The 110068-nt window shown below is 50.6% G+C and overlaps 1 protein-coding gene and 1 long non-coding RNA gene across 2 annotated transcripts in view; one reads left to right on the forward strand and one right to left on the reverse strand.

The window, feature by feature from the left end:
- The window catches only part of LOC135184293 (uncharacterized), a 17243-nt gene extending 834 nt beyond the window's left edge, over positions 1–16409 (forward strand). The window contains exons 2-4 of the long non-coding RNA XR_010305954.1: positions 13723–14048; positions 14141–14300; positions 14969–16409. This is a non-coding gene — a long non-coding RNA (uncharacterized LOC135184293). The remainder of the gene's footprint in view (positions 1–13722; positions 14049–14140; positions 14301–14968) is intronic.
- Positions 16410–24342: 7933 nt separating this feature from the next.
- WTIP (WT1 interacting protein) lies at positions 24343–105761 on the reverse strand. The gene is made up of 8 exons (XM_064159899.1): positions 102804–105761; positions 74988–75089; positions 48403–48470; positions 36369–36431; positions 33907–34037; positions 32796–32847; positions 30958–31026; positions 24343–28484 (listed from the first exon to the last, which is right to left on the reverse strand). The coding sequence occupies exons 1-8, from the start codon at positions 104278–104280 to the stop codon at positions 28332–28334; spliced, it is 2115 nt and encodes a 704-aa protein (XP_064015969.1). The 5' UTR covers positions 104281–105761; the 3' UTR covers positions 24343–28331.
- Positions 105762–110068: the final 4307 nt, after the last annotated feature.

A 110068-nucleotide genomic window follows, 5' to 3' on the forward strand; every position in this document is an offset into this window, starting at 1 on the left:
AACATTACTTCACCTCTTTGCTATGAGTACTCCGTGGAGCTCTGCTCCCCCTTCTTTCTATTTTTTCTTGTTTCCTTAAGAAAAGAGGAATGTTTTCTCTTTGTGAATAGGTGTAAAGTACTATCTTGTGCCAAGATGCCTGGTATTTGGCCTCCTCACACGCTTTACATGGGTTGCATGTAAAGCAGGAGAAGTGTAGAGAGTCAGGACAATGGATATTGGGGAGCAATTGAAAGATTAGAGAGAAATCTCAGACACTGCACAGTGACAAAGATGACAATGAAAATAAAAGCAAGAGAAGATATGAGGGCAAAATTTTGTGGGGCAATTGCTTCCCTCACCCCAGCCATGCAGGTTTACTTTGCCTCTTGGCAAGGCTGTACTTTTAGTATAACAGGAGCACTGCAGTGGAGATGTTTGGTGAGAATTCAGGTTAAAAAGAGTCTGCAGTGGTACTGTACCCTGACTTTTCCCATTCTCTTCCCCTTGCTTAACTCTCTGCTTGCAGAGTGATGGAGAGAGAAGAGCTAATGGCACCTACATGGTTTTCCTCCCTCTCTGTGAATCTCCTCATTTGAATGTTTATTTGAAGCCCAGAGAACTGGCTTTTAAATAGTTCAGACTGGAGGCCAGTTTGAAATGGAACGTTAAGCTAAGTGAACAAAATCTCCTCTGTTTTGCAGCTTGCCCCAGTAAATAGATGTTCCAGTTTGCCTGTAGTCCTATGATGTGCTGTGCTCCTTGATCAGGCTGAACAACTACTGCCTGGGAAATGGTCCAGTTAGCAGAGCTCATGCATTACAACCTCCTGGGACAGAGGTGGGAGGCAGGAGTAGGTCAGTGCCCTCACTGCAGATCAGGGTAGTTCCAGCCTTGCTCTGGAAAAACTGGGATCCAATCCTCTTGATTCCTTTTGTGCCTGGTTGCCTAAGACATCGGAGGCAATTTGAACTGCTACTGGCTCTTTGTTTACTGCAGAAAATGAGGAGGACTGGATGACCTTTACAAATCTCTTCCAACCTAAAGCAGTCTATGATCCTAAGAACCATTTTTGGAAGCTGAGATGAATCTTCCAAAAGATATACAACCTGAAGTGATTGTCTTTCATGTATGAATTTATGGCTGGCTAAGGAATCAGCCTTGTGGGATTAAAAAACCTGAGGATTTACTCATGTTCAGGTGTCACTGAGATATTTAGTTCATTTATTTTGTAACAAGCTGTCACTAATGGGGTGCAGACAGCATGCACAGAAGCACAGACTTAACCATATATCCAAGCTCCTGAAGTTTTGCTGGATTGCTGTTCCCCACTCATTTTGTTATCCCTGCTGAGTGCCGGGCACATGCTCCAAGTCATGAGGCAGGGGCTGAGCCCTCCCTCTCTGGGCAACATCCAGCCTTGCCAAAGAGAAAGAGGGTGCAGAAGAAGGGGAATAAGGCATCTTCACAAAGCACTCTGCCAGGGTGGGTCAGTTTGGAGCAGCTGCCTGCCTCAGGTGTGCTGATGCATGGTCGTAGCTTGCTCTGTCTGGGGAAGCACCTGTCTGCACCAGTCTGCTGAGGTGGGCATCTGTTGGTGGGAAAGTCCTAGCAATCATTTTTTCAGAGATCAAATGCAAGCCTGCTCAGATAAGGCCAGCTTGATTAGGTGGGCTGAGACAGGCTCAGGAAGCGGAGGTCACGGCTCGCTGCCGCCGAGGAATTCTTTGAAGATATTGCTGCTCAGGAGAGGTGAGGGACGAGCTACGAAGGCAACACCTAATGCTTGCCAAAGTGGGCTGAAACTGATGTGCTTCATTTCCATTTCAAGCCTCTGCCCTTTTAAATGCTTCTTCATATAGCTGTGAGTGCTACTTTACATTTACACAGTCCAGCCAAAGGCAGCGTTGGAAGAGCCACAGGTGAGGTCTTATAAAAACGGCTTAAATGCTGTATCTGGAGTGAGTTTTGCTTGGCTAATGATGGCAAACGCTGCCAGGAAATTAGGCCTGGTCAGGCTGAGTAGGAAGCTGCAATGGGATGTAGTCATAGCATAGTAGGGGCTGGAAGGGACCTCCAGAGATTGAGTCAATCAGTCCAAGGACTTCAATCTCAAAACATAAAATCTGTGAGAAAGAATCCTTTATTTTGCTGCTCAAAGAACTGTCTTAACATCTTAACAAGGCCTCTAGAAAGGTACATTTGAAGGGAGCTCTCTCTGTAGTTTTGAGGCTATTAGTCCCTTGTGCTACAAATATTTATGTGCAAGATTAGTCTTGGCAGGTCATTAGGATCATTAATGTCTTCAAAGCTGTTCCCTATTCCCTTCAAAACTACTGCAGCTATTGCATAAATCCTTGCAACACCAGGCCTTTGCTGAAACTGAATACATGCTAGGAAGAGTCCTTTCCTGTGGCTGCAGTGAAATGTCCCCAGTGATGCTGTATCATGTCCTCCAGGATTTGGGGTTTGGTGGGGGGCTTAATTATTGTTTTTATTGTTAATGGAAAGAAAAAACAGTAACATCCAGGCTGCTCATGACACAGACAACTGCCAGCAGACTTAACTGCCTTTTTATTCCAGCATAGCTGGGAAAAAAAAAACAACAAACCTCTGGACAAATTAGGTAAATACCTGGGTGGGCACAATCCCAGGCACAGCTCCAGGCTGGGTGGGGAATGGCTGAGAGCAGCCCTGAGGAACAGCACCTGGGAGTCTGAGCTGAGGAAAAGCTCCACAGGAGCCTGCAGTGTGAGTGCAGCCCAGACAGCAACCCTGTGCTGGGCTGCAGCAAGAGCAGTGTGGGCACAGGGCAAGGGAGGGGATTCTGCCCCTTGGCTCTGCTCTCCTCACACCCCACCTGCAGTCCTGGGGGCAGTTCTGGAGCCCCCAGCACAAGCAGGACATGGAAGTGTTTGAGCCAGTGCAGAGGAAGCCACCAAGATGCTGAGAGGGCTGCAGCAGCTCTGCTCTGAGGACAGGCTGAGAGAGTTGGGGCTCTGCAGCCTGGAGAAGAGACCCTTGGAGTCCCCTTCCAGTACCTGGAGAGGGCTACAGGAGGGCTGGGGAGGGACTATTGACAAGGTCTTCTCCTGACAGGACAAGAGTAATGGGTTTGAACTGGCAGAGGAGAGATTCTAACTGGATGTTAGGAAGAAGTTCTTTGCAGTGAGGGTGGTGAGACAGTGGCACAGGTTGCCAGTGTCACAGGTTGTGATCTTTGATCACATTGGGTAATTCTGTGCTCCACAACCTCCCTGGAGGTGTTTAGGACCAGCTTGGGTGAGGCCTTGAGTGACCTGTTCTTGTGGAAGGTGTCCTTGCCTATGGCGAGGAGTTGGAATTGGATGAGCTTTGAGGTCCCTTCCAACCTAAGCCATTCTGTGATTTTGTTTTATGAATTAGGGTGGTAGGAGAATGCCTGCAAAGTGCAAATCTCTTTGCATAGTTTTAAAACCTGAATTGCTGAACTCTCCGAGGCTGTGAGCAGAAGGGAGCAGGAGCTGAAGCAACTGTTTTTAAAATAAAAGATTGGTGTATATATATATATAAAGAAGCAACCCAGTTGGTGTTGATTATTTCAGAACTGAACAAATAGCCCACTCTGTCAGACTGGCACTGGGGTTTCAGGTTTAAAATTAGCATTGAACAGTCTGTTCTGGAGCCCGTGCTTGGAGGAGGGGTTTTTCCACCGCAGTCGGCGCTGGATTGCCTAGCAGTGCTCTCCTGGCTTCAAGCACTGGAGCTGCTCACTCAGGAATGCCAAACTAAAATGAACAACAGCGAGGAGGAATTATTGGGATTGTTTGCAAATTTAGATTTGCATGAGGGAGTGGAGATGTTGACAGTTATACTTTAAGAATCAAGCTACCGCAGCTGGATAAACATTTATTGGATGTCTCAAGGTCTCTCTCCCCCCACCCCATGCCAGAGAATGAGGCAAATGCAAGTCCAGGCTAATCTGAAAAATAATGGAACAGCTTTCAACAAAACCTATTTATCTATAAGGTCAAAAAGCCTCAGCCTACCTGCACTGCTAGATAGGCTCTTCTGGACAACATGGTCATACTGTCTAGGAGCCCAGGAGCTGTAGTGTTACAGACCACCCAGAGATACTGCTCCCCCAAGGCCATGATAATGGTGGTGTGATTTCACTGCCTCCAGACTTCAGCTAACCTTTTAACAGCTTGAGTAGCTATGGGGAACCTGCTGCATTGTTGTGCTTTATGGATGCTTTTCAGTCGCCAATAAAAACATGTGGTCAGTGGGACAGGGAAAGCAGAACTGTAAGAGAGGAAGAAATGAGTTGGTACAAGCATGCAGAGCTTAACCAAAGCTGGCTGTGGCCAATGCATTTCATTTTCTTGGGCTTCAGTATGTTTGAGGCACCAGAATTCTGTCAGGCTCCCAGCTTGACTCCTGGACCAGATGGTCCTTGGGGTCCCTTCCAACCTAGCATTCTGTGATTCCTTATAGAAGTAGGGTATCGAATGTTTCTTGTGGTGAAAGAGATAATAACTGTCCTCTGGAGTGAAAACGTGAATGCACCCCAAGTGCAAAGGGCTCTTAGTTTTCTTTATCTCTGGAGAAAACCTCTTTGGGCACATCAGCAATGCATAAGGAAGCATACTTGGGCCCAACTGTTCATCAGTTCTGCAAGGTGTATGCAGGTCTCCTTTTCTTCATTACTGTTCCAAGTAGCCTACAATCAGCCAATTCCAGCTGAAAAGTAATCTGATCACTTTTGTCTTCTTCCTCTCAAACACAGCAAGATAACTATGAATTATAGCAACTGTCCTGTTGCTCCCCAGCAAAACTTTGAACGTGCAGATAGCTTGCAGATAAGGTTACAGCCATGCAGACATGAGTAGTGCTCTCTGCTAGACTGAGATGATCTTTTTAGATCACGTTGCCCCACAGGTAATTAACAAATACTTTAATCAAGGTGCTTTCTCTTTTGGGGGTTGTTGTGTTTTTATAGCTGGCTATGGCTGGGCTTTTTCCAGTGCACTGGGGTGCAGTGACTAATGTTTGTATGCTTGTGGTGGGCTCTGAGTGTTTAGTTTGTTTCACTAGACACATTTTCAATCCCAAAGGCTGAAGTCACATCACATCTGGTACCAAGTGGGATTGGTGCCTTCAGTGTCTCCTCAAGAAGCTCCCAAATTCATGCTGCAGTTATACTCTGAGCTGTAGTTTAGCATAAGCGCAAATGCTGGCAAAAGTATCAGATGAAGCTGAACTCCTGGTAGGCTCCAATAGATCCTCCGTGGCCACACCTGGTGTTTTGATCCCTTGCTTCAAAACCTGTTTTCCATGGATTCTTAGCTCTGGTGGCTGGAAAAACTCATGTGGAGAAGGAGGAGGCAGGGAGTGCTCTGATGTTCCCCTCACAGCTGCCAGAGGTGGCTGCTCCCAAGAAACCTCAGAGTTCCAGTGACTATAGAGCTGGGTATTGGGCATCCCACACTTTTGAGATGAACTGACATCTGGGCCCTGGAGCTGTTAGTTGGGCTGACGTCTGGGCCATGGAGCTGCTAGTTGGGCTGACGTCTGGGCCATGGAGCTGCTAGTTGGGCTGACATCTGGGCCTTGGAGCTGCTAGTTGGGCTGACGTCTGGGCCATGGAGCTGCTAGTTGGGCTGACATCTGGGCCTTGGAGCTGCTAGTTGGGCTGACGTCTGGGCCTTGGAGCTGCTAGTTGGGCTGACGTCTGGGCCATGGAGCTGCTAGTTGGGCTGACGTCTCGGCCCTGGAGCTGTTAGTTGGGCTGACATCTGGGCCCTGGAGCTGTTAGTTGGGCTGACATCTGGGCCCTGGAGCTGTTAGCCACAGATTGGCAGAGATGCTTCTGTACAGCCAGAGCAAGCTTTGTTGCTATCAGAATGCCATCAGGTTGTGTCATCTGCTCTGAGCCCTGCAGCTCTTCTTGCTGACCAGCCTGGTTATATATAAACTTTGCCAGGGAGACAGAGCTGTTGGTGTGGTTCTCTTTCTTCCCTGTCCCACGTTAGTCATGGATTTCTCTGGGGTTTTGTTCTGTTTGTTTTGTAAACCACGGAGAAATGCCCCACTCCTTTTGTTGTTGCTAGCTCCATGTGCAGCATGCCAGGAGAATGAGGTGCTGCAGATGCACATCTTCCCTTCTGAGAAGATGCATTTCACAGCCAGAAGAGTGTGGTGTGGCCTTCTCAGCAGCCTGAGTCATGTAGCCCAGGACCAGGGCTCCTCCAGGGGCTCCATTGGTTTGGCAGCACATGGCCCTCAGTAATGCCTATAAAAACTGGAACAAACTTGTGGTGCTTCTACAAAGATAGAAGGCTTGGGCCATAATGCACCTTTTTGGTCTTACCCTCAGAGAGAATGGTAGAGCCTTCTGGATGAAGAGGGCCTTTCAGTGAAGAAGGTCCCTCTTGCTTGGTCTTGTTTGGAAACTGCCCCCAGTGCTTTCCCCTGAGACAAGCAAGCTGCCTCACTGTGCCATCTACGCCCACAGCAATGTGGTTCTCCACTATCAGACAGCAGCATCTCCACTTTCTTTTCTTTTGTACCCTTCTCATTTCACCCAAGCTCAGGGAAAGGGGTCCTGCTCTGCTCACCTTGGCACAGCCACAGCTGGAGGCACCTGAACCATCACTGTTTCCTATGACATCTTGCACCTAGCCTCACCACCCCTTGCAATCCAGCCAAATCTCCCTGTGCCGTTTGGGAATATCCAAGACTCAGCTAAATGTAGTCATTTTATTTGGAAAGACAACTGTGTTCCCATTGACCTGTCAGCTGTTGCAGCACTTTTCCCCCTGAAAACCAGGTTTTGGCTCCAGAAGGAGAGATGTATTTCTCTTCAGCGATCTGCTGTTCATCTCGTACCCGTAGGAGATGCAAGCGTGGATCTCAGCTGACTTTAAAGTCAGATGAAAGCGTCCAAAATATTTCCAATCAAATGTTCTGCTAGGAAACAGCTTTCAAAATGTCATCTAATGATGGAAAGCAATCTGTCTTGCCAAGACTTTCCCACACATGTGTAACAGGACTTTACTTTAAAAAGTCTATTTCCTACTTAATAGCAGAGCAGCTGCATTTTGAATGCAAGGTGATTTAATGTCCTGCTGTTAGGGAAACTCATGTTCAAACATTCCTGCAGTGAATGTAACTGCTTCTTATGCTTCTCTGCCTGCCAAATGTGATATTACGTTGTTCTTAATATTTGTATTGTGGTGATTTCAGTCTTTTGGCTGAGTCCTATCAATACCTGAGAAATGACCAGCTACATGTGAAGCTTGCAAAGACTTATAAAGCTTCAGGCAGTTCTGATGCAAGAAAATCTATGCTTCAGGAGCATATTTTAGGAAGATATGGAGGGGTGTCTGTACCGTGGGGAAAACTACATAGAATCATAGAGTGGTTTAGGTTGGAAGGGACCTCAAAGATCATCCAGTTCCAACACCCTGACATGGGCAGGGACACCTCCCACAACAACAGATTGCTCAAGGCCTCATCCAATCTGGCCTTGAACACCTCCAGGGATCAAGATCACACTGGGTGATTCTCTGCTCCACAACCTGGCTGGGCAACCTGTGCCAGTGTCTCACCACCCTCACTGCAAAGAACTTCTTCCTAACGTCTAGTTTGAATCTCTTCTCTGCCAGTTCAAACCCATTCCTCCTTATCCTGTCATTACAAGACTTTGTCAATAGTCCCTTCCCAGCCCTCCTGTAGCCCCCTTCAGATACTGGAAGGTGACTCCAAGGGTCTCTTCTCCAGGCTGCAGAGCCCCAACTCTCTCAGCCTGTCCTCAGAGCAGAGCTGCTGCAGCCCTCTCAGCATCTTGGTGGCCTCCTCTGCACTGGCTCAAACACTTCCATGTCCTGCTTGTGCTGGGGGCTCCAGAACTGCCCCCAGGACTGCAGGTGGGGTGTGAGGAGAGCAGAGCCAAGGGGCAGAATCCCCTCCCTTGCCCTGTGCCCACACTGCTCTGGCTGCAGCCCAGCATAGGGTTGTGTCTGGGCTGCACTCACACTGCAGGCTCCTGTGGAGCTTTTCCTCAGCCCAGACCCCCAGGGCCTTTTCCTCAGGGCTGCTCTCAGCCATTCCCCACCCAGCCTGGAGCTGTGTTTGGGATTGTGCCCACCCAGGTGCAGGACCTTACACTTCGCCTTGTTGAATGTCATGATGTTGGCCTGGGCACAGCTCTGCAGCCTGTGCAGGTCCCTCTGGATGGATCCCTGCCCTCTAGCAAGTCACCTGTGCCACACAGCTTGGTGCCAGCTGCAGACCTGCTGAGAGTGCACTGATTCCTCTGTCCATATCGGTGACAAAGATGTCAAACAGCACTGGGCCCAGCACTGACCCCTGAGGGAGCCACTTGGCACTGCCTCCAGCTGTGTATATATACATATATAATTCTATATAGAATTAATTGTGCTGAACTCATGGTGGGTCTTTGTTAGGCAGCATACCTTGTGCAAGGAACAGGCCCAGCAGACTGACCCAAAGGTTACTGCCAGCTCACTTTGAGATCCATGGTGAAAGGATCTTCCTAACTTTAAGATTTTTTTTGCCCCAGTTTTGCTTGTGCACATGGATCTTATCTGGTGATTCTCAGCGGTAAGCAGCACGGAATTTGCTAGTCTCCTAGGTATTATAAATATTCTGGGCTATGCTCATGTATCCAAGGCAGTATCTTTTCACACAGGACAATTCAAAGTGATGTGACCACAGGGAGTAAGGAAAGGGGAGAAATGCTAAGATTAGAGGTTGTGTGACTGTTCTGGGCTTCATGAAATGTAATAGAAATGTTTCACTTTACTGGAACATCTCTGGGACAAGTGAGATGGGGGAGAAAGGTTGCTTGTACTTGAGATGTGGGAAAACAAGTATGTGCTGTGTCTGAGACAGAGCAGAGCTTCTTACTCCAGGTCATTGGAGTCTGGCAAAACAGTGAACTCCTCAACTCTTGTGTGTGTTGTGATGACCACTGAGTGGAAGGGTGTCAAAAATCCCATGCTTTGTAGGGCTTTGTTCCTTGTGTTGTGTGGCATCAAGGAAAAAGAAGAGAGGTGTACAAGATACAGATCTTTATAGTGGCCACAGAAGAGACTTGTTGGCCTTGGTATGTTCTGGTTAGGATTGAGTCAAACTTTTCATGGATCTGGAGCTGGCTGTGTGATTTTGAGTGGTTTCTGTAGGAGTGAACAGTGCTCAGCTGCTCTTCAGGAGCTTCTGGTTGGGCTTGTCTTGGTCATTCCTCTCTCTGTATAAGTGCCTCTCTCTCCTGCAAGTTTTGTAATCCTTTCAGTCTCTACCACTGGAAGCATCAAGAGATATTGTTCTGCTTGGCTGTTGCTCTGGGGAAATGAGTGATATTTGGATTACTGAGCAGGCTGCTTTCCAGAAGAGTGAAGCCAAAGCTATGAAAGGGGCAAGAACGAATGCAAGAAAAACAGTAAAGAAAATAGATGTGAAATAAAGACAACAGCTTTTGCACTGCAGAAAACTCATTTGCCAGACTTTGTCATCTGTTTTTAGTGCGGTAAAAAGTGGTATGGGATGATAGCAAGACTGCACCAATGGCTAACCATAACTAAAACCTCTCCCAGATAAGCAGCTCAGAAGTGCTTGCCCCAGGCACTCTTTCATTTGCTATTTTTTTTGGTTCACTGAGATGAATGAGTTGTGACGCCCTTAAATTGTACCTTCCTTGGCAACTGGAGCAAATGAATGTTACCCAGCCAGTTCTCAAGGCTTTGCTGTCTGCAGAGACTTCATTCAAGTCTCACTTCTAACATTTGCTGGTAATAACCTAGCTTTACTGATTTACACCAGAAGTCCTTCCCCTGGAGTATCTGCTGTGCAATTCACACACGTGGTGTACCAGGTCTTTGCTAACAGTGAAGATCATCTTGACCTTGATGAATCTTCACACAGTTAGCTTGCTGAAGTCCAGTCCTTATGTTAACTTAAAGCCACAGAATCTCTAAGGTTGGAAAAGACCTCTAAGATAATCAAGTGCCACCATGACCACTAGACCACATTGTGAAGTGCCTTGTCCACACACACGTTTCTTGAACACCTCCAGGGGTGATGGCTGCACCACCTCCTTGGGCAGCCTGTTCCAACACCAGATTACTCTTGCAGCAAAGAAATTCTTCCCAATATCAAACTCGCTTCTTTTAACCTCTCTGAGTTCTTAAGGAGGAGAGAACATCCTCCCAGTTATCTCGCATATCTTGCTGGGGCTGCTATGATGGAAAGTATGGTCCTTGCCTCTGAATGTTGTCAGGGAAAACGACACAGCCCTTGTGTCCTAGTCCGTTCAGAAACCCTCCCTGTGTTATGTTTATGTAGCAGAGGTTCCCTGTTAGAGCTGGGTTTAAATAAGTACTGAATGTTACACATTTACACTTCAGAGTTGTGGGGGTTTTCCTCTCTCTGAGGACATCTGTTCCTAAATCTTTCTCTGGTGTCCATCACCGCCGAGTCAAAACAGCTTACAGACGTCAACAAATGGTTTCCCCTGATAGCACTGGGAGATAGCTGCAACAGTTACAGCTCAGTGGGTAGGTTGCTGAGGATGAAGCAAACTGCTTAAAGAAAGGCAGTAGGAGAAGGCAGAAGCAGAGGTGTCAAGTGCTGTCCTTGCACCACTCTTCAGGTAGTACTGCAGCAATGAGCTGTCTGTCCAGCTGACAGAACCCACCCTGGGGTATGCCACTGTCTCCCCTCAACGCTTTAAACTATGTCAGCAGCCAGACATCTGTGGTATCCACAAAAAGCCTTGGAAACAAATGTCTCTGTGCACTTTGAGCCTTACTCATTTTGGAAATCTCAACTCTGGAAACTTGTTCTGCCCAGAATTGGAGAGAGGCTCAAGTTTCCGAATGCGGTTCTCCTCTCTTGTTGCTCTTCAGCTCGGAGGTCTGGTGCTGGCCTGTGTGTAGCCACTATAAGGTCGCAGAGAAGTCTTCTCAACGCGTGTGCAGGCTTTGGCAAAATGGCCTGCAGCAGTGTGTGAGGTTGTCCCCAAGATAAAGGGGCTGTTATTGCTTCCCCTGGAAGGCTTACCTTAGTTCCCAGGAATTATGATTAGTTAATCTCTTTCAGAACATCGATTTTCCACATTTACTTGTGTAGCAGCAGTGCTTATGAGAACTGTCCACACAACATTGAGAAGAGAAGGCTCAGGGGAGACCTTACTATGTGCCGGTGCATGGTAAAAAGGATGGAGACTCCCTTTTGGCAGGAAGTCCCATGGTAAAGACAAGAGGAGATGGAGACAAGTTACTGCTGGGGACATTCCCTTTGAACTCCAGGGGGAAACGTTTCTCCATGAGAACAGACATTGGAATCATCTCCCAGGGGAAGCAGTGGAGTCCTCTATATGGAGCAGATGAAGGCAGGTAGCAGCAGCAACTTCAGGAAAAGTCAGGTGTGCAGGCAGCAGTGGTGCCAGCTGCTCTGGGTGTCAGTATCTGGCACCAGGGTGCCACGCTGCTGCCACAGGCATGAGCTCCTCCTTCAGACAGTCCCACGTGCTAGGAGAGCTGCAAGCAAGCAGCTTTGTATTGTCATCTGCCACGGATTATCTTGAGCCATCTCTCTTGCAGAAGTGTATCCATGGCTTGTGCAAGGTTGTTTGGCTTGGCTCAAGTATGCATGGCAAAGAGCAGAGTATCTGTAAAAGAAAGTAGGCAGGAACCACAAATTCTTGAAGCTCTTAAAACCTCATCTGGAGTCTTAGCTTCACAGCTGAAACTGCCTCACATACAACTGACTTCTTGAGCTGCAGTCAGCAGTCTCATGGGTTACATTTTCAACTGTCTATCTGGAACTCTACACATTTTAATTCCTTTTCCTCCTTTGCATCATTTCAAAGCTTGAGGCTACAGCCAAAAAAATGAATGTGGAGAGAAGAGTGTTTCTTAAAGCTTTATTTATTCATTTATTGCTCCTCATGTGCCCTGTGGAGCCTTCAGAGCCATGAGAAGGCTTCTGTCAGTAACTCGGGGTGGCCATGGGGAAACAGGCCTGCTGGCCCATCTGAGCCCTCCAAGATGGCACAAAATGCCCTCAAAACTGCAGAAGTAATCTAAAGGTAGGAGGTTTGCTATCTCCCCATCACATGCCACTGCTGCTCTGATCTGGAGACTTTCTTAAGTCCTGAGCAGCATGAAAGGTAGATGTGACACTGTGCAGGGAGTGGTGGGCAGGAGGCTCTCATGGGCCCACCAGACTAAACTTGGTGGGGGCAGCTGTTGTGTGCCACGTTGTTGTTTAGCTTGAAGACAGCAGTCGCGGGAGGGAGATGGTGCTGCACAGAGCTGCTCGCTGCTGCTCCGGTGGGGAGCTTTGCTCCTGCTTGGTGAATAAGGAGCTTGACAAATAAAAAGGGACTTGTGATCTAAGTATTAGTGCATTCATTCAAGTCTCTGCTTGTTTCACGTTGCTGTACTCTGCTGTGGGGTTGTATTTTAGATCCCAAGTGTTATAAATAGCGAACTCCAAGCCTCCTGACTGCTCTATGTGAACGCCATTGCCTTTCCGATGCCTCTGCTGCTCAGGGCATGGCTGTCAGGCTTTGGTGCTTGGAGATGATGGTTTGCTTTAGTTGCTTATGGCATGGCCCATAGGCTTAAAGTTCAGCTAATATGCTTTTATTTGAGAAAGAGGGGTTTGGGGGAGAATCTGAAGTCCCTGCTGCATCTGGGTCACTGTCCTTGTCTTTCAGCGAGGCAGTGCCATTTAAGGCACGTCTGACAGCACATCTCTGTGTTTCATAGACAAGCAAAGAACAGGAAAACATGCAGGCATTCTTACCATCAAACTTGGCATCGCTGGGAAACCTTTTCTTCCTTCAGAGCACAGAACTGGGGCTGCTGCTGTGCTGCAGGTGTGCCGAGGTGCTTTGCTGGCGTCTTGTGTATAAACGCAGGTCTGGGCTGAGTTCAGCTCTTTGGGTTAGCATTGCTGTTTCTTACTTTTCAGCACATGCTGTAGACTAAATCATGAAGCAGAATAAGTCATAGGCTGCCTGACTCTTTATTACAAGCAAAGAGCAGAACTGTAAGAACATTTTCTTGAGTGTGGCCAAAAGGAACATTTGTCTTTAATGTTCAGCACCAAGAGTGGCACTTTAGTGAATCCTCTTCTTGTTTTCATACCAGCAAAAATGAAAATTGAAAGAAAAGGGGGGGGGGGGAGGAAAAGGCAACCTTCCCAAGCAAGTCAACTGGCAAAAAAGAATTCACCATGAATTAACGTCATATTTCCATGCCACTAATATAGAACTGGTGCTTTACATGGCACAGGAGAACTAACCAGCCAAAAGCCCTTTTGACATTGTCTCTGCTGGTGAAGGCAGAACTGGGTGGATCATCACTGGGCTTCATTATGCAGCCTCATCTAGCAAATTGCACTCTTGGGTGGGGTGTCCCACTGCTCAAAATGCATCAAGAAAACGCTGCAGTTCCCCTGGGAGAGCACTGGTGGGGGTCTGTCCCTGCTGACTGGCTGGGGGGAGAGCACTGGTGGGGGTCTGTCCCTGCTGGCTGGCTTGGGGGGAGAGCACTGGTGGGGGTCTGTTCCTGCTGGCTGGCTTGGGGGGAGAGCACTGGTGGGGGTCTGTCCCTGCTGGCTGGCTGGAGGGGAGCACTGGTGGGGGTCTGTCCCTGCTGACTGGCTGGGGGGAGAGCACTGGTGCTGGCACTTCCAGCTAAACACCAGAACCGTCGGTATTTCTCCGAGGTCCTTCTGAGCTCTGCCCTGAGGAGCTGACTGAAGTGAGACCATCTGTGTCAAGACAGAAGACGTTCGGTGGTGTTCCCAAGTGCACGTTTTTGGCGGTGGGAAGCTTTCCCTGGATGGCTCTCTGGGAATGTTCAGTGGTCACATCTGAACCCATTTTGTGAACCCTACTGGAATCTGCACCTGCCTCTCAGAGGCAGACGGAGAGAGAGGCTATGGATGTGTACCCATGTGCTGGTGCTCCCGTGGAACTGAAAGGGAACAGCCACGTTTTCACGGCACCTCGGTGGCAAAACATCATGCTGCTTGTTGGCAGGGAGCACTTGGTGAGTCGTTTTTGCTTTTGGTTGGTGTTTCCCCCCCACCCTGGACTACAGGGATATACTTTTTGATCTGAACGAAGCATGACTTTCTACAGGTTGTTTTTGCTGAGGAGAAAGGGCAAATACTGCAGCGCTGGCGACTGAGGAAGGTTTCTGGCGCTGCTGTCTCTCAAGCACTGGAGCCGAAGCGGAGCAAAGAGGGCAGCAGCGAGTCACGGCTGTGCCGGGTCAGGCAGGCTGGACCCGGCTGCGCAGGTAACTGCAAGGGCCTCTTTGGAAAGACTCCAGGGGTGAATTGTGCTGAAAGAGCTGCACCAATAGCCATAAGGCACGTTTGCAGGTGAAATGCAGGCCACAGCAGCTCCTTCTGCAAAATCATCAAAATCCTTGGGCATATGACAGGAAGGGTTTTCGTTGGCAGTGTTTGTCAGCTTCTCTTAATCCAGCTTCTAGCTCTGAATCTACAGCTTACTCTGGTGGGCTTTCAAAGTGAATTGATTAGTACTCATATCAGTATGCTCTGGAAGTGCACTGTGATCCTTTTAACAACTGCATGGGCTGCTTAGTCAATTTGTGGCTTTTTCTGTCTGCAGCAGAGTTTGTAGTTCCATTGCTGCCTGTGGCACTCTAGACTTGCTGTGTTGACTGTTGCAGGAAGGTTGCTTGGTTCTGATGTTTCTTCAGTCATAGGCACAACATGTTTGATGTGAGCAGCCACTTACAGGTGGAGATGAATGCTCTGTGACAATGAGAGAGGATTGAAAGACTCATTTCTTGTGGACAGCTTTTGGTCAGCCAGAAAGCTAAAGCCAGACTGGCTGAGCCTGGATTTAAATCATTAGATGTAGATTTATTAGCCTGCTGGCTTCAGTCAGAGCTATCAACCTGATGAGGAATCAACAACTCATTCTTCTCTTTTCCAGAGTTTTGGGAGCAATCTCCTGACCTGCTTTGTACCTTTGGACTTACACCTTCTTCACGTACGTGCACCTTTGAGTGCCCTCTGTGCCAGCCCCAAACAGCACAGTAGGTATTTACACACACAAACACAGAAGTGTTGCCTATGCCACACTTCCTCCTGAAGTCATCCTTTCGTGGCTGACAGTCACAAGGAGGCAGAACATCTACTGGCTTTGTACTAATTCTAGCATCTGGGCTTTAATGCTTTTTTCCTAGCAGGAATCTCTTAAAGCCTTTCTGGGCTTTCTCTAGGTCATGAACACTTCCAAATGTAATGAATGATGTAGCTCAGAGGGGCAAATATTGCTTTGCAGATAGAGAAGGCAGTTGTGCTAATGCAAGGCATTTCTTTACTGACAAGAATTAGTTATTTGTAAGTGAAGTGTTGGGTCTTATCATCTGTCTCTCTTTTTCTTGTGGCGTGAACCTTTTGCTAGGAAACTTTGAGGCAGCCTGATGCTTCCCAACAAGTAACAGGGACCCTCAATAGAGTGGCCCATCTTCAGAGCGATTCACGACACATTTTGTTCCTTCTCCTGCTTGTTCCTCCTCAAGTCTCCTGATCAAGCTCAAGTTTTATCTGGGGAGGCACCAACAGCATCTCTTTCACACCCCAACTAAATAGTTGTTCATATGGGAGCTTTAAAAGCCTCTGAAATTATCAGTGGGGAAAAAAATGCTTGGAAAGGAGAGATTTAGTACTTAGTTCTATCAGCACATACTTTTTTCTTGGCTGGGATTTGTTCTCACAGAACTTCAAGCTGGATTATTTGTGTTAGACTTCCTGACTGAATTCCAAACAAGTCATCTTTCCCCACAACACTGACCTTTAGGATAAGCCCAGAATAAGTCCAATTTGTTTCAAGTTTCCCTTGTAAGCAAGAGCACAAGAGACCATGTCTCTCAAAGACCTGGCTAGCTAGCTGCATGGGGAAGAAGCCCTGCAAAGCTGAATATTCCAAACTGACATCCAAACAGCATGCTTCCTGAGCAGGGTTAGCACTGCTGGCTCCCAGACAACCAGGCTAACAGCTATGGAAAAGCAAAGACTCCCCAGAAAGGTGTCAACCTGGTTTTAATCAGGGTTATGCCCTAATGGAGGCATCAGTGGCATATTCCAGACTCCTGTTGCCTGTTTCTGGCCGTGGTGGCGGCAGAGCTACTCACCTGGGCTGTAGTTTGCTGAATACCTCAGGCCACCACCTTGCACTGGTGCTGCCCCCAGCCTCCTGCCGGCACAAGCATCTGTTCACCTGTGGTGAACAGGAATCAGGTAGCTGATTTGGTTGAGCACAAACCTTTGTTTCTTTCTCTGGTGGGTTGTAACCCAGTTTGGTTTCCTGATCTGCTCCCCTGCACAAGAGAAGGTAGTGTGAACACAGGAGCAAGTGACTTAGCTACAGAAGCGTAACTTAGCTACAGAAGCAAGTGACTTAGCTACAGGCTCCGTCCTGTAGGGGCAAGGAATTCCTGTGCAATCAGTGAGTCAAATGGCTGAAGCAAATCTTGGCAGTCTGCTGTTAGGAAGACAAGGAAGCAACAACATGTTTGGAGAGCCAGAGCTTGCAGTGAGGCAGGCAGCTCAGGTACCCTTAGAAAGAAGCAGATGTACTTGTGGCTCCCAGTGGCTTCATCACTTCAAGCCAATGAGCATTGCAAGCCATGCTCAGCTGCTGGTTTTCCATGAAGCCCAGCCCTTGGAAGCAAATTGTCTCCAAATAAAAGGCAGGCAGTTGTGTTCTTTCCCCTTGAAGTGCTATCTTCACTCCTTGGTCTTCAGTCAGCCACCATCTAGTTGCTGTGCACTTCTGCAGCCCAGGACACCCCCGCCATTGGCAAAGACCAAGATCAAGAACTAGATTTCAGCTTAAAAGGGAATATGAAACCCTGGTAGTGGCCTGTGCAATCCTGTGTGTACGAAGCCCGATGCAGTGGGGTCTGGTGACACTCAGTGCTGCCTCTGGTTATTTCTTTGCAGTTAGTAGCTGTGAAAAACATTCACAACCAGAGTCCTTTAAGTGCTTTGTAGTGGTTATAGCTACTGTAATCTTCCCCTTTGCTAGAGCTCTCTTGCAGCTCTGTGCTGGAGGTGAGATGAGGCACTGATTATGCGTTCCTGTGGTGGCACATCCAGTGTGATGTGTGTGTGTACAGCAAGAGGCCTGGCTGAGAACCTGGGGTGCAGTGCAGAAGAGGGCCATGGAATGAGCTAGCAGATCTGCTAACATGGAAGCGGTTACTGAACTGTACAGTTGCTTAATAAACACATTTGCTCTCCACTGTGCTGGTACTGTATGTGGATAGCAGAAGGTTGCTTTAGGCCCCCAGACTTTGTAGATTTTTGTAGCTCTGCTTACATTTTGTAACTTTATTGATCCTCAGCCTTGTTTCTTGCTTGCTTTCTCTTCGTGTTCTTGAATGAAGATTCCCCAGGCCACAAGAGTAATTTGCAGGAGTATTTGTCCTCAGGTTTCTGCACAGTTGATCAGACGTGAAAAGGAGACACTGCAGTGACTCATCTGACCTTGTAGACCCAAGGCTAAGAGTGCCGGTAGTGGTCTCTATCCCAGGAATGCAAAGCATTCCAGAACCCTTTGTCAACAATTCCAGAGAGTGGCCAGCAATTTTCTCACCGCTGTTACCTATAATGGAGAGGGAAAGCGAGAGACTAATTGGGTACATTCTTGTGGACTGCTTCTGCAAGCTCTTTAATGTATACTCGGCAGTGTAAACCCGTGGTAGGAGTAGCGCTGCTGGGATGGACTGGTAGCTTTTGTTTGCAAGGGCAGCTTTCAGTGCTAGATATTCCCAGGGCCTAAGGATCTGGGGTTGTTTAGTCTGGAGAAGGGGAGGCTGAGGAGAGACCTCATTGCTCTCTGCAGCTCCCTGAAAGGAGGTTGGAATGAGGTGGGGGTTGCTCTCTTCTCCTAGGATCAGGTGAGAGGACCAGAAGAGATGGCCTGAAATTGTGCCACAGTGGAGGTGATGATTGGACAGGATGACCTTGGAGGTCTTTTCCAGCTAAAACAAATGATTCTTTGGTTCTCTGGTTTAGCAGATCTGATACAGAAAGTATTTGTGTTACATCAGGCCAAGGAGATTTTGGCAATACTGGAGGAATTGTCAGTGTTTACCTGTAAACTTGTACTTTGGGTTGCAAAAATATTTTCCTTGTAACTAAAAAAATAGCTTTTTGTCCTCAGGAAAGTTAGTGTCCAGACTGAAATGGGTGGATGGGTACAGCTGGTAGCTGCAGTGTGTTACCAGCTCTGTCACAATTCAGTTAGCTGTCACAGCAGGTGAGGGCATTAGGGAGAGATTTAGAGGATAATGAGGTAAATAACTTTGCAGTTCCTTCTAAGTGCCAATCCTCCATAATCAGGAAGGGCCTTCTAGGAGAAACCCTGGGAGAAGCAGCAGGCAGTAGCAGAGGGCATCCCAGTAGCTGACAGCATCTCTTGAGCTGCATCGTGAATACTTCCAAATGACTGCAGTGTGAGGAGCTGCCAGCACTGGCCAGGAGTTACCAAATGGGGCTGGCAGCAGGAGGGGAATGGGGAAAGCGTGGAAATAAACCAGCATTCAGTTACATTCCTACCAGCCAACCCCTCATACGCTTCCCAGTTACTGCCTTGGGAGATGTTTAATGGGCAAGTAACTGGGCAAGACTCTGGGTTGCTTTGTGGTTCCCTGGGTTTTGGGGAAAAAATCATTTTGTCTCAGAGTCTAGTTTTCTCTTGGAAGCAAACTCCCTTGTCTGCCCTCCACAGCAGCAGCCCAGCAGGCTGGGTCCCCAGGGGCGCAGTGACGCTGGCCGGAAGCAGCCTGCCAGGGCTGCTCTGGGATTTGTTTGCTTTTGATGATGGGAAAAATAACCCAAGATATTTCTGTGCATGCAGAGCATTCCTAATGACTGAAAAAGCTGTTGTCAAGTAGGGACAAGGGGGGAAGTGCCAGCTTGAAAGACAACACAAATGTGTTTGCATTAGGTTTAAAAACCCAAACAAACTTATTTTTGGTGGCTTCGAGAAGCTTCTGCTACAAAGAGAACAAATTGCTGAGATAGTTGCACAGCTGAACCTGGACTTGCAGTGGTGGAGTTTAGTGGAGCTCTCTGCAATTCACACCAGGAGAGGGTCCCTCCGAGGCCTCCCAGATAAGAATCACTGATTTCAGGGTGAGGAATGTGGCAGAGGTGTTGTCAGACCTCTTGGGGTCACACTAGGTGGGGTGTTAGAGGCTCTGTGCCAGCCCCCACGTTCAAACAGCAGTTGTGGAAGAGGAGGAGAAGGGCTGGTGGTGCTGCTCCTGCCTTTCCAAGGCTTGCTTGGTGTCTGGCTACGCTGTGCACACCAGGAAGCACTGGGGAGGACACAGCATGCTCCTCAGGGGTGTCTGTTTTGAAAGAACTTTGGTATTTCTGCTGGAAGAGGTCCTCTGGTGACATTCCCATGTCCTTTAAAGTCAATGCACTTGGCACCATGCAGGAGGCCAATCAGTGGTGATTTGCTCCTCAAACCAAGCCACTGGCTGGGTCCTCTCTGGCTCTCCCACCTTTTGGCTTGCTCTATTTTAGTTCAACATGCTGTCACTTCTGGTTTTTCACCCAAGAGCCATACACAGTGAGACCTAGGGGATGTCCCTTGTTGTGCTCGCAAAGCTGTCCCTAGGTGTGGCAGGCTGCAGAGCAGTGTCCAGTACAGGCATTCAGAGAGCACAGGGCTTTGATTCCCATCTACTGATGCAGCCTTGCCCTGGCCCGTGCCTCACCATAGCTGCAGTCAGCAAAGCTCACAGGTCCTGTTCCTGCCATCTCTGCTGCCCTGCCTTCAGTGCATCTCTGCAGCTTGGGCAGGGAGTAACACAGGGTGCTCAGTAAAGTCTGGCTGGAGAGCAGGTGAGGAATAACGTGTGCTGCCAGCCAGAGCCAGGAAAGGTGCCAGTGTGCATGCAGCGGTTGTTACGACCTCCCTCCAAAGAGTAACGCTGTGAGCGTTTGAAATACTTGTAACACTTTGCCAGGGACTCTCGCCTGGCCTGGCTCCCTCTTTGCTCAAAGCAGCTCTCCAGCTCACAGTGGGAAGCTCTGCGTGTGGATTTGTTACTCCTCTGTGCTGTGTCTGCATGGGCTGCTAAGCTCACGTGTGGGAGGCAGGGCCGTCTGAGGTGGGAGCTGCTGTTAGGACAAGCAGAACTTCTCCCACTGCTGTGAGCAGATGCAGAGGACCATGTGCAGTAGCAGCAGAACTGCAGAGACTGGGTGAAGAGTGGAGGCTGATCCTGCACCACTGCCAGACCCAGTGTCTGCTTTGCTGTCCCTTTCAAGCAGGGATGGCAGCTGGCATACTGCATCCAGTCCTGCTCCTCTTCACTCCTGTGCAACAGGAAAGCTTTGCTGAGCCTCTGCAGCATCCTCCCTGCAGTGCTGCTTTCTGGGCTGCTTGTTTGTGTACAAGGCTGCAAGAGAAAATGCAGCTCAAAGGAACCAGCAGTCTTGGTGCCTCCTGCTTTCACTCCCTGGCTCTGCTTGCTAAGCCTGCAAGCACATTCCTATTGCAGGAAATCCTCAGACCTGGGCTGCAAATAAAGCCATAGAACTTTTGGGAAGGTGATATGGAAATTACTGAGTGCAGTGCAGTAGGTACCTAGCTTAGTTTTATCTTTTGGCTCCTCAGCAAAGGAAAAGTTTCAAACTTTGAAGCTATGATTAATGCAACATAAAAAAAAAAGAAATGGAAGTTAAAATTGATGCTGAGATCCAGCAGGCTTTATCCACACATTGCCTGCTGGCTGCCAGAGCCATGCATTTAGCAGATTCTCTACTGTGTGCTGCAAAACAAAGAGAAGTTTAAAGAAAACTTTGTTTTTCTCCACCTTCCTCTTTTGATCAGGTTTGTAAGATGCAAAGGCACCTTCCCTGCTGCTTGCATTTGAGTCAGGAAGGTTTCAGCTGCAGGATGGAGGCTTGATAAAATTGTTTCCTTTCCTATATTAATGCCCCATCTTACAGAGAGCAGGAGACACTCTGGCCTCACTTGGACCAGCACAGATCCCTCAGGTTCAGTGACTCACACCATTTGGGACCTGCCTAGGTCACTGTTTCCTTACTGCACCAGGGGCTGCTTCTGGGTCCAATTTGCTTTGCCAGGGTAGCTGTAATTACCTGATCAGTTGGCTTGAACATTCCTGCAATAGTTCAAAAGTGCCAAATTTTAATGAACAGGACTTTGTTGCAGAGTCCATTTAACCACTTGAATTCCTGAGCCTAGCCAATGCAGTGCTTGGTCTTTGAGGTGAGGGCTTCCTAGACATGGGGGGGGGTTGTGGAGTTGTGGTTTTTTTCCCAGCTGTGACACAGGCTTTTAAGAATGTGTCCTTAAATGTGTTGCTGGATAAATACCCATTTTGTCACTCTGGCAAAACAGCTTTCCAGAGAGTTTCTTTGTTGTGCAGCTCTCAGTTTGTACTTCTATGCTGTGCTTATGAAGTGATTTCTGCCATCTAACGGGACACATTTTCTTCTGGAGGGACAGAAACTGACAGCACAGGGAAAACTGACAGCAGAAACGTGCCAGTTCTTAGAGTGTGCTCTCAAAACACATGGCAAGTCAGGTTTGCTGTCTCGTGGTTAGTGAAGAGGTGATGAGTGCTGCATTGAGCGCTTGGGTAAGATGGACTCTGAGCTGGAGGAAAGCATTTCTGGTGTTTGACTGAAACTTGTGGTAACTCCATGGCTTTTAAAATACATAATTCAGCTGCTGCTCAGCACAGCAGTGGTGACTGAGAGATGACTTTGGTTTCTGGGACAAATCACATGTCCTCTGCTTAATGGGTAACACTTTCCTAGCCAGCTTAGGCATCCAAAGATTGATGTGTCCTGCTCAACAGCCAGCAGGTCTTGCTGTTCCCAGACCTTGCTTAGTAGCTCCTCCTTCAAAGTTTATCTGTAAGCCAGTCCCAAGCATGAGGTTATAGCAACTGGCATCATATTCTTTGTAAATGCAACTAAACTCAGTGCTTCTTAAGGCTGCATGAAATCACAGATGTGCAAGTGGGGCACAGGAAATCTGCAAGTGGCTGCTGTCCTAGACTGCAATCAGAGTAAGGAGGTCTGGAGCCTTGGATGGGAGAGTGGCTGTAATTCCAGACTACTGCCCACTGCTTTGAAAGAGATTCCATGAATCAAGCTGGCTGTTGTTGATTCTGGTGTTTAATGTAAGGAAATCAGTGAGATGAAGAGGTTTTAGTGAAAAAAAAGCCCCTGCAAAAAGCTGTGCCAGCCCAAAGTGTTTGCTTGGTCTTTGGCTTCTTGCGTTGTTTTCAGCAGGGCCCTCTGGCACCTCTGTCTCTTAGCTGGTGTGAAGCTAAAGGAAGGGGCATCAGTGATCCAGCAAGATGGTGTCTTGGGGCGAGCCCTGCAATGCCAATGTGAGCAGCTTTGGCACTACCGGTCAGACTGGCACTGTTAAGGAATGCTGCAGTGGTAGGAAGGAGACTGCAACTTCATCTTCCCCAGCACCATCCCTGGGGCTATTGAAGGTACTGCATATAGGAGATACACATATACAGTTACACACACATGTATTGTGCTTTGAGTGAGGGGAGGGGGTGGTGGGATGTCGCACCAGATGTCCTCTTGAAGTCTTCGCCACCTTACTCTGAGTCTACAAATTAGAGGGACTAGAAGCTGAGTAACAGGAATGTGAGCTGAAGGCAGCCTCACCAGCCTAGGTCATGGATGCCTAATGGTTCCCAGCAAGCCAAGAGCCTCTGGTTCAGCCTTGGGTAAAAACAGTTCTTGTTCTACTCAGTGGCTGCAAGGTGAAGGGTGCAGATGTGGGGATGGTTGCTAAGGTGAAGAGCAGGACTAGCAAAGCCCTTCCAGATGAGCTCCATAAGATATAGCACCCACCCATCATACAGCCACTTCCACCGCCCCACTGCCATGCCAAGGAGTCCTGCAACACTGCAGCCTTCTGTGGTGCCTCCCTCTGGGAGCTAGCTCCTGACTCACACCCTTCCTGCAGGGAATGCATGTTCATTTTCCAGCTATGTGTTTCCTGCAAGGAGGCCCACGAGGGGCAGTTAGTATTTGGAAGCTCTCTGTTTTTTTCAGCCTGGCTGCTTATGGGTTGGTGTAAACTCACTGCCTTAAGAGTCTGTCCTAGAGTTTAGTGACTGCGTTTGTGTCACCTGCGTGGTGAAGCACCCTCGGGAGGGCACTTTTTTTTCATTCAAGGAGGGCATGAATTGCTCATTTGAAAGGAAGGTTTTAAGAGTAGAAGTGAGAAAATAGCATAGCTGTGAAGTCCCTGCAGAAGTGTGGTACATCTGTTTCAAAGCACAGAAGTGCAGACTGTCCCTAGAACAATTCTGGCATTTGTAAGTCTTTCCATTCTGTCTGTGCTGGAGAAAAAAATTGCCAAAATGGCCATTGTGTGGAAGCCACCAGCAAGTGTCAGCTCCAAACGTGCTGTGCTTTGCAAAGGCAGCAGGGCAGAGCAGGCCTCTTTGGAGAAGGCAGCAGTGTGCTCAACTGGAGGCTGGGGAATAGTTGGCTTCTGGAGGAAAGAGCATCCACAGCGGTAGACTGATCAGCTTAATGGAAAAGAACATGAGGAGACCAGGCAGAAGCTGACTCTTGTCCTCTTTCCTCAGGCACCCACTTCGGGCCACAGGAGCCAAGCGCTGATGAATCTCCTGCCTGCCCACAGAATGACTGTGTGTGGAAGGTAAATGTGACCAAGCTCCCAGCTGTGCCATGGAGCTGGAGACAAGAAGTTGGCAAAGAGCTTCAGGAAGGTTATATATATATATATATATATATATATATTTAAAGGTTTGGGGTTTTTTTTTGGGATCCTATTAGAGCTCTGGGCAGAGTTATGACTGTGAGTTAGCAACAAAACAGAGACATTTCCCCAACCCAAGGTCTGTGCAAGTTCACAGCCCAGGCAAGTGCTCCTCTACTGCAACACTCTAAAAGCAGTGAGAGTCCTGAAAGGGAAGTGCTCCTCGGTGCTGACTGGCCTACGTGTGAACTAGCCAGACTGGTTACAGCTTAATTAAACATTGCCAGAGTGGCTAAATTCTTTTCTAAGTGCAGCTGCAAAACATTAGCTGTGGGCATACTTTAGACCTTAATTAGTAACATTTGCACTGGAGGACCAAAAATCTTTCATGAGTGCAGCTGCAATCAATTAATATCAGTTAGGCATTTTTAAAGCAATACAAGGGGCTCCTGAAAATCTTTAGTGCCCACCTTGACCAACCAAGAACCCCCAGCCTCCCCCAAACAAAAACAACCCCCAAACCTTACACTCCACAAAGCACAAAATCAAAGAAAACTACAAAATGTCTTTATTGAAAAAAGCAGATAATAGCATCTAAGGTTAAATGGAACTTCTGACTTTAATATTAAATAACTTAGGATGATAGCAAGTAGCTTCTTCTTCAGATAAATAAATCTACATTTCCCAATTCTTTCTTTTTCTTCAACAATCAAGGGAATCAAAACACTGAAAACACAAAACCACAAAGTCACTCTAGAGACTAAAAGACAGAAGCAGACGGCAAGGTTTTACAAGGCTGTATGTACAAAAATAGTTAACCTAGGGTGTATTTTCAGCATGTAAACTAGTCACATGATATACAAACTGGGACTTTATATATCTCCTACAAAATAAAACCCAACGTCGGTCCAAGTTCTTGGAAGAAAACTATATTCTTTTAAAGAAAATGAAAATATTTCTCAAATGAAAACTTAATTTAAGTCAAATTATATACTCTAGTTATGGCATTAGTTACAGGATGAATCACAAACCTTTAAACTTTTCTTGAAACACAAGAAAGCAGCTTTTGTCTCCTTTAGAGCTTTGGTTTACTTAACTACTCTGGAATTTCTGGTCTTAAAGAGCTCCTCTAACCGTGTTTTCCTTTTGAAGCTCCACCTTACAAAATATATACACACGTGCACAGGAGTGAAAGGAAAAGGAAAGAAACCCAAACAAACCCTCTCTGAAAGCTCCATTATCTGAGTGCATTCTCTCGGGTTGTGCTCAAATTGTTCTTTTGGTCCTTTCTTTGGAACGTGTCCTCCCGCGCACGGGGGACTCTGAAAGGCCCCCAGCAGCTCTGTGCTGCGGGGACCCGGTACCAGGCCTCACCAAAAGGGAAAGGTGCAGCCCTGATGCCAACGAGAACAAGCTGGTATTGTTTCAACTTGAGGGAAATATTCTGAAGGTACAGCAAAGGCTTCTCCAGACCAATCACAGCATAAAATGACCTCAGACGCTTGCATCTGTGTTGAACCGCTTGGCCATGAGAAGGCTCCTGCAGAAAAGCATGGGAGGAAGCCTCCCCTTCTCACGTCCGTAACTCCCCAGAGCAGAGGCACAACGTGCAGAAGCTGTCTCCAGCACTACAGAGTACAGCACAACATTATTTTACATTTGCCTTTCTTTTTCATTAATTAAAAAACAACCCCCCCAAAAAAAATCAAACCAACAACCAACCCCTGGCAAATTTCCCTGGAGCTCCAGTTTTCCTCCTAAAGGCTGGAAAGCCAAAGCTGTGCTTGATCATACAGAATGGAATGCACCTGCCCATAGGAAACCCTGCAACAGCTGCTGCTGCCTGAGTTTAACCAGGTTGCTTAGCCTAGGTTGAAACCTTACCTTTCAGGCTTTACCAGGGTGATGCTGAACACTGGAAGTGAGTAGAGCTACAAGAGACTGACAGGGCACGAAATGGAATTAACCATGTTCTACAGGACGAGCGCCAACCCAAGGAAGGGCAGGTACGTACATGCTGGGTGGTGTGCTGGCTGCTGTGTTGAGTGGAACCTCAACTTGCCAATGAAAGAGGCAAAGTGCTAAGGAGGGGACTGGCAGAAGACTGGGCTGAACACCAGACTAAGTCACCTTCATCTCTGGCCACTGACTCTGAAGGTTCTGCTTCCTTGCTGGTAAAGCAAAGCCTTTTCCCAGTGCAATGAGTACTGCTATGGGATGATCTGCTCTGGGGAACAGACACAAACCCTCCCTGTGCATCCGAATGATTACAATCTGTATTCAGGAACACAACTTAAGAAGGTAAAGACAAGCAAAGTAAAAATACCCCAAAGCTAAGTGTGGTCCAAAGTAGCTTCCTTAAATGATGGAAGTATTATATTGCAGCTGATAGGAAGAGTTTATCCTGAAGCTCTGATATCTTCCATAAGGAATGGAGCTGGTCAGACAATCCAGTTGAAACCATTTTATTCCCCCCTTTTCCAGCACCCACTCTTTGGGCAAGAGGCAACTGTCTGAATTACTTCCTTCTGAGGCTGGGCTGGTCACTGTGAACACAGAGGTGAAGTTTGCAAAAGCAGCAGTGTGCACACTCCCACTGTCCTCTAGCTTGCAGGCCAGACCTCCTAGGTCAGCAGTGGGACATGGGTTGCAATGTATTTGTGCGGAAGATGGCTATCGCATTAAATATGTTCATTATAAACAGAGAGATTTTAATTAGGAGCTGACTTTCTAAAGGAGCATCTGACTTGCCAAGGAGCATTCAGCAGGGCAGGTTAATCTAGGCCAGCAGCAGCCTGGCAGCAGTTCAGGACACATACCTCTTGTCCTTCACTAACAGAAAACCAGCAGCTCATAGGAATTCTTCTCGCCACCCTCACCCCCACCCCTTTTCCTGCAGAAGGAAAGTCTAAACTATCAAAAAGTTCTGTTAAGGGAGTTAATTATTCCACTTAGGAATCAGTGGCCATTGGGTGCTCTCTGTACTATTCGAGGGCATCACAAATGGCTTTCAAAAAGTCAGTGAGGCATAAGAAACTGAATTGCAGTGGTGGTGCCAGAGAGGAGAGCGGCTGGCTCCTCAGGCTGCCTTTAGCGCAGGAAGGCTGCCGAGTGGATCGGGCAGAGTCTCAGCGTGCTGAGAACTGGCACAGAGATGTCCCAACTTACACGTGCAGAGAACCTGGACTGGTTAGTTCCACTTCCTTTGGAGCAGAAGAATTTTTATGTTGTTGTAATTTGGATACAGCTAAAGCTAGCAATGATGGATTTGTTTTAAAACGTAAATTCAGGAAGGCTGGATCAACTCTCCTGAGAAGGCACCGAATTTGTGGAACATACAGATGTGTGGTTTGCATCTAAATCATGGACACATGCTAGAAAACAAACCATAAAAAAGATTCATCTCACTTCCTATATGGAAGACTTGTATTTCCCCAGAGCTCTGAGGTTACTGTGAGAGCTGATGCAAAACAGCCAAGTGTGTGCACTCTAGCTACGGCCAATGCTTGGTTTAGAACACCAGTGCTGCGATGATCTGACGCTCCTCCTGCTGCTCAACTGCCCTTTGTTTTCCCATGAAGACAGTCACCATTATCAGTTCAAAAGTACATCTAGAAAAGAACACAAAGCTGAAAAGATAATACAAACCCCACTGTTCCCTTCTGCTTTTAATAATCTATCAACATACAGTTGGTAACAAGTGCAGGCCTGTGTAAAAAGTAGTAGCACGTCAAGGGTGCCTTTGCTAAGCCGGTATCAGACAACAAGAGGAATCTTTTGCTAAGTGCCAAATCATCACGTTGCTATGAATGCATTCTGAAGCCGTGGCTACATTTGTATACCACAAGCAATTACAGAAGTCTGTCACTTTCTTCAGCTGCTCTGCCCCTGCGTGTGCCAATCTTTTGGATTCACTCCTCTGTAAGGCTGGGTTTAGGCAGGTGCTTGCAGTATTTCTTTAACAAGCTAAATCATCTTTGGATAGCTGTGGAACCTTGCAGGCTGGAAAGCTGGCTTGGTGCTTCTGCACAGAATGCCATCATTAACCCATGCTCAAACTGGCCCTGTGAAGAACACTGTTTGCTTCACAGTCACTACTGGGAGTCTAAGTTTCAAAACCCCTGTAAGACTGCATTCCCTAAGACCAGAATTCAACAAAACTAGCTAAAATGCTAGCATTTATCTTATCACACTTGCTGCAATATGATAAGGTGCTAACTTTTGGAAAGTAATTCTACACTCCTTGTCCAGGTGAACTCTCTGCTGCAGGGCAGTGAGCAGGGAGTGCAGAACAGCCCTTTTGTACCACTGCTTTTAGAAACGCTGCCCTCGACAGTTACAGCTGAGTGGAGAGTGATCTGTTCAAGTAGACGGCGGTGCCAGAGGAACGACTGCGTTAGGGACAGAATCAGGAAAGGACCCTTCACCTCTGATTTAAACAATAAATAGCTGGGTTGGGTGCTCATTACTGGAATCTCATCTTTACAGTCACTGGGAGAGTTCTCTCCCCTGCTGCTGGCGCTGGCAGTGTCTTTCAGAGCTCGGTGACATGCATGGGGTAGCTGGGCGGCGGATGCGACGGCAGTTTGATGTTGAGGCGCCTGATGTGACAGCCGTGGCAGAGCAGGTGGCCCTCCAAGGGGTAACAGCGGTGCCCTTCCTCGTCATTCAGCTGCAAGCCGCAATCCTAGGGAAAACACAGCCCGCTTCAGCGACTGCTCCAGGCAGGACTGCCCACAAGGCACAAGCCTAATCGCTCCCTCCCATGTCTCAGCAACCTCAAGCACTTTGTGTAGGTGGCCCAGACTAGTTCCTATCAAGCAGAATGCATCACTGAAATCAAACAGGACTCTCTAGCAGTACCCAGCGTTTTCTTCCCGGTTCTGTCTCATTCTGGTCTCCACTTCATCTGATAAAGGTCCACACAAATAGAGGCAAAAACCAGGCCAAGGACTGACCCTGACACATACAACCTGGAAGAGGTCAGAACCAAGGAGGAGGCAGGCAGTGCGCAAGAACTGGGGGAGTGCAAGTAGAGAATGTGCCAAATGGAAAGAGGGGGAGATGAGGGGGAGATGTTTTCCTTCTGAAGCAGGGCTCCAGTCTCGGTCAGACTTGCAGACCAATGGTCCACCTTTCCTGGAAACATGTTAGCAAATCTGGGACGGCACAGAACGACAGGGACAAGGAGTGGACGGCAGTGGAGGAACAGAGATAAAGACAAAACCAACAATGACCCTGCCTGCTGGCTGCTTTGTATGCTGGAGTCCTGGCTTTCAGTTGCCATCACTGTAACTTTGAGGACATTGGAAACTCGTGGCAGTTTTGTGCTTGGAGTTGATATTTCAAGTATGTTAAATACTTTAAAATTGTTACTGGGATCGGTGCTGATGATCCAGAGATTCTGAGTGTGTATCTGTACACTTAACACACAGAGGGGAGGAGAAAAGAACAAGTAGATAATTTTGGTATGAAAATCCAATGCAAAGCTCTTAACTGGACACAAAGTACCATCTTCATGGCTCAAGTAATAACAAAAAATGCATTTTCAAGCAAGCTTTGGAAGTGGAGGGTTCATTTAGGGAGGCAAAGTTTCTGCCAAGGTAGCTGTGTCACTTTATGGAAGACTGAAAACTCAATTCCTCTTTAGCACTTAACAGTTTCAGATACCCTACAGGTGTCCCAAGCGTCCATAGCTTTTTCCCTCTCCAGAGCTGTATTTCTTTTCTGCCTTCTGAGTTGAGATCAGTCATGGAATGAAAACCAGCTTGAACTTCCCAGCAGAAGTGGTTGCACAGAAAAGCAGCAAAGTTTCCAAGCTGACTACTGACTGCCTGGCCAGCATGTGATGATGACATCTTCTGAAATCTCCTTAAAGTCATCACAACCTTTGCAAAAGTGAGTACCTCAAAATAATGGCACTACCTGTTCTAGCGGTATTTGGAGTCGGCAGTGAGCCAGTGTGTCCAGTTTGAGAGCATGCCCCTGCTGACACCTGGCTAGCCCCTGGATTCCTGCACAGAAACACACTCTGCCATTCTGGGCAGATGTGGCAGCATCTCAACTGGCCTCAAACTGGAGGGAGAGTGGGAAAATGAACAATGAAACAGCACTGAAAATAACCCCCGTTGGGACATTCTGGTATAGAGTCAATGGCCTGAGCGAGAAGGCAGAGAGCTGTTGTCTTAGGTGAAGCTGCACAAAGCAGTAGTTGTGGGGAGGAGGAGGAGGGGGGAAGTGCAGCTTCCCAAAATGCTGAGATTTCCTGTGCCAGTTTCTCTTTAAACGCCAGTAGAGCAGCAAGGAGTATCAAGCATCTCTGCTGGCAGGAGACAGATCGAGGCCTCCTTCCATCTAGCTTCATACACATTTCAAGAGGCCCTGAATTGTGTTATCCTCTCCCGCAGTCAGAAGTCTCTTTGTAAAACCTTTTCTGTGTGGAAGTACATGGCAGACAGAACTGCTGCTAAGACAGGTAGCACAGTCAGGACCTGTGTGGGTAGCTGGATCTTGTATCAGAGTACAAAACATACAGCAGAAGAAGTTTTGGGTAGAGCCCCAAGTAAAGAGTTTGTTTCCCAGCTCATGCTCCTGGCTGCAGAGCTAGGACTGATCTCTGCTCTCCTTTCCAAAGCAACAGCACTAATCCCACATCTGGATCTGCCTCAAGAAGGGTTTAAGTGCACAAAAAGAAACTGCTCTCAGAACAGTGACAGGTAGGCAGTGGTACCCTGGTCCCACTCCTAGTGAACAGTCAATGCTCATGGAGCAAGGGAAAACAGAGACAAATCCTTTCCCGTTTGGGAGTGAGGTCCTGCACAAGCCATGTAAATTGCAGCCTCCTCAGACCAAAGCCACACAAGCTGTGTCCAGAGCTCAGGAGTGAGGACCAGCACTTACTCTGCCCTCTCCCTGTATGGCAGTATTGACAAAATCCAACCAAACCCACCAAAATCAGCTGCTGAAGTTCATCACAGGAGCAAAAGAAGCAGCTAACTTGGTGCGGGAGACTTGCAGCCCAGCTAGCACTCATCCTTTTGCCTCCCTCCAGGAATTGTAGGGCAGAGCCCTACCTGCCCAGGCCTGCAAGAGCACCCTTGGGTGCAAGTCAGGCACCTGACAAGAGGCAGAGCCATGCCATGGGGTGGGCTGATGCTTACCTCACAGTGATAGCACTCCACATGGTAGTCCTTGTCCATTGACACCACTCGAATGGTCTCCTCAGAGCCCTGGTGGGGAAGCAGAGGGTGGGTAAGCGTGGGCTTGGAAGCAGTGTTGTCTCAAGCGGCTTTTTAGTCCTCACCCCACTGTGCTGGACAGCTGATTCCTGGGGGATCTTCCCTTCCTCTGGACAGCAAAGCTGAAGGTCCTGGCCCCTGCTGCACAGCACTGGTTTTACTGCTTAGCAGCAGTGAGTCTGACACATCTAAGCTGTAGAGCTAATTTGGGAAGTGTAGCCAAAACTTCACCCTCAAGGGACAAATTAGTTTTGAACTCAAGTCATTTTCCAAGGGCACCCTGGAGCTGAACAAACTGCCAGCCACAATCTCTGACCTGCTGATTGGGCAGCCCTTCCTTGCAGACATCCTGGCCTGAGCTTTCCAGGAGCTGTGTTCCACTCCAAGCCTCTGCTGCACAGCTCTTTTGCACACCGCATGTCACCGTGTGTAGCCCACGGGGGTTCCATACCAGTCTGGCAGGTAATTACGTGCACAGCCCAGAGCTCCAGAGTAAGGGTGGATGCAGCTCAGTTGTGTAATTGCTGGCTGAGCCCCAGGCCCTGCAGAGCAGCCCATACCCTTCTGGTAACCTCACAGACTCTTTCCCTGATCCACTCTGAAGACAGAGCTCATTAAATTGGTTGCTTTGCATTGTTTCCAGTTCCAGGTGTGGCTACAGCATCAGACATGATGTAGACTACGTCTGCGAGAAGCTGTGGGCAAGTTAGCACCTGCACTGCTAGACTTGAACTAGCCTAAGCAGCCTCCATGGGAAAGAATGTGGAGCCCATCCTGCCAGCAGTCAGGTGAGTCAGCAGGGGGACTGTTTTGTGCTTTTTGTTCTGCTTTCTTGTTGTCTGTTTGGTGTTTTTATTTAGAGTCATTTGGTAAGACAAACCCAGCAAAATGTACCCAGGAGTTTCCTCCTGCCATTCCACCACCAGGACAAGCACTTCTGCCTCAGCCTTTGTGAGGCTTTTAATGACGTGAGACCTGACCACTTAAGAGAGGTAGCAATGACAACTAGAGCCATGGGCAGGGTGATGGAGGTGGGCACACTGAGAGGCTCTACCCACAGGCCTTACTGGGGAATGGGAGGGCGCTTCTCAGTGATGGCAGCAGTGGGAACTCAGAGTCCTGCACCCACTCAAGGGCGAGCCTTTGGTGAGCACTGCTGTGGGCAGGAAGAAAAGGGATTCTCTAATGCAGAAATCTTATCAGGCCAACTATGGTGTCAGGACAGGCTACAGGCAGGTCATTCAACTGGCTTCCCCATTAAGCAGCTGTCCTGCTGCCTTCCCCACCCCTTTAAGCACTTGCATTGCACTGCCTCTCCAGGAGGACAGACCATGTGGCTTTTTCACAGCACCAGGGTAACCCCCAGATGTCTTCTCAAGCTTGGGCACCTTAACAGATCCAGAAACGCAAAGATAACAGACAAGGAAAATTGCTACTTGAGCTAATGGAAGATCCTAAAAATAAACAGAGACTGACTTCTTGTATGGTTCTCAGAGCCCCAGTCAGGGCTTTCAATTAAATAAGGTTTCTGACAGCGTAATTAGGAGCTGCAGAGCACCCCAAAGACACAAAGGACCATGCTGCATCAGTAGCATGACTTATAACCCCTGGGAACGCTTGGGAGTGGCCTTACTGCTGAGCTGTGCCTCGCAGATAATATGGTGTGATTTGGGAAAGAGAAGAAAAGCATCTCCCATGTGTGTAGAAGGGTTCATGCCAAGAGCTGCTGCTCAGAGGAGCCAGTGCCCGCTAACACCCACCTGTGCTGGCAGGATCGGCTGGTTACAGGAAGCGCATTTTGGTGCAAAAACCCTAGGGTGCAAGAAGAAAATGGTCAGATCACATCCAAAGCTTCTTCAGAAAGCAGAACCAAGAAAGCTGCTTTTAACCATGCCTTGATTTCAGCAAAATGTAGGTCCACAGGATTTGAAACAACTCTGAATGTCTGACAATGTTCAGGGAAAAGTGGATCTGGAAGAGGGTGACCTAATTACTTAGATCTCCCTGACCTCTGGGCACAGTCAATCCAGCCGTCTTCCCACACATGTCCCTTCTCCTACCTTCCTTTACTCAGAAAGCCATTCAAGTTCTTCCAGAGACTCTCTGCTTTGACAGCTTCTGAGCTGGGGACTGCCACCACCTGGCTTCAGGAAGACATACCCATGCTCAGCAAGAGAGGGGCTGGTTGTGGCTAGGATCTCCTTAAATCGAACTCATCAACTGGTCACCTTCTCCACAGCTGCATTTTGTGCCAACTCCAGGGCCAGCATTCACCCTGCCCTTGTAACACAGCCAACCTGCTATCAATATATTGGGCTGAGTCCAGAGTGATTTGCTCCTGCTGCATAAGCTGAGTTATTGGTTAACTGGAGCTAGGAGCATTCCCATTGTCTTTGAGGAGGAGCAGAAAGGAGTCCAAAAGCAATCAATGTAAATGACAAGCCTTTTTCTCATTCTGGTGCTAGCTGCTAATTACACATCTTCTATGCAGTCCAGAGTAACCCAATCTACAGTCTCAGTAAGCCAGTGGCCTGCTACAGCAGAGCCTCAACTCTCCAGAACAGGCAGCAGAAGCTACTAGCCTGAGCTAGTCAGCACTGCCAGTCCGGAAAGCAGCAGACAAACAGCCACCAGGACATCCTCTGACACAGTTTGACTTTCAACCTCACCTGGGCACCACAGGCCACACTGGGCCCACAAAGTGACCTTTAGCAGAACTCTGAAACACTTTACAAAGGCAAGCTGTGAGAACAGCACTGGGAAGACACCTGAGCTAACAGGAGTGACCCTCTGAATCCCCCACAGAGCTCCTAACTGCCCAGGGCACTGAACCGCTGCACCCTCCCCGTGGCAGTGGGTTTGTGCACTCACGTGTGGTAGTCTTTGACACAGTAAATGTTGTTCTCCACATCTACAGTGAAGGGAACTCCATCCAAACACTCGTTACACACCACACAGCGGAAGCAGCCAGGGTGATAGGACTTCCCAAGGGCCTGCAAGATCTGCAGAAGCAAGCAGCAAATGAAGTGCATGCATGAGATCCCCTTCCATACACTGCTGTGTCTGCTTGTCACTGATGCCAGTAAGAAAAGCACTTCAGCAAGAAACTGCCACTCTGCAGATCTGCCAGTGAGAGGCCTTCTGAAGCAGTCCACTTGCTTATTTCAGCAGGCTCCAATACAGAGAGAACTGTGAACACCAGGCTAACGCCCTTGGTTGGCTCTGCAGGGCCAGCACTGCCAACAGAAGTGAAGAAGGGCTTCAGAGACCACTTCTGGGGCAATCTGTTGTAGCCAAGCGTAAGTTCCTGGGATAGAGAGTTAACTCACACAGCTTCACAGGCTGTGACACACAGAATACAAACCACTGCCTCCTCCAAGAGTGGAGAAACAAAACGAGCAAATAAACAGCTTTCCCTCACTCATGGCAGCTCCCAGTCCAGCAGAGCTACTGACTGCTGCTCACTAAGGCACACGGAGGCCCAGCGGTCCCTGTTACCATACCATCTGTATCCATGTCTTTGGATGCAGATCTACCCATCTGCCCAGGCTTTTCCCCTGCTGACCTTCCCTACTGTACACTGGTTGGGTTTTTTCAGCCCAGAGAAAAGAAAGTTCTGGAGAGGTCTCACAGCAGCCTTCCAGTAGCTAAAAGGGTCCGCAAGAAAGCTGGGAGGGCCTTTTTACAGGGGCTTGCAGTGACAGGACCAGGGACAATGGAGCTGGAAGAGGAGACAGTAAGACTGGAGATTAGGAAGAAATCCTTTACAGTGAGGGTGGGGAGACAGTGGAACAGGTTGCCCAGGGAGGCTGTGGATGCCCCTCCCTGGAGCTGTTCAAGACCAGGCTGGATGAAGCCTTGAGCAACCTGGGCTCGTGGGAGGTGTCCTTGACCAAAGCAGGGGGTTGGAACTGGATGATCTTTAAGGTCCCTTCCAACCCAAACCATTCTACAATACTATGATTTCAAAGGTTTCAAGGGCAGGTCTGATGTGGTCTCAGCTGCACAACACCTCTAGCTCTATGTTCAGTGAGTGGCATCAGACAGTGGCCAGGAACAAGTCCTCTTTGTGCCTTGTGCTGCTGTGCTGCCCAGGCTGCTGGGCTGGCATGGCTGTGCAGCCACCCCACCACACACAGCAGACCCTAACCCACCTGCACATCCAGCCCCAAACAGTTCCAGCTGTGCTGCAGCCCTGCCCCTTGGTGACCACGGACACCACGGCCCTGCTGCGTGCTTGGTGTCTCTGTGCTCCCAGGGAAGTAGCCAAACAAGGCTGCTTAATGCCTGGAGCTCCAGAGCTGCTCCCTTTTGTCTTGTTGACTGGACGAAGGCAGACAAGCACCTGCCAAGCTTCCAGCTACTGAGCTCCACCAATGATGGACTCTTGCCTAGAATTCTGCAATTAAGGGCCAGCTCAAAGCCTGCAAGTCAGGATCCCCCTCCCAGCATGACACAACTCCAGAAATGTGCTCGGGGGCTAAACTGAACAACATCCTTCTCCAGCCAGTGGTGCCAGGACAGGAGCCAGGATCCTCGTTAGCCAAGCCTCCCTTCCAGCTGCTGCGGAACCTCTGTGTTTGCAACGCAGGAGCTGCTTCTGTCAGCCAGGCTGGGCTGTCCCATGCGTTCGACAAGAGGAGAGGAGAGCTGTGCTCCTTCAGGGTGTCAGCCACTTCATTTTGCTTGGGAACGTCTGCTTAAGAAGAGCAGACTCAGTTCCCTCTACTTTTCACCCACTGAAATGACGCCAGCATTATCTTGCCCAGCCCACAGCCCTTTGATGTTTTTTCGTTCTAACTCTGTGACTCTGCCTGGTAGCTGCCTGCAAACCCCTCTGGCATCTTAACTGACACGGAGCCAGCGGCAGAAGGTAAATAAAGCAAGTGACAGAGCGGGCAGCAAACCTCAGCACTATTGATAGTGTCTCCCCCTCTCCAGCCCAGCTTCCATCCGCTTGCCAGAGCTCCTGTTACTCTGCTGTCTTACGGAGCACAGCCTCTGCTCTCCTTTGCCATGCTCTCACGCACAGCTGGGCTGCATTTCCCCCCTGCACGAGTAAAACATTTTTGGTTGTTGTTAAAGTGACATGCAGCAGAACAGCCACCTCCTGCCAGTGCAGGTGCAAACCAAGCCCAGTTCACTGCACATAACAGCAGCAGCAGGTGAAGGGTCTTCTGCTTACTGCCTGAGTTTCCAAAATGCCCCTGACAACAGTGAGGATGAGGATGGCCTGAGCAGGGAAGAGCAAACAGCTGGCAGTATGCTGCCCCTAACAGATGAAAAACAAGCTGCCCAACAAGCTGCCCCACCCGGGGAACCGGGCCTCTTACCATTTCCATGATGAGGTGTCCACACACAAAGCACTTGTCTGCTGTCTGCTGGAAACCTGAATACTGTGCAGAAGACAGAACAGAAAGGACTGTTAGGAGCCACTCCTCTGGCTGCAGGAATGCCCTGCAGGCCAACCCTGTGCTGCCTTCCAGCCCGTGCTGTGCGTGACAGCAAACTCTACAGCAGCCATAGGAGATGCTGATTCAGAAGCTTTGTTCTTGCACCGTGCTCAAAACCCAGCTTGCCCTTCTGATGCACTGCAAGACTTCCACTGAGACTGCCAAGGTTAACAACCATGCTTGGAGTTTTATTTGTGAAGCCTCATTGGTGTATTTGTGTCTGCTGTGCTGGACCTAGCTCCAGTTCACTCTGTTGTTGCTCTTGGGAAGGAAATAACCTAAGACTTACCTTCTGACTGCTGCTCAAATTAGTGACCTGATGCTCTGTGATCTGACCTCAGATCCTGGCCCTACGTTTCACTCAGTGCTACATGGAGGTTAGAAAAATGAAGACTCAAAGAGGATTTAGCTGCCTCGTGGATGCCAAGCTGTTCAGCCAGGGAACAATCTGAAAGTCCAGTGGCAGGAGCTTGGGCTCCCTGCACAATGTGGGCAACGGTAAGGCAAACCCCCGGTGCCAGCCTGTGCTCCAGCCTGCAGTGGGGAAGGGGATGGTTGCTCAGGCTGGGGCACAGTGGCAAGGAGATACTCTACCCACTTGTTCCCTGCCTGGGTTTGACCTTTCCTTTGTACTCATGTCCCTAAAGCAGCTCCTGTTTCAGATGCCAAAGCTGTGTGTTCAGAGGTACACACTAAACACGGAGGTTATCAGGCCAGGAGACTGACCTACCGGAAAACCACCCCAGAGGCAAGAGGCATGGCCTGAGGAGCCCCAGCCATGTCATCTTCAAACTGGTATTTGCAGTGGCTGCACTTTACTCTCACCCACCACAGCCCCATTCCAAAGGAGCGCTGCGTGTGCAGTCCTCCTGCCGGGGGTGCTCCGTTACTTGTAGGGTATTGACAGCTCAGTGATGCTCACTGCAGTAACCAAGGTTGTAGCAAAGCTCACCTGAAATGCACTTTGGTTGCACACAATAAAAGAGAGGGAACGAGGAGGACAAGAGTGAACTGGACTCTTCTCCCAGAGTGCAGGTTAATTGGCTCAGGCACCCAATGCATCCTTGGTGCCCAGGGACTGCTCCTGATTTAGTGGGGACTAGCTGTCCCCTCGCTTCAAAAGCCAGTGGTTCCCAGCCTGGAGCTGCCATATGTTTTCCCTGTCACTCTGTGAGAGGATTACATCTTACTCCAGATCAGTAGGTTGCAGACTAAATTATTGTTGCTATGCAACAGAGCGAATATGAAGGGAAAGGTCTCACACGGTCCTTGATGGGCCCAGAAAGTTGGTAAATGATCATATGGCAGCTGTTAGAGCTCCACAGTTACCAGGCACTAAAGAACACAGCTCATGCAGTCCTAGCAAACTCTGAAACTTCATCCAAAGAGACCAGGGTGCAAACATAGAGGCAGGCAGTCCTGGCTGGCTGTTGCTGCAAAATACTGGGGGTTTGCTCCTTGCTGCTTCTTACTGACACAGAAAAAAGGCCTCACTGCTTGAGAGAGTTCTTGGCTGAACTGAGTAACCATCTGAGTTACTGCATCTGAGTAACCATCTGGCCAGACTGTTTCCTGAGGTGGCAAACCCAATGGTTTCTGGAAACAGGTGGGTAGATCCTAGTGGGACAGACAGCAGGGGATTAAAACAACAGCACAAATCCAGCTAACTCTGAAATCCTGCTGGAATGACTTCACCAGTGCCATCTGGCTGTCATTTGATAAGGAATGCAAAGGGGCATCTATTGATTAAGAGAGAACATTACTGCCCAAGAACAGACTGTCAGAGTGGGCAGAATCATGTCACTTATTGCTAACTAGAGTGTCATCAGCTACACTGATTGCCAGAAAGAAAGCCTCTGCTGACACAAAGTCACTCTTTATGTGACTAACCCTATTAAATTAAAACCATGATTTGTTTTTAACAAGAGAATTGTTATTTGTCAAACACATCCAGAACTGGATTACCCAATTAAGAAGTCTCTGCAAAATGGCAGTAAATCCAAAAGCAGTGATAAAATATTTTACGGGCTGGGGAAGCTGTCTTTTGCCACTGCATTCTTTTCTGAGCACAGCACTGCTCCCACACCAAGTGCAGAACTGGCTCAGTAAGGGTTCTGGATGCAGCTCTGCTTGTGCTTTGAACCAATTTGGACTGAAAAGGAAGGATCAGCCTCAGATCCCAGCAGCACCATTTTCTACATGATGGAAGCACTGCTGGTTTAAGGTAAACAAGGAATTCTCTTCTCCCTTTTTGTAGTTCACCTGTAGCCTTCTGCTTTGCAGTGTTCTTCATCTGGAGAGCTCAACAGCTCTGTTGTGCTAAGCTTTTGGTCCTAGAAGCAGAGCTTACAAATGAAACCTTAAAATACCAATTAAGATTGGCAACCTCTCTCTTTGAAGCACTTGATTATTAACCTTTGGAAACCTTGTGTGCAACAAGAAAGAAGTTGTGACTTGCTCCAGACTGCAGACAAGGCAGGCTGGCCTCTCTATCGTCTCGGCACACCCAAGAGCCTCACCAGTGGTAGTTTCCCAGAGAGGCTGAGTGGCAGAAGCGTCACTGGCCCCCAGAGCTTGTGCACTGGGTAACTGTAAGAGAAGGAGGTTATGCTCTGCAGACTTGTAACCTCTTTTACTACTAACATAATTGGAGGGGGAAAAAGAGCTTTTGCACACACCAGCTCTGCCTCATGATCTGGAGACATGAAAACCAGACTGAGGTGAAACAGCTAACGCAGGCTGATAGGCAAGACCTTAGTCAAATCACAGCCGCACCTCCTGCATGCCAGGTGCTTTATACACACAGCTTCCGTTAGATGGAAGCAGCACAGGGCTCCGTTTTAGCCTTACTTGATAAGGGTTTTGTTTGTGCTGGCTTGGGTTTTTTACTCAAACGTTGTTGTGTTGTTGGCAGCTCAGTAAGACAGTGTAAATACAGACCCATCTCAAACCAGGGAAGTCTACAGCCGCTTTGCATCCAGGACAAATGCAAAGGGAAAGTCTGAACTTTCCCAATATTCATCACAGATGCTCATTAAGCATATATAAAACCACTGAAAGCTGCTGGAAAAGAACAGCTCTGAAATTCAAAGCTGGCAATGAGGTGTTACCCTTTACTCTCCTCACTTCTGTTCTTAGAAATAAAATGCTAGTTAGCAGGATGCAAAGAGAACAAAAGCGTGCTGAAGAGCTAGCACGTAGCTGCTCCTCGCTCCTGCTTTGGTGCCAGCTGTGCTCTCCCACAGGTACCTGGCTGGTCCTTCTGACTCCTCTTCCCAGTACAATACACTCTCACTTCATATGCATCAATTGAGATGTTGTAATTAAGCTTCCTGATCATACTTACATAAAATAAGACTCTGGGAAACGAAATAAACCTTGAGAAATATGTTAACTGTGTTAGAACAGAAGAGTAAAATAAAGTAGACTCTGCTGGCTGACTTTTCTTTTGTTTGCTGTCCAAGATACTTTGGTAATCAAACAGGCAAAAAAAAAAGTCTCTAATGATTCTGCCCAATGTTTCAGTGCAAGAAGAAAACAAATCCCCTTCTGTCCTGGATAGTTAGGGCTGTTAGTGTCCTCCTGTGATAATCTTGGGGTTTCTACCTCCCCTGTCTAACGTGCAGTATGCCCAGAAGAAACGCACAATGAATTTTGAGCATATAATGAACAATTATGCACGGAGGATAATCCTGCCAACTATTATAAGAAACAATTTCCCCTGCCTGCCTTCAGTCCTGTAACCAATCTTGGTTGTCTATCCAAGGTCTTTTACAGCTTGATGTTCTCATCATGATTTTCAAAAGCAAAAGCATCGAAAGAATAGCTTGCATGAAAAAAAAAGCCGTCAGGACCCCAAGTGTCCACCTTAGGCACTGCCAGCTCTCCGAAAAGACACAGCGCTTCCCTTTCGCATGCCTGGTCGTGCCCGGAGAGAGGCTGCTGCACCTCCCCGCTGTTCTGCGCTCCACACAACAAAACCTTCCTCCTGGAAACAGACCCTGGAATCTCATTCAGGCCTATTTTCTTCTTTGATGAGGATGTTCAAGACCTGCTGAAGGTTTGTGCAAGCAGACCGAGCGGGTTACATTTCAGGAGGTGCGGCAGTTGCTGCCTGGGCAATGGTACGGAGCTGTGAAAGCTCCGCCGCTGCGGCACTGCAAAGTCACCAATGTGACTGCTCAGCCTGGACTTCGGAGTCCTCACTTCTGCTGTAAGGGCTTTTGAGAGGGACGAGCAGGAGCTTTGGCCAAAATGCTTCAGGCATTTAACGCTGAAAACTCATTCCTGAATTGGGTGCTATGCTAATAATGTATTCCAACCCCAGGCTGCCTGTAATCCCTCACAGCCTCTCTTCAACTCGCTTTCCCATTAGCAGAGCATCTGTCTTCTCGCTGCTTCATTGTCTGCTCTCTGCATGGGACCCTTAGTACATGGGACGCAACAATGCAAGAAATTCATGGGATCACGTTAAGAGAGAGAGAAAATATCGAATTGGGCTCATGCAGATGGAGTTTCGTTGTTGTTGCTGTGGTTTGGGTTTTTTTCCACATGTATTGAAATGCAGTGATTGAACTGAACGAAATGAAGCCTTCTCAGCCCCCGAGATATGGTAGCCTCGGGCAGGTGGCAGAGATTAAACTACAGGAACTTTACTCTTCGTCTTGATTAAACCCTTTTATGTATCCTCTTGCTTCATCCTGCCTTGCTGTCCCTGAGGAAACACTAACACAGCAGATTGTCTTCTTACTTCTGCATTTTCACTCTGTTACATCTGCAGGACGTGGGTAGGGCAAAGAGGGACTTATGTTCCACACGGAGGTAACAGTTGGTCTGGCCAGCCACAGAACTCTGCCCAAAACCCAGGAATTCAGCTGGCAGCTAAGCCTGCCTCAGCAGGCAGGCACTGGTGGCCTCTTCTATAGAGGACCCATGCACAAACACTCACCCAAGCTACCTTCTGGTTAAGAGCCAGCCTAGATCTCGGAGCAAACGCCTGTGGAAGCTTTACAGTAACAACAACTTAACCAAACCAATCTGAAGCAGTCACCTTAATTCTGCCTCCTCTCCTCCAGCCCCACATCACCTGATTCCCACCGCACAGCACACTCTTGCCATGGGCTCTTTACTGCCACTGCTGCCATCCAGCATGGACACTGCAAAAGAGACTTCATCAGAGCACAGCTTGCAGCAGAGGGGAAGGGCTGGATTTCATTCAAACCAGTTGTGGAAAGATTTCCACTCAAAACGTAACAGCAGCTAATACCAACGTTTACTGCAGCAGTGGAAACACATCACCTTCTTAATTGGTTTCTTCCTAACTCTCCCAGAGAAATGAATTAATGCTGTCTGCTTACAGAAGTGCTTGGCAGGAGCTACAGCTTATTAGAAAGAGCTCCAGCTCTTTGGACTGTGCTTCAGTCACTGTCATTTACTTTTCAAAGTAATATGTTAACAAAAAATGGGATAATCTGGCTTCTTTGAGCGGCATCTCAAGAGGAAGGAGAGGAGTGACTTTCTGGCACGATGCATGTAACATGCTCATCGGAACATTCCACTGGCAAACAGGGCAGGGCTGCCAAAGTTGGTTCATGGAGATGCATCTCAGAAAGAAACCTGTGCCACCCTGTCTGTTGTGCCATGGCCCAGAGCGACTCCTGTGACCTGTTCAGCACCCTAACCCAGCTCAGGAAGCGCCCAGCATCCCTCCAGTGCATCAGGCACAGCTGTGTCAGCACACTGTGTGTCTACACCATCGCCTGGCTCCGGGCACTGCCTGCCTACTGCTCCTTTATTAACCCCAGAGGGTTCTGCCTGGACTCCAGCTGGTCTCCAATTTCAAAGCACCAACTGCCTTCCATCAGCAGCCCTGCAGTTTGCTGTGCCACGCAGTGTCTGCAGCACTCACCCTTAGCTCCTCAGTCTCACTGCCCACAGTTTTAGAAAGGTCCCAGCTTTAACAATTTGTCCTCTGCAATGGCTTCCTGGCAGTTTCTCCTGAAGTCAGCAGCAATCACACCACCAGCTTCAACAGACTTGTAGAGTCACAGAATTGTTTTGGTTGGAAAAGACCTCCAAGATTACCCAGTCCAACCATCATCCCAACACCACCCTGGCCACCAAACCATGTCCCCAAGTGCCATGGCCACACCTTTCTTGAGCACTGCCAGGCATGGTGACTCCACCAGCTCCCTGGGCAGTCTGTTCCAATCCCTGACCACTCCTGAGGCAAAGACATTTTTCCTCATCTCCAACCTAACCCTCCCCTGGCACAATTTCAGGCCATTTCCTTTCATCCTATCACCTGATACTAGGGAGAAGAGCCCAAGCCCACCTCACCCCAACTTCCTTTCAGAGAGCTGTAAAGAGCAATGAGGTCTTCTCTCAGGTTCCACTTCTCCAGACTAAACAACCCCAGTTGCCTCAAGCTGTCCCTCACCAGCTCTGTCCTCCAGACCCTTCCCCAGCTTTATTCCCCTCCTCTGGACACGCTTAGCACTGCATCTCTGTGGTGAGAGGTGGACCCACACTGCCAGCTCTACAAAGTCTTCACCTGCAGATCTCAAGTGCAGAGGCCAACCACTGCTGGATTACCCCTAGAGTATTTTAAATCTGCATTTTAAGCCCACCTGGAGATTTGGTGCAACTCCTCAGCTTGGAATACCCTAATGAACCATGACAGCCAAATCTGTATCTAAAATAAATGCAGGCCTACTGGCATGCCACAGGTACTGGAGAAGCTAAGGGAGCAAAGTATTCAAATATTTTTTGGCAGGGAGAGGCTGGTGTGAGACACTCACAAGCACCAACATGAACTTCACTGCCTCATGCAGGGGTTATAGGAACATGCTCCAGTCTGTTTGCCTTTGTTTTCAGTGACAGGAGTTGGGATCACAGCAATGCTTGGCATTTCTGATGCCTCTGGAACTTGAAAGCACCTCCTGTCCCAACCTAGAACTGCCAGTGCCTTGAAAATGCTCCCAGACTCCCTGACTGGGAATACTGCAATGAATCCCTTTCCAAGCTTTGGTGCCACCATTCTGTCAAACATATTAACAGACATCCATGTCTGTCTCTTCCCTGACTGGGTTTGCAGTTGAAGAGCATGTCTCCCAGCCCAACATCCTCACAGCTACCTAGAGCACCATTTGCTCTGGGATGTCCCTCACCTGCAGCTTCAATCATTCACCCTTCCAGCTGACTGTGTTCGCTGAAAGTCCTGCTCAGCGGCAGCGGGCTCCGACCAAGGCACTGGTCCCAGCGCTCCCCTCCCAGGGGGGATCTTCAAACATCTACACTCCCCGAGATGGAAAACCAAAGCTCTGACTGCAGCTGACACCAGCTTCCATTACACTCGGTAAAAACCACCCTGGGGCTCTCCAGCAAGTGGGACAGACCATTTCACACGCTGCCAGGCTGGGGAAGCAGCACCTGCACAAACTGGCCACAGCCTCAGTAGCATTCGTATTTATACTGCAGCCATGCCTAGGGGGGCAAATCAGGGCAAGGGTCTGGTGGTTGGTGCTGCAGGAGAAGGGGTAAGCTCTGCTCTCATGTGCTACTAGTCACCCAGCCTGTCCTGGCTATTTCCACCTGGGACCCCCCCACCAGTCCTGCACACTCTAATCCTTTACAATCACTGAGGGGTTTACAACTGTGGCTGTAAGGTGAGGCCCTCTTGGCCAGTTGCAAAGAGGCTACAGCTGTAGTGAGGGGCAGAGTGTGGTGAGCAGGTCCCAGTCACTGCTGTAGGAGAGAGAAGGATCAGAAGCCCCAGCAGACTGGAAGGAGAGAAGGAAGACTTGAGAGGCAGCTTGGAGGGTTGCCAAGGACAGCTCTGCTGGGGCCGTGGGCTGCTTGCCCTGCTTTGCCACATCCTCAGCCCTTGCCTCTCCCTGCCAGGAGGGAACAAGGCCAGGCCAGGAGCTGCAGAGGCACTGCCGTGTGGCTGCTAACAGGGGCTAACCTCCCTGGGCTAGGCAGGCAGAAAGGGGACACCCAAAGGCCTGCTGGAGGCTTGCAAAGCACCAGGTCTCCCAGTATGGTTGGTATGTGCAGACCAAAGGTTCCAGAGCCTTTCTCTTTGAGGATTTACAGGCCAAGTGACAGATCTTCCTCCTGAGGTGGATGAACAGCTTTAGATGAAACTTCAACGACTGACAGCAAAGTTAGCTGGAGGCAACACCCTGGCATGAAGAAGTGCAGCCTAAATGATGAAATCTGGCAAAGCGCTAAGACATGAAAGAGACATCTTTAAAGGGAAAGTTGTGGATGACCTTAATGCTACGCACTGCAGCTTGTGGTGCACAGAACAGGTTACTACCAGAGCATCTGAGTGTCCTCCAGTAGTGCATTAAGCAACCAACTAACATCTGTCACGAGGCTCATTCTCCCTCTCGTCTCCTCCCCAGAGAGGAATTCTCTCATTTCTGAACGTCTGCTGGACCCCCACTCAATAATGTTCATTACCTCAAGGGAAAAAGGAAAAGCCATCAAAAAGGAGGAGAAAGAGAGAGGGAGAGATAATAGATACAGGCTGCAGGCTGCTTTGGTGACATTTTGAAGTCCTTTTTGCCAAGAAAAACAGTAATTTCTTTTACGTTTCTTTGCAGGTTATTTAAGCATTGAAAAGGGAAGACAAATTGGAATTCTTGAGCTATTTTTCCTTCATCCATGATTACGCAGCAATTTATCAGCAAAATGGAACAAGAACACCTGACTGGGATTATTTATTATACAGTAAGGCACTTATTTTGTGTTCCCTTCACCAGGAACAGTGTCCCTGTTATGGCCAGTTAGCCATCTGTGTCCTGAGAGCTTTCAGGGAAGGATTAAACTGTCATTTGCTTTATTTCCTTTCATGAAATAACTACCCTAGCAGGGCTGAGACACGACTTGGGTATTGCTGGGCTTGCTACTTTAAGGTGGCATGGAAAAAAAACAAACCTGGATCTTCCTGGAGCTAAAGCAAAGCAAGGAACAGCCCGGGGGGTTGGGTTTGTTCTTTTTACTCCTTCCACTGAGTAACCTTCAGTGCTCCCCCCACAAACGGCTGAGATCAGGCAACCTCTCTGCTAGACTGGGGCAGAAGTTTAAGTGCTGAGAGAATCTGCAGCTAACCAGGTGTGGAAGCAGGGGGCTGGCCAAGATAAAGCAGAGGTATGCCATGGCCTGCAGGTAGGAAGGGCTCATCAGCCCTCACCCATCCTTTCAGAGCCCCACAGCTGCATCCTCGTGAGGCCAGCTGTGGCTTCCCTTCCCCATCTACAGCTCCACAAGTGGGACTAAAAACGTCTAGCACACCTCTTCCCTGGAATGAAGTGCAAAGTGAGCTGCCTAGTGCAGAGGAAGATAATCTGTGCCCTCAGCAAAAGCAGACATGTGGGGAAGCTATTTGCTGCAAGAATGTACCTCGTGGCTATTGCCTAAGGTCCTGGAGGTGTATCTGTGCCTTGGACAGCTTTATGGCTGGGCAGTGGAAATTGCTCCTAATGAGTAACATCTCCATTTCTCCTAACACCTTCCACCCAGGAATCAGAAGCACTCTTCAGAGACAGGGCCAGATTTGGACTGCTGCTCACATCACACTTTCATGGATCCATTTTTTTGGAAGCAATGTGGCAGTCAAAGCTCTCTGGCACTTGCTGTGCTTTAACTGACAACTGAGCTCTCTTGAAAGAATGGGACCCACACAGCATTTCACCACTGAAGTGCAACTGCTTCTAGAGTGGGAGGGCCACAGCCTCACAGCGGCAGCTCAGCCAAGGAGAGCGAGTGCTGCTCTTACGGCAGGTGCCAACCATTTATGAGGATCTGAGAACGGCTTCTCTCAAGGTCTTGGCTTCCAGGACCGTACATAATATTGCAGTGAACTCCACCCATCGCCTTTGATAAAGAGAAAGAGGTGATCTGGCCTGGGTGAGGTGTCACATATCAGCCACCAGGAGACTGAAATCCTCAGTTACACAGAAGAGGCGTCTGGCTCTCTGCTCTGTACTGAAAAAGCCTCCTTTTAGAGCCAGCTGGAGTACCCAAGTGGTTAGGAGCAAAACCTGGGAATATGAAGCAGTTCAAATGATTTCCTTTTAAATTGCTTCTTTGTAGCCTTTTCCTCTGATTTTGAGAACAGCTCTAAGCTTTCTCCCTCCACAGAACTCTAAAATAGGCAAAGCTGGTTTCATTTTATTAAGGAAACAAGGCAGTTGCTAGCACTGGAGCTATATGTTCACTGCGGGGAAGCCAAGAGAAGAGGAACTGTAGGTAGAAGATGAAGCAGGTAGCTTATCATGGGCAGGGACAATGCAATCATTTGAGTTCTGCTGAGTTTTGAGGCCCCTGATAGGCTTTTCTCCCATCCCTGTGCAACGGAATCTGCTGAAACACACCTCTAGGAGGCTTGGACTTCTAAATCTGTGCCTTAAACATCCCAGCAGTTCCCTCCCATGCAGACATTTATTCCTATCAGATCCTTAACCTCAAGTTCCTTGAGAAAATCACTGTGAGTTCCTCCGTTCAAAGTCCTACTGCAGAACGTGTCTAAGAGCTAAAGAATCACATCCCTTGAAAACAGAATTTTTAGAGTTAGAATTCTCCCAACCCGGCTGAAATTACAAGTCAGTAACAACCACGGCACTCAATCTGGACACAAGGTGCTGACCACGGGGAAAGTGCATTCCAAGAGTTAAAAATGTCAAAGGTTTGAGCCTCTCCATCTCATGCTCCACCTCTTCTCCTTCTCCTTGTGCTTCTGCAGAAACACAGGAGAGGCGAAAAAAGCTGGAGAGAAAAGGTCATTAGAGAAAAGACAATTTTCTCCCCAAAATGCAAGTGAAACAGATTTCAGCGAGAAACTTAATTTCCACGCTAAGCACAATTTGCTCCTTCCCATCGGCGCCAGCTGCGGCGGGCGGAGAGCAGAGTGCGTAGCACCTGAAGGCAAAGGTGGCTTCTGTTTCGGACACTTCCATCACTGTTACGGAGCGCACTGATGAGAAATGCACTTGCACACTTCTCAACTGCCAGGAGCCGTTTTGCTGTGGGATAGGCTCTGAGCAATTCCTCTGCAAAAAGCACGGCCACAGGGTTGTTAGCGATGGGAGACTCAAGCGTCTAAGCGCTTGGGATTTCGATAAATAAAGCAGGTGGAACTTCAGCACACTGATTCTCCAACCCACCACCCCCTCAGCCAAAATAGCTCATTCCTCTCTAATTTCTATTTCCAGCCACGCTGTCCTCTCCGTCTTAATTATAAATGGTCTGCCACTTATCAGCTCGTTCTGCCTGCGTCGCGCAGCCCTCGCCCTTAATTGCACAAACATTTCATCTGCGAACAACGCGGCTCAGCAACAGCCTTCGTTTCTCTCTTCCTGACTCAGTCTCTATTAAAGCAAAGCATTTACAAAACCTCTGGGCACATGGAGGAGAGAAAATTAGTTGCTCCTCCGTGGCCAGGAGTTTTCAGCTCCTCACAATGCAGCCCCACATCAGGGCGAGCCTTGCGCCGATTAAAGCCGCGCCTGCAACAAAGCAACATTGTGCGGAGCGCTGACGTGCGCCGGCCGGGGACGGCTCCCTCCTGCTAGCCTTGGTATTCCCCAGATGTTTGGCTTCCAGCTCCAGCTTGGCAGGCGAGGCCCCGTGGCTGCAATTCAAGCCCCGGACTCGAGCAGCTCCACTGTTTATCCTCCTAATTTACACTCTGTGATGGCTTCTGGACAGTTACGTGCTCAGTTTCGTAGCCACCCCTCCAAACCAAGGACCTGATCCTGCCTTTATGGAGATCGTGGTGACTGCTCCCTGGTGCCAGCACTCCAGGAAGCCCCAGGTGGCTAAACCATCTCTTAAAGCAAACCAGCCGTTAGAGCAGAACCATTTCACTTAAAAGCAACTAAGAATTGCCTGAAATCTTACTTACTAGGAAGTCTTCTTCACAGTACACCTTGCCATTGACATTGTAGAACGCTTTTCCTCGCAGTCTTCTCCCTGTTGAAACACAGAACTGTCAGAACAGCCTGCTCCAGCCCAGTCCCTGTGGGTCAGCATGCAAAGTGAAAAGCTCACCCTGCTGCTCCTGCCTGCACGGCCAAGTCCTGGCCCACTCCTCCTCAGAGGTTCCACAAGTCAGGGTTAACCTCTCAGCTCCATCCTACCTTACCCCATTCACAGAATCAGAGAATGGTTTGGGCTGGAAGGGACCCTCAAGCTCATCCAGTTCCAACCTCCCTGCCATGGGTGAGGACACTTCCCACTAGCCCAGGTCGCTCAAGGCCCCATCCAACCTGACCCTGAACACCTCCAGGGAGGGGGCATCCACAACCTCCCTGGGCAACCTGTTACAGTGTCTGCCCACCCTCACTGTAAGGAATTGCTCATCAACAAAACGTTATCTCTAAGTGCAAGTCCACCTGATACCAATTTCTGGAAAATCTGAAATCCAGCCCCCTACAATGATTATTTTTGGGGGGAGGGAAGGACAGTTTATAAATGGAGACAATTTTCTTAGCAGGTGACATGGCAGCAGATGCACATCCACTGCCATCGACAGCAGCAACGCACTTGTCTCCGAAGGGCCACACAAGGGATGCTGCATATGGATGTGCCTGTCACCTGTCAAAACGTGACTGCATTTATCAGTGCCACAGCAGCCACCCCCTGTGACACCAAAGCAGCAGGAGGCACACCAGTACGGAGGGGAGAGCAGCAAAGTAACGCAAAACGAGACTGCATTTCCACGTCTGAACAGCTGCTGTTTCATTAGCGCTGGAGGAACTCTACTGCCACAGCCTGTGATCATCCTTGACTGACGGCTCCCTTCACAGCTCAGAAATGCACAACGGACTCCACACAGCCCCAGAAGAAAGGACTAAACCCAGCAATTCAAAAACCACTGAGCCCAAACTGTTTTCTGATAGAGCCCAGGAGATCTGTCTTACAGCAGAGCAGCTCCTGGACATCAACGTGCAAAACCAGAGATGGAGAAGGAAAACTGCACTCATCCTGCCTCACTCCATCCCTGCTCTACGCCAGAGTCCCACTGCCCAAAGCTCCCAAACGTTTGGGTGCTCTCTCAAGCCATTTGCAGCCTTGGCAAGCAGATGGCATGGTGCCCACTATGGGCTGCGTGCCAGCTGCCATTACCAGTGCAAGGAAGAGGGCAAGAGGCTTTGTATTTACAGGTCAAGAGATGACCTCTCCCAGGTGACTGCTGAAGCTTTTGCTCCACAGGGTAAGGCTGGGTGTCTCCTGCCGAGGCAGAGCAGCTCCACCACAAACTCCCCTGATCTCTGCAGAGGGTTGGAAGCTGAGGGCCAGCAGCTGGGCCAGCTGGGCAGGCGCAGAGGAGCAGGAGCACTCTCCACACTTTCCATAAACAGCACTTAGGAAAATATGGCTAATTTGCAGTGCCTCAAAGTGCCTTTTCTACGTTGCCACTGTGATCTGATCCTGGGAAACTGTGTGGCACAAAGAAGTCGGGATCTGGGCTGATGCTTTGGGGAAATCACATGCTGCATGTGGTTGTCTGGTGGTTTTACTGCGGTGGCCGAGGGAAATGCTTCTTTTGTGTGCGCATTCTTGGGCTGTGGATCTCACGGGCTGCTGTCTCCATACTGCTGGTAGGTGGAGCCAGCTCTTGTTTGTCTTTCCAGCTGCTTGGTAGCTCTGGGATCAGGAACCTGATGGCATGGCCGAGGCACTGAGACTATACCATTTCCTCTGAGACTCTCAGGTAAAAGTGAGAGTCACGAACCAGGCACAGGGCTGGGACAGCAACCAGGAGGTCACAGGACCTCTTTTGACTAACACCTCTAGTTCTTCCCTCCTGCTCATCCAAGCTGTCTTTAAACCTCTTCAGTGAAAGGTGAAGCAATGGTAAATGGAAGAGGGAAAAACAGAAGGCACTGGTTTTCTGAAGGCCATGCTGGCTCTGTCAGCCCCTGCCTTGATACACAACTTGTCTTGTCTTTAGATGGTGGAAACGGAGTGGCTGCAGGCTTAACAGGGACTTGTCCTGGACGTGCTGATGCAGCACTTCCACCCTGCTGACACACAGCAGCAGTGCAGAGCTGGGGCGCTTCCTCTCAGGTGGAGAAGTGCTGGCCATCACCTTCACCACACCCTCATTATGGTTAGAGGCAGCAGAGATAATTAGGGACAAATTCTGACCTCCCTTGCTGGAAAGATCTCTGCAGGGAAGGAACGCCCTGATGCGGGCTGGCGTCAGCATCTCCTGAGGCGCTGCGGAAGGTGCACGAGGACCCACACATCCTGTTGCTTCCTTGGCACAGCAGCGCTGCCCGAAGGCAGCAGGGTCAGGGCTTTCCCAGGCTGGGCAGGAGCGGGAAGCCCGTGACCCAAGGCAAGGAGGCAAGCCCAGTGTTTTGGGCTGGCTCTCGAAGGCACTTAGGTTATCAGATAGGTTTGCTAGCCGACTGCCCTGCGACGTGAAACCACTTCACCAGCGCAGCAAAGCCGAGAGCCTCCAGCTCAGCCACTGCACAGCTTGGGAGCCCTTGGTCGCTGCCCACAGCCTGCTGGCTGAATAGAGAGGGCTGGCCTCTATTCCATGGGAAAAACACACACAGCACTCAGAGCAACACCTTTCCAAACTGAGGAAAAATACCATTTTCCAGCTTAAAAACAACAAACAAGCCTCCTATTAGGGAGCCAACTTGCCTCAACTCATAAAGGAGGCAAGCAGCTTACTCACATCATAATTATTAGCATCACGAATAAGACTGACAGACCTTAGCAGAACTTCACAAGAAACAGCAAGTCACAGCACCAATAGCCCTGGCTGCACTATATTGGCTGGGAAATGAAGGCAAAAACACATGTTCCGTTTGCCCTCCAGAAGGGCCTGCTGAGTGACAGCACTCCACACACTCAGACACCACACTGTGCCTGACTGGGCACCACAAACTGCAACCGAGAGGCATCTGCAGGCAGAGAGATCCAAAGCTCAGGGAGATGCAGCACTGGTACCCCCCAGGGCAAGGCGGGCGCAGAGCCTGGAGATTAGGGTGCCTGCCCCCACACCTGACTGTACTGGGCAAGGGGGTTTCACCACTCTAGGTCCTGGAGGAAGTAGGGCCCTGCACAGCACCAGCCTGCTCTGTGCAGCCATAGCCTAGTGTTGTCTGCCAGGCAGAGATGACAGGTTAAACCCCCCCTGTGTTGCTTTAGCCAGCTGAGCCAAGTGCCTGGCCAGCTAGACCAGGTACCATCATGCTGCCAGCTGGGCCGCTGAACCTGCTGCTTGGCTCTCCTCTGCAGGACTGAGTGCAGCCAAGCCCAGGCTCCTATTTGCATTCACGGTACTGAAACAAGAAAGTCTAGGGTTTGTGACAGACCCTGATGCAGCTCACCCACAGCTCCTGACAATGAACAGCCTGGCACAGAGTTTGCAGTGAGGGGGTTCCACGTGCACCATGCTGCTTTGCTCCTTCTGTTGGGTACCCGCCCTGGCACATCCACCCTGTTAGGCCAGTTTTGCTCTGGAATGTGCTCTGTTCTGCACACAACCAGAAGAGAACCACAGGACAGGACAGAAGCACACAGCCTTCAGGCTCCTAACCCTAGCTCTTTTTGCCCTGAGTGCTCCTGAAGCACCCAAGGTGACAGCAAATGCTTGTTGTGAGCAACCTTTTCAGAGCCTGACCCACACTCACACATCAGTGGGGCAGTGAGTGCCAGGCAGGGGTCAGTTCCACCACCTGAGGTGGGAAGCAAAGATTCTGCAAATGCTCCAACACAGAATAAAAATCCATGTAGGTAATGTAGAAGGTAATAAAATGCAACTTGGAGATGGCTCTGTCCAAAGAAATGATCACACCTGCTGTTTGCATCCAACATGACAAGCATCCACCTGCGTGCAGGCTTTGGAACTTAACACAAATAAAAGTATCAGAATCAGCTCTAAACTTTTAACATCAGTTTTCACATTTAGCCAGTTTGAGACTCTGGTGTCCTGCCTGCACCATGCTTATCCCCTGCGTGCTGCAAGCCCCAAAGAAACAAATGGCAGAGACGCTGCTTTAGCGAAGGACTCAACTCAAAGGTCTAACCTGTAAAAGGAAAAACGACCTGTGCTTGACACAGGCTGGCCACAATTAACTCTCTCCAGTCTCCACAACACTTTTCCAGGTGGTGAAAACACATCAGCCAGGAAGCCAGAACAGAGCAAAGCTTTTTACACCACTGTTCCAAAAGCTGCTTCAGGCCCTCACAAAATGAAACATGCATCAGAGCAGGTTTTAGGGTCCTGAGCAGCTGCTCCAAAAGAGCACTGAAATGTCCTGCCCTCTCCCCACCAGCCTGGAAAGCATCTTCAAAACCTTCCCTGCCGCTGCTGGCAGTGAGTTATTTGCCTATAAGGAGCTGAGTTTATCAAGCCTTCAGTGGGGGGGTTCTGGTCTCACATGGGATGATGCAACCACGTCGAGGGCTAACACCCCCCAGCCCTGCCTCCGCAGGACTCGAGATAGCAATGTCTGACTGCCCCGGCACGGTGCTTAGACCTGACTGCTGCTGGCAGCGCTTTGAAGCTGCAAAGTGCCAGGCACTATTATAATATTTTCAGTACTTCGATGATTGAATCCACGCAGCCGTCGGGTAACAATCGCAGTTTACTCCTAGCGTAACGTAAGCAAGTCCGTGTGAGAAGCCTGCATTGTCTCCGTGCCTGATGCTCCTGAAAAACAAACAGTTCCCCTCTGACAAAATGAGAATGCTGCAGCCGCAGCCTCGCCTCCCAGATAACGCCTGCTGCTTCCCCGGGACAGAGCCGCAAACGCCCCAGCATCCCTCCCGCCCTCCCGGGGCTCCTGCCACAGATATGCTTCTCCTCGCAACTACACGCAAGAGAGCTTAGTGTCAGAGGGAACGAAATGCAGAGTGACTACTCGTGGCCTTGCTATTTCTAATGCTACAGCTGTGTGGAACTAGGGGACTGTGCTTTAGTCAGAAATTGTAATTCAGCTCCCCCCACATGGAGCGGAATGGAAGAGCTCAGCTGTAGTTACTGCTGCTAAAGGTAAGACATCTGTCAGACACATCTACTAACTAACGCCTCAACAGCCCGAGCTAGCACCAGGACATGCCAGGGTAGGTCTGACCACACAAGAGCACAGACCTCGGCTCTGCAGCCACCACTCGCATGGGAGCAGGGTCCCCGAGAGCCCCCGCAGAGGCAAAGAGCACGGTGAGTGCTGCGGCAGGACCAGGTGGGGCAGCTGTGGCTGCTCTTTGCAGGCTTCTCGAGCCATGCGCTGACCCTGCTGGCACAGCGGCACCCACGAGCTCCTGGCTTGGCTGACAGCAGTGACACAAACACAGAGCATCCTTCTGTACCAGCTCTCTCTGGAGGAAAAAAGCACATCACTTTGCTTCCCTCACTGGGTTCTTCCTTCTTATTCTGCTGAGGCTGAAGGGGACACTCACTGACAGTCTCTGCACTCTGACAGCTTTGCTCCAGAACTTGCACAACTTCGTGAGCACAGCTCTTCATGCCTGAGTGCCTAAAGGGCTGCAGAGCTCTGTTTTAGCTGGTGATGCCAAACACGGACCTAATGGCTTGTTAAGTGCTTCAGACACCATCTCTGCAGCGACTGATGTGACGTCATCTCATGGCAGCACGTCACTCAAGAAGTGATGGTCTCTTGAAGCCTTCAGACTACAGTGACACATAAACAGGCACACAGGATCTCAACCCCTCAATTTAAGAAAGATGTTGAGGTACTGGAACATGTCCAGAGAAGGGCAGCAAGGCTGGTGAGGGGCGTGGAGCACATCCCTGCTACCATAGCAGGAAGGAAAACTCCAAGATATTGCCCAAAGTCCCACACAAGTGAAAACAGACATGATGTGGTTTGGGCTGGGCAAACCTCTCTGTGTGTCCACTGCCCAGCTGTGACACAAGCCCCATCACTGCTCAGTGCAAAGGGACACTTGACCAAGCCAAACCTGGTGCCCTGTACTGCAGGGCCCCCTGGCACAAGCCTGGGGCTGCTGTGACTCACAATGGGTCTGCAGCAGCCACCCAAAGGCTGCTCCCACATGCCGGGAGCTCCCAAACGCACTACTGCACCCCACCTGCCGCACACAGGCTGTGCCAGGGCTTGCTGCTGAGCCCCTGCAGGGGCACTCAGTGCCCAAGGGATGTGCCATAAGGCCTGTGGACACCACCATGACACACAGCTCTGACACAGGCCGTGCAGCTCTTCTCTTCGTGCAAGCTGCAGCCTGCCCTCTGAGGAGCTCCTCCAGCAGCTGAAGAGAAAACCGATTGTAGAATCGGCCAGATTGGAAGAGACCTCCAAGCTCATCCAGTCCAACCGAGCACTCAGCCCTAGCCAGTCAACCAGACCATAGCACTAAGTGCCTCAGACAACTGCATCCAGGATATTTGCTTCCCCTCCCTTGGCACAGGATATCTGCCGGGAATTAGAGATGTGCCCCCCACCCCCAATGGAAAATGAGGAAACTCCCTTCTGTTACCATTGCCTTAGCACTCAGGGGGTCTGTAGTCCCCGTCCCTTCCTCTGGCTCATCTACAGAGAAATTACCTTTAGGTGAGGTTCCTGTCACTGCACCTGCTTGAGAACAGAGAGCACCAAGGCTGCTTTAGCCCCTCAGTAACTGTGAAGTAAAATCTTCTGTTCCATTGTCCTCCATGCCCCATCCCTGGAGGTGTTCAAGGCCAGGTCGGATGAGGCCTTGGGCAACCTGGGCCAGTGGGAGGTGTCCCTGCCCATGGCAGGGGCTTGGAACCTGAAGAGCTTTAAGGTCTTTTTCAACCCAGAGCATCCTGTGATCCTCTGCAGGGGCCTCACACAAGGCCCCCACACTATGTGAAGCCCAACCCCTGGGTGAGGTGGGAGCCACAGCCTGCCCGGCTGGTGCCAGGGCAGTGTGGGGTCTTCCCAGCGGGCAGAGGCTGCCAGGAGGACTCCGCTCCAGTTCCAGCCTTGGCTGGGAGAAACATCCTTCCTCCACCTCCCCCAGCCCGTCCCCCCCTCACAATGCTCAACCGCTCAGGCTCTGTGAAAGGAAGGGTGAATTTCTACAGCTTTCGGGGGGGTGAGATAGAAGAGAAAACCCCCTCGGTGCCAAGCCCTTTGAATAGCAGATACTGCCTGTTGGCAGAAGCCACTTCTCTCAGGCTCCGGCCGTTTGAAACCCGAAACACTAAAAAGTGGCTACTGTGGATGTGCTGTATTCTTCTTTTCAAAGCAATCTGGCACACAGTTTTGCTCCCCTGTTTCAGGACCCAATCCTGCATTCCTTTCACGCTCAGACTCCCATTGACTTTAAGGAATGCAGGATCGGATCCTAAATGTGTGCTTTGCCCACACAATAGCTCCTCATGGTTACGATCTATTGAGAGAGGCACACTTTAAAACCCATTTGGAATCGCAGGCTCGTCCAGGGGGCAGAATGCCCGTAAAGCCCTGCCATTCCCGCGGGGAAGACGCTGGGCTGTGAATTACCGCTCGGGCATTTGCCTGGCTCCGCCGCCCGAGATGCATCAAAATATTTTGAGCGCTGGGCTGATAGTTCATAAAGCAAGCACGTGGAATTTGGGGGGCTGCAAAGGCGAAAAAAAAGAAGGGAAAACCCTGGGCAGAAAGGAAAAGCCACCAAAGCGAACCTCTAAGCATCTGGATCTTCAGGAGGGGTTTTCAGAGAACTTTTGTGAGAGCCTCTGAAAGCTCTGCAGGGCTAAGACAAAGCCGAGCCCTGCGCTGCCGCCGGTGAGGATGCTGTATATGGAGTTACGAGGCCATTACCATGCAAATCTCAAATGTACAAGCTTTTTACTCGGCCGTAAACACAAAACAGTATACATTGTCCTTTCAGAAGAAAAGGTTTGCTGCTAAAATAGCAGAAGCCCTACGTAAATAACCAACATTCTTTCTGCCTGAGGTCACTGACTTGGTCTATTCAATTCCGGGCTAGTCTGGGATTTGACAATCTAAGCAGGGGAGAGGCCCTTGCCTTTTTTTTTTCCCCTAAAGAATGCTGGGATTTTATTTGAAATTTAAACTCCTGCAAACAAAAGGTGGCATCGTATGCTAGAGGCCTGTGAAGGTGGAGTACAGGATGTGTATTGTTTTCTCCCTTTACATGCGATTCTTTCAGGAAAGAGTATTCAGAGCCTGTGAACAAATTGAATCAAACATTACCATCAGGTAGGCAGACACAGCAGAGACGAACGAACGCTTGGGAGCGGCCGGGAGGTTTGCTCTGCAAAAAGCAGGGACGCGGGGAAAGGGCAGAAAGGGCTCTGCATGGCAACTTATGTTATCACCTGAACCGAACTGCTGCTTCAGCCTGTAACTGCCTGCCCCTCCGCCGGTTCAGTTCCTCTGCTCGCTCGCATTTGCACACTCGGTGCCAGCCTTCCAGCGCGAATTCGCTGTGCCCACACAGTCAGCATTCATTCCCCTTCTCTATCTCAAGCTGATCTGTCCCGGAGAGGCAGATGGCAGCTAACTCTTTTTCCTCCTGCTGCCTGGCTCTCCTCGGGTCGCTCACAAGCGCACCCTTGTACCACACCACCACCATTCCCACGCCTGGGCTGTCGGCCAGGCCCTGCGCCGCTCTCCGCTCTGTGCCCCCGCTCCAGCGCAGAGCCAGCTCCTGCCGCACAGGCGTGCCAGCACCACACGCTGCCCGCCACCGTGCAAAGCCGAACCTGCACCCGGTGCAAACCGTGGCGGCAGCGCTGAATTCACCACCACTTACACAAGCCGCAGACCCGCCCCAAGGTGCCGTCTTTGCCAGAAAGGGGTCTGTCTTTGCTATGCAGTCACTAACGTGTGCCAAAATCCAGATGAAAACAAGGCACTTTGTCATTCTGACCTCTGCAGCCCAGGGTAAACGCTACACTTTCCTCTGCAGTTTACCTTAACCTGCCACAATGTCAAAACGAAGAACTTCATTACCTTCCCTAGGAGTTTGCCTTGTGTCAGCTCTCACACCGAAGGAAATAGCTCCAGAGAGCCTGCCTCTGCTGCCAACCCGCTGGCATCTCTGCTCTGAGGCAGGTAACCTGCCCTGCTCTGACGCTCTGCAGCATTCACACCGAAGCCAGAGAGCTCAGGCTCAGGGCGAGAGGACATGAAGGGTACACTTCTGCCCCAGCCTAGCCGCATGACTTCAACTGTCAGTCTCCAGCAGGATTATGTAGACAGATAGCTAACATCTTTTGTTACCTGGCTGGAAAGCCCCATCTTTCTTGGCAGGGTATCCATAATCTCTGTGCCCTGTTTACTCTAGTGTGGAATTCTCTCCTCTCCCACTCCTCAGTCAGGTTATTTAACCAAAAGGTTACTGAATGCTGCAGGGACAAGAAGATCTCTGGCACTGGGGCAAAGCGTTCCTGTGCAGCCCACGTTAGAAACTCAGCAAACTCCCATCGAATTTGCAGAAGTTACAACTGGCAGATGTTTCCTTTCTCTCTCACTTATGTATTTATTCTATCCCACACCACCCATCAATTTCAGAGCTAAGGCATAAAATGATTTCCAGGAAGCTCCAACAGAAGAATTTATGTTGAAAAGGAGTTTGTAAAAACTTATATAAGGAAAGCAGGTATTTAAAACCAGAAATACATCCATCTCACAGCTATTTTGGGCCGATCTATTAACATCTCTCTTAAGATACAGTTCTTAATAACCTAACAGAGAAATGTGAGATAAAGCTTCAACATACTTAAGATGTTTTTTCCACACAGCAACACAGACCACTGGGTACAAACCATGAGAGGCCTCCCCACTGCTCAGCTAGCTGGGAGGGAAGGGGACACAGCTTCTCCCCCAAAGTAGCTTCTGCTCTGGGCAGCTTTCATCATTCCATCACAGACTCTGCTTGGTCTCAGCACAGAGTGCTGCTTTGCCAGCTGCTGCCTTTAAGTCACGTCTTAGAAGAGTACTTGTCCTATCGCACTACCCTAGGGCCCCAGTGCCAGCCCATTCTGCAGCAAAATCAATCCATCCCCAAGCTGCAGCCCCAAGCCTTCCTGCCTCTGCAAGATGCAGACTTTCCAGCAGCCTTGCTGGCTGCTGCCCATGCAGTGAGGTGGGTGGTTGTCACTTGGGCTCCAGTAAGAGTCACCATAGTGGCAGCAAGAAGCATCCATCTAGCACGGTACCCTGTCTCCAGCTCTGGCCAAGAGTGGAAGCTCAGTGGGAAAAAGCATTAGAAATAGGGCTCACACAGATTGATCTGTTCCCAAGAACAACCTCTGGCTTCCAACAGCCAGCACTTAAGGTCTTCCTGCACCGCAGGTTGCATCATAACTATTATGTTTAATAGCCTCACTGGACCAATCCTTCTTTAATTTGTCTAATTCCTCCATGAGATCATTTATACTTTTGGCCTCCACGCCGTCCCTATGGCAGCTGAGCTCCACAATTTCATTATGCCTTGTATGAAGCATTCCCTTTTGTTTGTTTTAAATCTCCGCTGATCTCAAGCTTCTGTTGCATTCTGAAGAACAAAGCAGCCTCTGCAGTCACCACCAGACTAGAGAAGAGCTTTGTAAGTGGAAGCCTGAAACCTCAGTCTTCAACTGGAAATGAGCAGGATGCAGATCACAGGCACAACTGGTATTTTTAATTCAGCAGCTTTTTTAGGCCCTGATCAGGTCTCCTTTGGGCAACAGAGAAGTGGGCAAGTTTAAGTGGAAGTGATAGTCCTCTGCTCAACAACATTCGTACTGCACGTGTGAGCTCTCTGCAGGAGACACGACCAAGCCATCCAGCTTTGCACTGACTGAAGTTAATGAGCAGATGAAGGGGTGCTAATTTCTGTGGCAATGCATCCAAAAGCAGCAGCCACCCTGTTCCACTAAGACTAAAAGAAGAGTTAAAAAAACAAAAGGGGGGAGGGAAGGGCAACCCCCCCAAGCCGTTTGGTCCCTACTGACATCTGAACATTCAACATGGGGTAAAATTCCACCGGAGACTCCACCTGACATACTTAACCAGCAAAACCAAAGTAAACTCATTGAATAGAGGGCACTTCGGACCTCTCATGACTGCTACCAAGTTCTCTCTTGCAAGCCCTTATTCTCTCCCTCGTTCTAGTTCAGCCTCAGCTCCAAGTCATAGGTTAGCCTGGCTCTGAAGCAGGTATCAGCATTCTGCCTAGCAGCTGGCATGTCAGGCTGCTGACCGTCAGCTCTGCAACATCACCTTCTCTCCTAAGGCTATACAGAAGGTATGTTGAACAGAAGGAGTGGACACAGCTGGGTCCTGTGACAACATGCAAGGCAGCCTCGAGGGAGATGAGACACTTCCCTGAACTGCCTTCTGCACTGCCCCAGAAAAACAAGAATGGATTTGCAGAGAACAGTTCACTTTCTTCCCGCCAGTAGCACTGCGTGTGTCAGCACCTCGGTGTGAGCAGCACCAAAGGGTGCTGCTGCTGCACCTCAACCCACCAGCAGTGCTCCCTCTGAGTCACAGCCAGAAAGTGCTCAGCAGCCAGCACCGATGGCACCCAGGCGCTTCTGAAGTCGAGCTGGGAGTGCGCAGTCCTCCCTCCCTTAAAGGAACCCTGACAGCAAAGCCAGGCTGCTGAGATCCACAGCACCCAGGGATGGCATCCTGAGCAGCTGCTCTGACTTTCCCCTTCGTGGAAGAGTATGCTGGGGAATGGTCCTCGGGACCAGATGTGTTAAGAAAGCTTCTAACAGCTAGCACAGAGGGGAGAAGAGCCCTGAAATTCCTGGGATGGGAGAGGATTAAATATTCTGCCAGGTCTGAAGGGCATTCTTTGGGTTTCCACCGTGCAGCAGTAAGTCTGCGAGCACTGCACAGAGAGACAACTCTTGCTCACCTTGCTGAACTGATTGTTACTGATGTTACTAATGCTACTTCAGACTTACTCTGTGTAACTTTGATCAAAACCTTGTTTGTAGACAATATCCCAGTCTGCTTCGCTGCAGACAAATGAAAACTGAACATTACTGTTGCACTGAATTAATGGAATGAGCCGGGGCCTACCCAGCCAATCTGAAACATGACCAGAAATCAGCCCTCCCAGTGAGCCTGTCCTGGATGCTTTGCAGTGGACTGACCACAGTATTCTAGAACGACACTAGAACGACAACCACAAGACAGGTCCAAGACAGAGAGCTGAATAGGTAGGACTCCTGATGGTGCACTCACATCTTTTGGCTCCCAGGTACAACAAGGATATTGTTCCTTTTAGTGCTTAGCTTTCCTTTTAAGAAGTATGTGAGATTTCAGCCAATTCTCCTCAATGATTAGTTCAGGATGAATGTACTTAACTCAGGATTCAGCTGGAAAGAGCCCAAGTAGATGCAATCAATTTTCCACTAAATCCACTTCCTTCCTCTCTCCCCTGCCCAGCATGAGACATCAGCTCACCACTGCAGCCAGTGGTGACTAAGACAATGAAAACCACTGCTTTCAGCCATGCTCTTATCAAACTTGGTTATTCCTCCTTTTGACTTTGCCCTGGTTTTCTGTTTTCACACACCCTGTTCACCAGCTCAACATCTGAGCTAGGTGGGAACGCAGCTCTATAGCAGATGCAAAAACACAAACCACAGCCTCCATTGGCTGCTGTCACCCCCGAGTTAATCACTCTAAACTGCATGTAACCAGTGGCAGAACTTCACTGGAAGGGGAGGACTTCCCATCCAGCTGGAATCTCCTTGAGGTCTGAAGTGCAGGTGTCAGGATCCCTGATGTGCCACCTCTGCCTGTCCACTAAACTATCCTCACCGCCACCATCCAAGCACCACAGGACAGAGATATTAGCCACTGGCTGCTTTACTTGATCCAGCCTCACGCAGCAGAGCCTGAAGAAGAGTAGTTGGAACAACAGGGATGCTGTGGCTCTAGAACTGAAGCAGGGCAAGAAATCAACATCTGTTCAAAGCTGAGGCTTAGAGCACATTGTCTCTGCCTCTCACCTACATGCCTTCTGAAGAGTTTCAGTGGATGGCTTCCACCCTCATTTCCCTAAGCACACACACACTCCTTTGTCCAGTAACTTGTAGGAACAGCAAGCAAGTCCTAGGGGCTGTGTCTTCTTTGGGCTTCCCTCCTCTAGGACAGTGCTCTCTCAGCTGGGTTTGATCATGATCCCCTATCAGTAAAACACTTCTGAGAATTTTCTTGCTCCATCTTTGAGCAACTCCAATATACATTCACCACTTAAGTATTTCCTTCTTGCACCCCAGTGGATCATCTAGACTGGATATTAAAAAAGAAATTCTTGACAGTGAGAATGGGCAGACACTGGCACAGGCTGCCCAGGGATGCTGTGGATGTCCTGGAGGTGTTCAAGGCCAGGTTGGATGAGGCCTTGAGCAACCTAGGCTGGCAGGAGGTGTCCCTGCCTGTAGCAAGGGGGTTGGAACTGGATGGTCCTGAAGGTCCCTTCCAACCCAAACCTTTTTATGATGCTACGAATCTTGAACACTCTCTAGGGTGTGGGTGCACCACTTTGGGGTGTGCTGCTCTAGAGACCACTGGACTGTCAATACTGACTCAGCAATTTGTTTCCCTGGGTCTGAATTTGCAAGGTTGTGGTTCCTACAGCTGGCAATCCTCTGACTCACCCAAATCACCTATCTGCATTATTTCCAGGAAACATTCTGCAGGGAGTGCAGCTGGAAGAGTGACAGCACTGAGTGCCCACGCAGCCAGCCGAGGCAGGACTGTGGCTCTATGAACACAGCCAATCTAACATGAGGAAACACCAGACTTCATGTCTTAAAACACACTGATGGACAACCACTGAGACACAGCAGTCAGTAATGAGAAATGACTGCTAAATCCAGTCCTGCTTTTAAATGTGCATTGAGCCAGCTGCTGTTCACTCTGCACAGGTACAATTAACAGAACCAGCAAGTGTGCACTGGTAGAACACGTCTGGTGTGGTGTTCACAACCAAAGCTGTACTGCAACATTACTCCCTTTCAGACATGGACAAGGAATGAGCTCCCCTAGGGCAAATCACTCCACCCCACTACTTACTTCAGTGTGATGGGACCAGGTTCCTGCTGCCCAGCTAAGAGCAGCCAGGCAGACAGGGACCTGGGGGCACTGGTAGAGAATAGCTGAGCATGAACCAGCAGTGTGCCTAGGTGGGCAGCAGAGCCAATGGCATCCTGGGCTGGCTCAGGAGCAGTGTGGGCAGCAGGACAAGGGAGGTTCTTCTGCCCCTGTGCTCAGCACTGCTCAGGCCACACCTTGAGTGCTGTGTCCAGTTCTGGGCTCCTCAATTCAAGAGAGATGTTGAGGTGCTGGAAGGTGTCCAGAGAAGGGCAGCAAGGCTGGGGAGGGGCCTGGAGCACAGCCCTGTGAGGAGAGGCTGAGGGAGCTGGGGGTGTGCAGCCTGCAGCAGAGGAGGCTCAGGGCAGAGCTCATTGCTGTCTGCAGCTGCCTTGAAGGGAGGCTGCAGCCAGGCGGGGTTGGCCTCTGCTGCCAGGCAAGCAGCAATAGAAGAAGGAGGGACAGTCCCAAGCTGTGCCAGGGGAGGTCTAGGCTGGATGTCAGAAGTTGTTCCCAGACAGAGTGATTGGCATTGGAATGGGCTGCCCAGGGAGGTGGTGGAGTTGCCGTCCCTGGAGGTGCTCAGACAAAGCCTGGCACTTAGTTGACTGGACAGGGGTGGGTGCTAGCTTGGACTGGATGAGCTTGGAGGTCTCTTCCAACCTGGTTGACTTCATGATGCTGCTCTCCACACCGGCAGAATCATTTCATCACTAACTGAAACTGGATTTGGGCACAAGTACTGATCAATCTGAAGAGCCCCAGCAGAAGTTCTGGTCAAAGGCAGGGTATTTCAGGAAATGAAATATTTATTGGAAGTTGGGGGGGGGAGATCTGTTGCCTGGCTGAGATTAAACTGAGTTTCTTCCTGTGCTCTGTTCTGAGGGAGAGAGGCAGAGAAGAGTGGTTGGGAAGAAGAATTCTTTGCTGCCAGAGTTAAAACCAAACTAAAATTTCCTGGGAAGTCCAAGGCCAGGAGAAAGCACCCACTACTGGGAAGCAGCTCCAGAAAGTGACTTGCCCAAGTTCATTTACAAGAACCAAGCTGGCCATCCTCTAGCGGCAAATAAGCAAGCAGAAGATTCATCTCCTGTCGAATACCAGGGGGTCACCAAAGCACTTTCCTTGGTGCCCAGGGACAGCCTACTGCAGCTATCACTGGCCAGGCCTCCCGGGTCCTGTCATCTCAAAGAGAAAAATTTATGGCTGTTTATGTAGGCTTCGTGCCCAGCCTGTTTCTCTGATAAGCTTCTCTGGTGCATTTGTGTCTCACATCCGATTTAGCTCTCTGAATACTGGAGACAGCATTCCTTGGATACCTAAAATAAATTAAAAACATAACATTGGGCTTGGACAGAGGAGTGGGAATGTTACTCACGTGGCCCAGGAACTGAGGGCTCTGGGGAGCAGTGCTGGGAAAGTAGTCTTACAAATTCTTCCACTGGTCCCTGTATTTAGTGCTACATAATCCTCCAAGTGGCCCGACAGAAACTGTAAACACTCAGCAGTTGAGCAAGCAGAGCTTTCCAGCAGCCTGCTGCAGCAGCTCTGCAACGGTTCCCCCTCCAGCAAATGCATCTCACCGTGGCACAGTTACCCAGTAACTGACAAAACTTCTCCCTTCTCCACTACTTCAGCCTCAGGATTTCCAAATAATTGCCAAACACTAATGAAATCAGCACAGTATCACCCGAGTGAGCTAGGTGAGAACAACTGTCTGCCCAAAATGACCAAGGAGCCTGCAGCAAGGGGGGGTAAAGTCCCATCCTCTGATTCACAAGGCTGATCTACCCCCTTCATGACCACCAACCTACCAATCCTAACCCCTTCTCCTCCCAGTTGCTTGCCAACACCCTCTGCCAGAAGGCAGTCTGAAAGGGAGTTTTCATGCCACAGAGACGTCTCTCTCCTGCAATAAGCAGTAAATGAGAACTATTATTAAGGATGAGTTGGTAACACAGCCTGGGTAGCAGGCAAGGGTGAGGTGCAGAGTAAGAGTCCTTTTGTTCCATGAGGACAGTGATAAGAGAAGCAGCAGAACCAGATTTCCACTTCACACCACATCCTTTGCAAGGACTTCTGTCCTCATTAGGTAGGGTTGGCAGGGCAGGAGTGCGGGGAGAGAAGCTCTGCCACTGACTACACTTTGCTGTTGAGGAGGAACAGGCTGAAGTTTCCAGGTCTGCAAAATGACAGTCTTGCCTCCCTGGTAAGAGCTGATAAGGGACTACCAGCATGGGTCCAGGAAAAGCCCAAGGTGTGTTTTAGAAGCCACAAGAGGAAGTGACCAGGGTACACTGAGATTCCAGGGTGCCAAGGCAAAGGGGCAAGCTCTCTATGCTCTGGAGAAAGAGGTCTTGACATGCAGTTAAGATCTTTACTGGAGAAATCCACTGTGCTGGTTTGAAATGAAGAACAAAAGATGTCAAACAGCCTGACTTGTTCAGCAGCAGAGCAGACAGATGCCAGGGCAAAGGCAGGCAGAAAGAAGGAAGAGGCCAAGGGAGATGGCAGCCTTGGTCTTCCCTTCACAGAAATGCAGCAGGGACAAAAACTCTATGTCAATCCCTCCAGAGCACCAGAAACTCCATCGGGTACTGGTGGCTCACAGACCACACTTTGGGTCAGCCCAGGGCAGTAATGGTGAGAGCCTCACATGCAAAGGGCAGGGCAAAGGAGTGATGGAGATTCGCTGCAACAATAGGAGGGTACCCAGGCAGCACATTCAAAGGGGAGGCTACACTCATGAGCGTGGATGTCTGCGTACAAGGACAGGCTTCTGTGTGAGAACAAACTTACTGAGACAGGCACCAGAAAAGTAATGATCAGTTGTTTGGAGAAGGATTTACTGAGTGCTGAAGTGAAGAAGGACAAAACCAATTAACAGGCTCACGTAGAGTTGATTTAGTGCTGAAGATGTGATGTGATGATGATCTAGAGTAAACTAGAAATTATTTCAGAGAGCTACAGCATCCTGGGGCCCAGTTCAAGGACATCACTAAAGCACTGGCTGGGCACTTTACAGAATGCAGAGGGCCAAGATACAGCAGACACTCGCTCATTACGATTGCAGGGAGCCAGCTACCTGTATCTCCTCTCATTCACTTTCTTCTCTTTTCCCCTTCACATGTTTTTCCTTTGTTTCTTTAAGGTAGTACTTAGAAAGGACAGAACCTGGAAAGAGGAAACAGAAACATCTGCTGATAATGTCAGTGACTTGCCTGCACGCCTCTCTGCATTATCTGGATTTCTTTCTTCCCTTTTGAGAGGAGAGATGAACTCAGCAGCAGCCCAAGGGAAGCTTTTCTTTCGGAGCAGCTGAGATGTCTTCCAAGAAAACATTTTAAACAGGCAAGAGTGGAAAGCAAGGAAGAAGAGAGGAAAAAAAAACAAAAACAAAAGGAGCAGGACCTTGAGATGTGGATTTCAGACTAAGACAATAGAGACCTGCAGACAACAGATGCCGATAAGGAGGCAGGGAAATGGTAGCAAATCTTGTTACGCCGAACAATAGGTGGCATTCCAAACGCACAGAGCTACGCAGGGCAGAGATTAAGTTCTTTCTGTTTTTCACAGAGAAATGAAAAACAGAGACAGAAACCTTGTTCATTAGGGTATATTTTGTGTTCTGTGTTTTCCAAGCCCTGAAATGATCACAGGTGCTGGCAGTGATCAGTTCCACATTATGAATACAAAAATACTGCGGGAGGAATACATCCACGGGCAGGCTATCAACACAGACAAGTTTCCACCATTAGTTGCCAGGCAGTCTCCCCCAGTTAAAACAAGCACAAGTCATGCATTTTGTGCTGAAATAATTGGTAGCAGAATGCAGTTAATACCTTTCAGGGAAATAAGGAGACAGAAGCAAACCACCAGCCAACTGATGATTGCATGCCCTCAGACAATCACAACTAGGGGATGGAAATGCTTTCCACTTCTCTGTTAGCTACCTACCAATACTACCCTCCTCTGCCGGTCAGCCTCCAGGTCTACCAACAGCAGCTGCTACAGCAGTCCTCAGAGAACAGCCATACGCTGCATGAAGACCAAAAAAACCAGCTTCAAACACATCTATCTTCAAGAGATGTCCCTGCAAGAGGTGCCTGTGGAAGTAAGGCACAGGAGCAGGTCAGTCAGATGAGCCACCCTTAAAAACCTAACCATGTTCTCTCCTAGAGTTGAGCTCAACTCACTCGTGACAGAACTGAAGCCTTTCACAGCCTAGCACCTGGCAGCACTGGGACACAGTCCATGGGCTGGCCTGTTTATCCAAAGGCCAGCACACAGATTGGTGCTCTGCTGGACCAGAGCTAGTTGGGATAACAGAGCAAGGCAGAGAAACCACTGAATACTTCCTAAAACATCAAGCCCAGCGCAAGACATTCGAAAGCAAGCAGGTGTCCTCTGTCGGTCCCATCTCAGGCACCTCTGATTCCCTTTTTCCCATCCCATCCTTTCTGTTTTTCTAAAGCCTGGATAGCATCAGACTAACCATGGATCAAGATAAAGGAAGCATTTTTCTGCCGATTGGTACTCAAAAGCACTTGGGCTCCTCCATGGGCTGGCATCCAAGCTTTGACTTTCAGTTAGCAGCAGACAAGATTACATTCCTTTGCCGAGACTCAGCCACGCTTCAGAGCCTTGCGCAAGGTGAAGCCCAACGCTCTGAAGCCAGCTGTCATCCCTGCCCTCCAAGTGCCTCCCCAAGCCTGCACCTCCCTTCCCATCAGTTCTGCTGATGAGTTTGTCTGGGGCTGCAGTTGCAGACATACCTGAAATAGCTTTGAACCATCTGTCTTGCTAGGTGCTAAAACGGGAAGCACAGGCTGCAGCTTCTCCCAGGGAGGCAGAAGGACCAGGCAGAGCTCTGCTCTCCTCAGCAGCACCACACATCTGCACAACCTGCAGTCCTAGCAGCACAGGCAGCTTCTTTAGGACCTTAAGGTCCTTCCTAACCAAACTGCCCCCTTTGCACACAGCCTGGCTCTTCCTATGAATCATATCTGGCAGTGCACCAGCTGCACTTACATCTGGAAAGCACCGAAGGTTCAGGTGGCCACGAATCCAGCCCAGGTGCGGGGTCTGAGCCCGGGATGAGTAACGGCTGCGGTTCTGCGAGCTGAGGGCATCCAGGCCAAAAGGGTCAAGCAGGAATGTTCCCACATGCACAGCACTGAATCACCCACCAGCCTGCCTTCCCCCTGAACATCAGGTATTAGCCAATGGCTCTGGCAGGATTACAGACCCAGGATCCCAGAATTCCAGCCTGCAAGGGCCCCAGGACTGATCAGAGGACACAGCCCTGCCATGTGAGGAAAGGCTGAGAGAGCTGGGCTTGGTTAGCCTGGAGAAGAGAAGGCTCAGGGCAGACCTTACTGCCATGGACCAGCAGATAAAGGGTGGCTACCAGGAGGAAAGAAAAGACATGAGGTGAGGGGGACAAGTTACTGCTGGGGACATTCCCACTGGACTGCGGAAGAAAATGTTTCTCCATGAGCACAGTCAGACTCTGGAATCGTCTCTCAGGAAAGCTGTGGATCCTCCTCCACTGGACAGTTTCAGATTCAGCTTGCCAGGGTGTTGGGCCAGCTCATTTCAACTCCACTATCACCTAGAAAGGTTGGAGCAGATGATCCTTGGGAGTCCCCTCCAACCTGGCACTCTGAGATGTGTTCTTAGCATTTTCTTGGTGCTCCTCACAGTTGCACAAAGCAGTAGCAATCAGATAAACAGACACAGAACCTGCAGCTGAGTCATCTAAGTCATCCACGAGGCACTGGGAGAGTTCAAAGCCACTGACACAGACTTTTGTGCCACTGTCACCACCAGTTCTAACACTGCTGGACACGGGGTGCCAAGCTGATTTAGCACTCAGCTTTGTTTTATGCTATGTGAAAATTCACAGAGAGCTCAATTTAGGGCTGCAAAATGACAGTTTGGATGCAGCGACTTCTGCCAAACATACAAATACACTGTGGAGGCAGAACAAACACGGATTGAAAATGAACCTTCCACTGGGAATTTGGGTAATGAAAAAACTCACCAACTGCTGATAAAAATACACTGAAGGGACACAGTTCTCTTAAGATGTTCTGTGCCTTACTACCACCAAGAGTAAACAAAGGTTCAACCCAGGGCAACAAATATGCAGAAGACCATTTCCAGTGTCACAAGAACTTCTCCCTGCAAGCTGGGACATGAGGAACCTCCTATTAATAGACACATACCTGAAGCAGCACTGAGTGGCTTCAGTCTAAACAGAGCTGTTGTCTGTGAGGCTTAACAGGAGTGTAAAGGCAGCTTGTGCCCACTACCATGGCATTAGTTCATCCCTTCCATGACACTTGGAGGGCACAGACTAGTTCAGAACTGTTCTTTATACCTTCAGTGTAACAATGCCCACTGCAGCAGCTGTCCCCCTTGGGCCTTGGAAGAGAGCAGTGCAGTCAGTCCTCACTGTGACCCTCCTCTCAGAGGCTTGCAGCAATGAGCTGGAGCTGGTGAGGTCTGGGCAAAGGCTGTCGCCGAGGCAGCAGCAGCAGTGCCAGCCATCAGCTGAAGGAACCACACCTTTGGAAGCTGTCCCTGAAAGTTAAACTGCTGTACAAGAGCCCTGTGACTGCTCCAGCATGATCAATAGCTGCAAGAGCTACCAGGTAAAAAAAATCAAGTGTACACCTCTGGGATTACGCAGTTTGCTTTAGGCTTCTGACTGATGTTGTGGAAGCTCCATCCCTGACAGTTTTTAAGGCCAGGCTGGATATGGCTCTGAGCAACCTGATCCAGTGTGAAGTGTCCCTGCCCGCAGCAGGGGGATTGGAACTGAATGATCTTTGAGATCCCTTTCAACTTGGCAATTCTAATTCTGTGATTCTATCTTGTGGTGATTTCCTGTGCCTTACACCCAGTGGCAAAAGCACAAATTGAAAACGCTGGCCTGCTCAAGCACTTGCCTCCAGGTAAGAGAGCAGAACGTGTTCCTGGGGTCTATGGCCAAACACATCTCAGCTTTGCGAGCACAAAGCCTTCAAACCCTTCCCTCCGCAAAGCTGGGTCCCTGCCCATCTCCCACAGCCCCAGAGCAACAAACAACAAAACAATGGTTTCTCTTACTGCAGCTCCCACAATCACTACCACTGGACGAACATTTTCAGCCTGGACAAGATGCTGTGGATGGGCATTACCATCTGCAACTGGAGGCACCTGGTAAGTTATCTTTGGTCACGAGTATCAAACAGAGCCCATTAAGTCCTGCAACTGATCACCTGCACTCAGAGCACACAAGCTGCCATTACTGCAGTTGTTCTCCAAGAAATCCTGTCATGCTCTGAAATACTACCAAGAGGAGTCAGAGGAGCTGTTCAGGCAGACATTTGTCAGCTCTTGTCTTCTGTAAGCAAAATCTGCAGCTGAATTCCTGCCAAAAGGAAAATGTTCCACTTGCCAGCAGGGAGGGCGTGCGCCGCTGCCTGAATGCATCTCTGTTACCAAGGTTCAGCACAGCCAGCTTACAGCTGAGCAGGGGGACACATTTTAGCACGGCTGAGTGTTTTGCTGAATCGAGGCCTGAAAGAGGCTCCACTGGTGCTAGGGCTGGGAGAGGATTTGAATCTACATTTAAAAACCACCCTAACAAGCTGCAGTTGTTTTCTCTAAGAGACTGTGGATAAAGATCTACATTGAACCACTTGATCCCAGGGAAATCAGATCACTTTGGCTTTCACATTACCCAAAGAGCATTATCTGACCTCTGAAAAAAGCTATCTGAGGAGCATGGCTTTTGCAGAAGGCAGTAGGGGTTTACACAGAGACACAACAAAAATCAACTAAACCGGGGCCTGGGTCTGAGATGCTGAACCTGCCTGGCTGTAGGAGCAAGGCTCAACTACCCAAAGCCTGCTGGACACATCACAGGCAGAAATGCAGCACATGAAATGTGTCTGCCAGATCATTTACTTTTCCTTTCCATTCTTCCCCTCACCTCAGCTCACGGGCAAGATGTCCTTTATTTTGCACGGATTCCACTCACCTCTGGATCAGTTCAGTGCTGAGTTTTGCCCCAGAGCAGTCAGAACAGGAAGACAGCAAAGAGACTGGCCCTCTAAGCATGCTACCAAGACATCTAAGAGGGACACAAGTCTCCTCTTTATGTCTCTCTAAAATACTTCCACCTTTCTGCAGGCATGTTCTCAACAGCTAACCACCACCACTGCAGAAGACCCCTGGGGATCCACCCTTGCATCCCCACACCTCCACACCAGCACGGTTGGAAGCCCCACCGAGGTGCCTGCACCTGTGAGCGTGGTTTTGCTCTCGGCTACAAGCCACACCAACCCTGCAGCAAGGCTGATCTACGAGGGTGGGAGTCAGAAAGGACTCCCTGAGGGGTGCAGGACGGCTCCTTCAGCTGCACACTGCCCGCGGCAAGCAGGGCACCTGACAGATGGCACTGGGCACTGAACCCAAAGCTAAGCTCAAAGAAGTGCCTAAGAAAGGACTCTGGCTAGGGCAGAATTTGCTACTAAGTGTCTTGCCACTTCTCTGCAGAGCTGCACTTGTCTTTGCTGAGAGCTCCATCTTTCATTAGCACATTGCAGCCTGAGTGGGCTGCAAACCACAACTTTCCCCAAGGGTTTGAAATTGCTTGTTTGTTTGTTTTAGTTAACTGTGGCTGGTTAAATATTGCCCCCCTTATCTAAATGAGGGGTCTGCAGGTATACAGCCTTCCTTCTTCAGTCCCTGCCTCTGACGTTTCAGATCTGTTACACCGAAAGTAAGACTGGACACTGCTGGAGGAGAGTTTGGGGAGGAAAAGAAGGAAAGGAAGATTACTCTACCTCATATCTCAAACTATACACAGAAGCTGTTTCGGGCAGAGAGCACTTCTCTGCTCCCCTGTCAAAGACTGAGCATTAATCTGTGTGCTGTGGCCCCCTGCCTGGCAAAGGTCATTCACGACCACCCAGCTACCCAAGTACTGAATCTAAAAGCTTGCCTCAGCTTAAAACACTTTCCAAAGGGGCATTTGGTCTTAATTTGAAAACAACGAGCAGAGAATATGCCACTTCTCTGGCTATTTTGTCCCAGCAGCTAAGCATCCTATTGTCCTTGACTTGCTATTTGAACTGTGTCATGTCAGCCTCCAGAGGAGATCCCTCTTGTGCTTGTCTCTAACACGAGACTGCTTTCTAGCCATGTTCTATGGTGAAAGTGTTTAACAAGCTCCAGCCATGTGCCCCTCCCCTCATTTCTGATACCTAAACCACACCAGGCTCTCACCATTAGCTTTCCTCCAGCCTTTCATCATCTATGTAACATTCCAGACCCTCCCCAGTTTTTCCTCCTCTCTCTGAAGCTGGCCACTGAAAGCAGAGCAGAGAATTCTCACCTAGGTCCCACCAATGTCATACCGAAGGGAAGATGAACTTCCTGTTCAGAAACTGCAGTGCTGCTGAAGTTTCCATTTCACTGCTTATACAGGGGGTCCTGTACACCTTTCAGCAGCACCTTCCCACAGGTGGGACCTGCACAGCTCATTCCCAAGATCTGGATCAACTGGCACTGTCCTGAATCATTCTGATCTTCCCAAGACAGTGCAGCCCCAAATAAAGTGAGATACCAAAGAGTTAAGGTAACATCCCCTTTCCATCTGTGCTCATTTTGATGCTGTTCTGGAGCCCAGTTGAGAGGAAAAGCTCTGCTTTTGACTCCCAGGGGCATGGAGGTGAAAAGATCAACAGGAGCCTGCAGTGTGAGTGCAGCCCAGACAGCAACCCTGTGCTGAGCTGCAGCAAGAGCAGTGTGGGCACAGGGCAGGGAGGGGATTCTGCCCCTTGGCTTTGCTCTCCTCGGACCCCACCTGCAGTCCTGGGTGCAGTTCTGGAGCCCCCAGCACAAGCAGAACATGGAAGTGTTGGAGCCAGTCCAGAGGTGGTCACCAGGATGCTCAGAGCAACTCTGCTACGAGGACAGGCTGAGAGTGTTGAGGCTCTGCAGCCTGCAGAAGAGAAGGCTTCCAGGAGACCTTGGAGTGGCCTTCCAGGATCTGAAGGGAGCTATAGGAGGGCTGGGGAGGGACTACTGACAAGGTCTTGTAATGACAAGATGAGGAGGAATGGGTTTGAACTGGCAGAGGGGAGATTGAAACTGGATGTTGGGAAGAAGTTCTTTAAAGTGAGGGTGGTGAGACACTGGTACAGGTTGCCCAGGGAGGTTATAGAGCACAGAAGCACCAAATGTGATCACATTCTGTGATTCTGTGCTCCACAACCTTCCTGGAGGTGTTCAGGACCAGACTGGATGAGGCCTTGAGCGACCTGTTCTAGTGGGAGGTGTCCCTGCCTATGGCAGGGGTGGTTGGAACTGGCTGAGCTTAGAGGTCCCTTCCAGCCTAAACCATTCTCTGATTCCATGTGGCTGAACCTAAGCTCTGATGAAGTGCATCACCTGCGCTCGGGCACCACTGCCACAGCCTAACATCAGCAAGCCCCCACACATTCCCCGTTCGACAGGGCTGTATCAGAGGCTGCAGAGAGCAGGAAACCTAAGCTCCTCCTTGTGAAACACGCTGGCAGATGCTAGCTGGGCCCTGCAGGCGGTGAGCAGAAGCCGGGGAGCCAGCCTGGAGCGGGGTGACGCAGGGCGGGCTGCATGCGTCAGCACCGCGGTGCGCTGCGGGCTGGGGCAGTGCCCCGCTGCAGCAGACGTGTCTGCAGCTGCCCCGCGGGAGATGTACACTGGCCACACACACCTCGCCGCAGCACGCACAAACGCTTGCTGGGCTCCCAGAGAACTAAGCTGGGTTTGGGTTGTGTTGCTGAAATACATCATCTGGCCCTCAGACCTTCTCCTGAGGAACAGAATGACTGACCTGTGTACAGACCCCCAAGGTGCACCCTGACCACTCAGAACTCCCAGGGCTGCCCCGGCGAAGGAGCTGGAACTCAGCTGTGCAATGAGGCGAGGCTGGCGCTGGCAGGGAGTGGGCAGACATTATCCAAGATCAGATTTTGTAATCCTCTGCTAAGCAGGATGCTGCTCACTTTGAGAGACAACAAAACGGCTACTCATGCACCGTCAGACCTGAGCAAAGCCGAGAGTGATCCCGGGAGGGCTGCGATGAGCTTGTTCTGCAATCTGATAACAGAGTCCAGAGGAATTTATAAAGGTCACTGAACTCCACGTTCAGGTTGTAGGTTTCTCTAAACCAGTACTGACCTGTACAGATCACAGGAGAAGAGACACTTCTTTCACAGGTGAACTTTGCAATCACCTCTTTGTTATCAACTTATTTGGTCCTATGCCAACAACCTTTTGCTCTTCATCTAATCTTTAATTAATCCTTTGTATAAACAATTTATGCCCAACATACTTTGCTCAGAGTAAATCTTTGGCCACACAACTGTTTCACAACAAGATCTTCAACACTTAGTTCCTATTTTAATGTCTTAGGAACCTAAATAAATGCATGGGTACAGGAAGAAAAACTGTAGAATTCATATCGAATGGGTTGGGTTTGGAACAGATCTAAAAGATCATCCAGTTCCAATCTCCCACCATGGGCAGGAACACCTCCCACCAGCCCAGGCTGCTCAAGGCTTCATCCAACCTGGCCTTCAAGACCTCCAGGGAGAAGGTAGCCAGAATCTCCCTGGGCAATCTGTGCCAGTGTTTCCCCACTCTCACTGTGAAGAATTTCTTCCTCATCTCCAGTCTAAGTCTCCCCTCCTCAATCTTCAATCCATCCACCCTCACCCCATCACTACAAGCCTTTGTCAAATATCCCTTTCCAGCTTTCTTGAAAGCCCCCTTCAGGTATTGGAAGGCTGTTCTAAGGTCTTCCTGAAGCCTTCTCTTCTCCAGACTGAACAACCCTAACTCCTGTAGCTTGATCCCTGATCACCTTTGTGGCCTCCTCTGGACCTGCTTCAGCAGCGACATGTCACTCTTTATGCTGGGGACACCAGAAGTGGATGCAGTGCTCCAGGTGGGGTCTCACCAGGGCAGAGCAGAGGAGCAGAATCCCCTCCCTTCCCCTGCTGTCAGATTGCTTTTGATGCTCATGGTGAGCTTCTCAGCAAATGAAACCCCCAAGTCTCTTTCTTCAGAGCTGTTCTCAGCCCACTCTGCACCCAGCCTGGATTTAAGCCTGGGACTGGTATGACCTGGATTTGGGACCTTGCACTTGGATTTGTTGAACTTGATGCAGTGGGCACTGGCTGAAGCCATTTTTAAAGTGCTGTCCTTAAAACAACCAAATAAGTACTTCTCTGGGCTGCTGCTTAGGAAAACACCACTGAATACCTACAGCTGGCAAATGAAAGAAAACAGCTTTTGAAGCTGGATCTCTTGTGTGCCTCAGAAAGCAGGCAAGATGAGTCTCACTTCGCACAATGGCTGCTAGAAGAATAAATGTTATGCAAGGAAGGCACTTACTAAGGCTAGGGTAGGTCTGACTTACCACAAGAGCAGCAGGTGAAGCAGTTGGTATGGTAGAGGTTGCCCATTGCTTGGCAAGCCTGGCTGGCTCCATACACGCCCTTTCCACATTTTATGCAAATACCTACACAGCAGAAAAAGAATGAAAGTTAGAACCCTCTGCAGCTCCCCAAACCAGCTCTGGGCTGTGGACTGGCAACTCCCACAACACCCCTATCAGCTCCCACATCAGTGAGCTCCTGGCTGCAAATAGATTCAAGTACCCAAGGCAGCAGCATGCTGATCTGAGTGAAACAAATGCATGGAAACTAAGGCCTCACAATGGGGAGGGGAAGCCTCTGCTGCTGTCTCAGTGCATGGAGACTGAGCCTGGCTGAAGACACAAACCCAGGGGAGGCAGGTGCAGCAAGAGAGGACAGAAAGTCCACGGTCCCTCTGGGAGTAACTGAGTTTGCTCAAGGAACAAGTTAGCAAGACCTTCACAACTTGGTGCTCCATCACATTACAGTCAATAGTCACCAACAGGTCAACAAGTCAGTCCAAACCCAAAAGACTTCTCTTGGCAGTGCAGTACCATGAGCACTGGCCCATGGTGAAAGCCCTGGAGTCCCGGGCAAAGGGGGATGTCAGTCACAGTTAACCACCTCCACCAAAAGCAGCAGGGAACCTCATAAACATAACCTGGCACCTTATGAACAGAGGAGCAAGCCACCGGCTCCCTGGGCAGCCTCTTTCAGTGTCTGACAACCTGTCCCAGGAAGAAAATTTTCCTCATGTCCCACCTGAACCTCCCGTGGCACAACTGGGGGTTGTTTCCTCTTGTCTGACTCTCTTTAAATATTAAACCTGGTTTCAGTGAAGCAGGAACCATGCTGCTATAAGCAGATAGCAATGCCCCCAGCTGTGATACAAGCTAGCTGCTAGCTGGCTCCAGCAGCTGATCGCAAAGGAAGAGTTCAGAAAACACCGGTCCTTAGGCTAGCTGGGCTCTGACAGTTTGTTGCCTTACCCAAGGCTGCTACTTCTGTTCCTTCATTTGTAACCAAAGGTTCTCAACAAGGTCTGCTATTTGCCACGAGTTCATGGTTAGCTGCTGCTGAAAGAGATGGTTGCTGACTGCTCTGGACACGGTGATCAGAAGAGCGTCCCAGCAGCCACAAATCTGCTCTCTGCCTCACCACATGCACGAACTGCTGTACCTGGTTGCTCCTGGCCCCAAGGCAGGAGAGCAGAGAACATGGGGTTCACGTCTGACACAAGCCATCTGCTACTTCAACACCAGGTCTTAGCACAAGACGGCCTTGGAGCCAGGAAAAAGTCCCTTTGTAGCCACCCAGCTACCCACACCCTTCTTGCCAACCACGTACCTGGCAGCTACTGACTGCCTGGCTGTGAGGTTAGGCTGAGCCACCTCTACCTTTTCCCATTTACACTTAAAACTACCCAAACAGGAGCAGACACCCACGGTCTGCAGCTCTCTGGCGTTTCTGTCTGTGAGCTTTCACGCATGAATCTCCTACAGCCGTGAACCGCTTTGACAAATGAAGTCATTGCCTCATTTCTTTGCCGTTGCTTCACCGATCCAGCAGCAGCAGCAGAAGGATTTATGGTGGGTGTTAAACTCGCACTAAGCCTCTCCAGCAAGCGATTCATTAGGAGCAGCTGCCTGTTAACTCATTTTCTCTAGGAAACGAATGAGCACAGAGATGATGAGCGCAGTGAAACGCACACGTATGCCTCCAGAGCTGTGCAGCTGTGCCGGGGCTGTGCCGCCAGCGCACCACTGCCCGGGATTCCAGCTCTGGTTTCCTACCAGCTACACGGCTGCTCAGGTCTGGTATTCCACCCAGTCGCAGCCCAGACTGCACTCTGAAAGCTTTTCAAGGTATTGGCATAGCAGCTGCATCACTTCCCCCCCCAGCCCAAATTTAACTCCCAAGCTTGTTAAAGCACCTATGAAGAATGTTCTGCTACAAAGCACCAGGTCTGGTTTCTGCCACTTCTCTTGACTTGACTCCATGCCAATTATTTCAGCCTTTATGCAGCACCTTGCTCCTCATGACATCTCTGTTTTAAGCATTCAGCTGTGCCTCCAGCTCTTCACCATTGCTGGAGGTGCTCAAGAAACATGTGGACACAGCACTATGAGACATGGGTTAGTGGCCATGGTGGTCTTAGGTTGACAGTTGGACTGCATGATCTTGGAGGCCTTTTCCAACTCAAACAATCCTGTAGCTGTTGCATTTCCACCCAAGTCATCAGCTCTGCTACAGCTCTGGTGTCTCTCTTTAGCTACTAAAATACGCTCCAAGATGTTGCATATAGCCAAAATCTGCATACAGTTTGTCTGAGTGAGAGCACAGCATCACAGAACTCCTGTGTGAGAGAGCTGCATCCTCAGTGTTTAACCAAAGGTGAACGTAGTGTCTGGACAAACACACTCTGTGGACCACAGCAAAAGAGCACGAATCAAAACAGCACTAGAAAGAGAAGGAGTATCCAGAGCCAGAGACTCCCTGCTGCAGGTTGGCTGCAGCACACTGCCAGTGCTCCTTGCACCTTTAACCGGTCCACCTCACTGGGCTAGGCTGTGTTAGTCAGAAGAGCATCTCTGGACACATATTCACAGATGGCACTGGGTTGGAAGGGACCCGCAGAGGTCATCTTGTCCAACCCACCTGCAGTCAACACGGACACCTTCAACTACATCAGGCTGCCCAAGTCTGATCTTGAATGCCTCCAGGGGTGGGATCTCAGCCCCATCCCTGGGCAGCTTGTTTAGTATTTCACTACTCTCATTGTGCAGAACTTTCCTCCTGACGTCCAACTAAATCTGCCCTGCTCCAGTTTAACACCACTACCCCCCATCCTATCACTACAAGCCCTTCTGAATAGTTCCTCCTCAGCCTTCCTGCAGGCCCCTTTCAGATACAGAAACGCAGCTCTAAGGTCTGTCTAGAGCCTGCTCTTCTCCAGGCAGAACAGCCTCAGCTCTCCCAGCCTGTATTCATAAGAGGGATGCCCCAGCGCTCTGATCATCTTTGTGGCCCTCAGTGTCCAGCACTGCAGTGCAAGGAGCATGATGGTCTGCAGGCAATTCCTGCATTCACAAAACACTGCTGCCAGCACCAGGAGAGAACAAGACTGCTATGATCTGATGTAGTCAGTGGCTTTGCCCCAGATTCAAGAGACCAAATGCAATGCATTCTAAGAAGCAAATGTATCAGCAACACCCTAGAGGAGATCCTGGAGCTGTACAATGTTGTTCAGTCTGCTGCAGCACACTGGAAGAGTTCCCTCTAATAGTCTATGAAATAGAAATAATTCATTTTGGGACCTACATCTCAAATCCTGGGGTGCTCTTTTGGCTATGGCAGTACAGGCTGGTACATCATAGGCACCACCAGGTACCCAGAGCAGGCAGCAGACTGGAGTTCACTGGAGCATGTGTAATGGCAGATACACAACCACCTTTGGGCCAAGCCGTCCTCAGACACACGTAGAGCTCAGCCAGTGCCTAATGCCATCCCCACTTAACCTGAAATCAAGGATTTACACAAAGGCAAGAAAAGTGGTACCATCTGGCCTGCCAGTTTCAGCGAGAGCAGCTGCGTGAGTCAGAGGGAGGATCTGGCTATCCCCTCCTTGACAGCGTGCCACGGCTCCGGGATGAGCCCAGCTTTACTGTCTTACAGCCACACTGTATCTCCAGGATAACTGCTACATGCTGCCTACAGTAGGAAACAACCAAGCCCTGTCATCAAGAGTTATGGTAAAGCTAAAATTAACAACTAACACATGGCACAGATGACTCCCTCCCTGCCTTTGCAGCTCTGTTTATGCTGCGGTGCTGGGAAAAGGGCGGGTGAACACCGTGCTGGGCTACTGCAAAATCCCCTGCTCTCCTCTCAGACAGGAAAAGTCCATCCCTGCACGCATCCTCAGTGAGCCTTTCCACACCTGTGGCCCTGCCAAAGCACAGGAGCAGGGAAATGAAACCCCAGAGCCGTGAAGTGGGAAGAACAAAGGAGGAGGGAAGCTTTAACTCAGCTTGAGAAATCCAACTGCAGCAACAGAGGCCAGCTCTAAGAGGGCGAGAGGGGCTGCAGCAGATGCCTGCAGGTGTCACTCACTGGAGTGGGCTTCCCCCATGGGCTGCAGTGCCCGGAGCCAGTGAGCTCAGCCTGGTCAGGTTGCACAGGGTGCTGCTACTGCTTTAAAAAACACAAAGCTTTACTGCTAAGAAGCATCAGAGCTGCCCTCAGCCACACCACTGCTGCAGCAGCACCTGCCCAGGCTGACAGCAGCTACGGTACAGATGTCCTGGACCGCGGCAGCTTGGATGCTGAGAGGTGACCTCAGGCAGGAAAAATGCTCCCTTCCTTCCAACAACCGCAGGAGGAGGGATCCTCCGTTAGCTCCCAGAGAGACAGAAGAAAAAGGCACCTACAGAGGGCAGAGCCTCTTCCCAGCAGCCAGGGAGGAGCAAGAGAAGAGTCCTGATCCCATCTGGTAACATAACTATGGCTTGCATGTACCCACACACTCCCTGCAACAACCATGCTTGAGGTGGGAGGAGGTTAAAATGGAGGAAGACAGACCACAACGCCCAACAGGTCCCAGCTGAAGCAAAGGGAGCCAGGAGACAGACTGTGGACCCGGAAGCTTTTTGCTGATGATGATGTTGAATCTTACTGATCTTGCCCCCAATCCTCCCTTCTTCCTCAAAGACAGAAGGTAAACCCCCCACTGATCAAGGATTTAGGCCCCTGAGATACTGATCTGCTGATCTGAAAAGATCTCCCTCACTTGACTGCCTGCCTCCTGCAGCAGGCTTCACTCCACTCCACTGATACACAGGCTGGAGGAATGCACACATGGAACTTGCTCAGAAAAACCAAAGTTTGAGACTAATTTACCTTTGGCTACAAATGCAGCAAAGGTCACATTCACTGGAGGTTTCATAGAAGCAAGTTTTAGGTTCTCCCTCCAGTTCCTGGAATCACTTTCATGACCTCCACTCTGCCCATTGCTTCACGAGGCTGTGGCTTGCAGGACAAAGCTGCTGAGATAGGTCATGGTCATGAAGGGAGGCAGTGGGAGCAGTTCCAGGAAAGACAGTGCTGATCAGGACACAGGAGCTGAGCTTTACCTCCCTGAGCTGGCAGCCAGACTTGGGCTCAGTCTCTTCCTACACGTGGCCCATTCTGCCAGAAACCTTCCCGAGTTTCAAAGGCAGGGTAAGGAGATGGGTCTGAATTTGGGAACGTGCAAAGCAGCAGAAACAACTCTCCACTGCCACCCTCCCTTAACCCAGCTTTGAGCAGCTCTGAGCCCAAGGCATGTCTGTACTGGTGAATTAAACCACAGCAGCTCCCAGGTCAGCACTGCAGAGTAGGGGATGCGCTGGGAGCTGGTATCAGCTCCGATTAGCAGCCGCTAGGAGCCGAGAGCCTTGTGTTGCTGGTTAGAGCAGACCCACCCAGTCAAGGCGGCGAAAGCACGAAGCTAGGACAGCGACTGCTCCTTGCTTCACACAGTACGTGAAATTACTGCTGTGAACCATGAAATTACTGCCACTGTCCGCAGAGAGCCGGCCCTGGCCGCGCCCCTGCGCAGCTCGGCTTTGTGCGGCTCGGCGGCGGCCGCGCAGCCTCCCGCGGCACAGGGCACGCCACGGCCCCATTGTTCCGCGCCGTGTTTTAGTTACGCTGGCGCTCGCTTTACAAATATTCATTCATTTCTCCGCTTCTTCATTTAGCGCATGGCAGCTCCAGGATGATTTATACTTCTCGCCCGGCATTTACAGAAAGATCTTTTGCTAGAGAGGCAATGAACTGGAAGGCTGAGTTCTTGTGGCCGCTCCATCGTCTGCGCCGCTTCGGGGGGCTCTGTCCGCGACTCAGAGCTCAGCTGACCACTCCAGATTCAGGCTCAAGTTGACCACATCGCTCAAGGGGACTCGCAAATAACGTTAGCAACTGAATTACTGCCCAAAAAGAAGACAGAAGGATTTTGCTTTTGGAAGCACCTTGTGATTACTGCCTCATGAGGAAAGGCTGAGGAGAGAGCTGGGCTTGGTCAGCCTGGAGAAGATGAGGCTTGGTGCAGACCTTACTGCAATGCAACAGCACATAAAGGGTGGCTACCAGGAGGATGGAGACTCCCTTTGGAGAAGGAGTCCCATGGAAAAGACATGGGGTGATGGGGACAAGTTACTCCTGGGGACAGTCCCACTGGACTCCAAAGAAAATGTTTCCCCATGGGAACAGTCAGACATAGCAGTCATCTCCTAAGGAAAGCAGTGAAGTCCCCTGCCTAGGTCAGTTTGAAGACTCAGCTTGCCAGGGTGCTGGCCAGCTCCTTTCAATTCCACTGTCACCTAGAAAGGTTGGAGCAGATGGTCCTGGGGTTCCCTCACAACCTGGCATCTGTGATTCTGTGAGATTAGATAACTAAAGAGACATGTCCAGCCTGAGGAGTAAAAGAGAGCAGCACTGAGAATCAATAACTTGAAGGGAAAAGCATGTCTTTAAAGCCCCTTCCCTGTCCTCCTGTCTCTCCACTGCTGAACATCTCACTGTGGCAAGTATCCAGGGTCCAACCATAGACAAGTATCCATGAATCGAACCAGATCCTGGGCTGCAGCAGGAGAAGTGTGGCCTGCAGGGCTAGGGAGGTGATTCTCCCCCTCTACTGTTCTCTGGTGAGACCCCATCTGGAGTACTGCATCCAGTTCTGGAGCCCCTATTACAAGAGGGATGTGGAGATGCTGGAGGGTGTCCAGAGCAGGGCCACGAGGATGCTCAGAGGGCTGCAGCAGCTCTGCTGTGAGCACAGACTGAAAGAGTTGGGGCTGTTAAGTCTGGAGAAGAGAAGGCTCCCAGGTGACCTTCTTGTGGCCTTCCAGGATCTGAAAGGGGCTTACAAAAAAGCTGGGGAGGGACTTTTTAGGCGATCAGGGAGTGTTAGGACTAGAGGGAATGGAGCAAAGATGGAGGTGGGGAGAGTCAGCCTGAATGTGAGGAGGAAGTTGTTCAGCATGAGAGTGGTGAGAGGCTGGAATGCATTGCCCAGGGAGGTGGTTGAGGTCCCATCCCTGGAGGTGTTTAAGGCCAGGCTGGAAGAAGCTGTGTGCAGCCTGCTCTAGGGTAGGGTGCCCCTGGGCATGGCATGGGGGTTGGAGATGAATGATCCTTGTGGTCCCTTCCAACCCTGACTGATTCTATGATTCTTCCTCTCCTTGTCTTTGTGCTCACACACCACTGACGGCAAACTGCATGCTGCAGAACTTCCTCTGTGAGCAGCAGTGCTCACACTACAGAACCCAACTCCAGTGCACCACCCCCTCTCCCAGTTTCAACTTTCTCAACCACTGAGCCCCCCCGTGTCCTGCCTCTTTTCTCTGTGACATGGGAGCCACTGACACCTGTGTGATCTGCGGAGAAAAGCCTTATTAAACCTTCCGAGATGACGCAGAGACAAAACCACTTTCAACTCTTCACCTTGGAAAAATCTCTGCAGCCAGGAGACAAAGTGATATTGACAGCATGAACAATGCAGCCCAAACACCCTGAGCTCCACAGTGTGGCAGAGCTGAAAGCATCAGCGGCGCAGACGTCAAGTCGGAGACTTCTCATTACATTCTCCTGACACTGCACCTATGAGTCACCGCTCTAATATACGGCAGAAAAAGGTCATATATTACAGCTGCCTGCCTTGGCATATTTAAAATGGGTTCATGATTCAACGTGGAGACTTAGCCTAAAAGTTTCCAGGTGCACTTTTCTGTTTTCTCAGATAGTGGTTTTATTTCCAGAACAAGCATGAGGCTGGAAAAGGAATGGCATGACGCAGCCATGGCTGGTTATAAATCCAGCAGCTCCCTCCACGAGCAATACCCAAGTGCTACACACCCACAGCAGCCCCTCATGTCCACCACCCACTCCACAAAAGCTTAAGAGGAGCAGCATTAGGCTGGAGATTAGGAAGAAATTCTTTACAGTGAGGGTGGGGAGACACTGGCACAGGTTGCCCAGGGAGGTTGTGGCTGCTCCCTCCCTAGAGGTATTCCAAGGCCAGGCTGGATGAGGCCTCGAGCAACCTGGGCTAGCAGGAGGTGTCCCTGGTCATGGCAGGGGGTTGGAACTGGATGCTCCTTGTGGTCCCTTCCAAGCTAAACCATTCTGTGAATCTACGAAAAAGTGCCACCAGCACTGGCTCAGGAGGTCTCAGCTGCTGCATGGAGGTTCTCTATCATGTCCACAGGTTTAAGTAGGTTTTTGCTCAAACAAAAGCACCCATCTGGGTGTGCATTGTATTTAGAAAGACTGAACTATGTGCCTCAGGAAAGCTGACGTGACTGCAAAACCTGTTACCTCAACCCTCTGAACCAGGTGATCTTTTCAGTCACTGCCAGCCAAGTGACTCCAGGATGCTTTGAGAACATGTGGAGGAGGAACACATCTTCCTGTAAGGACATCCTGCAGGAGCATCCATTTCGGGCACTCATCCACCACAGTCTTCTCCCACTTCAGTTCTAAACTACCTAAGCTGGCAAGCTTCATTTTCCCTGCCTTGGCTACAGCGAAACGCTGAGCTCAGGGAAGTGCACAGTGCAAACAGCCTCACTCCTCTGCTCAGCAGGACAGGAAGACTCTCAGACTGCAAGAGAAGCCTGTCCTGACCTAGCAAGTTGCAAACCCTTGGGACAGCTGGTCAAACCCAGCACTGCCATGTAAACAGGATGTTCTCATTTTGCCTTCTCCAGCAGACACTAATACTAAATGCTATATATGCAGCCTCATTTCCTTCCTATGGATGCAACTAGGGGCAAAAAAGGGAAAACTTGGTAAGCCAACATGATGCCAACCTCCCAGCAAAAAGAGGCTTCCACAGGCCTAGGCAGTCCCACGTGCTCAGCTGCTCTCCACTGCAGAGCTGATGTAGGGCAGTGGTGGTTGCTTCAGGCTTTGGTCCAACTCCTGTCCACACTGGTTCTTACAAGAGGATAACTCTGAGGTTGGCATAACCATGAAAGGCCCTGAGCTTCATTTTCACCCCTCCAGTGTCCTCCTCTCCAAGGCAGCTGTGGCCAGCCAGCACCCTCAGGCCCACAGGAGCATGCAGATCTCATTTCACTCAGTAGTGACCCTTACACTGAGTTGGGCAGCATCTCAGCACCATCTGCAGTAGATGAGGCCATGCTCCAGTGACTGAATAAATGCAGCTTTACAGCTCTCAGTGCTAGGTGAAAAGGAGGCACACGATGTAAAGTACTGACAGTTACCTTCACGTGGGCAGGATTTCTGCTAGGTCAGGTATCCTCTGTCTGGGCTGCTCTGCCTTTTTACTGGACCAAGTGCTGTCAGTTCTGGATCAGGTAACAGCCTGCTCTCCAGCAGCTGGTGTGGGCTCAGGGAACATGGTTTGTCTGGCTACTTCGACAGAAACACGAACATGCACTTGATCCACATCCAGTCAATATCCATCAGCAACCCAGAAATGCACAAATACCTCACTAAACACCTTGCTTTGTCCCGCTCTCACTTATCTTGACATGAAACGGAAGCAAAGTGGGTATAAAAGGCCAGAAAATTGGGAAAAAATCTCCAAGGAGTAGAGGATTTTCCCAGATAAAGCCACGGGCACAGCACTCAGCTAAGAAGTCTGTGCTGAGCCTGCCAGTGCACTCTGCTCTGTGCTGCTTGCCAGCGAGCGATGCACCAGCACCCAGAGCGAGCAGACTGCATGCCTAGGAACACCCTGGCTTCTCTGCCCCCCAGCTTTCAGACACTCACACAGAGCAGGGGTGGCAGTGCCTGGCTCCTCTGCAAAAGCTGGGCACAGAGAACACCAGCACATACAAGATGCTTACCAGTGAGCTGTCCCAGAAAGGACAAGCCCCAGCTGTAACAGAGTTTTGGCACCACCTGCTCGTTTCACAACCTGCCCACCACACCTGCAGCCTCTAACCTCTCTGGAGATACCTGGAACCACTTAGCTAAGTGCTAAGCTGCTGCCCTTAAACAACAGGTGTCCTGCAGCAGCACTTGGCACTCAGATGCAAACAGCCAAATCTATTCCGGCCCAGCAGCTGGTGGCAAGGACTGCCTGCTGGAGGGGAGGAAAGGTTTATCTCTGCAGACGATCACTGTGCACAACACTGGTGCTCTGACGCCCACATGGTCTTGCTTTCACAGAACAGGTGGTGCCAGCTGCCAACCAGCCCTCAGGGCTGCAGGCCCCAAACACCTATCACAGCAGGTCTGCTCCCAGAACTAGCACTGGATGCCTTCTCCACACCCACCCTGCTCTCCATCTTCATGATGGCAAGATCACAGAATTAACCATGCTGGAAGAGACCTCTAGGATCATCCAGTCCAGCCTATCACCTAACCCTTCTAATTAACTAACCCATGGCACTAAGTGCCTCATCCAGCCTCCTCTTAAACACCTCCAGGGACGGTGACTCCACCACCTCCCTGGGCAGCCCATTCCAATGCCAATCACTCTTTCCATGAAGAACTTCCTAACATCCAGCCTAAATCTGCCCTGGCACAACTTGAGGCTGTGTCCCCTTGTTCTGCTGCTGGGTGCCTGGCAGCAGAGCCCAACCCCACCTGGCTACAGCCTCCCTTCAGGGAGCTGCAGGCAGCAATGAGCTCTGCCCTGAGCCTCCTCTGCTGCAGGCTGCACCCCCCCAGCTCCCTCAGCCTCTCCTCACAGGGCTGTGCTCCAGGCCCTCACCAACCTTGGTGCCCTTCTCTGGACACGTTCCAGTACCTCAACGTCTTTCTTAAATTGAGGAGCCCATCAGGAGGGCAAGGTAGCCACTTTTTAAACTGAATTTTGGAAGATGAGCTCTGATTTTTGTGGAGCTGGATGCCAGAATGAAGCCTGAATGACAAACAAGAGGCAAGATGCTCTTCTCTCCCATTTCTGACCCCTCACCACCCAGACATCACCCAGCAATTCATCGTCCCTACCATCTACAGGCACCAGACAGCAGAGGAGCTGTGGCTAAACGTTCAGCAACACTTAGAAAAATACAACCAAAGCAGAGTTGTGGAGCAAACTCCTTCAGGACAATTAATCATTGAAAAAATCTTTCTATAAACAGCAAAAGGGGAACTCCAGGACTGCAAAAGCAGAGAAAGAGTGAGCAGACAGAAGAGAGGAACAGGTTAGGAAGGTAATTTTCCACTTTGTTAGTTACGGTCCACATCTCCAAACAAACATGGCCCTGTGCAATCCATCAGCCAAACCTCCCTCCCCACTGTGAGAGGCTCCACAAGCCATGAAGTGACAGACCATTCACCTTGTAGAGGACCAGTTAAGAACCACCAGAAACAGGGAATCTGCTGCTAATGACAAAGTCAACACTTAACTGACATGAGAAGCCTCTATTCATAGCAGCTAAAAGGAGCATTCATTCCTCTTTACATCATCCCTTCAGTGTTAGGTCTTGATGCAATTTTCAACAGCAGGTGAAATCACTAAAATTTGGAAAGAGTGTGAACATTTTTCCTCTGCCTGGTTTTAATTAAAACAGCCAGCAAGACACAGAGGAGCAGTAGAGAGAGGTAACCCTTTCCTCCTCAGCTGTGCTGCCTCTTCATCCATCCTTCTAGGGGCCCACGGAAACTCTCTGTGCAACGTCGGCAGTAAATATTTCCCCTACTCCTAAAGCAGTGGTTCAGACTAGGATCGTGACAAAGGCAACACAAGAGAACTCACTTCTAGTCATGGGCTGGGTGCTAGGGGGGTTGTGGTCTTCTAAGTTGCAGAAGGTCCCCCCGAGGCTCCAGAGTGGATGCTCTTGGGAAGACCAGACGAGATTCGAGCTGCCACAGAGGTTCCCATCACAGCAGTGTGACCTACTGTCTGGGCACTGGGTGGCAGCTGGCACCTCTCCCACCCAAGACCTACCCCCACCAGAAGCTGACACAAGCCGTTCCCAGCCCCCCAGCCCCCCGTTCAGCCGCAGCTCCCGTGGGCAAGCTCCCCATGCACAGCGGATGTGCGGTGCCCGGGCAGGGCTGCGGGCACACAGCCCCCGGCAGATGCCCGAGCTCGGTGCTGGCATCACAGGCCCAAGGCCAGCAGGTCTGAACACCAGCTCCACATGCTGCCGGCTTCCCGTGCCACAGGGACCCGCTGATGCCGCAGCCTCGCAGCACCCCAGAGGGGCTGTCCACAGAGCTGCATCCCAGCCAGCAGGCACCTGCCTCATGCCACTGCAGGCGGCTGCTGCCCTCCCGGTGCAGGACTTTGTATTCCCTGTGCCGGACACCACGAGGCTCCTCCGGGCCTGTTTCTCCAGCCTGCCGCAGTCCTGCTGAACCATGACACATCCACGGAGCCCATCGAGCACTCCCTCCAGCGCAGCACAACGTGCAAAGCTGAGCTGTGCTCTGCCCCATAAGCCAAGCCTCAAGTGAAGATGCTCAGCGGGACCGACCCCACCACTGCCTCTGCTGTGCACCATTACTGAGTGGCCTCCAACCTGACCCCATCCTGCTGGTCCCAAGCCTCAGTGCGGCAGCTCAAGCAGCTTCCAGTCTATCAGGCAGTCCATTTCTCTAGCCTAGGCTTCATTTGTTTGTCTAGAAGGACACTTCTCCCACATAGCAAACAATAGAACAAGAGGAACTATCCTGAAGTTGCACCAAGAGAGGTTTAGGTTGGATATTAAGGAAAATTTATTGACAGAAAGGGTAGTGGAGCATTGGAAGAGGCTGCCCAGGGAAGTGATGGAGTCAGCATCTCCAGACATATAAGGTTAAAAGATGTGTAGATGTGGTGCTGCAGGACATGACTTCGCAAAGAATTGGCAGTGCTAGTTAACAGTTGGACTTGATGATTTTAAAGATCTCTTCCAAGAAAAACAATTCCATGATGCCATGGGCAGGATGAGAAGTTTTGCTAAAGCTGAGATCAACAACATCCGCTGCTCTCCCTTACTCACCAAGTTGTTCACCACACAAGGCAAATTCACTCCCTCTGCCCCACTTTTCCCCCAGCCTCTCTGCCACTCATACATTTGCACAAGTACCTCATGACCTCCACATCTTTCACCAGATTCAGGTCCAGGCAAGCTTTGGGTCTCCTGACCCCAACTGTGTGTGCTCAGATGGTAGTTCTGTATTCCTCCCAGGTCACCAGTCCTTGCCTCCAGCTCTTAGCCATTTCCTTTGCATTTCTTTCTTACAGGCTCCCTGCTCATCCACACAGACCTCCTGCCACTCTTGCTCGACTTTACACATCAGAATGGATCATTCCTGAGCCTAGAGATGGCAGCTTGGAAAAACTCAGCCAGCTTTTGAAGCCCTTTTCTGTTCTTCCTAGCAACTTGGTAACTCCTTTAAGGTATAGATGGGATCTCTGGCAACACCTAGTCAGACCAGCCTGCAGCAGGTACTGGTGGAGATCAGACTGCAGTTTGCAAGCAAAGCTTCCCCTCACTAAATTCACAACAAAGTGACATAGGCAAGCACAGAACTATTCTCTTTAGACTTCCAAATAAGCATAAACACATTTCTGAGTCTGAATTTCAATCAAAACACTCAGGACCTGTGTGTAAATCACTCACCTGGGATTTTCCTCCTCCCCTGCCAAATCACTGCAGCACAACCTAATGCAACCCTTCCCTTGTCTGCAGCAAAGCCCTTCTGGAATCTCTCCTTTCACTGTACCCACTCAGCAGTAAGTTTGCAAATGTTCCCTTTAAAAAAAAACCAACACAAACAAACCACAACCCACAAAACTTATTTTGAAAACTAGCTAAAAGAAAGAGAGTGTTTATTGGGCTTGGGGTTTGCTTTGTTTGGGTTGTTTTGGGTTATTTGGGTCTGTTTTTATTGTCTAATTACTAGAGCCTTTGTTTCCAGGTGAGGCTTGATTCCTCTGTAATTATCTTCAGGAAAATAAAGATAACTTTTCTTAAGTCAGGGAGGACTCTCTCTGCTTTGCCATCTCAAAGGTTAAGAGTGAAATCCCAGCGCCAGTACTGAGCTGGTGCCTGCACATCCCTCGCTCCTCCCACTGCTGCCTTTGAGAGATGAAGGGTTTTTTTTCATTTCTGAAGTTATTTGTCCATTTCAGAAAAGGAATCATCCTTTATCCTCCATTAAAACAGCCCTCAGCCCTACTGCCAGCCTCCTCTGGCTGTCTTCCACCACAGCCAGAAAGAGAGATGTCTCTGCAAGCAAAGCAAGAGAAACTAACTGATCTCTGCAGATGTTTGCTCCCCACTGGTTTTCATCTGGTGGGAGCCACAGCTTTGATGCTGCAGTGGTGTCAATGACTCAGGCTGACAGGAATGGATCACACAAGTCTCTGTCAGGGAGAACACAAGATGAACATGCATCCTCTTCCTACCTTCCCCTGCACCAATAGGTGTGCTGCCAGCACATGTGGTGTGATCTAGGAGTCACCCAAGCAACTCACATCTTTCCTGGCTGTGTTTCTCTACAGGTTTGAAGCCTGACAGGCATCTCAGCCCTTTGCCCCACTGAAGTAGGTAATATCTAAGCATTACCTGGCAGCAGAAGGACCTTCACCACAGACCTCAAATACTGAGCATCCCTCAGCATCCAACCTCTTCCCCTGTACAGTACTGCCCAGCCACTAATTTCTGCTCTTTCTTAATGATCTGATTCTGGAGCATTTTGAGAGGGGAAAAAAAATGTATTCCTATTTAGGACTGAGCACAGGCCTGGTGGTCTCTGCTCAAATCTGCATTCCAGCCTGCATCAAAAACTTTACCCAACCTTCTCCCCCATCCAGGCTTAGAAGGTAGTGCCCTGTGCCTGAGCTGCAAGATAAAACAAGTATGAGACTTAGTTATTAAATGATCACATCTGACCTCAGAGTCAGGCTTACTTCAGACCTCAAAACAACTCTCATTCTGTTCTCAAGTGTTTGGTAAGAAACTGCACTTCAACGATTTGTTGGTAAGCCTTATTGAGCACTTTTTCTAGGTCTTTCAGAGCAGCAGGAGGAAGTCCATACAGCACGAAAGGAAACGTGTGCAGAACTGAGCCTACACTGGCAGCATCCCCACCTCCGGATCCTTCCTCAGAACAGGAATGTGTCCTGTTTAGGGAGGTCTCACCTGGGTCTGCAGTTCTTGTCCTTTCAGAAGGGAAGGCTCCAATTGATCCCACTTCTGAAGCATATATAAACGTCACCACCTAACAGGCCCCCTCGACACCCCTGCCATTCGGTCAGCTGGTGCACATCATCCTCACCCAAGCACAGGGGCTGGGAGCATCAGAAGAGGAGACATTTGGATGTGGAAGGGGAAAAAGGAAGAAGCTCTTGGGTCCAGCTAACATTTGTGCATGGTCACGTTCTCAGCAGCAGCACAGAGCCCAGCCTCACCTAGCACTGCTGCTGAGCTCTGGTTCCCGTGGGTGGGGTTCAGATCCACGCTGAAAATCACCAGGCATGTCAAGTGCTGATGGACAGGGCAGTCAGGCCCATCACTCCTGCACCCTGTTCCAGCCCCGGTGCAGTACCCTTCAGCAGGCCCTCACCTGCAGAGCAAGGCTGGGAATTCCCCAGGTGAGCTGCTGCGCAGACCAACCCACCTGGCAAAGAAAAAGCTCCAAGCCTAGACCCAAAGCAAAGCCTGCAGTGCACCTCTGCTCTGACCTTGCAGCAATCCAAGACTGGCTTTCCCAATCTGCCAATCTTTAACCAAGCAAAACACTTGCTAATTTCAAAGGAAGTTCTGCCCACAGAGGAGTCCAAGACTTGGCCTTCAGCTCTGGAGCTTGCACACCTTGGTTTGTGTGGGTTTTTCTGTTGTTGCTTGGGTTTGCTTTTTCCTTTCCTGAGCTACAGAAATAAATGAGATGGACAGAAGCCAGATGAGGTACCCTGCCAGAGCCAGGGCACTGCTGCAGCCAGCTGGGTCTGAGGTCTGATTGGCTCCTGCCAATCCTCACTCCCACCACCCTCAACGGGAAGCCAGGCAAAGCCCCTGCGAGGTGAGCGGCAGCAGGGAGGGGCAGAACTTCACACACTTGGCACGCCAGGAAGCCCATTTGCAAGTCTGCACTTGGCATCTTCAAAGCATTTGCTTTGTGAATAAATTATAACCAGCCCGTGGGGATCAGCTCTTTCTGGTTCTTCACTGATCTGAATTCCTCCCAGGTGTGAAGAGGGGCTGAGAGAACCTCTTCCAAGAGGAGTAACATTGGCTTGCTCTTGTACAGCACACAGAGCTGCTCCAGCCTAACCCCTTCTCTCGTCCCCTTCTCCCAATAGCCAAGCAGGCTTTCTGGCTTTGCGTCTTGCTTTTCTCAGAAGAGCATGCTCTGCCACTCCCAGGCCCTCCCACCGCATGGCACAAGGGCTCTCTCAAGCTCTAGGGCAACGTGGGCCTTGGCAAGTGAACTGCCATGCCTGCCCTCTGCCAGAAACTACAGCAGGGACCAAACCTTGCCTCGCGCCTGCCCTGTGCTGCCTTCACAGCGCCAAGCCCAAACCTGCTGTGGACATGATTTTTTTTCCCTCTCTGAACTGGGCAGTGACCAAATTTGCAGGTGTTGCTTGTGTGGCTGCCAGACAGGCCTGCACCACACTCCAAGACTGGGCAACACCTCATGGCACAGCCACTCTTGCCAACCTTGCACAACACCACCTCCCTCAAAACTAAGACAGAGAGGCAAGCCCAGGAGATTCTCCTGGCAGGCCAAGCACAACACATCACTTGTCTTCTAAAGTAAAACAGCATCTGAGACAACGTCTGGTGACCAGCAACGTTCCAGGGAAAACCATGAAGTACCAATGAGCAGGACTTGCTGTGAAAAGAGATAACCAAAGGAGAAAAGTGGCAACAGCACTCAGAGCCCTCAGCTGCCAACACAGTGCCAGGATGCTCTCCCTAACCACTTACAGACCAGGGGCAGCAGATGTCATGTGCACCACCTCTGTGTCCCCATCTGCCACTCTGCTCCTTACATCCTCTCCAGGTTTTGGTCTTGACACCTTTAAATGGCTTCTGCTCTGGGAAGAAGATGAGGAGAGGTGAAATAGAGGATGCAGAACTCCAGTTTTGGGTGCAACTTCTGCCCCACCCTGCTGAAATCACAAGCACAGAGAAGTCAGGGTCAGTCTCTGGATCTAGCCTCATCCCACTGACAACTCAGTGGCACAAGATGATGGAACCTCAGCTTCTGCAACAAGGAGCTCTCCTAAGGCTCACATCCATCTCCCAGAAACCCATCTCTTGTGAGCAAGGGACGCAGCTTGGCGACTCCATGCCAATAGGAGGAAGTTCTTCACAGAGAGAGTGATTTGCCATTGGAACGAGCTGCACAGTCAGGTGGTGGAGACACCATCCCTGGAGGTGTTCAAGAAAAGACTGGAAGAGGCATTTAGTGCCATGGTCTACCTGACTGGATAGGGCTGGGTGCTAGGTTGGACTGGATGAGCTTGGAGGTCTCTTCCAACCTGGTTGATTCTATGATTCCATGAATAGTTGGCTTTGTATAGCCTGAAAGAGGTCACTAAGACTTAAATAGTCCTCCTTGCCCACCTGCTCTTTGTTATCTACATCACAGCTGGCAGGACATCAGTGTCTGCCAAGGTACCAAGCTCCTAGGCAAATGAGGCATGGCTTTCAAAGCCAAAGCACAAACCAGCTCCGTGGTGGACACCTCCAGGGAGCTGCAGAGGTGGCTGAGTAGGTCAGGCAGAGAAACACAGCAAGGGTGAAACACAGATGTGAATTTCATTACTCCTTGATCTCTGTGGTGTAATAAAAGCAACTGGAGATGACTCCAGGCTGTCAGAAACAAGTCAGACATGCCTTCATGACCCAGATAGCTGTCACAAGTGACAAGGGTCTGGATTTGGTAGACTTCCTAACTAAAAATGTAGCTAGCTCCTAATGCCTTGTATGGATGTTACAAGGCCTGCCCCTGAGGCACGGGGAGTTTTCCACTGCAGCAAGCACATCACTTGCTGTGAGCCACTGGTGCTCCACAGGCTGCGGCACAGAGGCTCAGCCCCGCTCCAGCCAGCGGCAGCCACAAGCCAACACACTTTCTAGGAAACCAGCTACTGACCTACACTCCAGAAACTGCAGGCTTGCTCCTCCAAGCAGCTCCAAATCTGGACTCAGCAGACTCGATTGTTGTGCAGCTCTGCTCTCTATTGAGTGTTTGGATCTGGGGAACGTGGCTTTGATTAAAAATGGGCAGCTCACCAACTGCAGAGAATTCGCACGTTGCTGCTTGGCAAACAACGGGCGGCCACAGCTATTAGCCACTCACCAAACCTCCTGCCTCGGCCCCTGAGGAACTACCTGTGTCCCACATCCACACCTGAGAGCTGGGATGCTGAAGGTTAACAGCGTGGCAACTGCCAGAACACAGAGAAACACTGCCAGAGCCAACACTTTGCCAGGGAGAGCTTTTTCCACTGTCTGCTATGATGACTGCTCTGTCTTGGCTGATGGGAGGCTTCAAAAGCTTTTGCCTCTAGGTTTGCTGGGCTTTTTTATACAAAAAACACAATAAACAAGCCCCAAAATCAACCTCTCTGAACTACCAGTTGTGAGGAGGTGGATGAGGAGTGACCACTGGGTCCACCGAGACCATGGGTCTAATCCTGCTGCGTTTCATGTCGGTGGCAGCAGGCAGCAGCACCTGGCTGGGTGAGCACACTTTTGTCAGCAGAGGAAATCACAGATAAGTAGCAAAATCTGTTCACTATCCCTGTGCTCAGAACCATTCCCCCAGTGACCACTTCCCAAACACTCAACACCTGTCCCAGACTAATAGACTTAGCAGGAATCTCACACCAGGAACAAGGACAAAACACAAACCCAAGGTCCTCAGTGTAGTGCTGCTGAAGGCAACGTCCTGTCTGCAGAAGCCAAGGAAAACGAACCAAGCCACAGTTACCACAATCCAGTCAGGTCAGCACTTGACTGACTCCAGTAAAAGCCAATCATCCTCCTCCCCACCTTGTTAGAAATCTCTTTCTAACAGATTCCAAATCAGCTGTGCCCTGCTCACACTTTGCACCTTCACACATGCACTAAAGCAAGCTTCAGATGACTCACATTTAGAGCTGGGACATCCACAGCTGCCTGGCCCTGAGTTTCAAGGTCAACACCACACCACGCTGAGCCCCCTACTCAGGACTGCCCTTACCCAGTGCTTCCTGAAACCCCCCAGGCTAGGTCTGCCAGCACTGAGGTGACACTAAGGGTGGTTGTGCTGCACTTGCAGCCATGGGATCACAGTTCCCTGCACTGCATACGCTTGGGGACGAGCTCGCAGCACAGGGGAAAGGTTCGTGCGGGGACCACCAGGACAGAAAAGGGTATTGCCATGCCTGGGAGACACCACAGCAAACACGATGCAAGCAAGCTGAGCACCTAAATATGCACAGCTGCCACAACACGTTTTCATTTCTCCTCCACTTTGAAATGTTCTCATGTCTTACAGTGGCCACATCAAAAAAGAGAAACTCCGTGTCCCCACTCTGCAGGAGGGGCACAGCGTGGCAAGTGAGGCAGTTCTCCACTCGAGCAAACGTCCCAACAGGCAGGAACACATCCGCGAGTCCACAGCAGCCCTTCCGCAACAGCCAGCGGCAGTCACAGCAACTCCAGACACCTTCTGCACAGTCCAGGGCCAGATGTGACCCTTTGCAGCCAATGGAATTCCTCCCCATCGTCCTGATCCACTGCCTGCCTGCTTGCTGACAGTAAGTGCTGCTGCCTGCGTAAGCTCCTTGGCATTTGCTCGCTGCCTGCCCGCTGCAGCGCTCCAAAGCACAGGCTGCACAGCCACTCCAGAGCCAGATGCACTTCAGTGCTGCTGCCTGCAATCAAAGCCTGGAGAATCAACCATCGCCCCCAAATCCAGCCTTAATCACAGCATGTCAGGTTGGCAGTGACCCCACAGACCACCTGCTCCAACCTTTCTAGGTGATAGCCCAGCTGAGATGAACTGACCCAGCACCCTGGCAAAACGAGTCTTCTGACTGACCAATGCAGGAGACTCCACTGCTTCCCCTGGGAGACGATTCCAGAGTCTGACTGTGCTCATGGGAAACATTTTCTTCTGCAGTCCAATGGGAAGGTCCCCAGGATTAACTTGTCCCCATCACTCCTCGGCTGTTCCGTGGGACTCCTTCTCAAAAGGGAGTCTCCATCCTTCTGGTAGCCACCCTTTATGTGCTGGTGCATGGCAGTAAAGTCTGTGCTAAGCCTCATCTCTCACTAAGCCCAGCTCTCTCAGCCTTTCCTCATGTGGCAGGGCTGCCAGGCCTCTGAGCATTCTCTTGGCCCCTCTCTGGACACTTTCCAGCCTGTCTGTATCTTCTCTTGTACAGCAGGGACCAAAACTGCATCTCTGCTGATAACAATCTTGTTGGTGCATCTCCTGTTGGCTTTCTTTGCCCCTGTCTGTGTTGTTATTCCAACCCATTCACATCCTCCTTCAAAGTCAGCTATTTGACTTCTCATCCCAGGTACATGGAGGAACTCAGCTCTCTTGAGTACCTCAGCTCTCAAAGACCCATCACAAGGGAAACAAAGCATGCATAGACTGCACAGGCAGCACACTGCACTCATCAGTAGACCCCACACCAACCACATCAGCCCAACAGACTCTCCCATGTCATGAAGTAGATGCCACCATTCTCCCAGCATCACAGGGGGTCAGTGCTCACAGCCACCACTGCCCTTCTCCCAGCATCACAGGGGGTCAGTGCTCACAGCCACCACTGCCCTTCTCCCAGCATCACAGGGGGTCAGGGCTCACAGCCACACAAGGCAAGACAATGTCTGCGCTGCACTTCTCAGCACACCTGCACCACCACAACTGCAGCCACACAGCACCACAAGTGGTTTTAACCCAAATGCATACAGGAAATTGTGCAAAACCTGGTGAGAGGAACTTCTCCAGCATCTCAATTTGGAAATAGCTATCATCACCAACAGTAAATCCTCACCCACAGCTGAACCCCCCAGGTAAGCTCTTACATGTTTTATGTGCACAGTAGTTCTCATCTGAGCTCTGAAGTGTTTGTGCTCTGGGGTTATTTCTTCCTTAATGAGTCATAGGCCTTCTCTTAAGAGCTTGCTGGAACACAGAACTAGGACATTTGGGGTTTACTAAAACTGCTCCAAAAACAAGGAATGAAGTTTCAGACAATGTGAAATACTCCAGCTGGAAGAGACACATAACTTGCTTGGCTGTTCTCTTGTGCTCCTCTGTCTCATGGCACAGTAACAAACAAGGCCATGCTGATAGGGAGTTGAAACAACACAGTGAGGTTAATAGAAAGAGATAACACATGGAACACAGCACAAAGATCTGCTCCAATGGAGAGAAAAGGAACCACAATCACTCAGAGACAGCCACAGCTGAGACTATTGTTTTCAAATGAGGAATCTCATAAAAATGCAGCCAAGTACTGACATTTGTTAGTTGATCATTAGCACATCTGTTCATTCTTCTGAGAGCTGAATGCTGGTCCTGCACCTGAACGAGCCAACAGGAATCCTGCTGCCAGTCTCAGGAGCAGTCACACCCCTGGAGCATCTCCAAGCAATGCCACCTCACAGCCCCAGGTACCTCCATCCTGTCAGGATTTGAATGCAGCCTTCCAAACCAAGCCCCTCTGAGCTGATAATAAAGCTCGCAGGCACTAAGCACACGCCTGCATTTCTTCCCTTGCGTCGCTTCAGCTTTGCGTCCTATCACACACTCCCAGGCCTGCCAGACAGGAGGCACTTTGGCCACCATGGGTATTAAATACTGAAAATTTAAATAGGAAAAGAAAAAAAAAAACAAAACAAGCCCCACAGCATTCTCTAGGAGACACCAACCTCCTCCAGCCACAGAGGAAGGGATTCTTTGGGACACACTAATGCCAAGAGCAGAACCGCTCCACTTCGGCAGGCTGCAAGACAAAGCATCACTTTCAGACACCATAGGACTGGCTGGACCTCCTCTCCCAGCAGCAGAACAGAGCATCTGGGAAGCAGGGTCCCACAGGATCCCAGCACCTTCACCCCAGTGAGGACAGCTACCTAAGCACGTGGCTGGCAGGAAGCCATCGCTGGGCAGCACTGCAGGATTAGATCTTTTGCCAGTGCCCAAGCTGGGTCTGGGACAAAGGAGACATCTCCCTAGGGCTCCAGGCACTGCAGAGGAAATCCCCAGCTCCCTACATGCTGAGAAGCACTATCATTTGCTAGCTCCTGGGACACTGCACAGAGTGGTAGGGGTTGGAAGGGACCTCTAGAGACCAAGTCCAACCCCCCTGACAGGCAGGATCACCTACAGAAGGTCACACAGGAACGTGGAATGTCTTCAGAGATGGAGACTCCACCACCTCTCTGGGCAGTCTGCTCCAGGGCTCTGTCACCCTTCAGGAAGTTCCGCCTCATGTTTGGATGGAGCTTCTGATGCTCAAGTTTGTGCCTGTACTAAATTTCTTCAGTGCTGCTGTTTCATCTTGCCCCTGATGAACAACCTTTTAAATAGCTGAAAATTCCCTTGCCAGAACTACTTTAAGTAACAGTTTTAGCATTTGGCAAATTCTCTTGCTCTGAGAAGGCTTTCTAGACAGCCAACATCCACACGGCTGCAGCCAAGCCATTTTTATCCCATTTTATTAACCATAGATATGAAAGGTTTCAGCCTAGGCTGGTGTCTTTGCTGGTGCCACCAAGTCAGCAGCAGCAGCAGACCAAGTTGTATCAGTTACACATTCTAGATGCAAAAATGATAAAACCTCAGGGAAGTTTCCCCACAGAGAATCATCAATCTCCTAACTGCAGCTGCTCTGACAGTTACCTGTTCCCTCACAACACGGTCATGTTTCCACAGCAGCCACAGAATCCCTTCAACAACTCACTCCCAATTCGCAAACGTCCCGTGTGTGATTTAACACCAAGCTGCACACATCGCTCTTTGCTAAGGATCAGGCACACAGCAAGGGCAGCAGCTGCCAGTGCAAGGTAAACTGCCCAAAGGAACCAAGATTTTCTCTAAGTCTTGCTCAAAACACCTCCCTGACCCCCTCCCCGACGGGGCACATCTGATTGAGGATTCTTTTGTGGGGTGGCCACAGGGGAAAGGGTGTTTGAAAGCCTTCTGGGAACCCGAGAGCCTCCTCCTTGAGGGACTCAATACAGACTTGGCTTGGGGCTTGTGACAGAGCCCTAAAAACCAGGCGGGTGCAACGACTTGCTCGGTGTTGCCATGCAGCAGCCAAACAGGCTCCACTCTGCCCCTGCACACCAGCAAGGACAGCGACTCCCTGAAAACTGCCTTCTGTGCACACATTCTGTAGGTGAAGGACTTCCTTTCCCTCAGACCTGCAGAGCTGAGTGGCTCCCCCTTTCCCCCACCCCAAAGCACGTTGCTGCTCAAAAGCAGCCAGGTACAACACTCCCAGGGGCATCCACAGATACAGTTCCCAAAGCATACCATGGCAGGGAACTTCTGACAACACTTATCATACCCTTGAACCTCTATCAGAAACCTCACCTGTGGAAGCCCTCATTAGACAAGTGGCAGTCCTCTGAAAGTCACCAGCTTTCTGGAAAGATCCAGGAGCTCTCAAAAGTCTACTTGCCAGGTAAGGATGGGCTTTTGCTAGGCAGGGGACTACAGATATTAACAGAATCCACTGTGCACCTCAGTCTGAGACATCAACCAACCTCTGCTTTGCTTGGCTAACCTCCTGCAGGGTGCTGAGAAAGGGCTGTTTGCCTTCAGATGGAGAAGGGACAAAGGCACCTGCAGAAGGCAGGGAAGATGACAGCTCCCTGACAGGAGTGCTTGTCTCTCACCCAGGAGTACCACGGGTGGTACTCATTTGCTGTATTCTGCATATCAGGTACAAGAGATATGAGGGTGAGGAATTACAGAATTGTTTTGGTTGGAAAAGACCTCCAAGATCATCAAGCCCAATATTGTGGTCATTAAACCATGTCCCCAGATGCCACACCCACACATTCAGCGGGGATGGGGAAAAACACCTTCACAAAGGGGACTGCACAGGGGTGCTGAAAGGCACCGCCAAGGCTGCAAACCTGCTTGTCCTCTCTCTAGACTTTGTACAGGCAGGAAACAATCCACGCTCCCTCGACACAGCTCATCTCACAGTGCCTCTTCCATCTCTTTAGTTCAAGACAGAGAGACAAGTCACTTCTCAAGCAGGATCCCACCACCCTGAACTGAGCAGACAGCTCCTGTTGGGCGATGGCTGCAGCACAGCAGGGGCTGCCAAGAGCATGCAACTGCTGCCTGCATCCGTCCTTCCACTTCTGACAACACATTAGCAGAGCCACAGGACACAGAGAGATCTTGTTCAAAAACAAGAGCCAAATCAGCACAACTGTTCAACACAACACCTCCAGATGAGCACCCAAACACCCCTGGCACAACTCTGATGATTCACCTCATCCAATCACCTCATCTTCAGCTGCCAACAGAAGCAGCATTTGTTTCTTTTTAATCTCCCTTCTCAGCACCTGCCACTGAACTGAGCATATTCACTAAACTGTCAGTACCTTAGCAGGGGGCAGACAGCTTCAGAGGGTTGAGGATGCAGTAGTCTGGACAGGGTTTGCACAGGAAGCAGCTATAAGGGAACAAAGCTTTATCCCATTCAGCTACAGGGCCAATGCCAAAGGAACAGTCCCTCTGTCTGTACCCTCTCCCTTGGGTTAACTCCAGTCACCTCATCAGCAGGGATGACTGCAGCAGCTCACCAGTCCAGCCCAAAACAACCCTCCTCCTCTCCCCTTCCGCAAGCTTCGTTTTATACAGGGACCAGTGAACTCAACCAGCAGTGTGCTGGAGAGAACACCTGAAGCTGCAAGGTGCTACCTTCAGCAGCACACACAGGGGAGGGCAGATGCAGAGCAGCCCTTTGGTGACACAGCACCTTCAGTCAGATCAAATCAACTGTGGAAAAGCTTTTCCTTCTCTAAAGATACACCAAAGCCTACTCAAAGCAAGGGAGAGTGAAGAATGTGAGGCAGGGAAGCACAGCTCTCAGCGCAGCACTGCTCAGAGCCGTTCATAGCAGCATGGGCAGAGACTGCTGTCAGTCCCCCAGACCTGCCACATGTGCACTGCTTGGTCCTCCCCAAGCCCTTCTGAGGCTCAGACCCTGCACATGTGCATCATGCACTTATCTGCCCCAGGCTACTGGTTCCTGCTGAAACAGAGCAGTCAGATATGGCAGTGCAGACAGGGACTGCCAGCACAGGCAGGGTTAGAGGAACTCCCAAGCCGACCTACAAACACAACAATGGCAGGATTCTTCCTCCTCCTTTTGTTTGGGGGAGGTTGAGTGTTTTGGGTTTGTTTTTTTAGTATGTGTGTGTGTTTTCTTTTGTCTTGGGGTGGGTTTTTCAGAGGGGGAAAGGGACAGACAACAAAACACAACAAAATCGCCAGGGTCCTTGCCCAAAACGTTCACTCACTAAACAACTGAGCTCATCTAATTAAGAAGCATTACACCATGGCCTCACTTCCCTCTACCTCGTTAGACTGTTGGCTCAACACTTCTGTGGGCATCACAAACCACCCTGTGACCATCTTCAGAGCGTGCCAGACACCAATGCTAAGGGAATGGGAACACACAAGCACAGAATTCAGTTGTAGTATGTGCCAGCTGCTATGCTGTCCAGGGCATTTTTCCTTGCTCCCTTTTCTTATTGTTTAATCGTTTAAGACCCTTTCAGCTAAGCTGAGCTACACTGCAGACTTCTCGTCCTGTTCTTACTCTCCTTGTCTCCCACTCATCGGCCTGCAGGTACTCCTGCCAATCCCTCCTGCACCTGCTCATTCACCTCTGTGGGTGATGGGAACCAGAAACATTGGATAGAGCGCACAAGGACTTCCCAAACCCTCAACAACTTGCAGAAATGAACTTTCTCTTTGAAAGCACTCACGTTTTCTGGGTTTCACCTGTCTTCAGGGTACAAATCACAGCAGTGATTCTTTGTGCTGCTGACAACAAGCACCCAGAGAGCAGCTGGCACGCAGAAGCTCTCTAGACATACAAGGACAAGCTCACTGCTGACCCCACACAGCACATCCGCCAAGGTTCAGGGTACTCTGTGGCACGCTGCTGCAGAACATGTCTGCAAGTGGAGACATTTCCAATAGGCACTTCTCACCAGTAGAAGCCCAGCATAGAGCCTGGTCACACAGCCAGCTTCTCTGGCCACTGGAAACCCTCCTCAGAGGCTAGAACAGCACTAACCCCTTTTTTCCTCTATAGACACGTTCCACAATCTCACGTTGTGTAGCAGAGAAATTCTGAAGGCAGCATTTCCTGCAGTGCCCGTGGTGATGAGCTTCTGCACACAGAAAACTGCTCCCGTCCTCACCTGGAGTCCCTCAGAGGGTGCAGTCCCACACTCAGTGACAGACCCTGCAGATGATGCAGTGGATGACCATCAGCCCCCACACCAGAGGGAAGAAGGTGGAATAAGTGCCCTGTTCAGCTCCCTTAGCTTGGGCACCTGAGCTTGTAGAAACGATGCCACCGTAGTCCATGGAAAGGTTTTCCCAGTGGGGCAGGGGACTTACACTCAGCTAACTCCACTGATCAGCCCAGGCCTGTTTCACTACCAGACACTTGCAAGGAGCCCTGCAACTCCCTACTTCTATGCAGGGCTGTGCCAAAAGCAATGTGAATCCTCGTGTTCACATCAGCCACCAAGGCAATGCACGTTCCCGTCCTCAGACGTGTGGGGCAGAAACTAGAGCGTGCCAGGGAGCCTGTCCCCACTGCTCAGGCAGTACACAAAAGCAGAGATCACTGTCCCCTCAAAGGCCAGCGGTGGCAGCTGGCTCACCCACAGCCCCTTATGTTCCTAGGTTTCCTTCTCCCTCCTCTACACCTTTCTAGGCAAAAGCCCTCACAGCTCCTTCATGCAGGCAACAAAAACTGCTCCCAAGGGCTGCCCAGGTCCAACAGTTGCCCTGCTCATCTGCAGGAGAAACAGGGCAGGTTTTGTATGCTCCAGGATCATCTTTCAAAGGCATTTTGGTCTCTCCCACTCAGCACAACGTAAGAAAGGCAGGGAGATTAGTGCTGACTAGTGCGACCACAAAATGCGTACACTCATCTCAAGAAGCCACTTCTGTTCTGTAAGCAAGCAACCAAGAAAAGCTGATGGCCCCCAGGCTGGTTTAGCCTCAGTAAGGGCTCTGTTCTCCCCCAGACTCCCATCCCAGGGAGGACACCGACCCCCAGCCCCGTGCGCTGGGCATGCTCTGCAAGCAGTACCAGCGCCGGGCTCCACGGCTGCTCCGAGCCAGCTCAGGGGTTGACTGAGCACCGCACTAGGAGCAGCTTCCCCAGTCCCTCTCGCTCTCTGGGGACAGTAATCACAGACGGCTTTAGAGCTCGGTCACAAGCGCAACAGCCTGAGGGATGCTGCAAGTTACAGGGGAAGCTTCCGCAGCCCAGGAGATGGGGAGCCAAACTGGAGTCACCGCAGGCCCGTGGGCACAAACTGCTGCTGTTAAACCTCGCACAAGTCTCAGGCGCGCAAGTGGAAGCGCCACACGTCCCGGCAGGCGTTACAGAGAGCAGAGAGGAGACGGCAAACGCCGGAAACAAGTTAAAGTGCAGGCGCTTCTGACACCTCAGCTAGACGGGCAGCACGGGAGGCGACACGGGATTGCAAAAGGTACCTGCCCCAGAGCAGCTCTAATATCACACGCTCCCTCCGTAGCCGAATCCCCACCACACCGTAACCCTTCAGTCACTCGCCCCCACCAGCCCCGCGGCCACCCGCCCCTCGGCCCAGCGGCTCACTCACCGAAATACTCCTTCTTCATGTGCATCTCCAGCTCCTTCTCCAGCTCCAGCGTCAGCGCCTCCAGCCGTCTCTCCGCCTGGCTGGGGCCGCTCTCCCGGCACGGCGTCACCTGGTAGGGGAGCTTGAATTTGGGCGTCGGAGCGGAGCCTTTGGTCGGGCTATAGGCGTAGGGGGGGCCCCCCTCGGGGGCGACGGCCGGGTGCTGCTGGTCGTGCCGCGGCGGGGACTGGGCATGGATCTTGTGGTAGACATCCCCCAGGTCGGGCACGACGCCGTCCTCCTGCAGGCCGGGCGCCAGTAGGGAGGAGCGGGGCGAGGGCAGCTGCAGCTCGGGGTAGGTGCTCATGGAGCCGCGGGAGCTCCGCGAGCTCTGGCTGGAGATGCTGGAGCGCGGACTGACCACAGCGGCGCCCGTCGCGACACGGCCCTCGGGGCTGCAGAGACTGGAGCGGGGACTGGCCAGGGCGAGCCCGGCGCCGCCCGTCCCCTCCGGCTCGGCATTGCCCGGCAGCCCGTACCTGGAGTCCGAGTAGCTGGAGCGGGGGCTGGTGGTGCCGGAGTACTGGCTGGCGGTGCTGGAGCGGGGGCTGGCGTGGCGCTGGTCGTAGCCCATGCTGATGCCGCTGGTGCGGTTGCTGCTGGGCTTGCTGCTGCCGCCGTCGTAGCTAGTGAGGCTGGCGCGGGGACTGGAGTGCTTGCTGGTGTCGCTGGCCGTGCTGGCGTAGCTGGAGCGGGGGCTGAGGGCCGCGCCGTCGTACTGCACCAGGCTGGCGCGGGGGCTGCCGTACTTCTCCTGGCCAGGCACCACCAGGCTGGAGCGGGGGCTGGAGTATTTCTCGTAGGGCAGCGCCGCCGCACCGCCCAGGCTGGAGCGCGGACTGGAGAACTTGCCATGCTCGGCCGCGGGGCCCGGCGAGGAGGTGGCCAAGCTGGCCCGCGGGCTGGCGGAGCCGTACTTGCCGTCCGGGGCACCGGGCGCCCGCCCGCCACCCTTGGCCACGTAACCACCACCCTCGTAGGCGCTGCCCGCGGCGTAGCGGTAGCCCTCGGCCGAGTAGCGCTTGCCCTTGTCGGCGAAGCCGCTGTAGCAGGGCAGCGCCACCTCGGAGCGGGTGCACAGCCCCTCCTCGCAGCACGGCGGGCCCGCGGCCGGCGGCGGATCGGCGGCGGCGGCGCGGCCGTTGGCGGCGCGGAGCGGGGCGGCCGGCGCGGCGGGCGGGTAGGCTTTGCTGCAGGGGGCGGCGGCGGGGACGGCTTCGGCAGGCGGCGGCGCGGCGGTGCCGTTCATCTTCCGGCCCCACTGCTCCGCCGTCATGTGGGCGGCGATGACCCTCTTGGTCTCCTCCAGGTCGGGGTGCAGCAGCAAGTCCCGGCGGCCGCCGCGGCCGTACAGACCCTCCGAGCAGGGCTCGTAGAGGGACAGATCCTCCATGAACTTGGTGGCCTTCAGTGCCATGTCCTCCTCGTACTTCTCCATGCTCGGGCCGGAGCCCCGCGGGGCGGGGAAGAACGGCGAACTCTGCGAAAGCACAACCCAGAGCAGAGAAGAGAAAAAATAGAAAAGCAAACAACACAAAACAAAAGCTGAACAAAAAAAAGCACCTCGAAAAAAATCAATCCCTTTCCCGCGGTCCTGGCGGGACAGCAGAAGACGCGGCTCCCTCTCCGGAGGACTGCTCGGCGGAGGCCAGGCGAGGCTGCAGTCACCCCGGCGGCATCCCCTCGGTGCGGCCGGTCCGCCCGGCGAAGCGCGGCGAGCGCAAACGAGGAGCCCCTGTGTCACTTTCCAGCCTTAAATAAGTTGCTCGGTCCAGTCAATGGCGCGCTGCGCGGAGGAATTTGCGCTCGGCGGCTCCCTGCCCCCGCCGCCCCCGGCCGGTCGCCCTGCAGCGGGGCCGCGGCCCGGCCCGCACCCCCGGGCGGGGGGCGAAAGCAGCGGCCGGCCCAGAGGGGCTTTGCGGCGCGGCGAGCGGAGCGCGGGGCGCGGCAAGGCAGGGACTCCTTTGTGTGGGGCAGGAATGCGAGGAAGGAGACTGGGCGCTGCGTCCCGCTGGAATGTAGTTAATGCCGGAGCCAAACAATGATTTTCACCGAGTCAGGCAGGGAGAGGGCGGCCGCGGCGCTGCTCGGCGGCAGGGTCGGCAGCTCCCCTCCGCGCTCAGCACTCACCGAGCACTGCCCGGAGCTGGCGGTGCCGCTGCTCGTCGCGGACTGGGCAGTGGCGAGGCTGTCACCGCGCCCCAGGAAGCCGTGGGCTCGGCGGAGCCCCAAGGGAAAGCCGTGCAGAGAGAGCTGTCTGGGGTTCCCGCCCTCCGGGGGGCTTCGCCGCTCTCGCCCCCGACTGGAACTTTCTAGCTGGACCCGCGGCCTCGTCCCTCTTGTCCGCCCTCCTACCAGGTCTGCGGCCGGGGAGCGCCTTGTGGAGCAGCTGAGCTGCCGGTGGTGCCGGGAGCGGCCCCGCTGCCGCGAGTGACTCACACCTGTGCAAAACCCCAGAACCGGCCTGGGGACTGCACGGGGAGGAGCTGTGCTTCAGCGCGGCAGCTGGCGAGTGTTTGCAGTCATTTAGTTTAAAAAATGCAATACTAAGAGATAGGGTAAATATACAACGGCCTGGAGCGCGCTGTGGGCTGCCAGGCGCCCAGGAAAGCACGCTGCCGTCGCTGCGACTTCACAAGGGCTTCAGCTCCCGGGCCACTAACGAGCCAGCGCTGCTTGCCATTGACATCTGCGCGCACATGCGAAAAGCCGTGGGGGAAACGCCGCCTTCCAACAGGGCGCTGCGCGGAGGCCTCCCGTGCTAGACCGTAGCCTACGATTAGTTTTTTCACACCTACGCTGCAACTCCCTACCGATCATTTGTGCTGATGGCTGAAACGCTGACAAATCCCTAGCGAGTACAGGAGTGGTGTCCTGAAACTGTAGGTGCTGAGCACCCTGTCAGGAGAGTAATCCGTTGCAAGTTTGAGCTGCAAGCACTCTGCCTTGCCAAGAATGTTTTATCCTGTTATCATACCTAATTAAACATTAAAAGCAACTGTGTACTCAAAATCGTCCCCAGCTGTGGAAGGCAACTGATTGGCAATCTGCTTGTTTATGTGTGCAGGGGTGGCAAGCAAAAGAAAAAGCCAACAAACCTCATGAACGGTGCAGAGCAAGACCTGAAAAGCAAATACCTAGGCATGGGAGAGGGAGCCCACTGTGACCAACACCAGCCCTGCGAGTTATGTGCTCTTTTGTCACCTGTTCACATTACCCTCTTTGCCAGCGTCCTGGGCTAGCTGTCACCCTGTGCTTCCACACCTTACGCTTGTGGAACAAGTCACATTTCACCTCTGGGTGCCTGATGGTCAGCAGCATCTCTTGCAGTGGTGCATCCTGGTGATTATCATTGCTGCTCCCTCCAACATGGTGTGGGGCATCAGCAGCAAAAGCTTCCCCAGCCAGTGTGCCGTGGCACTGAGTGGGTTCAGAGCAGCAGGTCAAAGCTCCTGTCCCACTCAGGCCTTGCACTCTGATAAAGCAGGCAGCAAAGACACAAATTGCGCTGATAGCCACGAAGCATGGATGTGTACCCACCACTGCCTGGGAGTTTCCTTCCACAGAGCACATGGAAATCACTCTTGACTTGAGCCCTCATCTACTCCACCTGGAGCTCCTGCACTAAGTTCTCTTGGGGTGGCTGGGAGGCTGGAGGGCTGCTGCTTTCAAGTGAGTCTGTGCAGAGCTCCTTCAGTCGTTCCTGAGGCCTGCACTGGGGTGAGCTATCCTCTTACTTAGAACTGCTTACTGCCCATTTTTGTAAGCTTGTCTTCCTGAGAAAGTAGAAGAGGCTTATGGACAGCCTGGGAACTTAGTCCCTCAGAGCACACGTAAAGAAACACGAATTTATTCTGCTCTAAGCTTTTCTTTGTGGGGTTCTAAAGAACTTGTACAACATTGGTTAACTTTGCTCTCAGAGCAGGCAGGGTGCGATGGGAGGCTCTGCTGCATGCTCATGCAGGGAAACATTTTGGGCAGCTATCTTTAAAGCAGGAACTCTGTGAGCTTTTTGTCCTTCTGAGCCACACAGCTGCCCTTGTTCTGCCTTCTGAGCCAGCACAGTTCTAGCCTGCTTCTGCTGCCAGCAGGTAGCACATTTCTGCTCTAAGCCTCCTGGTATGTAAGGTGTTAAAGCATCCTGGGGGTCCTTTTTAGTAAGCAGCGTGGCCCAAACCATACAAATCACTTACTTGTAGTGCTGAAGGCCTAGGCTCAGTAAGTAAATCCTGACAGCCAGGCCCAGCAGAGCCTGTCCCTGTGCCATTTTCCCCCATCTCAGCCCTGCTGCAGGGGCAATACTCCACCTGCTCTTCACCAGCAACTCCCACTTCTGTCACACACATAATGAACATCACATTTATTCACACCCTAGCCACAGGTGTAGCCCACATGTGCGAAATAAGTTTGCAGGGGCTCAAGCCCTGCTGCCTTTCTCCTGGGGCACTGTACATGCTGGGCTGTGCACACACCAGGTGTGGGGTTCAAGCTGCTGGTGCTGTGAGAAGTACCCTCAGCTTTCTCCTTAGATAGAAGAAAACCCATAGGAGTGGCAAGTGCAGCTTGGCAATCCTAAGGGTTTGTCCCTGCTTCCTTTTAAATGTATTTGCTTCTTTTCAACCAGCAGTGGCATGTGCACATTGGAACTCAGAGCCACTTCTGCAAGGCATAGCACAAGAGCTGCTGCAGATTACAGAAGCTGAACTTCAGTTCTTGATTTGGTGTGGTAATCCTTACACCTGATTTTGTGGTCTATCAGTAAATCAGGCATTAAGGGAAGGCAGCTGCCTCTGTTAAATAAACTCCTTTGTCTATGACTTAAAGGGAGCAAAAAGGCCAGGTGGAGTTATTGATCTGTGAATATCAGCTGGCTGGGCCTCACAGGCTGCAGCTCCTGCTTCTGCTAATTGCTAGTGCCTGCAAGGAGACCCTGCCCGAGCCACTAGGCAGGGAGACCCAATGGGCTGGCAGCTGGGGATTTTGTCTCCCTGAGCTGCAAACGGTTTATCACCAACAAAGCAGAGAATCTGTCCATGTAAGAACTCACTGCTGAAACTCCAGACCTACTGAAGACAATGCCAGAAATTCCAGTGACTGCTCTTGTGGGGGGTGATGTATCTGAGCTGGATTCACTGACACAAGGCAGGACGCAGCTCTTTGTCTCACTCCATCCAGCTACCAGTTTGAAGCTGTGCTGCAGATTTGCTTACTGAGTTGCATGCTGCCTGTTTTGTGTTTGGCTGGGTTTAGTTGGGTTTTTTTGCATTCTCCTCCTTGTCCCCAACGTTTTAAAAAAAAACAATTAAATTATAACTCCTATTTAGGATTATTACTCAGGAATCCACTGTTCTGATTTCCACTTACAAAACTGATTAGTGAAGGACATGGAACTGTTAGAGTCCAGAGGAGGGCCACAAAGGTACTCAGAAGGCTGGAGCAACTCTGCTATGAACATAGGCTACATGAGTTGGGGCTCTGCAGCCTGGAGAAGAGACGGCTTGGAGAAGCCCTTATAGTAGCCTTCCATTATCTGAAAGGGGCCTACAGGAAAGGCTGGGGAGGGACTATTGGCAAGGTCTTGTAATGACAGGACGAGGAGGAATGGGTTTGAACTGGCAGAGGGGAGAGTGAAACCAGATGTCAGGAAAGGGTTCTTTGCGGTGAGGCTGGTGAGACACTGGCACAGGTTGCCCAGGGAGGTGTTCAAAGCCAGGATGGACGAGGCCTTGAGTGACCTGTCCTAGTGGGAGGTGTCCCTGCCTGTGGCAGGGGGTCGGAACTGGCTGAGCTTTGAGCTCCCTTCCAACCTAAACCATTCTGTGATTTTAAAAATTATTTTCTTTACTCTGGTCTGAGCCCTACTAAAAAAAACCAAAACCAAACCCCTCCAAAGCCCGTGTGAAAACCATACAAAAACTCTGCTGAGGAATACTGACCTTTTGGAAGGAGTGACTGAGTTTCTTCTTTGGCACGGTAGCTGCACTGTGGTTTATTGCTTTGTTTTGCTTGTTTGAGTCCTGTATGTTAACTTGTGCAACCTTTTTGGAGCAGAGAGTCTGGCCTTTACTGTGCATTTGGACTCTTGTTTGCAAACCACCGTGCTCTGACATGTTTTTTGAGTCGTCCTCCGCAGTCGATGGCAGCTGTTCTCAAGTGCGGTCAGCGCCTGTGTTTGAGGGCACCATCTCCTGGCAGGCGCAGCGCACTGTACCCGAGCGGCTGCCTCTGCTAGGCACAACTATTTCAACTATTTTCCACCGACACCGCTCTGCAGGCTCGCAGGTCATTTCTCATTCTAAATCTGCAGTAAAACGATCTTTAACATTTTTTGCATTCCTCCTGTTCACTGCCAATGCAGCTATTCACTGTGCCACACAGATGTAAGTTAGGACAGACCCTGTAAAATTCCAGTCACAACAGGCACTTTGTGAGCCACTGGGGTTCGACAGACAGCATATGTCCAAGTACGGCCAATTAATACCCCACTAATGGATCCGATTTCTTTCAGAGTCTCATCTTCCCCTTTTCTGCCGTATTTCAGACAATAACACTTCTGGCCAAAAGCAGCTGACTGGCTCATGCTCTGGAGACTGCACACTGCCCCAGCATGCTACTTGCCCTCGCCGTGTATTCGAACACAGCCCTTTAGCTTAGCAGCAGCCACTACATCTGCACAGATGCATAATATGCAGCCAGCTCAGTTCGCAGGGCACCCACTTGCTACTTTTGAGCAGCTCTTAGGTTATAAAGCTTCTTAGTTTAGAGACTTGGGGCTCTACAGAGCTACCCTTTTTCCTGACGTGATAAAATGCAAGCCCCGATACTGGGAGCCATCATCCAGCAGAAACACAGCATCAGTGCATCCAGTGAAAGTGAGAAGCACTGTGTGAGGGCCAGACTGCCCTAGATGTGCCCCCCTTATTCTCTGCTGCTGAAAACTGCCAACTAACTGCACCCACCTCGTAGAGGCAGGCTTTGAACGCTGACCTTCTGACCGGACAATACAACGCTCTTCAGCTCTGATCAGGAGGACACTGCTTTGCTTGGAGCACTAAGTAACTTGCATTTTCTATATAAAATGATACTCCAGAGGTCACAGTGGTTAGCTGAAAGCAACACACACGTTTGCAGGAAGTACAACAGAGCTGTTCCACAGCAATGGCACCAATGAAGGCCAGTCTCACACACCTCTGTATTCTGCACTCTTGGCAGTCTCCATCTTGCAG

Source organism: Pogoniulus pusillus, chromosome 20, assembly GCF_015220805.1.
Source record: "Pogoniulus pusillus isolate bPogPus1 chromosome 20, bPogPus1.pri, whole genome shotgun sequence".
NCBI lineage: Eukaryota > Metazoa > Chordata > Aves > Piciformes > Lybiidae > Pogoniulus > Pogoniulus pusillus.

Bases quoted from the DNA above. Each gene is read 5' to 3' on its own strand.
- WTIP (XM_064159899.1), bottom strand. From the start codon at position 104,280: ATGGAGAAGTACGAGGAGGACATGGCACTGAAGGCCACCAAGTTCATG. The intron at 36,432-48,402 runs GTAAGTAAGATT...TCTTCTGCACAG, and splicing joins ACTGTGAAGAAGACTTCCTA to TATTCAGGTTTCCAGCAGAC. The intron at 28,485-30,957 runs GTAAGCATCAGC...TGTTTTCCCTAG, and splicing joins TGGAGTGCTATCACTGTGAG to GATTGCGGCTTGCAGCTGAA.